Source organism: Acipenser ruthenus, chromosome 35, assembly GCF_902713425.1.
Source record: "Acipenser ruthenus chromosome 35, fAciRut3.2 maternal haplotype, whole genome shotgun sequence".
Classification (NCBI taxonomy): Eukaryota; Metazoa; Chordata; class Actinopteri; order Acipenseriformes; family Acipenseridae; genus Acipenser; species Acipenser ruthenus.
In genome coordinates, this window is record NC_081223.1 from 5,557,871 (window position 1) to 5,699,173 (window position 141,303).

The 141,303-nt window shown below is 39.8% G+C and overlaps 4 protein-coding genes, 3 long non-coding RNA genes and 33 other non-coding genes across 44 annotated transcripts; 23 read left to right on the forward strand and 17 right to left on the reverse strand.

The window, feature by feature from the left end:
* Positions 1-8,782: 8,782 nt before the first annotated feature.
* LOC131705150 (uncharacterized) lies at positions 8,783-14,345 on the forward strand. Its single transcript, XM_059007398.1, has 19 exons — positions 8,783-8,899; positions 8,983-9,041; positions 9,133-9,222; positions 9,661-9,788; positions 9,866-10,012; positions 10,127-10,207; positions 10,862-11,032; positions 11,137-11,233; positions 11,327-11,547; positions 11,623-11,773; positions 11,867-12,075; positions 12,191-12,308; positions 12,395-12,594; positions 12,672-12,786; positions 12,911-13,080; positions 13,764-13,816; positions 13,892-14,019; positions 14,097-14,280; positions 14,327-14,345. Exons 1-19 carry the CDS (start codon positions 8,874-8,876, stop codon positions 14,343-14,345), a joined length of 2,367 nt encoding a protein of 788 aa, XP_058863381.1. The 5' UTR covers positions 8,783-8,873.
* A 33-nt stretch (positions 14,346-14,378) lies between these two features.
* On the forward strand, positions 14,379-15,270 carry LOC131705330 (zona pellucida sperm-binding protein 2-like). The gene is made up of 4 exons (XM_059007761.1): positions 14,379-14,516; positions 14,762-14,855; positions 14,942-15,046; positions 15,132-15,270. Exons 1-4 carry the CDS (start codon positions 14,475-14,477, stop codon positions 15,239-15,241), a joined length of 351 nt encoding a protein of 116 aa, XP_058863744.1. The 5' UTR covers positions 14,379-14,474; the 3' UTR covers positions 15,242-15,270.
* A 7,388-nt stretch (positions 15,271-22,658) lies between these two features.
* LOC131705346 (uncharacterized) lies at positions 22,659-24,885 on the reverse strand. Its single transcript, XR_009310319.1, has 2 exons — positions 24,384-24,885; positions 22,659-23,394 (listed from the first exon to the last, which is right to left on the reverse strand). It is a non-coding gene; the product is annotated as an uncharacterized LOC131705346 (long non-coding RNA).
* Positions 24,886-32,594: 7,709 nt separating this feature from the next.
* LOC131705340 (uncharacterized) lies at positions 32,595-34,746 on the reverse strand. 2 transcript variants are annotated; one of them, XR_009310312.1, is made up of 2 exons: positions 34,444-34,746; positions 32,595-33,388 (listed from the first exon to the last, which is right to left on the reverse strand). It is a non-coding gene; the product is annotated as an uncharacterized LOC131705340 (long non-coding RNA). The 2 variants fall into 2 exon arrangements; XR_009310313.1 differs by having other exon boundaries at positions 34,114-34,746.
* A 5,007-nt stretch (positions 34,747-39,753) lies between these two features.
* LOC131705388 (5S ribosomal RNA) lies at positions 39,754-39,872 on the reverse strand. Its single transcript, XR_009310344.1, has one exon. It is a non-coding gene; the product is annotated as a 5S ribosomal RNA (ribosomal RNA).
* A 1,423-nt stretch (positions 39,873-41,295) lies between these two features.
* On the forward strand, positions 41,296-57,126 carry LOC131705305 (zinc finger protein ZFP2-like). 4 transcript variants are annotated; one of them, XM_059007722.1, is made up of 4 exons: positions 41,296-41,414; positions 42,235-42,498; positions 43,995-44,496; positions 54,788-57,126. In XM_059007722.1, the coding sequence occupies exons 2-4, from the start codon at positions 42,277-42,279 to the stop codon at positions 55,987-55,989; spliced, it is 1,926 nt and encodes a 641-aa protein (XP_058863705.1). In that variant the 5' UTR covers positions 41,296-41,414; positions 42,235-42,276; the 3' UTR covers positions 55,990-57,126. The 4 variants fall into 4 exon arrangements, with proteins under 4 accessions (XP_058863705.1, XP_058863703.1, XP_058863704.1 ...); XM_059007720.1 differs by lacking the exon at positions 41,296-41,414 and adding an exon at positions 41,429-41,703; XM_059007721.1 differs by lacking the exon at positions 41,296-41,414 and adding an exon at positions 41,429-41,675.
* Positions 57,127-65,772: 8,646 nt separating this feature from the next.
* Positions 65,773-65,845, reverse strand: trnav-uac (transfer RNA valine (anticodon UAC)). Its single transcript has one exon. It is a non-coding gene; the product is annotated as a tRNA-Val (tRNA).
* A 139-nt stretch (positions 65,846-65,984) lies between these two features.
* LOC131705453 (small nucleolar RNA U3) lies at positions 65,985-66,197 on the forward strand. Its single transcript, XR_009310408.1, has one exon. It is a non-coding gene; the product is annotated as a small nucleolar RNA U3 (small nucleolar RNA).
* Positions 66,198-67,496: 1,299 nt separating this feature from the next.
* trnaf-gaa (transfer RNA phenylalanine (anticodon GAA)) lies at positions 67,497-67,569 on the forward strand. The gene has a single exon. It is a non-coding gene; the product is annotated as a tRNA-Phe (tRNA).
* Positions 67,570-67,704: 135 nt separating this feature from the next.
* On the reverse strand, positions 67,705-67,778 carry trnan-guu (transfer RNA asparagine (anticodon GUU)). The gene has a single exon. It is a non-coding gene; the product is annotated as a tRNA-Asn (tRNA).
* Positions 67,779-70,095: 2,317 nt separating this feature from the next.
* trnav-uac (transfer RNA valine (anticodon UAC)) lies at positions 70,096-70,168 on the reverse strand. The gene has a single exon. It is a non-coding gene; the product is annotated as a tRNA-Val (tRNA).
* A 139-nt stretch (positions 70,169-70,307) lies between these two features.
* On the forward strand, positions 70,308-70,520 carry LOC131705484 (small nucleolar RNA U3). Its single transcript, XR_009310437.1, has one exon. It is a non-coding gene; the product is annotated as a small nucleolar RNA U3 (small nucleolar RNA).
* A 3,888-nt stretch (positions 70,521-74,408) lies between these two features.
* trnav-uac (transfer RNA valine (anticodon UAC)) lies at positions 74,409-74,481 on the reverse strand. The gene has a single exon. It is a non-coding gene; the product is annotated as a tRNA-Val (tRNA).
* Positions 74,482-74,620: 139 nt separating this feature from the next.
* LOC131705457 (small nucleolar RNA U3) lies at positions 74,621-74,833 on the forward strand. The gene has a single exon (XR_009310413.1). It is a non-coding gene; the product is annotated as a small nucleolar RNA U3 (small nucleolar RNA).
* A 1,298-nt stretch (positions 74,834-76,131) lies between these two features.
* trnaf-gaa (transfer RNA phenylalanine (anticodon GAA)) lies at positions 76,132-76,204 on the forward strand. Its single transcript has one exon. It is a non-coding gene; the product is annotated as a tRNA-Phe (tRNA).
* A 137-nt stretch (positions 76,205-76,341) lies between these two features.
* trnan-guu (transfer RNA asparagine (anticodon GUU)) lies at positions 76,342-76,415 on the reverse strand. Its single transcript has one exon. It is a non-coding gene; the product is annotated as a tRNA-Asn (tRNA).
* Positions 76,416-78,723: 2,308 nt separating this feature from the next.
* Positions 78,724-78,796, reverse strand: trnav-uac (transfer RNA valine (anticodon UAC)). Its single transcript has one exon. It is a non-coding gene; the product is annotated as a tRNA-Val (tRNA).
* A 139-nt stretch (positions 78,797-78,935) lies between these two features.
* Positions 78,936-79,148, forward strand: LOC131705458 (small nucleolar RNA U3). The gene has a single exon (XR_009310414.1). It is a non-coding gene; the product is annotated as a small nucleolar RNA U3 (small nucleolar RNA).
* A 1,298-nt stretch (positions 79,149-80,446) lies between these two features.
* On the forward strand, positions 80,447-80,519 carry trnaf-gaa (transfer RNA phenylalanine (anticodon GAA)). Its single transcript has one exon. It is a non-coding gene; the product is annotated as a tRNA-Phe (tRNA).
* A 137-nt stretch (positions 80,520-80,656) lies between these two features.
* trnan-guu (transfer RNA asparagine (anticodon GUU)) lies at positions 80,657-80,730 on the reverse strand. The gene has a single exon. It is a non-coding gene; the product is annotated as a tRNA-Asn (tRNA).
* A 2,308-nt stretch (positions 80,731-83,038) lies between these two features.
* On the reverse strand, positions 83,039-83,111 carry trnav-uac (transfer RNA valine (anticodon UAC)). The gene has a single exon. It is a non-coding gene; the product is annotated as a tRNA-Val (tRNA).
* Positions 83,112-83,250: 139 nt separating this feature from the next.
* Positions 83,251-83,463, forward strand: LOC131705459 (small nucleolar RNA U3). The gene has a single exon (XR_009310415.1). It is a non-coding gene; the product is annotated as a small nucleolar RNA U3 (small nucleolar RNA).
* A 1,300-nt stretch (positions 83,464-84,763) lies between these two features.
* trnaf-gaa (transfer RNA phenylalanine (anticodon GAA)) lies at positions 84,764-84,836 on the forward strand. The gene has a single exon. It is a non-coding gene; the product is annotated as a tRNA-Phe (tRNA).
* Positions 84,837-84,973: 137 nt separating this feature from the next.
* Positions 84,974-85,047, reverse strand: trnan-guu (transfer RNA asparagine (anticodon GUU)). The gene has a single exon. It is a non-coding gene; the product is annotated as a tRNA-Asn (tRNA).
* A 2,312-nt stretch (positions 85,048-87,359) lies between these two features.
* On the reverse strand, positions 87,360-87,432 carry trnav-uac (transfer RNA valine (anticodon UAC)). Its single transcript has one exon. It is a non-coding gene; the product is annotated as a tRNA-Val (tRNA).
* Positions 87,433-87,571: 139 nt separating this feature from the next.
* Positions 87,572-87,784, forward strand: LOC131705474 (small nucleolar RNA U3). The gene has a single exon (XR_009310429.1). It is a non-coding gene; the product is annotated as a small nucleolar RNA U3 (small nucleolar RNA).
* Positions 87,785-89,085: 1,301 nt separating this feature from the next.
* Positions 89,086-89,158, forward strand: trnaf-gaa (transfer RNA phenylalanine (anticodon GAA)). The gene has a single exon. It is a non-coding gene; the product is annotated as a tRNA-Phe (tRNA).
* Positions 89,159-89,295: 137 nt separating this feature from the next.
* On the reverse strand, positions 89,296-89,369 carry trnan-guu (transfer RNA asparagine (anticodon GUU)). Its single transcript has one exon. It is a non-coding gene; the product is annotated as a tRNA-Asn (tRNA).
* Positions 89,370-91,825: 2,456 nt separating this feature from the next.
* LOC131705456 (small nucleolar RNA U3) lies at positions 91,826-92,035 on the forward strand. The gene has a single exon (XR_009310412.1). It is a non-coding gene; the product is annotated as a small nucleolar RNA U3 (small nucleolar RNA).
* Positions 92,036-92,715: 680 nt separating this feature from the next.
* trnal-cag (transfer RNA leucine (anticodon CAG)) lies at positions 92,716-92,797 on the forward strand. Its single transcript has one exon. It is a non-coding gene; the product is annotated as a tRNA-Leu (tRNA).
* Positions 92,798-93,339: 542 nt separating this feature from the next.
* trnas-aga (transfer RNA serine (anticodon AGA)) lies at positions 93,340-93,421 on the reverse strand. The gene has a single exon. It is a non-coding gene; the product is annotated as a tRNA-Ser (tRNA).
* Positions 93,422-95,576: 2,155 nt separating this feature from the next.
* LOC131705381 (small nucleolar RNA U3) lies at positions 95,577-95,797 on the forward strand. Its single transcript, XR_009310336.1, has one exon. It is a non-coding gene; the product is annotated as a small nucleolar RNA U3 (small nucleolar RNA).
* A 683-nt stretch (positions 95,798-96,480) lies between these two features.
* On the forward strand, positions 96,481-96,562 carry trnal-cag (transfer RNA leucine (anticodon CAG)). The gene has a single exon. It is a non-coding gene; the product is annotated as a tRNA-Leu (tRNA).
* Positions 96,563-96,860: 298 nt separating this feature from the next.
* Positions 96,861-96,934, forward strand: trnai-aau (transfer RNA isoleucine (anticodon AAU)). Its single transcript has one exon. It is a non-coding gene; the product is annotated as a tRNA-Ile (tRNA).
* A 166-nt stretch (positions 96,935-97,100) lies between these two features.
* trnas-uga (transfer RNA serine (anticodon UGA)) lies at positions 97,101-97,182 on the reverse strand. Its single transcript has one exon. It is a non-coding gene; the product is annotated as a tRNA-Ser (tRNA).
* Positions 97,183-109,398: 12,216 nt separating this feature from the next.
* Positions 109,399-115,215, forward strand: LOC131705344 (uncharacterized). Its single transcript, XR_009310316.1, has 5 exons — positions 109,399-109,459; positions 111,418-111,576; positions 113,674-113,776; positions 114,474-114,538; positions 114,858-115,215. It is a non-coding gene; the product is annotated as an uncharacterized LOC131705344 (long non-coding RNA).
* Positions 115,216-127,816: 12,601 nt separating this feature from the next.
* trnal-cag (transfer RNA leucine (anticodon CAG)) lies at positions 127,817-127,898 on the forward strand. The gene has a single exon. It is a non-coding gene; the product is annotated as a tRNA-Leu (tRNA).
* Positions 127,899-128,194: 296 nt separating this feature from the next.
* On the forward strand, positions 128,195-128,268 carry trnai-aau (transfer RNA isoleucine (anticodon AAU)). Its single transcript has one exon. It is a non-coding gene; the product is annotated as a tRNA-Ile (tRNA).
* A 170-nt stretch (positions 128,269-128,438) lies between these two features.
* trnas-aga (transfer RNA serine (anticodon AGA)) lies at positions 128,439-128,520 on the reverse strand. Its single transcript has one exon. It is a non-coding gene; the product is annotated as a tRNA-Ser (tRNA).
* Positions 128,521-137,592: 9,072 nt separating this feature from the next.
* On the forward strand, positions 137,593-140,517 carry LOC117966779 (uncharacterized). The gene is made up of 11 exons (XM_059007399.1): positions 137,593-137,670; positions 137,771-137,991; positions 138,064-138,214; positions 138,308-138,516; positions 138,635-138,752; positions 138,839-139,038; positions 139,116-139,230; positions 139,355-139,524; positions 140,206-140,258; positions 140,333-140,460; positions 140,501-140,517. Exons 1-11 carry the CDS (start codon positions 137,631-137,633, stop codon positions 140,515-140,517), a joined length of 1,422 nt encoding a protein of 473 aa, XP_058863382.1. The 5' UTR covers positions 137,593-137,630.
* The last annotated feature ends 786 nt before the right edge of the window (positions 140,518-141,303 follow it).

Here is a 141,303-nt window from a genome sequence, read left to right on the forward strand (position 1 = left end):
GTGTTTCTCTCTCAGTGTGTGTGTGTGTCTCAGTGTGTTTCTCTTGCAATGTGTGTGTGCTCCAGTGTGCGTATGTGTGTCTCTCAATGTGTGTGTCTCTCTCAATGTGTGTGTGTGAAAGCCTGAACACATTTCACTCCAGATTAGCACTCTCACACAGCAGCACATCAGCAGCATGGTGGAAATGACTTCATCAGGAACAAGAAGCCGCTTTATTTATGGTGGATCTGTTGACCTACAAATCTGATTATAATATTTTATTATCTTTAACAATAATAGGGGACTCCCGAGTGGTGCATCCTGTAAAGGCACACCCTGGAGTGCAGAATGCACTGTTTCGAATCCGGGCCTATGCCACCGCCAGCTGTGGCCAGGAGCTCCTAGGAGGTACCTAGGGGATTCCTAGAGGATTTCCAAGGGGCTCCCAGGGGACAGTGCACAATTAGCAGAATGCCACCCAGGCAGGGGGGCTCAAGTCAGCTGGGTAATCACGGTCTCACCGCACACCAGTGACTCCTGTGGGTGGCCAGACGCCCGCCTGCCTGCCTGCCTGCCTGCCTGCCTGCCTGTGAGCCGGCTGTGTTACACTGGGCTTGCAGTGTGAAAGAAAGAAACAAAAAAACAAAGAAAGAAGAAAGTGGACAGCTTGACTTGACAGTTTGAAGTACGGTGTTGTTTCAGAGGACTAAAGCTTGAGTGCGCTTGTCTGTCTCCAGCCTCTCCCAGCCGAGAAAGAGTCACTGCGGGGGTGGGGGTGGGGGGGGGGAGGAGGGGAGGTGTGGAGGTGGGGGGGGGGGGGGTTGTAGAAGCAGTGAGACAGGGGCTGTCTTAAAAACAATTGGGCATTCCAAATTGGGGAGAAATCACGGGGTAAAAATAATTGACGATTCCAAAAAAAAAAAGAAATTAAACTTTGATATGCTTTGATGTTAACATTTGAGGGGGTGACTGCTTGAAAAGGCATTTGTGACGGGGGACTGCCCCGTCTTTAAGAACGTGGTTGGGACTGGCAGGGAGGGGGTTCAATTCCTCCGTGCCAGGAAAACATGTGAGGATGTGGCTGGAGCCCTAATTGAATAATCAGCAATTATTTATTAATTGGGCTCCAGCCACAGGGGATAAAAGCTAGGGGAGAGGCCCTGGCTAGGGGGAGTGTTCTAGAAGGAGAAGAAACAAGAGTGTTTTGTGTGTGCTGGGTTTCTGTTTGTTTGTTTTTGAATCCAGTGAAGGCAAAGCCCAGCCTGGAAACCTTTATTTTTTTAAGTTTTGCTTTTTTTGTTTTGTGTTTATTTTATGTTTAAAACCTTTTTGTTTGGCCCTTGTGCCGGTTTATTTTGAATTTTTGTTTATTAAAAACTTTATTTTTGAACATTTAAACTGTCTCTGAGTCTCAACCTCGGTCATTTTATTATTATTATTTATTTCTTAGCAGACGCCCTTATCCAGGGCGACTTACAATTCTTACAAGATATCACATTATACGATATTTCACATTATACAGATATCACATTATTTTTACATACAATTACCCATTTATACAGTTGGGTTTTTACTGGAGCAATCTAGGTAAAGTATCTGCCCAAGGGTACAACAGCAGTGTCCCCCACTGGGGATTGAACCCACAACCCTCCGGTCAAGAGTCCAGAGCCCTAACCACTACTCCACATTTCCTGTCACAGCATCCCTCAGACAAACGGTTATAAACTTCTATCTATCTTTCAGTCTCCAGAATTCCAGGGAGTAATTTGTTGATTCATTCATTAGTTCATCCCTTTACACTTCCAAACGAGTCACTCGTTCTCGCTTTCCCTCTTGCTGTTCTTTCTCTCACTTCCTTTTCCTCCCTCCCTCTCCCTCCCACTCTCTCATTAGTTTGTTTAATTTATTTATTTACACATTCATTCACAATTTGAGTGATTCACTATTGCCCTGCAAGCTGTTTGAAAACCAGAATGATTGGTTTACATCATAGACACGCAGAGGCACAGGTGCACATTCTGAAACACGCACACAGTGACACATGCACAGAGAAATACGCACACTGACACACAGAGAGACATGAACACACATACACACAGGGAAACACACACACACTCACTGAGACATGACCACACACACACACACACAGGGTATACAACTTAATAATTAGCTTGTCAGCTTGTAACCTGCTGATGAAGCCCTATGGCATAAACTTCAGTTAAAAAAGACTATGCCAGTTTCAATAAGACTCCCTATTGCACAACAGTTTTAATGAGACTCCCTATCACACAGCAGTTTCAATGAGACTCCTATGGCACAGCAGTTTCAATAAGACTCCCTATGGCACAGCAGTTTCAATGAGACTCCTATGGCACAGCAGTTTCAATGAGAATCCTATGACACAGCAGTTTCAATGAGACTCCTATGGCACAGCATACATTCTACTGTTTAGCAGACTCTGATATTTTATTTCTTAGCAGACACCCGTATCCAGGGTGACTTACAATTGTGATATTATTATTTACATACAATTACCCATTTATACAGTTGGGTTTTTTAATGGAGCAATCTACGTAAAGTACCTGCTTGTTCAAGGGTACAGCAGCAGTGTGTGTGTCCCCACCTGGGACTGAACCCACACAAGAGCCTCCGGTCAAGAGTACAGAGCCCCCCTGACCACTACTCCACACTGCTGCTCCAGATATTGATTGAGACATCTGAGATCTCTTTATAATACACAGCAGCAGATACTGATATTGATTAAGCATGTCTGAAATCTCTTTATAATACACAGCAGCAGATACTGATATGGATTGAGCATGTCTGAAATATCTTTATAATACACAGCAGCAGACCCGGATATTGATTGACATCTGAAATCTCTTTATAATACGCAGCAGCAGATACTGATATTGATTGAGCATGTCTGAAATCTCTTTATAATACACAGCAGCAGATACTGATATGGATTGAGCATGTCTGAAATCTCTTTATAATACGCAGCAGCAGATACTGATATTGATTGAGCATGTCTGAAATATCTTTATAATACACAGCAGCAGACCCGGATATTGATTGACATCTGAAATCTCTTTATAATACGCAGCAGCAGATACTGATATTGATTGAGCATGTCTGAAATCTCTTTATAATACACAGCAGCAGATACTGATATGGATTGAGCATGTCTGAAATCTCTTTATAATACGCAGCAGCAGATACTGATATTGATTGAGCATGTCTGAAATCTCTTTATAATACACAGCAGCAGACCCTGATATTGATTGAGCATGTCGGAAATCTCTTTATAATACACAGCAGCAGACCCTGATATGGATTGAGCATGTCTGACATTTCTATCAAACGGAAAACGACTAAAAATAAGGAATACTAAAAGGACCATGTTCGCAAACTCAAAACAAGCGATACAAAGAAATACATACATAGACTAACCCCGTATATTTAATAATATAATATAGATTGTGTTGAATATATATGTGAATGATCAAATATATAACATTTCAAAGTACATAAATGAATATTTGAAAAGAGATGAAAAAAAAATAAACAAACGAAGTCTATCTGCTCATTTATGTTATTAGTTGCTCCTCACTGCGTGTTAAACTTAACAAAGACTTAAAATAAATGACAATAAATAAATAAATCAAACACGTCATTGTCAATGTAAATCCATACTGCTATAAGATTCAGTATTTATTTTTACTTACCTTTGACATTTCGAGTACGGGAACCGCTTCGTAAATTCGACCGAGTCCCCATTTCTACTCTGTGCCGGGTGTATTCGTGTGCGGCGCTGCTGCTGCTATCTCTCCGCTGGAGTCTGGTGCTCTCTTTCGGCTCGACTGCGCCTATTATAGAGGGCCACTGCCTACGAAGCACTTGGGGGCTGCGACGGGAAACCCACACGGGCCAAGCCGGGGCATTGTGCGCTAAAGGCGGGGGACAAAACCCGGCACTGTGCCCGCTGACGGAGCTCAGAAGCGAGGGAGGGGGGAGGAGACTCCGAGGAGGTCTATAAAAAGTTCAATTTCTCCGCTAAATATCAAAAGAAAAGAGGAAGGGATGAATGAAGAAAGGATGAAAAGAAGACGTCTGCGTCAATTTTTAATGCTATTCCAAATTAATACGGATCTTATTTTTTTTTTTACTTTGAAGGTTATGCGCTCTAAGACACGGCTCACACCGCCGTTCACTCGCAGACTGACAGGCGCTCCGATACGGCAGGAAAGTTATAGGGGAGCCGCTGCAGGATTGAGGCTCTCTTTAGGACCATGGGTTAACAACTCCTGCACTAGATGGATGGACAGACAGACAGCTAGCAAGTACTTTACCTCCTAGATTGTTCCAGTAAAAACCCAACTGTGTAAAAGGGTGGCAGAATTTGTATACATTTGTGATTCTTGAAATGTGTATTATTATTATTATTATTATTTTATGTAGGCTGTGTGTGACAACTGTAAAATAAATAATAGGCTACTAATGTAAAAATAATGTGATATCGTCATCTCAACACTTAATGTGTCATGAGTATATATTGTTATTTTCCTTGTATAACACTGTACAACTGCTGCGTCTGTGTGTGTGTGTGTGTGTGTGTGTGTGTGTGTGTGTGTGTGTGTGTGTGTGTGTGTTTTTTACTGGTAATAGATTTGGTTTGAACCCCCCCCCCCAAAAAAAAAACAGTTGAACAAACCTCTTGCAGATCCTGTTCATGTTACAAAGGTAAAAGTTATCATCTTACAAAGCCTGGAGACTGTTCGTGTAAACTGCAAAGCAATATTAAGTCTCTTGGATGATGATGTTAATGTTAAAATTTGAGACCCATATTATTTCAAAGATCAAAACTAATTGTCTCCCAGCAAAACCACAGCAACCTACAATGACCATATTGACACTGTCAGAAATATGTGATTTTAAAAGGACAAGAATATAACATCACTATTAATAAGTAGATGGGTTCATACCTTTATTGACTTGCATTTGGTTCACTGCTACTTAAGTTGCCTTACACTGCTGGGACTGGTAACTGCTGCTGACCGGTAAGACTGGTGCTGATACTGCTGGGACTGGTGCTGACACTGTGACTCCTGCTTTGAAAGAGTTTAGCACACAGTTTCTCACTCAACTTTAATATTCTTTTGTCTGTATAAATCGACGATAGGAAGTAGTACAGTACTTCAGGCGGGAGAAACCGGTCGCAGAGGTCCCGGTGCTGCCTGGCGCACAGGCCGGGTCGCTATAGATGCAAATACACAGACCGAGATTATAGTAATGTGAAGAAATAAAAAATAACATTTTATATATATATCAATTTTACACTCTTAAAAAAGAAAGTGGGTACATTTTTTATTATTATTTTGGTCTTCACAATTAAGAATTGAGTCGATTTTTACCGAGGGCCTCGGCTGCCTCAATGTGTACACTGTGATTACGCGCCTGGGCACAGCCAGCATGCAAGCAAGCTACAGCAATAAAAACGGAGCTAAATCAAATAATACAATACCTTTCTCATGTTGTTTTTCTTCCTCAGTTTTTTTTCTTTTTACGCTTCTTCGCGCCAGATTGGTACATTCTTGATCTTTTTTCAGTCACAATTTGTTCGCAATCCTCAAAGAAGCCACCGGAGGCAGATATCACCGTGTAACAATTTTTTTTTTTTTTTTTTGGTTCCTGGGTAGTAAGTGTTATTTTCTAATTGCTTATGCCTCAAAAGTATAGAAAATGACTATTATTCCCCACAAACTTTGCTTTTGTGACCAGGACAGTGATATTTTGAAATTTACCTATTTTCCAGAACATTCCAGATAGATTCAGTGCTGAGTAAACTTGGAGTAACTTCTAGAACTTTCTAGAACTTTCCAGTAATATAAATAGTAGTATAAATACAGGGGCCTTAAGCCCACCAGTTCAGTTTAGTTCCAGCTGCCTAAGTGGATACATATCTGCATTTTTCTGAGATGGCATCAAGAGGCTGCAAGCATCCGGCAGACGCATTTTGCTATGTCTGCGGCAAATTTATCAAGACAAGAGTGAAAAAGTACTCCGTGGAAGCATCTGCTAAGATGTGTGAGGCCTACAAGGCATATTTTGGCATGCCTGTCGGGGATCAAGACAAACCCTGGGCACCTCATTTCACCTGCGAGCACTGCAAAAAAAACTCTGGAAGGTAAGATGGACAATTATTGCTCGGAATTTTATGTTATAAAATTTGTTAAAATTTTTAAAATTGTAAAAGTTTTTAATTTTAAAATGTTTTACAATTTTCAATGTTATTGAATAAATATATCATATATGAAAAATGTTGCGAGAATCTCTTACACATTAGTCATGGGTGAAATAAATGTATTTTTGTAGGATGGTACAGAGGGGAAAAGAGAGCCATGAAGTTCGCTATCCCAAGAATTTGGCGGGAACCCACTGACCACTTAAGCAACTGCTACTTCTGCATGATGGACCCTTCCAAATGTCGGACTGGCAAGAATGCACCTGCTATCACGTATCCGGACCTTCCTTCATCCATCGCCCCGGTGCCACACTGCCATGAGCTCCCCGTACCCACTCCTCCGGAGAGAGAGAGCAGCCGTCTTTAGAAGTAAAGAGAAGGGTCTTTCAGGTACCTTCAAGACTTCTTCCCTAAGCTGTCTGAGGCAAAGTTCAAAGCCGGTGTCTTCGTCGTACCACAGATAAAGAAGATCCTGGAGTGCATTGAATTCCCCAAGAAGCTCATTAGTAAGGAGAAATCGGCTTGGAACAGCTTTGTCGCAGTGGTTCGGGGCTTCCTGGGCAATCACAAGGCCGAAAACTATGTGGAGCTGGTTGAGACTCTGGTGAAGAACTACGGCACAATGGGCTGAAGGATGTCCCTCAAAGTCCATATCCTTGATGCTCATCTTGATAAATTCAAGGAGAACATGGGAGCGTACTCGGAGGAGCAAGGCGAGCGCTTCCACCAGGATATAATGGACTTTGAACGCCGCTACCAAGGACAGTATAACGAGAACTTGATGGGAGACTACATTTGGGGGCTGATTCGTGAAAGTGATTTACAGTATAATCTTAAATCTCGAAAAACTACTCACTTCTAAATCTTTTGTAGTCATTTTTGTATTACTTTAGTATAAATACATGTTAATTTGGATTCATATGTTGTTTTTTTCTGACTTTATGTGAACCAAAAGACACAAATTCGTCCGTTTTCTCATTGGAAAAAGGTAAATTTCAAAATATCACTGTCCTGGTAACAAAAGCAAAGTTTGTGGGGAATAGTAGCCATTTTCTATACTTTTGAGGCATAAGCAATTAGGAAATAACACCTACTACCCAGGAACAAAAATTGTGTTACATAGTGATATCAAGACGACGGAACAAGCCTGCTTGCTGCTACAAAAGCGGCACTATACTGAACTTTACCGATGCGTTAGGAATAGACACCATTCATTTATTCATGCTTTTACATATCAACTAATTGCATTCCGCATTTACAGAACATACATGATTATCGTGAACATTTGATAAAATCAAACAATCAAAAAATTCCACTGACTTACACTGCTTTCACTTTTTACCATTTACTTCTTAGCCCTTAGCTTGCGTCTCAAAGCGTGATGATGTTGGTTTTGTTGACTCAGTTGCCATGGGAACGTTTAAAACTCCGCGACAAACTTTACTCAAATGCACAGCTGTACAGAACACACCCCCTCAGGCATGTGCTGTCTATTCACGGGAACAGACTACTGAAGCAGTTAGTTCAGATGATCGCTGGATACACAAGAAACAATCTGACAATTTCACAAATAAACCCGTTTGTGTTCAAACCTATGAGAGGTGGAATGTAACAAAAATGTGAACTGCAAAAGCCGGAGCGTCAAACATCAACGACAAAGTTCAACATTTGAATTGAAGTAACAGCTGTCAAATAGACAAAACTCAACATTCGAAGATAATATGCCAAATTGAAAATGCTCAACACACTAATTGAATTAATTATACATAAAATAATGAATGTAATTAAGCTCAATAATTGAAATGTGAACTTCAAATCTTAAATAAATTGATTACAATTCAAATTGCCAACACGCCATCCGATTTGTGTTGATTCTGTTCTAAATCAATACTGCGCGTTGTATTTCAGGTTAAGCGCTGTGCTTTCCATTTGCCACTTGGTCATTCTATTCCCCGGGACTGCCCCTGTCATGGCAAATCTGACATGCTAAAGAGATGCTTTGCACTGTTTCTTAAATCAAGTGGCCTCAAATAAATTGTCTACTTTAATATATGCTTAGCCTACCTATCAGTCTGGGGAAATTGTAAAAATGGGTAATTGACTTGTGAATGTTAACATCAGAACTCGAGCTGTCATTCTCGTCCCCTCAAACTGGCGCAGGCAACACATCTGCCTGGATTCCTGCATGATATAAATGTGTTTCTTCATTTGCGCGGCCTGCTTTTTATTATTCATTGGGGTTTGTTTACTACATGCCTCCATAGCTGAGCCTTTAATCAGACAGTCCTTGTCGGTGACAGTCCAGTTTGTTCCGCACGTACTTCTGCCAAACTTAAATTCAAAGTACAATCTTCTAAATGGGTTATTATTATTATTATTATTATTATTATTATTATTATTATTATTATTATTATTATTATTATTATTATTATTATTTATTTTAATTAACATACTGATTGAAAATTAGAGGACTAATATGAAAGAGGTGCGCGCATCAATTGCAGCTAATTAGCTCCCATTAGCACCTGAACCTCTTTATAAACCCATTGGGCTCTAAGGAACACCAAACTTAACTACTGACGGGTTTGTTTTTATTATTGTTTCTTTATAACGGTGAAAGAAGTTCACGGTTGGGGCTGCCTTGGATTTAATGATGCCGTGTTGTCTTAGATTTGGGTAATTGTTGATCTTTTCTCTACTTTTAGAAACGTTCATTTTATTGTGTGTTTCTCACTTGCGTGTTTTTTTTTCCAAAGCAGAATAACATTGCTGTTAGCAGTGTTAGTCACTGAAGTTTGGACGCAGAACCCCCCTCTAGGTACGATAACGGTCGCTTCTGCAGAGCTGTTCTTTCAGCTTCCTGTTTATTTGCCGGTTGTGTGTTTTTCATGTATCGTTGTCTTCTGCAGGCTCGGTGAGGACAGAATGTCAAGGGAGTGTTATGATGATGATGTTGGATAAGTCTTTTGTTGGAAAGTATTTTCGTATCAATGTGATTGGTGAGTGATCAATTTTCTTGAATGGAAAGCTTTTGATGTATGTTTTTGAAGCGTGTTGACTCGTAATTTAATAACCTGAATTAAGTACAGAGCACTCCTGCGCTGTATGGCATCAACCAGGCTTCGTTTTTTTTTTTCAAATACAGGGTATGAAACTCTTGCGTTGGCTTTAAAAGCATGTTGCTGATCACACTAAATAGACCTGTGCTGCTACAACCTTAGTCAGATTTGTTGACTGCAAGTGCGCAGAATTAGAAATAATTTACTCTAAACCTATTGTTCCGAATGGGCGTATAATTCTACAAATATAAATAGTTTTTAAAAAAATTGCAAAAAGTAGATGGGACGGGGTGGTGGGGGTGTTCACGTTGTTATGTCTCTACATTGTTTGATCATGTGTACAGTTTCTTAAAAGGCCAACTGAATTTCTTTCTATAGACAATAAGGGGGCGCTTGTGTCCCTCTCTCCAAGACTGGCTGCACAGTGTGGATATAGCTTAACTGTTGACTTCTTTGGAAATGCCAAGTTCCTTGCTTCTGTGCTGAGCTGCTTTGCTCAGAACACAGTGAGTCATCATTTTATTTCTTGTAAACTTGTTTCTAATGGTGACATGCTGGGACTAACTTTAGCCTTTGTTTCCAGAATGATGAGACCTACAAGCTGACAGTACAAATCAGTGTCTTCTCAAACAGTGCTATGACTTCAGCTTCCTCCTATGTTCAGAGCATGACATGCCGCTATTCTCCATGGGTGGAGAGGGAGATTCTGTGTGAAAGAAACTACATGGAGGTAAGGGCTGTCAGGATGTGATAATGCTGTTCAGTATAACTTGTTGTGTTGTGTGGGTATTTTAATTGTCATTACAGAAGTGCTTCACTCATGACTAATGTGAATTCTCTTTAGGTTTCTGTGAGAAGAGGTGTGCCACTTATTGAGCCAAACTTTGTTCAAGATGATCCTGATTGGTCCCTTGCATACCCTGAGGTAGAATCATGTGACTTTGCATTTGCTTCATTCACATCCCATTGGTCTTGCCTAATTGAGGTCTAATCTACTGTCTCATCTAGTTTGAAGCAAAATCTAACGGCCCCCTTAACTTTAACCTGTCTCCCAAGAGGGTGGTCATATTGGAATTGTGTAACATTTAAGGCATTGGCTTTGTATACATATTCTGTGATTTGTTGTGGTAAAACATGGTTGTGGTGAAGTTAACACTTTCTTGTCAGTGTGTAAGCTTTGTATTTCAACCACTTAGGTAGTGGCTTCATATGTGCAGGGTTACAAACCCTTCATGATATACCTTTTTGAAGTCTGTTGTATAGGAGCAATTTCAAGTATTGTCCTAAAGATTGGTACACGGATATTAAGGTCCAGTACAAATGAATGGCTACAAACTCTGCCTGTGTCCGATCCAGACCACATGCTTTCACATAGGCTCTTTCGTACGCAGTTGTATTTGAGGATTTACTCTGTTCCTTTAGAGACGTTTGGTGATCATATAACGGTTTCAGTGATACATTTCACCCTTCAGTTTTAGTTCATGTTTTATTAAACAAGCCATCTGCTGTGACAAATCCTTTAGACTGGGGATGCTTTGTGTTCAAACTCCCTATTCTAATGGGGTTTTCTCTTTGCTAGGCAACTGCTGCTGACAACAGCATCTGGAAAATTGTGTTCCATCTCCCAGCAAATAGAAAGACAACCATGACTGTTGCTCAGGCCATGACAAATGGCTATGGCATAAACACTACACCAAGTCGAATTCTGGTTAGAGCTGCATACAACTCCACAGAAAGCCAGCCTCAGGTGGTAAGTAGTCTAGGCTTCATTGTTCTCTAGTACAGTATATCCAGACTATGAAGGTAGAAAAGTCTTGCTTTTGTTTTAGTAAAATTCCCCCTCCCCTCTAACAGATCCAAACTGTACCAATGGCGGTGCTAAGGTCAACCACCTTTTATAAGCAAAGATGGATGGTCATGATGGTGGACACTGCAGTTACATGTCCTACTGGTGAGTAAGCTTATTGAGGGTAATGGTGCTCAAGAACTGTTCTATGTTTTAAGTATGAATTTTCTATACCAAGTCTATGTTCCTTTCTGTCAGATGGAACAGCCTTCACAGAACAGATGATTACATGGAATGTTCCCCGTGTTCTACCTCCTCTTGTTCCGACACCACAAATTACTACCCTTGATGTTCAAATGGGAGTTGATGGTCGCAAGCTTGACCCTGCAACGATTCATAATAGAGATTATAAACTGGATGTCGGTCCCCAGCTAATCACTGTAAAAATTCCTGTGGGAGCTGATGGTGGATATTATAAGGTATGTAGAAGTTAAACAACTTCTAAATCCTTCTCATTTTAAAGCTTGCTTCCTAAGATGCTTCTGTGCTTTCAGAGCCATGTATTGGACAACACCTATGTGATCTCTTACTCTATTGAACCAATGCTGGAGCATACCTGGCAAGATGGGCCTGAGAAGACCAAGTACACAGTACTTCATCCAATAACCACTCCTTTCATGCCTCGGCCTCCAGTTGTCACAAACGGTATGTAGAACTTGTCCACATGCAGTAAATCAAAGGGATTTGTTGCAGTGCTCCACTTCATAGCCTTCATTTAACTGCATGCTTTAATTTCAGACACTGTTCCTAAAGCCAGAGTGTTCAATGTGACCCTGGGGACATTCCTGCCTGATGTGGAGCTGGTCAAAATTATAGTTGGATCGGAGACGTTAACTGTGCCAGAAGCCAACCTAAAAGGTTACAATGTCCAGGAGCATGTCTTTCCCAATGGATCCAAGACCTACACTCTCCAGGTGCCATTTGAGGACCCCAATGTGAAGCAAAAGGTAACATCCCACCTGTTCAACCATCCAATTGCCCTTTGAAAATACTTGCTTCCTGTGGATGTGTTGCTTGCTGTCTGACTTTGGGTTTAATCCTACAAACCCATGTTTCTTTCAGGTAACTCCTCCAGATACCAGAACCTACATTCTGCCCCTGACCTACTTGCTGAATATAGTGCCAGAGAATACACCCTTTACTCATCCTGCTGTAGTTGAAGCCATTCTCAAAGACATCAGTAAGTGCCTGACTGTTTGTGGTCTACAATTACCCTTTTCTGACCAATCCAGTCCATTGCCCTGACAACTGCTCTTCCTCTTGCAGTTCTACCTATAGTAACTGGCTACTGTGATGGTGCTGCATTCTATACCATGGTAACATATGGCAACATGGGTCGCAACTGGGTTCCTTTTGTGGGCTCAAGAGAACTTGGTGGAAGTCTGCTTGCCCTGTACAAGTATAATGCCAACGCTACCAATTTCTGGATGACTGTGCCATACAATTCAGTTGATGCCACATATGAAGTAAGTGATGGAGCTTTAATGTGTTTTTAGTTGTCTTGGGTTCAACACATTACTGACCTGATGTATTGTCTCTGTAGGTGATCAGTTCTTCAGGCATCAGAAGCAGACTTGACTTGACCTTGAAGGATATTGGGACCATGGTTGTGGTGGCTGACTTCTCCCTGTCCTGCAGTTTCCCTACAAAGATGATTGGTAACTCTCCTGCGAACAAAGCATTCTTTAGAATAGCTGCTTTTGAGATTGGAAAAAGGCTGCATGAAGTGGTATTGAAGCTATAATCTGTTTCCTTAACCTGGCTCCAAATGCTGTGTTTCAGATTGCTTCACCAATGGAACTATGGCAGCTCTTGCTGTGAAAGTGGAATCTGTCCCCAGCTTGTCTCCAAGTCAACTAACTCTGAGGGATCCAAGTTGCCGGCCTCTTCAGTCTGATGCTATCAATGCGGTTTTCTACTTCAATGTCAATTCCTGTGGCACAACTAGAAGGGTTAGTATTGACACATTTAAAACCATATTTTGAGGAGGTTCAACATATTGACAAGTTGACCAACACCCCTGGATCACTCTGGGGAGCCATGGTGACTGGTGTTTCCATCAGCTGAATTACTTGCATGAAATGTGTACATCTGAAGGATGCCACCTTTGTATTGAACTGCTTGTCCAGTTGACAAAGGTGCTGCGACACATGACTCTTGGTTTATGGCATTGCATGTGCTGCCTATAGACCTTTTTGGGTCAATGGCAGTGAACTGGAAGGAGCGTACTAACTGGGGAAGATCCAGTGGTTAGTACGTAGGATGGGACTAAACTAGTACAAGAGTTGATACCAATTGCAGCTCAAGAGTCGCCAGCTGTGTATTCAAATGTATATTTGCAACAAATCCAAAATAACTGCTGTTGCCCTCTTAGCGGTTACTAAAACAATACCAAATTAGTCTAGCAGTTTCTGTAGACAGACTTGTGGTATCATACTAACTGTAACAAACATAAGGTCCCAAAAGTGTTCATAATCAATGATTTTTTATTTTTAAATTGTGAAATGGGTACAAAATTAGTACACAGCTGGGGATGATCCTGAGTACCATATTAGCTAGTCTGCAACTTGGTATGCAGCTCCATACTAAATCTACAAGTTCATTGCAACCTGAGCCTTTTGTGATTCTCTTCCAGTTTGACAACAGCCTCCTGACTTATGAGAATGAAGTGCTGTTCACATCTTACCGGTAAGGATTGCAATCAAAGTGAGTATCCTTTGTGGTTGAGCCTGAAACTCTCTTAACCCCATCTCCTCTTTCCAGGTTGAGAGTTGCCTGTCACTATCTGGTCAATGACACCAAGGTAGTACAGTTCTTGTACCAGAATAATCCTGCACCTGTAGTCCAGCCTGGCTTGGGGGACCTTGCAGTCATCATGCAGCTTGCATTGGGTAGGACTGGGCAATTGAAATAATATAGATGCTCTAGTGTGTTTCCACCTATAAAATTCTCCCTTGCATCTCTGCAGATTCAACCTACAATGACTTCTATGGAGCTCGGGATTACCCTGTTGTGAAGTACTTGCGAAGACCCTTGTATTTTGAGGTAGAGCTCCTGTACAGCAGGGATCCACAGGCTGAATTGTTTTTGGAGAACTGCTGGGCAACCTATTCTGTTGACAGGAATAGCTCTCCAAAGTGGGATGTTGTTGTGGACAGGTAAGATGCAGGAATATGATATTGCTGCTACAAAACCTAGGAAATGGAGTTGTGGCTGACGTGCTCCTGACCTACTTTCTCTTTCTAGTTGTGAGAACTCTGCAGATGAGTACTTGACCATCTTTCACCCAGTCTCCAGCAATGCAAGAGTGCTGTTCCCTTCCCATCTGAAGAGGTTTGAAGTGAAAATGTTTTCCTTCACAAGCGGCCAGGATGCACTGAAAGGACAGGTAAAGTGGAGTGTTGGGATGGGGATCTTGTACCACAATGCATGGTTTGGATTGCTTTGCAAGCAGTAAATAGTCGCTGTTCTCAAATCTTTAGTGAGTTGGAATGAAAACATGTAACTGCACTTTTGCAAGAAACACTTATGATGCAATATATTTGTTTTTTCAATTCAGTAATCCTCATTGGATGATGGTACTGCCTGATCTATTGATGCTAGTTTTGCTTGACAAGGTGTGCTGTCTTTCAGATTTACTTCCACTGCGGTGTTGTGATATGTGATTCAACCCGGCCATCAGACAGCCTCTGTAGCAGACGGTGCATTCCAGGGAAACAGAGGCTTGGTAAGAGCTCTGTTTGAGAGGAGGGGACATTTTGCATGCTTTTTTGTCCATTTGTTTTGATGGACTCCTCCTAATTCCTCCTGTAGGTCGCAGTGCTGAAGGGATGGATGGTGGTGCAGTAAAGGTGTTTGTGTCTTCTGGCCCAATTGAGCTGAAGAGAGATGGATCCCTTCACTTTATGCCTAGAAGTGGTAATATGCATGATGTGAACACAATTGCAGTTCAAGTAAAATATAACTCCTTTATTCCTCTAATTATTTCTTTCTTCTCTTGCAGCCCAATTCAATGTGTGGTCCCTTCTGGGAGCTGCAATGGGTGTGTGTTCAGTGGTTATCTTTGTAGCTGGAGTTGTATCTTTCTGGAAACTGCCAAAAAGTGTGTATTGATAAATAAAAATCTTGCTTGTAAAAGCTTATTTTTTTTGTGCTTGACTAATTCTACACTTTATGTCAGAATGGCCATGTCAATGGGATTTCCTCCTCCTTGCTGTATCAAATGCTTTGATTTTCCCTGATCAGGCCATTCTCAATATGGTGTGTTACTCAAGGACCCTTCACTAATTCACTGTGTGAACCTGGGGGCAAAGACTTTCCTCCTCCATTGAGCTGTAACCCTATTTTTATATTGAACAGTAACAGGGCAATTACTATACCTTCAGATATTTAGCATGATAAAATTTAAGGAAGAAACCCCCCTTCATTTGTCCCTTTTATTAAATATGTATTAGGTAACAATTTTCATACATAAATTCTATTTCAGTATACAATTTATAGTGTCATGAACCAGGCTTCAACAAGAAACAAACTAGAGCCCCGCTTCACTGATTTAAGAATATATGTTTAACTGTTAATTATTTTGAAGCCTTGTGTGTAGAAATAGTAATGGAGGGGGGTTCATTTGAAAACAAAAGCTGGTGTAAAGTTAAAAGCTGTCCACCAAAGCCAGGCTTTTCCACTTTCCCTTAGGTTGGGCCCTTCTCCCTGACGGATTCTCTTGTCTTTTTTAAATTTACATTGTGGTGGCTTCATAAATGATTTTCCCACTTGTTGGTTTTTGTAGGCTAGGTATCCTCTACATTACGACTCATCATACAGTCACTGTGCTTCACATCACTTCCAGCTCTTAACTTCTAGAATAATTCCAGGTGTGTAAACTTCCCAATCTTCAGAATACAGTAAGCTTTTATTAACTTATATCCAATAATAAAACTAGTGGAAAATCCTTCCAATACAGCAATATGTTCCATACCAGGAACTCCTTTCAAAAGTACAAACTAATTGTCTTCAGTTGAACTGTATGTGTTGTTGCTCCTCCTCACTGTGTCATCTGTGTTCTTTAGTGTTTACTTTCCACACTGAGTTCTATAGTTCATTAGCTATAAAGAAAACTACCACTTGAGGGTGCAGTGCATAGAAAAGGAGCACATACCAATCCATAAACCATAATAATTACACATACCTAAATAAACTAAAATAAGAATACATTCCTGTGACGAGATGAAGTGATCCCCTGCTGTAAGCCATCCTCCCAGCGGGCTGTGAGCCAGCCTAGAAGGCCCCAACAGAGATGGTGTGACGTGGCAGTTATACCTTTGGGGCGGAAGTCCCGAAAGGACGGTCACCATCTTTGTTGAGGGCAACAACACGGAATGTCCTGTAATGTCCCAGAATTGGGAGGAGATTAAAATGCCAATTGCTGATTGGTGTTCTGCTGATTAGGGGGCGTTCCGCGGCACATAAAAAGGGGCCGTGTTGTAGCAGTCGAGGGTGGTATCTGAAAGCACAAAGGAGTGTGGGAGAGATACTGAGGGATAAAACCAAACAAATGCTCACTGACTTTTTTGACAGACATAAACAAACTAATTCAAAAGAGAGACAGCCAACCAGGAGGGTGGACACCAGAAAGGCCAGAAAGGCAAGGACAGCCACCCAGAGTCTGGATAATTTTACTTTGTTGTTTGTTTTGTCTCTCCACATTTCAGTTAGCGTTTCTCTTTTGTTTGGACATTTTCTTTTGTTTGTTGTCCTGATTACCACTGTTTGCAGACACTAATAAAGGAAAAGAAAACAACTTGTGTCACATCATACCATTGTCTGGACTTGATTATTTTTACACCTCCACCCAACTCTGCTATCCGTGACAATTCCTTTTTTTAATAATCAAAATTCCAGTTCAGCTCCTACATACGTTTTTGCAAAAGCAATTATTTTTGCTAACATTTCAGGTTCTAAAATCACTATTTCCAGCAGTGCAGTTCCTTCCTGTCTGTATTGGTCATACTTTAGGGCCCATGGGAAGCCTGTGGCAGGCATGCATTCTGGTTACCATGTGACTCCTTGTTCATTGGGACAATTCAGGCTTTTCCAATTGCAATGCATTGTGGTACATTCTACACCTCTTGGTCACTGTTCACAGCAGGACTACACTTCCCACAATCTTTTGGCGTGTGAGTTGAAGAGCCTAAACTATCCCAGTGTGTTCTAGTGTGCATGAAGTCATATGGTAACTCTGCCTGTGAAGGCCTGTTTCAGAGTCCTGCCCCATGCAGTCTCCCTTATTTTGAAAGCTCAGTGCTGACAGGTATACATATTATAAAACACACACATGCAAAGAACAGAATTCTAGAAACAAACTTTATTATACAGTTCTGTGGGTGATCGTGTTCACAAAAACTAAGTATATTAAGTATTAATCCAAATACATGCAAAATATAAAACATTAATATATCTCTTACATTTTTGCTTAGTGTAGTTTGTATTACTCCCGTTAGATAAAAAGAAAATCGAATACAGTGGCTAATGCAGCCTCCATCGTTCAGCCACAAAACGGTAAAACTGCAAACAAACTACAATTCCCAGAATCCCGTACCAGTTTCTGTAGTCCCATGTGTGATGCCGTAGGTCTGGCTGCCTCTGAGTTGTGATTACACAGGCATAATCTACTTATTAGATTCCTTCTTGCTTTGACATGCTACTTTCAATATGCAAGTTTAGGGTGAAATTATCAACACTCCTTATATATACCTTGTTTTAGCATCACAAAAAAGTGCTACTTAACAACATGTTGTTCTCTTCATGTTTGAGTGTGTGAGTTATTGGAACTGAATTCACTACACTGGAAACCCCGTGTGTAGTACGGGGGGCTGTAATGTGTTTATATTATAAAGAGGACGGAGAGTTTGATGCAAGACTCGATCAGACACAGGCACATTCATATTATTAAACCTGCTATCAGACTCTCCGGCGTCGTCACTCTGAGTGCTCTTTGAAACAGACTGAGTTCGTATTTATATTCATGTTGGGTTAATCAGAGATGACTATCGACGGCCCGTCTGTAGTACTACCGGAGATTTTAATTGCACAGTTTGTACCGCTCTGTGCAGCGCCGTCCCGTTTGTAACACGGTACGTGAACTGCATTCTGCTAAACAAAACATCACAACAGCAGCAGCAGCGCCATCTACTGGACAAAACACAGACATGCACGTTGAAACAATGATCCAGTCCAATATCTACAAAGACTAAACAAGAAACTATTAGCGAAGCCCCGAAAAAGAAAATATTATACAAAACGGTTTAAAATCATATGTTTTAGATATGATTTAGATATTCGGGTTGGATACCTCGGAAGCCAGCGGAACTCCAGCGTTTCTCTGACAACCACTGATAACCCCTCCCGTGATGATCGGCGCTGCCATGACAACCCGTGACATCACCCGCACAAGTTACAACACGTCGAGTCATTTTTTGTAGCACAGTATTAACGTGTTATTGTTTTCACAAAATAACATCAATAAGATTATCAGATCACCTGCTAGTGTGTACTAAACAAAACCTCAAATATCAGTGAATTGATACAGAGACAAGCCGTGGCACCAGCAAGAGATACAAATGTATTTACTTATTTATTTGGTTAAACTTGAATCCAACCTTACATTTTAACTTCTTGAAGTTACCACAGTGTGTCTGTGTATGAATTACTGACGAGTAATATTTGTGATTTGATTACTCTAACAGATGAACTGATAATGTATGGATGTTATTTTGTGAAAACAATACAATATTAAAAAATAAATACAACATTTAATAAATAAATAAATAAATTATACACCAAACTGTAGCACATTTTTTTAGTCTTAATATCATAACAAATATACTTATTATAAATACGTATCACCTTTTATTTGTTGGAAAACGTTCTGGAACTTCTAGTAAAGTATTTTTTTTTTAATACAGTGCTGTTTGAGTTAAAATATTGTTTTCTTCAAAATTAATATACCAGCAACGGTGTGTTAATTTAACGAAGCGCCTAACGCCGCTCGGAACGTTCGCATTTTTAAATCCTAACGGTCTCTGCTCAGCTGAGTGGAATGTTCACAAGCCGGTTGCCTAGCAGCGTCTCCCCCTCCTTCTCTGCCCGCCCTTTCGCCCTCTCTCGTTGCTCCAGCTAGGAGTTCAAATTTAGCTTCGTTATATCTGCGCAATTTTTTCCTAATTTTTACAATTTAGCTTATTAGGGGCTTCGTGTTTTTAAAATGGTTCAGGTGCAGTCCGGACAGACTGACTGGAGCATCATTACAGTATACCGCACTGCGTTCAGCTTCGTGTGGCGGCTGATACACAAAATAATGAACGACTGTTAAATAAATCACATGTATTGCTTTTTAATGCTAAATATGTATCTGGTATTCTAAGTATTATCTACAATGAATAATTCAGCTATATTCATATTCATAATGTAATACAGTATTAAGACAGGGTCCAGTATTAGAAATAAATAAACACGCTTTAAGAGAAACAGCAGTGATATATATTGTCCATTCCCATACATTCTCTATATGTTTCTACATTGTGGTTGCACAGGGATAAGGGACTCAGTGATGTTAAAAAAAGAAAATAGAGCCCACAATTAACCAATATAGAAAGGAAGGGGGGAGAAATGTATTGCCTGTGTGCAGTACCTTACACATTTCTGTGTCTGCCCAGTTCTGAATGCTGTCTAGATCACTTTGAATGTCCTCTGCTGCTGCAACAGTGTTTGCCACTCCTATTTGGAACTGCAAACACAAGTCAAAAAGGAAGTTAGAAAGGCCAAGAGAGATAGATATAAATGAACATTGCTAAGGGGGCTAAAACCAATTCCAAAATGTTTTTCCAATATTATAACAGCAAGAGAACATTCAAAGAGGAGGTTAAATGTCTAAGAGATACAAATGGCAAAATCATAGATGAAAAAATAAAAAATAGCAAATATATGAAATGATTACTTTTCACAGGTTTTTACAAAGGAGGACACAGACAACATGCCCCACATGTCAACCTGTTTCTATCCAGTTTTAAATAACTTTAGCATAACAGAGGCAGAAGTGTTAAAGGGACGAGGAGCTCTTCAAATAAACAAATCCACTGGGCTGGATGAGATCCTCCCAATAGTACTCAAAGAAATGAAAGAAGTTATTTACAAACCGCCAACCAAGATCATGCAACAGTCTCTTGACACAGGGGTTGTACCGACAGACTGGAAAATTGCAAACGTAATACCGATCCACAAAAAGGGAGACAAAACCGAGCCAGGTAACTACAGACCAATAAGTCTGACTTCTATTATATGTAAACTTATGGAAACTATAATAAGATCCAAAATGGAAAATTACCTATATGGTAAAAGTATCCTGGGAGACAGTCAGCATGGTTTTAGGAAAGGGAGATCGTGTCTAACTAACCTGCTTGACTTTTTTGAGGATGCAACATCGACAATGGATAATTGCAAAGCATATGGCATGGTTTATTTAGATTTTCAGAAAGCTTTTGACAAAGTCCTGCTAAAAGATTAATTCTCAAATTGAATGCAGGTGGGATTCAAGGAAATGCATGCACATGGATTAGGGAGTGGTTAATATGTAGAAAACAGATTAGAGGAGAAAACTCAAAATGGAGCGAGGTAACCAGTGGTGTACCACAGGGATCAGTATTAGGTCCTCTGCTATTCCTAATCTACACTAAGGATTTAGATTCTGGTATAGTAAGCAAACTTGTTATTTACAACAACACAAAAATAGGAGAAGTGGCAAACACTGTTGCAGCAGCAAAGGTCATTCAAAATGATCTAGACAGCATTCAGAACTGGGCAAACACATGGCAACTGACATTTAATACAGAAAAGTGTAAGGTACTGCACGCAGGCAATAAAAATGTGCATTATAAATATCATAATATGACACCTATTGAAACAGAAGTGCAGCGCTTAGAACACATATACAAATAGAACTAATCCACTCTTCTATTAAACTGTGAACTTAGTGTTTGATTGAATCCATCTCTGTGTTTGTATAGCCTGGAAACAGGCATCAGTGCCTTGCATAGCTGCACACACTGCCATCATTCACACTGACCACAAGAGGGAGCCAGAGCACCACTGCTGTTTATAATGTAATAACACAGTAATAAGACAATTGACATAGGCATCAGTTACCTCCCCAGTCAGCCCAGTTCTCCCATTGTTAACACAAAGCTCCTCACATCCAGTCATCTAAACACTACAGTGTGGTCTGTGTCTGTATAGAGCAATACTGAAATTGAAGAAGGAATTTATGAAAAATACCAAGGAGTTTATGTTGACTCAGAAATGTCTTCATCTAGACAATGTGGGGAAGCTATAAAAAAGGCCAACAAGATGCTCGGATATATTGTGAGAAGTGTTGAATTTAAATCAAGGGAAGTAATGTTGAAACTTTACAATGCATTAGTAAGACCTCACCTAGAATATTGTGTTCATTTCTGGTCACCACATTACAAAAAGGATATTGCTGCTCTAGAAAGAGTGCAAAGAAGAGTGACCAAAATTATCCCGGGTTTAAAAGGCATGTTGTATGCAGACAGGCTAAAAGAATTGAATCTATTCAGTCGAACAAAGAAGACTACGCGGCGATCTGATTCAAGCATTCAAAATCCTAAAAGATATTGACAATGTCGACCCAAGGGACTTTTTCGGCCTGAAAAAAAGAAACAAGGACCAGGGGTCACACGTGGAGATTAGATAAAGAAGCATTCAGAACAGAAAATAGGAGGCACTTTTTTACACAGAGAAGTGTGAGGGTCTGGAACCAACTCCCCAATAATATTTTTGAAGCTGACACCCTGGGATCCTTCAAGAAGCTGCTTGATGAGATTCTGATCAATAAGCTACTAACAACCAAATAAGCAAGATGGGCCGAATGGCCTCCTCTTGTTTGTAAACTTTTTTATGTTCTAGAAGCGGGAGTATTTAAATGCTGTCCAAGCCCACTGACATTAATCGACCTTGTTATAATACAAGTTAATACAGACAGCACAGTGAGTCTTTAGAGCAAGGTCAATTCTAGCACATCATGATAATACAATACACACATTTGTGGTTTGTTTCCCCAGAGTTGGAGAGTAATTCATTAGTAGAAGTGAAGGATGAGAGATGGTCCAGGTTCAATAACCAGTTTAATGTAGGGAGCACACAGTAAAGTAAAAGCAGGGTTTGTCATAACACCTCCAGCATCTCATCATGCCTCTTGGTTTACCCACAATATGCAAGTAACAATTACCTTGGAAAGAGCAACGTGCTTCTGAACGGCTAAACCGATGACATTATAGAAACAATCAGGCACTTTCTCCTTTACTAAATATAAAATGCAGAAGAAAGAGGAAATACATGAATCCTCCCTTGCACTGAAAAGAGTTCTTGTTGTCAATAAAGAGTGCTTTTGAATGATTTCAGTGGTGGCAGTTTGACAAGAATACATGTCATGTGAAATAAACCAGTCCAAAACGAGACATTGATGCTAATAGTTTTATTGCTTAAAAAGCTTTACAGAAAGAGACAGGCTTTTACCCAGTTTCATGTAACAGCAGATAGTGTTGTTTCGGCAGGACAGCATTTATACTGGTCAACGGTTTGAGCATTTGTTGTCATGAACGCAAATAAAGATATTTTAAAATAATTGAGAGATGAAGAAAATCTCTATATAAACACAATGTTTTTGTCAGTCTGTGAACAAGACCTGTCACGGGTCACTTGTGACATCACAGGGTGGCTGTGAGGAGCTGGGAGAAGAAAGGAGTCTACTGGTCAAATCTGACTCGGTGCAGTGATTATGAGCTGGGGCAAATCAATCAAGCACGCTCTCCAAGTAACGCTTTGTATATGTGCCCATGTGGAGTTGTATTTCTATTCAAACATGTGTGAGCATGTGATCTCACTGAGAATCTGAGACTACATGTTAAATAAGGACACCTTTCCATACTTTCCATATTATATATCCTTGAAGAGATTGACCAAATGCACAACAGAGAGCAGCTGTTTTAAACAAACTGGGAATGGCCTGATAGAAATAAGTATGGGTGCTGTAGCTGTGTGTTTGGAGAGGGACCACAACAGAAAGGTTACAGCCATGCTGGTGTGTTTAAGCTTTGCTTGCAGGTCTGCTGTCAGGTAAACTCCAGCACTGTGATCCCTGGGCGCTGCTGCTTCTCAGTAGTGCTGGCATCGCCTGCAGCGGTAGGTATGCCAATCTGAAACCAATTGAAGACATTATCAGCAACCTGGGCAGAAAAGCTATTGTTATGATCCATACCCTACAGAGCATTGCACAGCTAGGTAATGGGATTGTGGGGTGGTAATGGTCAGCATTGTCTAATAATATAGACAATCAGTGTCACACTGAGCTGCAGAATTGAACTCCCTCCCATGTGTAGACAGCATCCTCCACACTCTTTGTATTGCACTCCTTTGAATTACAAATTTGAGTAAAGCTTTGTGTAATTCAGCATGCAATTTCACAATCCCAAAGGGTATGGAATCAACTGCTAAACTGTGGAGCCACCACAACCTCGCAATATAATCCTATCAATAAAAAACACGGAAACCCTCTATACTAGTTCAAATGCCAAACATGCTTCTGAGGTTTTATTCAGAGCAATCCTAGATCAAAGCTCCTCTGTTTTGTCCCCTGCTTTTATATTTTGTTTCACTGAAATGACAAAAGTTCCACAGGAGATTGAGGTCAGTGGACCCTTCTTCTCAACTCAAAGCCAACCCTGACATAATGACCTCCCACAGAGAACTACTGTACACACACCATAAAACAGCAGCAATCCCATTCATCAGATCTCCTGGGATTATTTGTGGAGTTGGTTACTCCGGCATGAGATCACACACATGTAATAAGTTTAAATATACATTTCTTGGTTGCAGGAGACAGGTTAGACTTTCCTCTTTCCAATAAGTTACGAATGACCTCAATCGATCAATAGTTTGAGACAATGCAGTTGAAAGATGAATCATAAACTCATCTTGATATTTCCAGTTGAAGGATTATGATGTATGGCATCTGTTATAAAACTTATTCCAACAATTCTGTGTCTCTCTTGGAGTTCCATCCATATTTGACCTGGTCGACCTCATGTTCTAAACTGATATGGAATGACACTTGGTTTTCTATTTCAAATTGTTCTAATATATCCCTCAACCAATGTATACAGAAATAATAAGGCATACTCACGGCGAGCGCAGCGGTACCCATGATGGTAGTAGAAATAGTAGTGATAGTGATGAGCTACACAAAAAAAGAAAAGATAATTAGTAACAGTCTATTTTTAACACAGAGCTTCTTAAACCCACTGCCTTCCACACTGTAGCCCAGAACTCAACCCCCTGAGCTACTCAGGGACAGTGGCCCAGTGGTTAAAGAAAAGGGCTTGATACCAGGAGGTTCACATCCCGGCTCAGCCACTCACTCACTGTGTGTGACCCTGAGCAAGTCAAAACGTAAAACTGGAGTCCTATTGTAAGTGACTGCAGCAGCAGTTGTTGATGCATAGTACACCCCCTAGTCTCGAAGGCACTTTGGAGAAAAGCGACTGCTAAAAGACTAATGAATAAAAAAGTAATACTCAGATCCACAAGCATGCACATTGCCTTCCACTCTGCAGGGCACCACTTTCTCTAAACACTGAGCTATCAAACCCATTAACTCCTAGACTACAGCCCAGCACGAACCACTAAACTGCTCAAACCCACTACCTTCCACACTGCAGCTCTGCACTCTAGTCACTGTGTCACTGAAGCCTCTCAGCAAAGCTACACTGATAAACAATTCATGCCCTGATTGAAAATAATAAATAAAACCCACTGATTGCTGCATAAAATAAAGTAGAATCCATTTACTTACCATAGTAGCATCTGTACCTTACTGTGAAAGATCAAAGTGATATATTGAGTTCAGTCCATTTGAAGTCACTGCAGTGGCTGCTTTATACAAGAATGGGGCCTCAGTAGTGTATTAGAGAGCTATATATTTCAAAGGAGTGTCTCTATTTGTACATTTCTATTACTGGCAAAATCCAAAGACAGGGCTCCTTCTTTATATCCCCTCCCACAGGATACAGAACACCTCACTATGTGAGTATGTATTAAATAAAGATGTCATTTCTTATTAAGAGCAGCTCATTCATACTATTATACAATAATACCCCATTCCATATTCTCAACATCAGCTGTAGGAGGCCCCATTGTTAACATGTATTCATTTCTTGTGACGCGCACAGTACATGTGTATTGTATTGTAGTGTACAGTCACATTTTTATTAAAATATCAGATTCACACTTACCACGAGCACAGATGCTATAATCTGGAAATGAAATAAACATACACCATTAAATACAATTTAAAAATATATATACAATTCATTTCTACATATTAATGTACCATAATAAAATAAAATACTTACAACAGTAAGCTGTTCCAAAGAAAAAGAAAAACAAAAACAGTGGTTATTGGATAGTTCACTTTATATTCATGTTTGAGTTCCATTTACTGGAATGTTTTCTGTTCCTCTGAGAATATCAGTTGATTTTGATAGCTGTTACAGGCTTAATGAAAGCACCAAGGGGCACATTTCAAAGTGTTTCCTCCAGTCTGTCCACAACTATGAAACCACTCCATGGTAGAATATGTTGTAATACTGAAGTGTTTCTCAATGTCTTCAATCAATTGACCTTCAGTCTACAATCCATGCAGTTCACCCAAACCAGGAGCCAGCTCCAGAGAGACACACACTTACTTCTGTAGTATCTTTTGGACAGGGCATCCTTCTTCACTACCATGGACTGTGTCAGGACCACTTCAGAATCCACTTCAGGAGACAGAAAGCACGTGAAGATCATTAAACAAACAGTAGGTTGCATCCCTTCTATTTAAACACAGACCATGTTGAGGAACTCTCCAAATTTGGATTAGGATTTCAATGTACATTAAAGAAGATTGCTGAACAGTAAGGAGCTTCAGATTTCATTTTGTTAGAGTGTGTGTTACAATGTTTTCCCCTGAGTTCAGGAGCTGCTCTTCAGTTCTAGTTGCCTGTCTTAGATATATGTACATAATGTAGGCTGGATCAGTCAAAGTGTCTTTATAGAAGAGCCAGTGACTGGATCACGCTTCCTTCTGCTTTCAATTCACTGCTATGCACTAGATGGTGATGGCACTTACTAACAGAAAGATATTTCAGTCTGCATTACATATGAAAAGAATCACACAGACTTATGCACAAAACAACTGTGGTGAACTATGAAAGGCGCTATATAAAATAAACATTGATTGATAAAAAGGTAAGGGAACAGGACAACCTTTTAGTCAAGTTATTATATCTCAGTTGGGCGATCCTTCTTACTGACATTTAAGGTGATCAATTAATACAATACGTCTTATTAAAGGTGCTGCATCAACACATTTAAATGCACATGTTAAATGCAAACAGGTGAAATATTTTCAAAGTGTATATCCCTCAAGCTTTGTGATTTCCTCTTCCGCATCAGTGTAACAGACAGACAGACAGACAGACAGACAGACAGACAGAAACACACTCAACAGAAGAAGCTATAGGCCATCTGTACTCACTGTCAGCTCTTTTCTCCATCATATTGTCTCCTATCAGGTAAAACAGAAATAGGTTTATACAGTTAGACGTACATTAGGAAACAGATCTGGGTACTTTGTGTTAGTGCCAGTAGAGAAACAGCAGCTAAATGTGCTCAGATTCACTGGGGTTTGGTCTTAAGTCTATCATCTGTAATTCACAATGTGTTCCTCTTGAAGGTTTAACGTTGTACCCACACACTACCCAAACGTGCTTTTCAAAGGACTCACCCAACTCCCGCTCTCCTTTGAGTCCATCACTGTCCAGTTCAGCATCACTGTCACCTGAATCCTCTGCCTCTGGAACAGGGAGAAGAGAGCTTCTTGAAGCAATGAAGGATTCCCTCGACTGCAGTGCACAGCTTCATAGGACACTCAACACAGGGAGGCAGAGAGTTCCCCATTACATTGCAATGCAGAGCTGTGAGGTTTAACCAGGAGATTTCTGGATATACAGTAGCCCTTGATGTTATGCATGATTAGCGATGATTAGTCAGGTTGAGTTTCTAAACAAATTGTGTGGTCTGTGCAGGACTGTGCTTTTTTGTCATTGCTTAACTTAAATCCTGCAAATAAGAAACTTTCTTTCTTTCTTTCTTTCTTTCTTTCTTTCTTTCTGTTTGTTTCTCTTTCTTTCTTTCTTTCTTTCTTTCTTTCTTTTTGTTTCTCTTTCTTTCTTTCTTTCTTTCTCTCTTTCTTTCTCTCTTTCTTTCTCTCTTTCTTTCTTTCTTTCTTTCTTTCTTTCTTTCCTTACCCAGCGCTCTCTTGTTCTCCAGTGCTCCTTCCTGCTCCTCTGAGTCTTCCAAAGTGTTGCTGAGATCTGTAAACACAGGCTGTGGTTACATTTTTAATGAGAGCAGTCCTGTGTTGTATCCAGTGCTATGAAAGGAATGACAGCATGGAATGGAGAATGCAAACGGACCGATTAGGAAAACTGGGATTTTTTAAAATTTTATTAAGATTTTTGTATCTGTATTGAAAACATGTAATTATGGTCATAAAATTCTGCACTTTTGTTAATAACTGCAACAGTGTAGAATAGTTGAATTAATATTATATAAATAAACCACTTTAAAGTGCCACATATTATATAAGGCAAGGAATTGTAATAAATCAACTTGCAGTAAACAGTTTGCATTTTTAATATCTCTTAAATAAATTATTATATTAAATCTGCTGTATAAAAAGTGGTTTAAATATTAGCACAATAAATGAAAGAGCAGGTCTATATGTTTCAAGGATCTGTATATTTGGTGAAAAAGGTAAATCAAACGGAATGAACATTTTAAAATCTCAGTGTATTTTATTCACACCCTGCAATGGTTTATTGAAGAGATGAGCAGGAGGCAAGATAGATTCGAAGGGAAATTTCAAATGGAAACCTTGATTTGTTTTTTTCCCCCCCAATATATTTAAATATTTACTGTTTATGACTGTTTCATTTCTAATAAGTTCTTATAAATGATAAGAAAAGATGAGTTTATTAGGCTATTCACGTGGATAAGCCACAGCTGCATTTTACAGTACCAGGGAATCCTTCTGGTCTGAAACAGCCTCTTAATAAGGGGTCCCCATGGTGGGAGGTGGTTGATGCAACACATGGGAGTTTTTAAGTTCTTTAAATGCTGTGTCTTATTCTAGTGGAGTACAGGCTCATCAAATCAATCCCCAAGACAAGTAGACAAACCTCTGTGTTGAGAATATAGGATTGAGTTCTGGAAGAATGGATCTTACCCAGTTCTCTCTTGCTGGCCTGGTAATCATCATCTCCCAGCTCTTCAGAGTCCTCAAGGAGGCTCCTTGCATCTGCACACAGAGGAAATGGAGGGGGTGGAATCATTCTTTTAAATGGCAATGTACAAATTAAGAACAAAGAAGGATATTCTTATGGTAAGTTGATTATTCAATGATGCAGCATTGAGGAAAAGCCTGCCTTCTCCACTATGTTATCTCATGGAAGACTGTCTGCTATCTCCCTACCCTTCTGTTATTCTGATGAAAGTCAGTCAATGACATCTCTTCCCCCATTTATTTTAGGTTGAAGGCAATCAATGCAATCCCTCCCTCCCTCCCCATGTTACTCAGGAGAAAGGCAGTCTTACCAGCCCCTGACAGAAGACATGCTGTCAGGACCGAGAGGAGAATGGCTCTTGTAGTCCAGGCTTTCATCTTGACAAGGTGCTGATGCTGCTTTTCCACTCTTCAGCTGCTCTGGTCCCTCCACCCTGCTCTGTTTTATACCCTCTCCCAGGCAAATGCACTCCTTCACCACTAAACCCTCATCAAGGACCCTTTCTTTCTCTACACTGTGATACTGTGTGATGCCCTCCTCTTCCAAATTTCCATACTTCACTTGAAAACTATTTCCTCTATACCCTATGATCCAAATCTATTGACACAGTGTCAGTTATCTCCATTGTTCTCTTAACACAGAGCAGGATCAGTGCTGGGATCAGCAGGTGCAGACAGGGGGCTCCATATACAGTATTAAAGGCAATAGAATGATTAGTTATCAGTCATGCAAAATGAAGCATTCTCTGGAATTTCATATCTACAGTACAGTACTGCAGTACTACGGTGTGGAGTGCATGTTTCTTATTGAAACATTTCACAATTGTATTACCAAGTCTCTTTTTAGAAGGAAAAAAGTAGGACTGAAATACACAGTGGGTGTGAGAGAAAGACCTTGGTGTTGTGATAGACTCATTTCTACCAGCAACAGGGATGCAATCATAAAGGTGAAGACTAATCCCGGGGCTTAAAGGAACGAGCTGTGAAGAGGGTACTGAATTTGTTTAGCTTGAACACAGAACAATTAGGCGGACTTGACTGAAGTCTTTAAAAACTTGAAAGGTGTTGACAAAGTTAACCCAAACTAATACCTCAAGCATAGCACTGACACCAGGGTCAGAGGGCACTGTTGGAAATTAAGTGTGGATAGCCATAGGACAGAGGGTAGGAGACACCTTCTCACAGAGTGTGGTGAGGGGATGGAATGGGTTACCAAGTCATGTTGTTAGGGCTGGGATCCTTTAAGACCCGACTTAACAGGTTTGAGATCAATCAGCTGCTGCACTGATGGGCCGAATGTCCTCCCTGGTTCTGTGTTCTGAATTCTGGATCTCCAGTGTGCTGGCATTGATTGGTAACTCCTCTCCAGAGTCAGTTGTTTTCCTTGTACACTCAACCAACCCTAAATATGCTGAGAGAACAGTTGAGGGAACTAAATCAATTCAGTCTGGAACAAAAAAAAGACTAGAGGAGACTAAAAAGCTTTTAAAAAGTTGGAGTTAACTGTAGTCACTCTTTCAAGCACAGCAGAGAGACCAGGACTAGAGTACACAGTTATAAACTGAGTGGAGACAGACTTAGGACAGAGGTTAGGAGACACATCTTCTCACAGTAAGTTACTTAACCTCCTTGTGCTCCGTCCTTCGGATGAGATGTAAAACCGAGATCCTATTGGAAGTGACTCTGCAGCAGAAATTGTTGGTGTATAGTTCATTCCCTAGTCTGTGTAGTTGCTTTGGATAACAGCGTCTGCTAATTGACACATTTATTACACCCAGAGTCAAAAAGTGCTCGGGTTGACGTGCTCCTCCGACTGGGCAACATCCCTTGCAGTGGAGTTAACAGACAATCAACAGACAAGGGAACTGAATCTATTTAGCCTGGAACAAAGAAGGATTAGAGGAGACACTTCTCACAGAGTTGGGAGTGTTTGAAATGGGTCACTAGAATGGTGCTGCTGCAGAGTCATCAGGATGTCTTTAAAAGCCAACTAGATGAAAGCCAGGATCAGTCAGCTACTAGAAAAGTATTGATGCATTAAATTCCCTGATTTTGTTCATAACATTTCTTATATTATTAAAGCAATGCCCTATTGTAAGTGACTGCATATAATGCACAGTTCACAGCCTACCTCTTTAAAGCACTGTGAGATGGTGGTCCACTATGAAAGGTGCTATATAAAAATAAAGATATTATTATTATATTATTACAAGCTAAAAAGATTATTATTTATTTATTTTTTTAGCAGACACCCTTATCCGTCTTACAACATTTGGAATTCAAAGAGAAAGAATAAATATGGTGTTTAACTTGTAATGCAATATATGAACATGTGAGCCTCCACACCTTGCATTACACTCAAATGCAGGTGCATAAGCATCTATATGAAAACAAAGGAGTAACTGCATCTGCACAGAAAACAGCACAGACTCAAGTATAAGCGCATGCGTCAATTCCTAGTGAGTATACGGTACTAAAACAAAACCTGATCTCATTGCTAAACATTACTACAGTACTAGCTTCAATAGTTCCTTTAAACAAACCTCTCCCAATTCCAATAATATGACATTATTAGTACATAAATAGGTTACTTTTTAAATAACCAACCATTAAGAACACAATGAACAATGTTTGATAGTTTTAATGAGCTCGTTGCTAACAGTTACTAGACTAAACAAGCAGCACTTCAAATGAAGCGTGACCACTGCTCCCACTGAACACCTGATTGTGCATTTCAAAGGAACTTTGATGGATATCACATCACTGATGTATGTGCTGAAATATGGAAATATAAAAAGCAAATGTGTCACCAGTAGTTCAATTGCTTTTTGAGTAATGGCTTCTTTCTTGCCACCCATCCATACAGGCCAGCTTTGTGTAGGGACTGGCTTATTGTTGATGTGTGAATGCTGACTCCCACCTTAGACACAGAACTTTGCAGATCTCTCAAGGTCATTGGTGGCTTTAGTGACATCCCGAACCAGATTCCTGCTTGTCCAGCTGCTCAGTTTGGGAGGGCGACCTGATCTGGGTAGTGTCTGGGTGGTATGATGCATCTTCCACTTCTTAATGATGGCCTTCACTGTGCTGAGAGGGATAATCAGAGCCTTTGAAATGTTCTTGAACCCTTCTCTGTGCCTCTCTACCACTTTATCCCTGACTTGTTTCGAAAGCTCCTTGGTCTTCATGGTTGCTTTGTTGGTTCACTATGTGAGTTGCAGCTTGAAAGTCTTTATATGCCTGAATGTAATTATCTACAAGTTAAACCACTTTGAGTACATACAGGCTAAAACTATTTCACTAATTTTGTGACCTTTAACTTAATCAATGTGGAGTAGTTTGTGTAGATTCTACATGTAAAGTCTAATTTGAAAGCGTCATGCAGTACGCTCAGCTGCCAACAAAATGTGAAAACTTTGCAGGGGGGTGAATACTTCTGCAAACCACTGGAATTGCTTAATAAAAATGTCTTGTGCAAAATGCTTTTTCGGGTTCCCATTCGCTCAGTTTATTTTACTTGAGAAAACCCGGCTTTCATCAGACGTCATGCAAATGAAGGGGAAAGGTGGGGATTGCTATATAAATTAGTCATGTGTAAAGATCTTGTGTTGTTTTCAGAGATGGCTCATGAAAATGTTGTTTCCATGCACAGAGAACTGGTACACGAGAGAATCTAAGCTGATGTAATAAAGCTGTGATTTCTAAATTCCTTGTGCCTGTTTGTTTAATAGAGTCCCCCAGAGAGAGATGGGAGTATTCAACACATCAGGAGCAGAAATCACCTTGTTAAGAAGCAATGGTATGCAGCCCATTAAAGTGCTAAAAGGTCTCTGGCGCACCCTGCTGGAAACAGTATTGATTTTCCACTTCAAGCTGCCCGCATGATAACTGTGGTATACTGTGCTGCGTCTTGAGGTACCACAGATTCACCATGGTATCAGGGAAGATTCCACACAACACACTGAAAGAGGCTGAGCAATGCAGGAGGAAAAAAAGAGAAACTTGCACTCATAATAACAATCTATTTAATATAATACTAATGTGATGTAACACAATCAGAATGCTCAACAACATGATGAACACAGATTTTGGTGAGTTTTTGATCTGAACAGATTGTGATTAGGGGTGACCCTATTTATCAAGCAAGTTTATTCTTTTGTTTTCAGTTAATATTTCTGTATTTAGTCGAATGCACTCCTGTTGTTTAGGTGTCCCCAAGTGTCTGCATTTCTGAGAATGTTCTCAAGTCCTGTAAGAGCCTGCAACTGACTTAACTTCTTCACACTAAGTGCAGGGATAGGATTACACATATGTGTGAATGATATGGTGTCTTGTGTGGTTTCCGAACGGACTGAATCTCTTCCCACAAACAGCACAGTGATAACGTTTCTCTCCTGTGTGAACGCGCTGGTGTCTTTTAAGCAGTGATATATGATTGAAACTCTTCCCACAATCAGCCCAGGAACACGGAGTCCCTCCTGAGGGATTTCCCTTGTGAGTTTCAGGAACATCTAATTGACAGGAACTCTTCCCACCTTTAATAGAATGAGGTAAGGTCTTCAAGTTGCCCTGGGATTCAGAATTGTTAAAACACACAGAATGTGCCGTCTCTGTACTCTCCACAGTAAGTGGGTGTCTGTCTTGTAAAGAAGGAATTGTAACTGAGTGAGTTCTCAATGTCTTCACATTTTCTTCTTGGGGTGTTGTTTCTCTGTGTTTCTTGCACTGTGGTTTGCCTCTAGAAGCGTTTTTGCACTGGGGTGATAGAGTGGAGTCGTGTTCTCCTTCATCTACTTTAGAAGCTAAAGAAAGAAAGAGAAGAGAGACAAAGGTTATTGTACAGAATTCTTCCACATGCACTGTTCTGAAAACAAGCGAATGAGCAGTACAGTGATTGGTTGCTTGAGCTGAGGTGGATTCATTCACCAGTTAAGTGTCCCGCAAGTTTCAGTCACAGCAAAAATGATGTCAACATGTCAGCCAAGTGGAAAATGAAAAACAACATGCTTTTTTTTAATGTTTAAAATGGATTACTTTAAATCAAGCTAACAGAGCATCATGAAAAATCCTATTTAGTACCTGCATTTTGATAGTACTGCAATGTATCTAATATTTAATTTGTTTTTTGATAATTAATAATTAATATAGAAATTATCTGTTGAGCTGGTCTGCTGTACAGAACACCTCCACACACATACTTACTGTACTGTGACAGTAATAACACAGCAATGCTTACTGTGAGACACACAAAAGTGAAATGTGGCATTGCGAGCAAACATTACAGTCCTCGGGATAGTTGCAGTGAGATGAGCGTTTAAAAATGATATTGTATTTGCATAAAGTGTAATAAATAAAATAAGACTCATGTTGTTGATCCTGCTGCATACATTCTCCACAGAAATTCTCTACTGAAATGTTTCTTCTGGTGACGCCGAGCAACCCGACTGGATTTGGCATCACCCAGTGATGGGACATGTGATCCCTGCAGCTCTGTAAAGCTGTGGGAGCAGAACTGCAAACAGCCTACCAGGAATGAGGAAAGGCAAATATCTAACACAGGGGTGTCCATCCAGGCACAGGAGTAGCACTTTATATAACTGAACCTGTTCAATGTGGAGTGGAATGGCCTCCAGGAGCGTGATTGGACACCGCTGATCTCACAGCATTCTAAAGAGGCGTGGCAGCGGCTGCACATCTAGCAGGTGCCTCAGAAGCAAGCACAGTGATGTCCTTGTTGACATAGTGGTTGGGCAGCTCCCCTTGGTTAAAATATGAATCTCAAGCACCCTGCTGGTGTTCAGTACCAGGTTCTCCAGGATGAACAGGCAGCTCAATGCTGCTTGTTTTGTAGGATTACCTCTAAATCCCAGTTCACATTCAGATGGAGAGTCATCACACAGGTTGGATCCCAGCTTGTTGTTCTCCTCAAGTGTACAGACATGATTTTCATGAGGAAGTTCCTCTGCGATGGGGACACATTCCTGCTCTATGAATTCCTCTTTAATAGGAACACATTCCTGTTGAGGGACCTCTTCATCTTTAACACATGCCAGCTCTGTAACCTGCATTAGACTTGCACAGCACTCCTGCTTCTATCTTTGGCCCTTCCTGTGCTTCAGATTCAGGGATAGCGTGGCTCTCTTTGGGATCTGTGGGAAACAAAACTGTATACAATTAGATCTCTTACTTACCAGCTTGGTTTGTTAGTTGCTTTGATCAGGGATTTAAAGTTACTGTTCCTCAGTTATTTCGTATAGGGTTGAGCCGGTATAATAGTTTGGTGGTTTAGGTACATGATGGCATTGATACCATTCCTGTTATTCTACATTGCAATTATCGGTTAACGCTGTGTTTGTGTTCCTATGAACAAAGTGAAGGAAAAGGCATTTTCATATGAACATCTTTTTATTCTACGTCCTGTACAAAACAAGTCTCAGTGCTGCTAGGCTTTCTCACCTCCTGTAGCCTCACACTGGAGCATTGCATCCACTTCTACCTCCCTGTCAATCACCATCATGACCACCATTCTGCCTTTGCATTGTTCTAATGCAAACATCCATTTCTCTACTGCAAACATGCTTAGAAACCAAGCCAGGAGACTTGCAGTCTTAGCAAAGTGTCTGAGGAATGTCTTTTTGTTATCTGATACTGTATTGTGAGAACGGTTTTGAAGGAAACGGTCAACGCAGAATACAAGTTTCAATGTGTCAAATACAATGAGCAGACAAGCGAATGCAGCAGGATAGCCTGCTTATTCTCAAAGCAGTTTCATTTAAACACGTGATTTACACAACTCAAACTTTTTCAAGTGCAGCAATATGTTTTTTGTACAAACTCCACCTGTGTAATAATCATTAGCAACAACACTGGAAGCTTACTTGTGCAATGTCAGGTGACCTGTAGATATAAATCCAATAACATCCCTTGTAGTATTAAAATACATTTGTAATGGTGTGGCTCTCCCTAGAAACAAACAGTGTACTATTTTTCACCGTGTTTATTGTCTGCTTATACTCGCCAACCGCGGCTTCGGCCCTGCGTCCCCCCCGGTACACGCTCTGCGCTGACCAGGTGTGTGTGTTGACCACGCGGTTAGGGTCGGCACATTGCGTAGCGTCCTCCCTGGTGCTGCGGTACCGCGGCGCACGCATAGCCCGTGATGTTATTATCTCGGGGCACAGGTGCTTAATATAAGCGACACACGGTGCCCAGCGCCTCAGTGGTAGTGCACAACAATGCTGCACGATACGCGGTGCACTTAGTGCCCTCAGTACTCGGAGTGTGCAGTGCTCGGATCACACAGAACACATGTGCACGCGTGCTGATACCTCTACCACTCTAGTGTGATTACACACGGTACACAGTTCACGTAGATACGGTGCCTGGGATGCACAGTGCAAGCAGTGCATGTGGTGCACGTTGCGCTAATTGTGTAGGCACAGGTCAACCTAGCATATAGCTCACAGTGCTGCGCAGTACCCAGTGTAAACAGGGTACTCGGCACAAGGTGCACAAGGTTAATACCCTTGCTGCAACAATAGTGGTTGTATACACTATGCTAACACTTGCCAGTGTTCGTCGCAGTGCAAGCAGTGCCTCAGTGCTAATGCACAAGGCCAGGCCTATGTCGGGGTCTCATCCCTGTAAGGACATTATGGATCTCAAGGCCAAGATGACCCAGGTCCTGGAGCTCTTCCCCTGTCCAGGTCCCGCAGCCCCAGTCGCCATACCCCCCCCCTCTTCCTTTGGAGTGCAGGAGGGGTGGGCAGGGTCGTCTCAGCTGGTACAGGAGGACACGCTGTCTATAGCGGCCTCAGGTGACGGGGCTTCTTTCTCCTCGGAGATGCAAGTGGGTGAGACCCTTGCCGAAGAAGAGCCTGGTTCTGAGAGTGTCTCAGAAGCCAGTACCACCCCGCTGTCCAGCTCCATTTCGGCACTCGTGGGACGTGCTGCAGCTTTCCTGCAGCTCCCCTGGACGCCAGCATCAGAACCATGCTGGTCCGTTTTCCGGACGCAGGTGCTGGCTCCCCGCCCCCAGAGGTTCCCGGCCTTCCCAGATTTTTTGGAGCAGGCACACTCCTCCTGGGACCACCCGGCCGCGGGACTCAGTGTGCTGAAGCAGGCCGCATCGCTCGCCTCCTGGTAGACTCCACCATTGCAGCCTTGGTTAAGGCCCCGCCAGTGGGTGGTCTTATTAAAGACCCGGCGTGCCCGAACCCCCAATGCAGGGTGACGGAGACACATTTGAAGCGAGCCTACGCAGCAGAAGCGCAGGCAACTCGCTTGGCTAATACAGCTAGTGTGCTGACCACGTATTTAGATGGTGTATTGCGTGAAGCCCCACTCCCCGGGCCTGTGGCCACGGAGCTGCGCCTCCTGTCCAGCACACTGCTGCAAGTCTCCGGTCTCCAAGGGCAAGCCCTTGGCTGGAGCCTGGCTAGCTTAGTGGTGGCTCGTAGGCAGCTATGGCTGTCTCAAGCCAGGGTACCTGATGCGGATAAGGCTGCGCTGCTTGATGCGCCGATATCCCCAGGTCATACGTTTGGGACAGCAGTGGAGGAGATTTTGCAAAGATCTCACCAGGAACGCGAGGCATCCAGTCAGGTGGCTGCATTGCTCCCTCCCCTTGCCTCTGCATGGGGTAGGTCGAGCCGCTGGCGAGCTCCCCAGACTCGGACTGTCACACGAACAGTCCCAGTCCCCACAGCTCCACTGGGTGACCTAAGGCATCGCCCTCAGGGCACACCAGCAGGTAACCGAACGCAGGTCGTGGTCAGTCCACAAACCAGCGTCATAGAAGATTTAGGCCAGCACCCTAAATACTCACTCAAAATTGCCAAGCCGCGTGGGGCAAAAAGGTCCTTTTCCTCTCGGCCACAAAGGTCCTTGTCCTTCCCAAACCCAAGGTGGCGTAGTCGACAAAATCTCTTGGTATCATACAGGTTACCGTGGACACCCTACCCGTGACACATACATGTAAACTACACCACAGTGAGCAGCTCCTTCCTCCAGACACAGACCACACTGGAGTGTTTAGATTACTGGGTGTGAGGAGCCTTGTGTTAACAACGGAAGAACTGGACTGACTTGGGAGCTCACTGCTGCTGCCTATTTCAATTGTTTTATTACTGTGTTACAGTATGGGGCAGCAGTAGTGCTCTGGCTCCCTCTTGTGGTCAGTGTGAGTGATGGCAGTGTGTGCAGCTTGGCAGGGCACTGCTGCCTGTTTCCAGAGAGGGATTCAATCAAACACTAAATTCACAGTTTAATAGAAGAGTGGATTAGTTCTATTTGTATATGTGTTCTAAGCGCTGCACTTGTGTTTCAATAAGTGTCACAGACAGTTCTATGAGATCTGAGCTGTGAACACAGGTGGGACTTGATAGGGTTGGATGACTCACAGTACAGTTAGATTATCCATCCAGTAGTTTTATGTTTAGCCTCTCAGTGCTTTCCTGCTCTCTAGGAGGGGCATTAGAAATCTGCCTGTTCAGAATGAACTGGCCCATAAGTGTTGAGACATGTGTGCCAGGGAGCTGCTGCACACATAAGGAATGAAGGAGACCAGGTGGGTAACAAGGATGACACAGGAGGCAAGACAATAAAGAATAAACTGACTTTAATAACGCTGATGTGCTGATCCTGAATAAAAAATAAAAATTCATTCAGGGACTTCTGAGTTCCTCATTTAAAAATGTGTCTGAAATTGAGATAACATCATTTTTATTATTATAAGTTATAATCCAAGTTAGAAAAAGAAGACTAAAGCACCCAATCTTCCATCTATTTGAGGTGCACACCATGTTAATATATGGGTCATTCAATACCAACTCAACCAGTGCAGATTTTACTAGAATAAATTACCTGGGGTTTTTCTGACATGCTGAGTGCAGAAACTATGGTTGTTATTTTTTTTTTATTTCTCCTTCGACCTATGACCTTGCAAGGGTCAACAAAAAATGATAAATTATGTTGTAATCAAACTGCCATGTTTCTTCAATTTTGCATTGTCCGGAGTTAGATCTAGAGAAACAAGTGACAGAGTTTGCTTCCAGTGGCACTAGCTTGGAGCTGAGGGGTTATCAACTTGCTTATGGGACTTGGAGTTTTTTGTTATCATGACATATTTGAGTGAATACTGCTCAGTTCTCCCGAGTAATCCAGGCTGATTCAAATTCAGGATGCTCTCTAATTAAGTATGACCCAATTTTTGGGTGGTTTTGCCTGTGGGCTTCTCGGCCTGGATTGTAAGTCAAGGTGTTTCTTCACCTCTTTAAATGCTGGTGATGCCCATCGCCTGGGCCTAACTACTGTTCTCAGCTGTTGACAGGACTTGGAGACAACGTTGTAGTTTCTGGAGAAATTAGCAATAAACAAATTTCATTTTGACATTTTCTTTTACAAAGCATTTCAACTATTGAATGACACCTCTCCATGCGTCTGACATTTTCATATTGCTTAATCCTGTCCAATACAATGTGGAATTTTTGAAGTAGTGTCCGATACATTCAGCAAAACTTTTAAGGTTCCAAGTCAGGTCTACATCAACAATTATACAATTCTTAAGACAATTTGTTAATTCGTAATATTTTACCTCATGGTTTGACTTTTATCTTTCAAAATTTGAGTTAAGAAAAAGTTAACAATAACAAAGACCATTTCAATGTGTTAAAATATTTGTCCTTAATTGCAACCGTATAGTAAAACCACTTACATTTCTTATTGACTTTCTTCTTCTCTCCTCAAGATGCCGTCTGTTCCAAATGTTGGATTTGTTGCTTTTTCTTTTTAAGGAACACCAGTAAGTTTTCATGGCAGCTAGAAAATAGAAAAGCATATTTAAATATGCATGTACAATTTTACTGTACATATATAGGCTGATATACTGATAATACATTGAATCTCAATGTCTTTGAAATCACGTAATTCCACAACAATATCTATTTATCAAACTGAAAAATAATGTAATTTTTAATGTTTTAACAAACTCGAACACACACATGGGAAAAGGGCAGGATGGATTGAGTTCATATCATTTACTTATTTTAAAAGTTTCATGTTAAATGTTAAAATAAAATGTAATTTTTTTTTCTAGTTGGAGCAAGTGTGAGAATATTATTCGAAATATGTGGGGAAATAGCGCCCTCTTTCAAGCTGTAGGTAGAAAAGCTTACAGCACCTGGTATTCCCAGGCGGTCTCCCATCCAAGTACTAACCAGGCCCGACCTTGCTTAGCTTCCGAGATCAGACGAGATCGGGCGTTCTCAAGGTGGTATGGCCGTAAGCGGAAAGCTGTGGTGGTTTAGTATGTTTCATAGTAACTAATACCGGAATAGTGCTACACGAGAAAAAAAGCATTGCTTAAAATGAATGAATGAATTCATAAATATCGACATAAATGTATTTATTCCCATACGTATTTATTTATTCATTCCAATATTTACATATTACTTTATTTATTTCGATAATTGCAGGTGGTCGGACAAACTTCAAACAAGATTCTCGTCTATATTGTTCTTTCAGTAGCCTAAATACCAAATTTAAACGACACCAAAACTGACCACGGGGTAAGAACAAATAAAAAATAAGAAACGCATATGCACGGCCATAAAACGACACACACGCACACACACACGCACACACACACAACCTGAAAAGCAAACATTATACTGAAGGGAAAACAAACAAGTAAAGAAGCAGAAATGAAATCCACACACCGTTATTAAAACAGCCGATCTCAGTTGTATTGTGTAATGAATGATAAAGGGCTAGATTAGGGTTACCATGTGGCTCCAGATTACCCGGACGCTGTGAGACAGAACGGGATTTCAAACTTGCCCCTAAATTGAAATAAATGAAGGTGTAAATGAACCATCCTTAGCTACAATTAATAATGGTGCTTAAATACCCGCATGCGCGTCAAATAATTGTATTATACCAAGAATGAATTGCAGCCAGACGCTATTTTTTTCTGTTTGTTAAAATTCAATCGCCCATATTATTCTGCAAATACAATCGCATCATCATCTCGTTGCTCTATCGATAAATTAGCTGTTCGTTCATTAGGATCTGATCAGAAGCAGCTGATCAGTGTGAATTGTTTGCTGCGCCCAAGCAATTCCACCACAGCAGGATTAATCTCAGCAAAGGTGGAGCTCATTTATACGTGAATTACTTTCAATTTAGGGGGAATTTTGAAATCCCGGTCTGTCTCAAAGCGTCCGGTTAATCTGGAGCCATATGGTAACCCTAGGCTAGATGTGTCATTGGACTCTGCTGACGAGGGGCAGCAGTAGGTTTAGTGGTTATTTGTTTATGCTCGTCAGATGATTCGGTCAGGAGGGACACAGACCTGCACTTGCTCAAGGCAGACATATTTTAAACTCAAGTCTCATTCTGTATCACCAACACTGCATTGCCATGAAAAACTTGAATAAACCATCTTTGGAAACACTGGTATTAAAATATTGTATATGTACGAATCTTGCAAAATTAAAAAAAAAATATATATATATATCGGTAGTTTGATACAGCCTCTGTTCTTCTATACAATATTTTATATAATTCTATGCATTTCAGTGGGTAGTTCTAACCGCAAAGTCAGACACACCTAAATTTTTCCCAGTCTTTCCCCACCAGCTTTTTGTCACATAATCTGGCCAATCAAATGTTCCATTAAACATTTTAGACTCGCAAATAACCAATCAGAAGCAAAGCATTCGTTCTGCCCCCAGAACAAGCTTGGTTTCCAAAAACTCAACTGAACCGGACGCATCATTTTAAAGCGCAAGATTTGCGGCGGGTTTGAGTTTTGAAGATTAGTAGCGGGTGAGTTGTTAACCATTTCATAAAATCCTGGATTTATATTGGTCAGTGATATAAGAACAAGCAATTAAAGTAATTGTGTGCTTTCGTAATATTACTAACCTGCAACTAAGCAAATGTAACAGTCTGGTGATTCAATGAATTGTAGCGCTTACTCGGTGGGAACCTTTGTTACAGGGAGATGGGGTCTGGTAGGAAGATGTTGGAGAGCGGGATTCTGGGAAGAGCTGAGTTCGTGGTACCGGATGTGTGATTTTCAATAAAGTGTGTTCATTTAGAAGTAATACACAGTGTGAGTCTAATCGTTTGTGGAAACCACCCAATCTATAACACTACTTGTACGAGAGCAGCCTGTTTCCCGTTTGTGTGTGAATACATCATGTAGTCAAATGTTTGCGCATTTTCTGAAACGTTAGTATAAACTACACGTTGACAATGTAATCCATGTTTAATATGTGTGTGTGTGTGTGTGTGTGTGTGTGTGTGTGTGTGTGTGTGTGTCAATGGTTAACACGATTTCTGCTTCAGGGTTAAACCGAAAAATCGCCGAATTTGCAGGAGTGTTTTTGAATAGACGCACGCGCAATCAGTAATTTAAATTAAACATCTTCATGTTTTGTGGCGATTCAAAAGTGAAATCCACCTTAAGAGTCAGATCAGAATAATTCTGGTATTTTTAAGTCCACCTTAAATTCTGGAGTCTGAAAGTGAAATACAAATCCACTGCACTCGGGCGAGCGCTTTTACTGGGTGTGCCTGTCAGGAGCCCCCACTTAAACCTCTTTGACAGGACTTATAATCTTTCTTTTTTTATTTTTGGCAGCTACCGAGCAGAACCCCATTTGATACTGCGGACAGTTTAAAGATGGAATCAGTCCCGATTAAAGAGGAGCTCCCTAAACTTGAACTGGTCCCCATTAGACTGGAGTTCTCTGGACTGTCTTCCCTCCCCATTAAACAGAAGCTCTGTGAGATGCCATCTGACAGCATCAAGTCGGAGGTGTCTGGGATTAAAGATGAGCGCAATGAATTGGACATCTCCCAGACAGAAGAACCCCTTCCTGTGAATGAAGAGGTGCTGGAAATGGTGTGTATTACTAAACTGGAACCCATCCAGAGACATATATATAGAACTATGTGTACTCTTGTGTTCTTATCATCACCCAAGATGATGGACCAAAATCTCACTTGAACTCTGCTGATTGTAGCTCTAGATCTATCTATAGATATATATCTGTAGTTTTGACCGTAAAATAACAGAGTTAAGTGATCTTTAACAAAGAACCCATGAACGTGACCACAACCAGAATGGTGAAAATGTAGTCACAGCAGTTATAAGATTTTCTTTTTTAAAGAATTATTTATGGGTTGGTTATGTATGTCAGACTGACTATAAGATATATCTGTCAGAAGTTCTCTACCAATAAATCTCTAGGCAAACGTATTCGACTGCATTGCTGTGTATACAAACTGTATAGGTATTTTGATCTAAGTGCTTTCAATGTATTTCACGCTAGTAATGTGAAACCATTTTTCTTTTCATTTGTGATCAGCAGGGATGCCCTGACATGTCTCAAAACACAGGGGGGGGGTTGAGCCCCCTTTTAAAATGCTGACTTTGCCTGAGGGGGGCTGAGGTCTCACATACTCGATGCTGGTGGGCAGTTGCTATTCGTTCATCACATGAATTTTTTTTTTTTATAATTCACCATAATCCTAACAATCCTAACCGAAACTTCAAAGCACAGGCAACCTCCAAAACCCTTATTTTATTTTATCCCCACGGGATGAATGAAGTGCATCCAGTACTTTCCCAGGCTTCTTGTAGAGTGTAGGTGTAGCGGTTGATCAAACACAACAGGGTGATGATGTGCACATTGCAGAAGTGTCACTGGTGCTTACATTAAAACATTTACAACTCATTCAGTTGGTGGGGTTCATAGATGTTCTTTGCATTCTTCACAAAATGTAAAAAATACAAATTCTCTGCCAAAATGCAAATTGCGCATTTTTCCACAGTATTCTGTTATAAACAGATTTCTAGGATCCCTGGGGATTAACACCTACTTTGAGCAATCGATCAAATCAATCCATTTTTTAAATAAGTTGATCTACACAAAGTCTGACATGATTAAAGCATCATTTAGTAATTTAAAAATGACTTCTTTTATTCTATCGACCCTCATTTTTGTACACTGCAGTTTGTTTGTTTTGAACTTCGGCTCCCTGCTGCAGATGGGTTGAACCCTATTTCAAAACACAAAAAAATGCTTTTTTAGGACTGTACCATTAACGTCCATTACAAATATAATAGGGTGTTACGTACTGTTCTGTGTAAAATGCAGTGTCTGTTGTGGCATTGCAGTTTACACTGAGAAACATCTGCTTCAGAACCGGTACTGTGCCGCCACTGAACCACCTCGAGAGACGGGTCAGTGACAGAATAAAGAGTCTCTGCATTTTACCAGCATGTCCCATTGACACTGAATGTGATTCCGCATCAGTGTCGCCACAAACACGGTGATTAGTGCTAATCAGATATGAAACCAGCCCTTAATCTTTTTTTCTTTTTTTTTCTGACAGTTACCAAGCAGAACCACGTTTGATGCCTTGGACAATGTGAAGATGGAATCTGTCCCGATTAAAGAGGAGCTCCCTAAACTTGAACTGGTCCCCATTAGACTGGAGTTCACTGGACTGGCTTCCCTCCCCATTAAACAGGAGCTCTGTGAGACGCCCTGTGACAGCATCAAGCCAGTGGTGTCTGGAATTAAAGCTGAGCGCAACGAACTGGAGATCTCCCAGACAGAAGAACCAGTTCCTATGAAAGAAGAGGTGCTGGAAATGGTGCGTATTAAACTGGAGCCCCTGAAAGAGGAGGTACTCTTGAAACCAGGGAAGGAAGAATCCGAAGACTTGAAAGCAGCCCCCACTGAGCTGGGTCCGGTACATCTGCGGGAGTGTAGCGTGGTGCTGGAGAGAATCTATGTGAGAAAGCAAGGCTCTGGAGAGGAAGGCTCTCCCAACAGCACGCAAGGAGGTGGACAGGACGACGAGAGCTCACATTCAGAGTGCAGTCCAGCAGGTGAGTGACTGACTAGCTGTGACATTGTCATTCTACACTGAGTGATGGCCACAATGTGACTGAGAGGCTGAGAACAGATAGCAGGGCTCCACATTAGCATCCAGGTTCATTTCGCATACTTGTCTACACTGAAGCAAATCACCGTGTCTGTGGCGGCACTGATGCGGAATCACTTTCAGTGTCAATGGGAAATGCTGGTAAATGCAGCGACACTCTCAAGGTGGTTCAGTGGAGGCACAGTGCCGGTGTGAAGCAGATTTTTCTCAGTGTGAACAGACACCACATTTTGTATAGGACAGTATGTAACACCCTATAATGTGTGTAATAGATGTTACTGGTACAGTCCTAAAACTCCCCTTATTTTTTCGTGTTCTGAAATCTGGTCCTGCCCACATCTGCAGCTGATGACACGGGGCTGAAGTTCAAAACCAACTGTCTGACCAGCGTAGGCTACAATATTGTATATTTTATGTCACAGGTTGGGTAATAAATAGCTTAAATATTTAATTTCACCTCAGAATATAAATGATAAAAACACAAATACTGTTTAAAATACCATATGTTAACAGCATTTCTGCTTTATATTATAAAACAAAGTTTAATTTATTAGAATAAGTTAGAGTTCTGGCTAAAATGGTTTATTCTTTAATTAAAATACTGTAGCCTACTGTTTTATGTGTATGATTACTTGGCACAAAAAGATTGAAACAAACTATCAGTTTAACTTGTCTAAGCAACATACTGAAATGTGAGTTACCGGTAGACTTTATGTTTTGTGCTCTTGCAGATTTGAAGAACAGAATGTTTTTGTTTTTTAAAAAACGAATCCCTATTTAATGTGTGCAGCATACAGTATATTCTTTTGAAGTGTGACACACCGGCAGCATGTTTTAACACTGCATGATCTGCCTTCTATGTAAATGGAGGTATGCTGCCAAATTGCAGCTGAGCCTGTAATATCGCTGTGTGAATGCTGTAGTGAAGGGTCCTTTTTGTAGGTTTACTTTTTTGCTTGAGTTTTTTTTAAGTATTTTTTTTTACTAATTAATAAAAGCATGTCATGATCAGGACCCATCCTTCAATAAAAGGGCCGTTATGGCAGAACAAGTACACACATGAGGAAATACATCCACTTTGTCAGTCTGTGCATACAGTAAATTGGTAAGCAGAAATCAATATATTTTGGAGGTGATTATTGTGAAGAGTCTGAATCGGGATTCATTTCAAGACGTCATATACACAATTTGGGGGTGGGGCCCTCCTAGGCGGTCACCTTGCTTGCCTTGCCCTAAGGCCGGCTCTGAGAGACAGTGCTTATCTATGTAGCCGGACATGTACAAAAGTATTTAACAGCAGTTAAATGGACATTAACACATACCGTGAAACTTCTATTAAACGGACAGGCATTTATTTACAAAACTCACAAGCAGACCAGCGCCTATTGGAGACTGCCAATTTATTTGAGACCTGGCGATTATATAGACGAGGAAACTTTGGAAAATGAACAAGCAGAAATAAAAATGTGTATTGTTAATATACTGTAATATTGTAAGGGTTTAAAAAGATTAGACAGCCAGGCATGGGTTATATAAATGTGAACAGGCCACTTGAATCAAGCATGGAGGGTTTATTACAGTGAAAAGGGATACAAAACAACCGTGCCAAACTCAATCTTTCTCTTCTTATCTGGACTCCCCTGAACTGACGGTACAGTAAAAACAAGCTCTATATACAAATAAGTAAATTAAAGATATAAACTACTAGCACTTTTGTTTATAAATATAGATCAATGTTGTCTATTAATAAAGATAAGTAATGAAATAATAATAGGTCTAATACTGGTAATAATAAGTTTAATCCATCCCAGATATAGAATGCAGGTAGGTTAGGCTTACAGCGCAATAATAATAATAGTTTGTTTTTTCTTATGGCCCCTGTTGGTGATGTCTCCGTTCAGTATATCCAAGTAACCATTTCCATAACCGCTTAATCCTTTACAGGGTCATGGAGAGTAACCATTATGTATTGTGATAACAGCATCTTCCAGATATTATTTCAATTTCCATTTAAATCATGATCTTATGTACACTTTGTATTACTAAACTTTGTACTTCTGCCCTCATATAATGCGTCTTTATTTTACACATTGCAATTGAAGGTAACCTGGCTTCAAAACGATACAATTAAATACTGGTCTTTTTTATTCTTAATAAAATTACCCTTTTTATTTGTTATAAATGCAATAAATTCAACACAAAGCAACGCGATATACTGTTCAAAGCAAGAATTATTAAACTTAAACCAGAATGTATATGTTTGATGCCCTCAACACACACACTTCAAGTGGTGCTCCGCAGCCCTTGTGTGCTCACAAAGTCTCCTCGCAATTACCCCAGACCGCTCGTGAACCCACAATGCTATTCATGAGCTACTTGACTAACGACGGTGTTTGGGAAACACATCAGATTTGACACGTTGCTGTTACGATGGTCGAGTTACTTTTGGGAAACGGCACCCTGGATAACTTTCGAGTTAGACCTAATGTCGTTTAAACAATACATTTCTAGCATATTTTTCCAACTATCAACATTAATAAGCACAGTCAACATTGATTATTTGAACATTTTCAACAGTAGTCTTTTTGAAACGAGTAAACACAAGTCTGTTTGCGGATCCTGGAGTAGTCTGTGGACTATGTGGTGTCAGTGGTTTTGGTCGTGGTCGTGGGAATAATAATGGGTTTTTGTTTCAGAAATGAAAGCTGAAACACATTGAGAGTGGTCCAAGTTTATTGTGTGGTATATTGCAACCAGTAAGTTCCAGTGTGTTTTGCATTGAAGGGATGAATTCGCAACTCCTTAAAGGGAATGTCCGATCCCCCCCCCCATTAGGAATTTTTCAACAACAATGGATATTGAATGAAGTCATTACCCAGCCTCCATGTTCGTCTTTCTTTAGGGATTTGACATCTCCAATCTTTGAATGAAGTTGTTACCCAGCCTCCATGTTCCTCTTTCTTTAGGGATCTGACATCTCCAATCTTTGAGTGAAGTCGTTATCCAGCCTCCATGTTCCTCTTTCTTTAGGGATTTGACATCTCCAATCTTTGAATGAAGTCATTACCCAGCCTCCATGTTCCTCTTTCTTTAGGGATTTGACATCTCCAATCTTTGAATGAAGTCATTACCCAGCCTCCAAGTTCGTTTTTCTTTAGGGATTTGACATCTCCAATCTTTGAATGAAGTCATTACCCAGCCTCCATGTTCCTCTTTCTTTAGGGATTTGACATCTCCAATCTTTGGCAAAGCAGTAGGTTTTATGTGTTTTTGTTCATCAGTATTTTGTTCTGGAGGTACTGCCTGTATCAATTGCGGGTTCTCGCTTCCCCTCTGTTAACATCACTGTGGAGTTCTCCTTGTTTGTTAATCACTGCTTCCACCAGATCTTAGTTCATAGCAAAGCAGTAATCGGCTTGTTTATCTCTCATTGAGGGAACACAGGGATCTGGACTAAAGGGTGCATTTCAGTGACTGCTAGCAGGCTCACCAATGCACACAGAACAGCAGCTTCTGAAATGAAAAATCAAGTGAAGGATTTATTCTTTGTTAATATTTGAAAACCTTAAATATATATTGCATGACTTTTGCCCCAACCTCCCCATTGAAATATAGGTCTAAGACTTTAATTTAGAATGTATTCTAGACAATATCAGCCTTTAAACAATTTGCACTAATCCACATGAAACCATTTATATGTCGGCTGTTTCCTTGTTTTTACAAACCATCATATTCCCCTCACCACATGTGTCTGTAATTTCACGTGGTCCCGTCCAATTTGCTGCCCAAGGCCACTTTTGTAAAAAGTTTTTAATCATTAGCTTTTCCATAATCTCAGTCTACAAGCCATTAATTAGTTAATGGCTAAAGTAAAACTTGTTTTCTTATTACAATGTCAATGTGTCTTACTTTTAAAATGTTCAGATTACTTTTAATTTTTGTAATATGAATTGCATTTATTCTCATGGATCTTTCTCAGTGGAACTGGTAGATAAACATCGTAATGGATCTGCTCCTAAAGACCATCCACAGTAATTTATCAAATTTGGCTAATTGGGTAAAACTTCAATGTAATTTAATGAACATGTCCATAACTACCAGATTGAGTTAACAGCCAAGGTCTTTCAGTGTTTATCAAAAGTAAGAAATAAACAATTTAAATGATTCTTACAACAAAATGCTTTATGTGTTAATTAATTCTATGCAAAATCAATCACCAAATTCATGTTATTTTCTTCCTAATCACTTCTAAGTATTCAAAGTATATTATTTAAAAAGTGGGCATTGAAATGAGTGTGTGTGTGTGTGTCTGTGTGGTGAGAGCCTGTAGTCCCAGAATGCAGCTGGACATCTTTCTCTCCATTCTCACACAGTCCGTACAACACAGCTTGAGATCCCAAACACAGTTCAATTTATTGTATTTATTTGTTTGTCGAAACCAAATTGTACCCAATTATGTAGGTAAAAATCGATGAAACAGTTAAGAGATTTGATTAACATTCCCAGTCCTCTAATTCACTCTCCCTCTAGAAGCTATAGTGTGTGCAATATGAAACTTAATGTTATGTTCTTCTTTAAAAGAGACGGCTATCTCTTACAGCGACCTTTTTGAATAGTCAGAGTTTTCTGGTACTTTTTTTTTTTTTTTTTTCAAAAACAATTCACATACATTTTGAACTTTTATATGTTTCCCATAACATCACTCAAGCATTTTGACACTTGACATTGAAGACTATGACTTTGGCACTGACTGGCACTCAGTTCTCTTTTAAAAGCCCAATCATTTGACAACTGCCTGATCATATTCCTCCCACTTTCGCTGTAGAGTCCAGCCAACCCTGACCCTGACACCTGTCAAATACCAGACGGACATGGCTGCCTTTTCTAACCTGGATGCCCTGCCGTCTGCTAACCGCTGTCTCTAATTTTATCCTATTGTTGCCCCCTGGGTTTCTGTTAGAAGGCGCACGTTTAACCACCACATTTTCCCTTAAGCCCCATGTCCCCATGTAGCAGCACTAACCCATCTGGCTGCAGTGCAGGGCATAGGGTCAGCAACACCCGCTCTGGCGGTGGTGGTGGTGGCAGTGGCCACACTGCTGCTAGTGGTGACAACAGCCACTCCTCTGCTGCTGCTGGGGCAAACGGCCACTCAGGCACGGGTGCTGTCGGCTCCAGACGCTCCGACAGGCTCACTTTCTCTCCCCGTGGGAACCATAGCTCCGCCCCCTCTGGTTGACATGACTGCCATTCCCCCTTCCTGGGCTGGCGGTAGCTCCTCCCCCTGAGAATGCTGGGCTGAGAGCTCCGCCTCCTTCTCTGGTAACTTGGCTGGCGGTAGCTCCTCCCCTTTAGACTGCTAGGCTGAGAGCTCCTTCTTTCCTGACCAACAGGATGGCAGCTGCCTTCTTCTGCCCCGCCGCCTTTTCCGCCTCTTCTTATTTTACTGGCTAATGGAACAGAAGCCCCTCCTTCCTTCTCGTCTCCTTTCTTTTCAGTGGCGGACTCGACCTGGAAGCCCTTTCGTCTTACCCATCTCTTCACTCTGCTGTCTGCTTTGCACAAACTGTCAAGGCTGGTGTTGTTTCAAAGAATAATTTGTCCTGTTTAGAATTAATAAAACCTGTAATTATACATTTTACTTGTTTTTTTTAGTTATGTTTATTTGAATCAAACTTAGGTGGAATCGCCACTGTTGGTCAAAATTCTCAGGAATCTACAGGAGGGTTCTGTATTTAATCTGGGGTCTACAGGGTTAATATGACATCTATTGGGGAATATGACTTTATTCCGAATCGGCAGGCTTACCCCCCCCCTGCCAATATACTAGACTTAATATTCAATCACTCTTATTCATTTATTTCTAATACACAGATTTAAAATGATCTTTATTGCTAATCGGCGGGTTTGTCCTCCGATATATTGGAGTTGATATTCAATCACCCTTATTCATTTATTCTATTTTTATACAGCAGATTTGTGAATCAACATATAATCAATGAGTTTATTTCCAATTACTCTCTCATTTACAATCAACAAACAAGGTTATCGTACACACAATTACTCCCAGAAAACTCCTGTAACCTTGACAAGCTTATTGTGCATTCAACTGCTCTCTGGTTTCTCCTGCAACCCAATCTAACAAATGACTCTCTGGGTTCTCTTGCAACCTAGGCTAGCCTTTCCCATTTGCATGTTCAATTACTCTCAACATAGGCAAGCTTTTTTTATTTTTTTTATAAACTTAGTCGTTGCCAGTAATTTATTATTTTCTCCCAATTTGGAATGGCCAATTATTTTATTACGCTTGGCTCACCGCTACCACCCCTGCGCTGACTCGGGAGGTTGAAGATGAACACACGCTGTCCTCCGAAGCGTGTGCCATCAAGCCGACCGCTTTTTTTCACACTGCAGACTCACCATGCAGCCACCCAAGAGCTACAGCGTCGGAGGACAACGCAGCTCTCGGTCAGCTTACAGGCAAGCCCGCAGGCGCCCGGCCAGAATACAGGGGTCACTGGTGTGCGGTGAGCCGAGACACCCTGTCCGACCTAAGCCCTCCCTCCCCCCGGGCGACGCTCGGCCAATTGTGCGCCGTCCCTTGGAAGCTCCTGTCCTCGATCGGCAAAGGAATAGCCTAGATTCAAACTCGCGACTTGCAGACTATAGAGCGCATCTTGCACTCACGTGGAGCGCCTTTACTGGATGTGCCACTCGGGAACCCCCCAGCATAGGCAAGCTTAACTGTATGTACAGTCCCTCTCAGGAAATTAGCAATAAACAACTTGACTCCCTGGTCTTCGCAACCAGAATGGGATCAGGACCATTATACTCTGTATAGTACAGGGTTGCCAGATTTCTACAGTGTTTATAGCCCAAAATCACTTCAAAACTAGCCTCATTTGTTTTTTTTTTACTGAAACCAAGCTTATTACCATTAACATGTAGCCCTATCCTTCAATGCTGCTACTGTTTCCCAAAGAAGAAAACAGTTCAATCTTTTAAAGTTATGCCACCAATCTAATTAGATGATCACATCATTTAAATCAATTAAACAGCCACATCAATTAAATACACCTAACAAATTAAAAAAGGCAAGTTGTTGGCTCTTTTTTGCAAACACAAAAAAGTTAAGTTAATTGAAAGTATGCCCCATGCATTGAAATAACACATAAAAAAACATTTTTAACCTCTTACCTTCAAACTCCTCGTGTAAGGGCCAGCTGTTATCATCACGCAGGTGTATCTCAAGTCAATTTTAAATGTACAAAGAAAAAATTATGTACCAAATAAAACATTTTTACTTATATATATATATATATATATATAATATTAGTTTCAAAAAAGCTCCTCTGAGTCTGCACCATCTTCTGCGTTATTTGCTTCATATATGTCGCCTGTAAACAGTGACAGCATTGCTTTGGATGGCTGAAATTGGTTGCAGCAACACTTATTACGCTGCATATATGCTCTGACCCTAAGAATGTTTTCCAACAATTTCTCTTGCATGCGGGTCCTTAGTTTGGTTTTGATTAGGGCCATTTGTGAAAAAGCACGTTCCACTGATGCATTGCTAAATGGTAGGGCTAAAAGAGATAAGGCAAAAAGACCAAGTTCAGTGAAATCTTTATCACCAGCTGCATCGGAGTGTTTAGCCACTTCAACCCAGAACTCTTTAATTTGGTTGTCTTCAGTGTGCTCCCAGTGTACATTGTTCAAAGCTCGCCATTGCTGTTCGAGTTTGCCAAGATCTCCATTGTAAAGTGGCAAAAATGATAAATTTGCCATCTGTTCCTTTTTGGAACTGAGTACAACAGTTGGGCTGAGAACGGTAAGTGACTCAAGTTGCTGGATATTAGGAGGCAATCTTTGTTTGATCTCTTTCAGAAACTCGAACATGTAATCTCTGCATCTGTGTTTGATATCCTCTGCTTTCTGAGGTTCGATCTTTGATTGTGACAGTTCTAACTGGAACTTGATCCCGAAGTCCACTGCTGAAAGTGGCAAGCTGTTTCTGTCGGACGTTATGTCAAAATCCATTACAGATGACCATGTTGGAAAATCGTGAGGTTTCATGATTCGTTGGATCAAACTGCGGTAAAATGTCATTAAATCAGCAAGAGGTTTCGCTGGATTGGCACCGTCAAGCTGAAACAGCTTGTTTATTCTGTTGACCTCAGTGACGAGGGGCTGAAAAAAAAACAGATACATTCTGTTTACGCGGTCTGAATGCATCTGGTACAGCAGTTCAGCATTGTAATTCCTTTCAGTGTCCTTTGTAAGCTGAAAGTGCAACTTTAGCTCTTCATACTGAGAAAGCACTCGATCAACACACTGGCTAATTGCAAGCCATCTTGTGTCAGAAAGCTGCAAAATCTTCAGCGGGCCAACATTAATGGTGGCATAGAGATCGCGGTACTTCTTTTGACGCTGAGTGCTGTGGGAAAACCACGAGTATGTCTGTGATACCATGTACTCGATGTTTCGAGGAAGTACGTCCATTGCTTTTGATGCACAGAGCTGCAGTGAATGACAAACACACTTGATGTACACAATTTTTGGATTCACCTCCCTTAACTTTGTTAGTACCGAATTATTTTTCCCACACATTGTATTGCAACCGTCTGTTGCCAGACCAATGCATCTTTCCACTTCTTTTGTTTTCCTTTAAGAATTTTTAACAAGGCTGTTGCAATGCTGTGAGAATCACCGGCTGGCAAGCTAACAATCCCGGTAAATGATACGTTCATGTTTTCTGCTGAAGTACCTGAACACCACACAGAGTTGCTTGTTTGCACTGATGTCTGTGCTTTCGTCCACAATTAGAGAGTATGGCTCTTTGGCGATGTCTTCAAGCATCTCCTGATGAACAATGGGCCCGATGACACATTTTATAAGTGCTGAGCATTTTGTTCTATGAAGACTAATATCCTTCTGTACAACTTCCCTGACTATGCATCCCAAATGATCTACGGTGAGGATGCTGGAAAGGCAAGCAATATGGGCTGCCAGCTTCAACTCGCATATTTTAATGGAATTGTCAACTTGTTTCTTAAATCCTGTGTCAAATAAGCTTCTTGTATTTGAATAGGGAGCTGCATTTCTAATATGTTTCTCTGTCTTACTGTGAGCTAACAGATCGCTGTGATGCGCTCGCACTTCACATTTACAGTACCTACACGCTGCTTTTGAGTCATCGCCAGGTACACGGCTAATCCATGCTTGTAACCCTTTTTCTTTCTCAGTCTTTGCAGTATTTTTTTCAGTATTTAGATTACTTCTTTATTTTTCCTGCTTTTTAGCGGTTTCGATGTTTCTACCCTGTTTCTTAAAATGGCTGCTTTTCACTGTCAATTAACACAATCATTCGTCTCTCACTCCTGTTCACTCGCATGGTCATGCGCAGTGGTGGTTGTGGTCATGCGCAATATGTTATTTTATTGGGAAACAAAGTTTTACATAGTTTGTGTGCACTGCGGCGGGTAGGCTGCAAAAGTTTATACATTTTTAATAAAGTTATTCTTTTTTTATATGTATAAAGTAAACTAGCCCAAAAAACCACGAGACCTCTTGAAAGTAGCCCAAAAAGTAGCAACCAGCGACTCCTAAATATTTCCCGCGGCTGTCTTTTTAAAGGAAAACCGCGGACCTGGCAACTCTGGTATAGTATTTCAAACACCCAATCTCTGTCTACTTTACACCACCCCTTAAATCTGTTTTTCGAAAAAGACTAAAAGTTCTAGGCTGACTCTCCTGATCAAACCTTCCGAGATCGGCACAGGGCCCCAGAATCAGAGTGCACAGATTCCTCGTAGAAATGTACAGCTCTGTTACCTCCTACAATCTCCCTATCCTAATCTAGCTGATCGGGCTAGTATTAATAACAGATAGGTACCCATTGCAACCCTTTTTGACAAATAATAAACAATAATCAACAACACCAGAAAAAACAGTATAGTAGGTTACTATTCCTGTGATGAATAAATTAAACTTATACTCACTCATCCTTAGTATTCCTCTAAAGTTCAGTTAAAGAGAGGTTAGAAGGTTCCTTCATGCGTTCAGATGGATGAAATCAAATCAGTTTTGCAGCCTCCCTGGTGCGGACTACACTACAGTTACCTACACTACCTAACCCAGAAAAGGTCATGAAACGACATAATGAGGAAGGAACATTTTCTGCATTTCTTACTTAAAACCGTCTCTGATTTTTCACTCCTGTTTGTTTTTTCCAGGTTCCAGTCCAGCAGTTAAAGCATGGACCCAGTTAAGGAATTTAAAAATACTGAGAGGAGAGAAATTAAAATATACCAGAGGAGAGAAACCGTATCACTGCTCTGACTGTGGAAAGAGTTTCAGGCACTCAGGAGACCTTGTGATACACCAGCGAATTCACACAGGAGAGAAACCCTATCGCTGCTCTGACTGTGGAAAGAGGTTCAAGTCATCAGGACATCGTACAGCACACCAGCGAATTCACACAGGAGAGAAACCGCATTGCTGCTCTGACTGTGGAAAGAGTTTCAGGAACTCAGGAGACCTTTCAAAACACCAACGAATTCACACAGGAGAGAAACCTTATCGCTGTTCGCACTGTGGGAAGAGTTTCAGTCGGTCTGGAAATTTTGAATTGCATAAGCGAACTCACAAAGGAGAGAAACCATATCACTGTTCTGACTGTGGGAAGAGTTTCAGTCGGTCAGAACACCTATTAATACATCAGCGAATACACACTGGAGAGAGACCGTATCACTGCACTGACTGTGGGAAGAGTTTCAGTCGATCAGGACAACTTGTAACACACCAGCGAATTCACACAGGAGAGAAACCATATTACTGCTCTGACTGTGGGAAGAGTTTCAGGGATTCAACAGACCTTGTAAAACACCAGAGAACTCACACAGGAGTAAAGCCATATCACTGCTCCGACTGTGGTAAAAGTTTCAGTCAGTCAGGACAACTTGGAAAACATCAGCGGATTCACACAGGAGAAAAAACGTTTCATTGCTCTGACTGTGGGAAGAGTTTCAGTTCGTTAGCAAACCTTGTTTCACACCAGCGAATTCACTCAGGAGAGAAACCGTATCACTGCTCTAACTGTGGGAAAAGTTTCCGTCACTCAGCATCCTTTGCTGTACACCGGCACATTCACACAGGAGAGAAACCGTATCACTGCTCTCACTGTGGGAAGAGTTTCGGTCACTTGGCATCCTTTGCTGCACACCAGCGTATTCACACAGGAGAGAAACCGTACCGCTGCTCTGACTGTGGAAAGACTTTCAGACGGTCGGGACACCTTGTTTCACACCGGCGCGTTCACACAGGAGAGAAACCGTACCGCTGCTCTGATTGTGGGAAGAGTTTCAGTCAGTCAAGATCCCTTGTTACACACCAGCAAATTCACACAGGAGAGAAAAAAAAAAGAAAATGTAAATAATGTTCCTGCATAAAAATAACTTTTATCCATTTTGCTTCCTGGCATTTCAGCACAGCAGTGTGCTGCTGAATAGTGTGGCTGCCCAAGCCGAGGAGACAGTCAGAACAAATCCTTAAATGGAATTTACTAGTGTAACGACCTCGCCCTTAGCACAAAGCCAACCACTATGGAGTGATTACCTCCCTATATTAAATATATCCCATGACAAAAACAAGTTCGACAAACAGCTGTTTAAAGGGGTGATCTCAAATGCAAAAATCCAAGTTAGGAGAAGCAATTAGGCCAATCTTGTCAAGCAAATAGGCACAATTGGAAAGGTGCTGGGGCCCAAGATTCACACAATTCTTGCTTCTAACTTGGCGCCTTTTTTTTGATCGCTTCGCTCCACTTTATCGCTCCTCTTGAAATGCTCTTTGTATGATTGAAGTGACTGAGACACACACTCACATTGTAATACGAAAGACATAATTTCGGATTGGATCAGAATCTGAGTGCTCATGTATCACAGAGCAGCTCTCCTGGTAAACCCTTTGAAGGAGGAAACAAACTGCTATTGTTAATTATTTTGCATAGAATGGCACAAGGCAGCTGTAATAGAGTAAATGTGGATGCGCTTTTAGACTGTGTGTTGCTGCTTGCCCCACCTTGTGCAAATTCAAAGTGTAAAACCAGATAACACAACAAGCAGGGCACAAGCTAAGCGATGAGCTGTATTTGATTAGGGAAATAAAAGCTGTTTACTTTGACTATCTGCGTCAGTCTGGATTCTTATAGAAATCAAATGTAAGACAACAAATATACTAGAAGTGTCAGGGGTGGAAGTTGCAGGTTGAGATTTTAGAGTCAGTGTTTCCCTGCATGCATCACTGTGAGCAGCTCCTTCCTCCAGACACAGACCCACACTGGAATGTTTAGATGACTGGGTGTGAGGAGCCTTGTGTTAACAATGGGAGAACTGGGCTGACTGGGGAGGTAACTGCTACTGCCTATTTCAATAGTCTTATTACTGTGTTGTTACATTATGGACAGCAGTGGTGCTCTGGCTCCCTCTTGTGGTCACTATTAATATCTGCTGTGTGTCTCTCGGAGGTCAAATTAATTGCTCTTTGTCATTAAAATGCTGTTTTTATCATCAAACTCTTTGGACTACTTTTCTGAGTATGAACACATCTCTTCTGTATGCAGGTTTTTAAATGATGAAAACAAGAAAAAGAATAAAGTAAAGCAAATAGATTATTGTTTACTTCCTCACATTGTTAAGTAATAGCAGCACTAATGTCCCCCACGGTGGGCTCTAAGACTAGATCATTGACCTGGTCTTTCTTTAAATGATCTTTCACGTTGGACACATTCAAATGTCATCACTGTCATTAAACAACATTTTACATTCATACTGAAATTATTTTATTAATATTGCTTACTTAATAAAATAAAAACAAATCTTCTAAAAATTATAAAATTCAGGGGCTCCTGAGTGGAGCATTCAGCAAAGGCACTGTGCCGGAGTGCAGGATGTGCCCTATAGCCCGGAGAGCGCTGGTTTGAATCCAGGCTATACCACTGACACAGCCTAATCAAACCCAGCTCTGTGCAGTCCGACTGTAGCAGCTCTGCAGCTGCTCTCAGCCTCAGCCCCTGTGGTTACTGTCTATGAGCCAGAGCAGTTCCTGCAGAGCTGAGGGAGGTTTTTGTACGGACGTGTATCACTGTGTGAATGTGTAGCTATTGCCCTGCTGACAGTAATAATCTCCTGCATCTTCAGGCTGCACTCCACTGATGCTCAGTGTAAACTGTGTCCCTGATCCACTGCCACTGAATGAAGCTGGAGTCCCAGAGTGACGGTTAGAAGTAGAATAAATCAGGAGTCAGGTTTCTGCAGGTACCAGTGGATGGAGCTGGTACTAACAAAGCTGTTGGCTGTACAGCGGATAGAGACCGTGTGTCCTGGAGAACAGACTGAGCTGTTGGAGACGGAGTCAGAACAACGTCTGCACTGGACTCTGGAGAAAAAATACAACAAAAAATGATTATAAAATAATAATGCAAGAGTCAAATTAAATAGTGTTGTGTTAGAATACAAACAAAATGTAAAGAAGCGGCTAGACAGATTTACTTCAATGAAAAGTTCTGTTTAAAATGAACTCCAGTCAAGCTTTCAGATTTATAAATAACTATTTAATTATCACCTTGAGCAAAGAGCCCCCGTGTCCCCAGCAGTAGAAGCAATGGCATCATTGTACTGTGTGTTTCAGTGACTCTGAAAGGGCTGAGCAGTGACTCATCAATACTGTGTGTCTCAAAGTGTTTGGAGCAGTGAGGCAGGCACCGGTATACAAAGCAGCTTCCTTTCTACAAATCCTGCTGCTGCTGCTGCTGTCACAGATAGAGGAGATCTGAGCCGTGAGTGAGCACCAGTGCAATTGATAGGGTCGGGTTCACTTTGACTGTTTTCTTCTATTTTTCCCCCAGTCAAAGCTCTCAGTATATCACTGCTGTCTAATATAACTGATCTGTTTGTCTAAACTGACAGTAATATTTCTGTTTCTGTCATCATTTCAATGCTATTGTGTATTAAAGGGTATGTAGTGCCCTACCCCTAGTGGTATACCTTCCCACGTGCTGCTGCTGCTGCTGTAGAAGTAATGGACCTGTCATTTTTCTTTTCATTGGTCACATTTTGACTGCTTCTTACTGTTATAAATTGGACATCTACTTCACTGTCTTTCACAGGCCTTTTCAAGATGTACCTTGAGCAAGCTGCTAGGAGTGCGTTTTCATTATGTCAATCAGAATGATATTTAACAAGCCAGGGGAAAAGGTATCAAACTCCTTGTGGCAAAGTGGTTGCTGATTATGAACAGGTGCAGAGCTGATGCAGTGCAGGAATAAACGGACGAGATTTGTAATCCGGTATGGAAAAATATACGTTTTATTTTTAGTTATAATCCAGGTCTGGTGACCAAATAATAAGCGATGCGTAAAACACGGAGTACAGTAACAGGGATTGCAGCCCTAAACAATAAACACAGCATCTCTCCCACAATATACAACCACGGTCACCAGTCCTGGGTGCATGCTGTAGTGCTCGTGGTGGGTGATACAGGTTAAAGAGTGACAAAGAGTGCAGTGCTGTTCCGGGTTCAGTGCTGGCTCTTACTAACAGCTCCAGAACGTGTTAGCTGTCTATAAACACACAAATAGCAATTATAGACAAGACAAACAAAACAAAAACTCACGATATTCTTAATACACAGTGCACGGGTCCTTCTGGGTCTATTTCAAAACCAAAAACGAAGGAAAAGATTCTCCAGCCCCTTTTATGCGGTTATGCATGACCCCTTGGTAAACGATTGCAGCTGATTCTATTGCCTGCAGCTGCTACCTCGTTTACCTTCCAGGTCAATACATTCCCGCACTGGAGTCTCGTCTTTTTCCAGGCTGATTGACTTCCCGACCCAGGGAATGAACTGTCAGGCCAACCCGTCCAAAGCCTTTCCCTTTCGCTACTTTGTATCCTCACAGGTCAAGAGGGAGATTTACAACCAGAACTCATTATATTTCCATCACACTCGTGTATTGATTTCTTTATTGATTGATTTTGTTTGATGTTTGTGAAAGGGCGCACACAGTGACTGATCACACTCCATTGCCATGGCGATTCCAGCTCACTGAGAAACACATGGCTCTTGTATTGACATGTTGTTTTGAGAAAGATTGGAAAAACCAGCTTTCTTTCATTTGGAATGAGACTAAATTAGTGGGGAGTCTGTGAAAATATAGTACATCAGTGAATTAACTAATGAATACCCATTTAAATGAAAGCCTTTTCTATTGAAGTTTAATTTATTTTCCATTAGTTTGCCCCTGTTTTACACTTATATATTAAGAATAGCCCCACAAATTGATGAAAGTGTTTTTCTAAATGATTCTTACCCTGAGTGCAGATGACAAGTGCCCAGATGAAGATGCTGATAAAAGTCATTGTTGTTGTGGATTCTGTTGCCATGAAGGGCAGCTCTCAAACATTTAATTATTATTATTTAATGTCAACAAATGGAGGGTGACTAGACATGGTCACAAAGTTGGTCCTGTTTCAACCATTTTTTCAGTTCTATTAAAAAAACTCTTGTAGTCTGATATACTTTTCATAAAGTCTGGTAGCGTATTCCAGAACATGGCACCCTTAATTGAGCAAGCTGTTTGTGCAAACGTAGTGTGATGTCAAGACACTACAGTCTCCTCTTGTGGTTGATCTTCTGGACAGACCAAAGGTAGATCATTAATGTAGAGACTAAATAACAAAGGCCCAAATATAGATCCCTGTGGGACCCCCATAGTACAGATCCTAAACGCTGATTCACTATTGCTTATTTTAACACTTTGTTTTCTATCTAACAAGTCAGACTCCATCCATTTCAGAGCCTGACCAGACAGGTTAAATTCAGACAACTTGTTAAACTCACAGGGCTATAAACGCTCCTAGAGCACTGAAGCATGTGCTGCCAATGCAAAGTGTCTTTTCTTTGCAAATTGTCTTCCTTGGCACAACAGCCACTTGTAGTCAAGCAGTGCACTTATGTTTAAACTCATTTTCAGCTGATGCAGTTTCTTTGCCATTCAGAAAAAAAACTGAAAAAAGTTGATCTTGCAAGCAAAACGAAAAAATAGAATATAGTTTTCTTTGTGTTGAGTTTGTACAAACACAGCTATTTCTCTCTCTTCTCCCTTCTCTCAAACCATTCATCTTAGCCACGGCTGTGATTATGTAGCTTTGTTACACAGTATAAATAATTATTAATTGTAAAATATTAAAATCAGAGCTGCAGGTTAACAGATCCATCATAAACTTTGTGAAATCAAATCAATTCAAGAAGCAAACATTTTGATTTTGCACATTATTAATGTTGAGTGAAAAGTTTCAAGTTGTTTTCCTGTGGACCTCCTGGACTGTCTCTGAGGACCCCAGGTTAAGAACCACTGCTCTGGATTAAAGAGCATCATTTTATTACGCTCTCTCTCTCCCTCTTGTGGTCACAGAGTGTAGTGCAGTTTGTGCTGTTTGGTGTTTTGACGAAACATTGACGAGAGTCCCTGCAATGGGGGAACTGTATGGGTGGTTTCATGGTGTAATGGTTAGCACTCTGAATCTAGCGAGCTGAGTTCAAATCTCGGTGCATTTGTGTTTTATTTGTCTTACAAAAACACTTTATACACTGGTTTTGGTTTAACTAACGAATGCTTTAAACTGGTTTAGTGTCTTTCAAAGTAACTATTATTATTATTATTATTATTATTATTATTATTATTATTATTATTATTATTATTATTATTATTTTTATTATTATTATTATTTATTTCTTAGCAGACGCCCTTATCCAGGGCAACTTACAATCGTAAGCAAATACATTTCAAGTGTTGCAATACAAGTAATACAATAAGAGCAAGAAATACAATAACTTTTGTTCAAGTGTGACAAACCATAATTCAATAATACAGCAGATAAAAGTGATAGTTACATCAGGATATGATTAAATAGTGATAGTTACATCAGGATATGATTAAATACAAAATACTACAGGTTAAACACTTGACAGAATACAGTATTCTGAAGTACAGGATTAAATGCAGATAAGAGCAAAATAAAGCACATTTAAATGAAGGGTGATAGTGTCCCAGGATACAAACAGAGGAGTTCTACAGGTGCTGTTTGAAGAGGTGAGTCTTAAGGAGGCGCCGGAATGTGGTCAGGGACTGGGCAGTCCTGACATCTGTAGGATACACTACTGATACTGCAGATTCCACCCTCGCCCCGCAGTGGAGGAGCGACCTTCCTACAGATGTCAGGACTGCCCAGTCTCTGACCACCTTCTGGCACCTCCTCAAGACACACCTCTTCAGACAGGACCTGTAAAACTCAGCTCTCCCCTTCTGGACAATATAGCACTCTGCCCTTAATGCACTTTAACTTGCACTTATCTGCTCCCGATTTTACTGTATTTAATCCTGTAGTATCGTATCTTATTTTTTTTAAAAAATTAGAGAGTGTGTGTGTGTGAGAGAGAGAGAGAGAGAGAGAGAGAGAGAGAGAGAGCGAGAGAGAGAGAGAGAGAGAGAGAGTGAGAGTGAGTGAGTGAGTGAGTGAGTGAGTGAGAGAGAGTAAGAGTCAGATTGGCTTCCTTCCAAAACACCGCACTACTGATCATATTTACACCCTACACACCCTAATAGACAAACATGTAAACCAAAATAAAAATAAATTATTTGCTTGCTTTATAGATTTCAAAAAGGCTTTTGATTCAATCTGGCACGAAGGATTATTTTATAAACTCCTCCAAAGTGGTGTAGGAGGTAAAACCTATGACACAATTAAATCAATGTATACGGAAAATAAATGTGGTGTAAAGATTGGCAATAAAAGAACACAATTCTTCTCACAGGGGCGTGGAGTGAGACAGGGGTGCAGTTTGAGTCCAACACTGTTCAACATCTACATCAATGAATTGGCCACAGTGTTGGAGCAATCTGCAGCCCCTGGCCTCACTCTGCTTGATACTGAAATTAAATTCCTGCTCTACGCAGATGACCTGGTCCTGCTGTCGCCCACAGAGCAGGGGCTGCAGCAGAGCCTGTCACTGCTAGAGCAGTACTGTCAGACCTGGGCCCTGGCAGTAAACATGAACAAAACTAAAATCATGATATTTCAGAAAAAAACCCAGATATCAGGAAAGTAGATACATCTTCACACTACACCACACCACAATAGAACACTGCATGCACTACACCGCATCAGGTAGCTTTAACCCGGCAGTGAATGCACTAAGAGAGAAGGCCCGCAGGGCTTTCTATTCCATAAAGAAAAAGCTTTATATAAAACTCCCCATTAGAATTTGGCTCAAAATTTTTGAAAGTGTTATCAGACCCATTGCCCTCTATGGCAGTGAAGTGTGGGGTCCGCTCACAGAGCAGGATTACACTAAATGGGATAAACACCCAATAGAAGCCCTGCACACAGAGTTCTGCAAAAACATCCTGCAAATACAGAGAAAAACACCAAACAACGTGTGCAGGGCAGAACTAGGTCAATATCCATTATTGATCTCAATACAAAAAAGAGCAATTAAATTTTGGTTTCATCTAAAACAAAGCAACCCAAACTCCTACCACAGTAAAGCCCTGCAGTACCAAGAACTGAGCCAAAAGAAGAGTCCCCTCAGCCAGCTGGTCCTGAAGCTCACTGCACTAACACACACTAACACTAACCAGCCTCAGGACAGCACTGCTCCAACACAGACAATTCGAGTGAACCAAATTATAACACAACACAAACAAAACTACCTCACCTATTGGGACACACACACAAAAACACAAAGCAAATTAGAGTCCTAAAAAGACACTACACCCTGGCTGAATACCTGAGAAGGGTGAAAGACAACAAGCAGAGGCAGATCCTAACCAAATACAGGCTCTGTGAGCACAGCCTGGCCATAGAAACAGGCCGACACAGGCAGACCTGGCTGCCCAAAGAGGACCAGCTGTGTCATCACTGTCAACTCCAACAAGTAGAGACAGAGATGCACTTTCACTGCAGTGTACAAAATACACAGAAATAAGGGAAACTTTCTTCCCACAAATAAAAAAAAAAATCTCTGCAAAACATTCCCAGACCTGCCAGACTCTCAAAAACTCCCAATCCTCCTCGGAGAGGAGTCCAGCTGTGTCCAACTGGCAGCCCAGTACACAGCTGCCTGTCACAGCCTGAGGGACAAACAGTGAGCACTCTACATTAGTTCAAGTCTTGTTTTATTTCATTGTTGTTATTGTTAACTTATTAATAACGTGGTTATTATTTATATTTGTTTACCATTATTATTATTATTATTATTCTCATCAGTGTTATTGTCTATTTAATGTTCAGATGATGTACTGTGTGTACATTGCTTTGGCAATACTGTGAATAATGGTCATGCCAATAAAGCACCTTTGAATTGAATTGAATTGAGAGAGAGAGAGACGCGACCTGGGAAATGTTTGAGCTGATTTTTTTTTTTTTTTTTAGTAACCCAGCTAGCTAGCTAGCACAGGACGGCTAGTCGATTTGCTAGCGGAGCTTAGCATAGTTATACATAGCTGACTAGATCTCAAAAAGTGACTAACGTTACAAATATTGGTGTAGCCGTTTTATAAAAGCAATAAGTCACAGCCAAGGCGTTATTTCAAGCCATTTATAATTATTCCCAAATAACACAAACTCTTCCATTGTTAAAAAAATATATATAAAAAATCTCCCTTTGTGCTTCTCGGAAGGCATACGATGGAGGGCGCAATGCAGTTTTTCAGCCTGGGGAATATTACAAATTAGGAGACTGTGCTTTAAAATACACATGTAGGGCGGGCGTCTCTGTTACAAAGAATTGTCACACTTTGTATTTATCTCCATAATGCGTTGGGACTAAATACGCAGACACATTAAAACTATTTGGAGAACGCGGGCATCGATCCCGCTACTTCTCGCATGCTAAGCGAGCGCTCTACCATTTGAGCTAATTCCCCTTGAGCTATGCCAGCGATTCTCATAGGCTACAACGCAACTTGATATGAGCAATTCAGATTGACGGCAATGTAGTCAGCCAATTGCAAATTCAAAAAATAAATAATTTAACTAAATAGCAAATATTTTGACGAGAGGTATGTTTTCAATTTCTTCAAAAAGTAGTCTCAGCTCGTTGATTCAGTTGCTTTAAAGTCCACCTCTGTGTCCCGATGCAGCAGCGCTGTGTGCTGTGGCTAGAGCTTGTTTGACGAAGCAGACGATGCAAAAATGCCAAAAAAAAGTTTTATTTAAAACAGTGTGTGTGTATTTGTTCTTGGTTTGTGATATATGTGGTCTGTGTTTATAGATCTTGGCACGTTGCACCAAGTAGTCGTGGCCAAGTGGTTAAGGTGATGGGCTTGAACTCTGTTGGCGTTGTGTCCCTTTTTATGTCTTCGTTGTTAATTCTTAAATGCCTGTTCAGCTTAAAGGTATCAATTATTACTTGCTGTACATTAAATTCTTCCAAACTAGTATTTGCAAACACATTACAAAATTAAATGGTGTGGAATAGAAACAACGAAGGCTTTGACCTCGACGTGATTTGAACACGCAACCTTCTGATCTGAAGTCAGACGCGCTACCGTTGCGCCACGAATTCCTGCCGTAGTGCATGCTTGTTATGCAATGCTAGAGTGCTGATACTAGGAAAACACTCGGTATCACCAGGGTCATGGGAAACAGCCGACTCAATATTTGTTCGTAGTCAGCAGGGCTATGAAGTTGTCGGAAGTGTGTTTGAGTCTCAGCTTAAAAGTAAAGAAAACATAAAACAAAGCGATTTGCTTTTATAATGTTCATTATTTGAAACGTGGGCATAAACACAGTTGTACTGGCTGGGAATCGTCTCGGGTCAATTACTTGGAAAGCAGCTATGCTGACCAATATATCACCAACGAGGGAAAGCTGGCAGTACTGAGTGACACAGATGATGGATTTTCTCAGCGCGTCTCCTCTGAATGCGCACTGGCACAAAGGGGCTTTGCTCATCTAATGACGTGACAGAATGCAATAATGTATTGGGTTAATTTACCAACAAAAGAAACATAAATAAAAGTGTATGTATTTTTTGTGAATAAACTATCTTGCTTCTACGATGGGACCAGAGACCTTACATCCGCAATCTAATGATCGGCCAAACCCAGAACTAACTTGTCTTGACCAGGGAGTCATATTGTAAAAACAAACTGAAGTGGTTCCACTGGGGATCGAACCCAGGACCTTCTGCGTGTAAAGCAGACGTGATAACCACTACACTATGGAACCTTGTCAGAACGTGAGTTTTGTGTTTGAAACGCATTGGCAATTATTAACATTACTATGAACAAGTAATATTCTAGAAAGGAAACCGAATCAGACACCATCATGCCGGGAGTAGGGAAGTTGTTTTACCCACATATTTGTTAAGACTATACTTTCAGGGATCATTTCTATAGTTTGTTTCTAGTGAAATGCGTTTCTAGTGTCTGGTCTCGCTAACCATAACGAGGAGTTACAGTGTTTTCTTCTGAGCGCGAAGCGGGACTTGAATGCTATTTCACTGTAGCTGTTCTTGATCATTGATGAACATTCCGATCTTTTTTGGGATCGAGCCCCACGTTGGACGTCCTTTTTAAATACAAAATGTAGATGTTTCTTCGAGGCAACAGAGCAATATCTGATTCTGTTCACACTGTATACTGTATTGCAACAAAATTACTTTTTGGTCGTTGTCATATAGCAATTGCTATTGTAAAATGCGTGCATCGTTTATAGCTATAACGATATTGAAATAAATAGTCTTACTTTTGTGGGTTGGTTTCAAACCGTTTCTGTTTTAACACTTGTCATTACATCATTCATGGAGCAACAGTTGGTATGTGCGTAATAAACCCGATCGGGCCTTGATATGACAACCCTAGGCTGTGCTGAAATAAATAATGCGGTTTTCTGCTGTAATGAACGCAGTTTGTCAGGATGGTCGAGTGGTCTAAGGCGCTAGACTTAAGGACTCTGTCTTTCCAAAGAATTCTGTGTTCTGGTCTCCAAGTGGAGGTGTCGGTTCAAATCCTCCTCTGACAGTTCAATTTTATTTATTCTTAAAAGGAATAAATGTGTTCATTTTACTATAAAAGATTGTTTCAAGGAAATCAACAGCTGATACCAAACTCTTGTCAGAACGCAATACCATTTTAATTTCCATTTTAATTCAGACTAAAATAGCGTTCCTAACACAGATTGCATTTGGTTGTAAACAGACTACTCGTTGAAGTCAATAAAAAATATTTTGTCCAAACATGTATTTAACTTGTTTAAATATTAAAAATAATATATTAAATTGAATAACATCTCCGTCGGCCACTGGATCGAGGTCTCAGGCTGGGATGCGGACCTTTGAGAACAGTATAAACGATATATTAGTGGAAGAAGCTTACATCAGAAATGCCCTCGTTTAACATGCTAGGATGATCGACATCGTCATTCTCCAATTGCTGTTTACATGTTATAACACGTTATGAGTACGAATACAAAGTTGGACACTTTCCTTGTAAGTGGGGGTAAGCACAATTTATTTTCAGATGTAATGTCTTTATTTAAGCTCAATCTAGTCCTGCGTAATGCAAATCACATTACTATATTTTTATATTAGTCAAGGCCTATGTAAAGTGTTCTTAAATTGTTTTAACATTAGCATTGATCAATTTGATGATCCGCTTTCTTTTCTCCCAATACGGTATGCAAAGTATGCAACTTTTCTGCCCACTTTGATCATAGGCAGTTTTATCCCCCCGTTTCGGCTGAAAACCACATCTGGGTGAAAACTTAAGTGTTTCGAAACGCATTTGTAAAGGCATCGGATTCTATTGTTGCCGAGCTGTTGATCGTTTCTCATAATACACAGGTTTACTGGGGTGACAAAAAACGCAAATCTTGTCAAGCCGAAATAGCTCAGTTGGGGGAGCGTTAGACTGAAGATCTAAAGGTCCCTGGTTCGATCCCGGGTTTCGGCAAATAGCAAGACTATTTTTGTTTTGTATTATTTTGAACTGAAAAATAGAGCGTTTTTTTTTTGTTCTGTTTAATTGGAAGAAATAACAACGTATGAGATTGCCATTTTCTAATGTGATTAAGAAATGCAAAAACATCGTCCCTGGGTGGGCTTGAACCACCAACCTTTCGATTAACAGCCGAAAGCGCTAACCAATTGCGCCACAGAGACAAATCGGCTCAACCGAACCTGAGACCACATCTAAGAAGAAAGCAACACGGCAGAAAAGTCTGTAATCGCAATTAAATGTATGCAACCCAATGCAAGCAAACTTCAAGCCTTTTATATTTATTCCCATGTATGTAGTCTGCCATTTGCAAATTCAATAAATAAATAAATTAACTAAATAGCACATTTTTCGACGAGAGGTATGTTTTCAGTTTCTTCAAAAAGGTAGTCTCAGCTCGTTGATTCAGTCGCTTTAAAATCCACCTCTGTTCCGATGCATCAGCGCTGTCTGCTGTGGATTGAGCTTGTTTGACGAAGCAGGAAATGCAAAAATGCTAAAACCTGTTATTGCATCACATGACAGATTTAAGGTATACTTCAACGTCTTGGCTGTCTCAAGTTAGTTGGTATTGTTAATGTAACACCTCGTTGTTGCCCAGTCATTGTATCATATTAATGAAGTAGAGCTTGCCACTTCTCAGCACCGAGCTGACAATGAGTGTTGTTTTCGGGCACCTGCTGGCTGCTAGTGATGACCACTCCAATCTTCAGTCAGGGGGTTGTTGAAGGAAGGGGACACATTTTGAGTGTGCATCTCATACTGGTTTAAATCAATAAGCAAATTTCAAATTGATCATTGATAATGTTGAAACTATTTAAGAACTCTTTCAATAGGACTTGACTAATATAAAAAAAAATATAGTAATGTGATTTGCACTACGCAGGACTTGATTGTGCTTAAATAAAGACATTACATCTGAAAATAACTTGTGCTTACCCCCACTTACAAGGAAAGGGTCAAACTTTGTATTCGTTCTCATAACGTGTTAGAAAATGTAAACAGCAGTTGGAGAATGCCGAAGTCGATCATCCTAGTATGTTTAACGAGAGCATTTCTCATGTAAGCTACTTCCAGTCATAGATCGTTTATACTGTTCTCAATGGTCCGTATCCCAGCCTGAGACCACGATCCAGTGGCCGACGGAGATGTTTTTCAAAGTAATATGTTATTTGGAATATTAAAACAATCAAGTTAAATACATGTTTGGACACACAGTATTTTTCAGTGACTTCAACAAGTAGTCTGTTTACAACAAAAATACAATCTGTGTTAGGAACGCTATTTTAGTCCGATTTAAAAAAGAAATTAAAATGGTATTGAGTGCTGACAAGAGTTTGGTATCAGCTGTTGATTTCATTGAAACAATCTTTATAGTAAAATGAACACATTTATTCCTCTGGTCGTGTATTGTCTCGCTGACTGCTATCCATCTGGAAGTCACCTAAAGGATAAGGCACTGGCCTCCTAAACCAGGGATTATGGTTTCGTCAGTTTTATTTAAAACAGTGTGTGTGTATTTGTTCTTGGTCTGTGATATATGTGGTCTGTGTTTATAGATCTTGGCACGTTGCACCAAGTAGTCGTGGCCAAGTGGTTAAGGTGATGGGCTTGAACTCTGTTGGTGTTGTGTCCCTTTTTATGTCTTCGTTGTTAATTCTTAAATGCCTGTTCAGCTTAAAGGTATCAATTATTACTTGCTGTACATTAAATTCTTCCAAACTAGTATTTGCAAACACATTACAAAATTAAATGGTGTGGAATAGAAACAAAGAAGGCTTTGACGTCGACGTGATTTGAACACGCAACCTTCTGATCTGGAGTCAGACGCGCTACCGTTGCGCCACGAATTCCTGCCGTAGTGCATGCTTGTTATGCAATGCTAGAGTGCACAGCAAGCATGCCAAACGCATGCTAATTCCGATGCTGATACTAGGAAAACACTCGGTATCACCAGGGTCATGGGAAACAGACTACTCAATATTTGTTCGTAGTCAGCAGGGCTATGAAGTTGTCAGAAGTGTGTTTGATTCTCAGCTTAAAAGTAAAGAAAACATAAAACAATGCGATTTGCTTTTATGATGTTTATTATTTGAAACGTGGGCATAAACACAGTTGTACTGGCTGGGAATCGTCTCGGGTCAATTACTTGGAAAGCAGCTATGCTGACCAATATATCACCAACGAGGGAAAGCTGGCAGTACTGAGTGACACAGATGACGGATTTTCTCAGCGCGTCTCCTCTGAATGCGCACTGGCACAAAGGGACTTTGCTCATCTAATGACGTGACAGAATGCAATAATGTATTGGGTTAATTTACCAACAAAAGAAACATAAATAAAAGTGTATGTATTTTTTGTGAATAAACTATCTTGCTTCTACGATGGGACCAGAGACCTTACATCCGCAATCTAATGATCGGCCAAACCCAGAACTACCTTGTCTTGACCAGGGAGTCATATTGTAAAAACAAACTGAAGTGGTTCCACTGGGGATCGAACCCAGGACCTTCTGCGTGTAAAGCAGACGTGATAACCACTACACTATGGAAACTTGTCAGAACGTGAGCTTTGTGTTTGAAACGCATTGGCAATTATTAACATTACTATGAACAAGTAATATTCTAGAAAGGAAACCGAAACAGACACCATCATGCCGGGAGTAGGGAAGTTGTTTTACCCACATATTTGTTAAGACTATACTTTAAGGGATCATTTCTATAGTTTGTTTCTAATGAAATGCGTTTCTAGTGTCTGGTCTCGCTAACCATAACGAGGAGTTACAATGTTTTCTTCTGAGCGCCAAGCGGGACTTGAATGCTATTTCACTGTAGCTGTTCTTGATCATTGATGAACATTCCGCTCTCTTTTGGGATCGAGCCCCACGTTGGACGTCCTTTTTAAATACAAAATGTAGATGTTTCTTCGAGGCAACAGAGCAATATCTGATTCTGTTCACACTGTATACAGTATTGCAACAAAATTACTTTTTGGTCGTTGTCATATAGCAATTGCTATTGTAAAATGCGTGCATCGTTTATAGTTATAACGATATTGAAATAAATAGTCTTACTTTTGTGGGTTGGCTTCAAACCGTTTCTGTTTTAACACTTGTCATTACATCATTCATGGAGCAACAGTTGGCATGTGCGTAATAAACCCGATCGGGCCTTGATATGACAACCCTAGGCTGTGCTGAAATAAATAATGCGGTTTTCTGCTGTAATGAACGCAGTTTGTCAGGATGGTCGAGTGGTCTAAGGCGCTAGACTTAAGGACTCTGTCTTTCCAAAGAATTCTGTGTTCTGGTCTCCAAGTGGAGGTGTCGGTTCAAATCCTCCTCTGACAGTTCAATTTTATTTATTCTTAAAAGGAATAAATGTGTTCATTTTACTATAAAAGATTGTTTCAAGGAAATCAACAGCTGATACCAAACTCTTGTCAGAACGCAATACCATTTTAATTTCCATTTTAATTCAGACTAAAATAGCGTTCCTAACACAGATTGCATTTGGTTGTAAACAGACTACTCGTTGAAGTCAATAAAAAATATTTTGTCCAAACATGTATTTAACTTGTTTAAATATTAAAAATAATATATTAAATTGAATAACATCTCCGTCGGCCACTGGATCGAGGTCTCAGGCTGGGATGCGGACCTTTGAGAACAGTATAAACGATATATTAGTGGAAGAAGCTTACATCAGAAATGCCCTCGTTTAACATGCTAGGATGATCGACATCGTCATTCTCCAATTGCTGTTTACATGTTATAACACGTTATGAGTACGAATACAAAGTTGGACACTTTCCTTGTAAGTGGGGGTAAGCACAATTTATTTTCAGATGTAATGTCTTTATTTAAGCTCAATCTAGTCCTGCGTAATGCAAATCACATTACTATATTTTTATATTAGTCAAGGCCTATGTAAAGTGTTCTTAAATTGTTTTAACATTAGCATTGATCAATTTGATGATCCGCTTTCTTTTCTCCCAATACGGTATGCAAAGTATGCAACTTTTCTGCCCACTTTGATCATAGGCAGTTTTATCCCCCCGTTTCGGCTGAAAACCGCATCTGGGTGAAAACTTAAGTGTTTCGAAACGCATTTGTAAAGGCATTGGATTCTATTGTTGCCGAGCTGTTGATCGTTTCTCATAATACACAGGTTTACTGGGGTGACAAAAAACGCAAATCTTGTCAAGCCGAAATAGCTCAGTTGGGGGAGCGTTAGACTGAAGATCTAAAGGTCCCTGGTTCGATCTCGGGTTTCGGCAAATAGCAAGACTATTTTTGTTTTGTATTATTTTGAACTGAAAAATAGAGCGTTTTTTTTTTGTTCTGTTTAATTGGAAGAAATAACAACGTATGAGATTGCCATTTTCTAATGTGATTAAGAAATGCAAAAACATCGTCCCTGGGTGAGCTTGAACCACCAACCTTTCGATTAACAGCCGAACGCGCTAACCAATTGCGCCACAGAGACAAATCGGCTCAACCGAACCTGAGACCACATCTAAGAAGAAAGCAACACGGCAGAAAAGTCTGTAATCACAATTAAATGTATGCAACCCAATGCAAGCAAACTTCAAGCCTTTTATATTTATTCCCATGTATGTAGTCTGCCATTTGCAAATTCAATAAATAAATAAATTAACTAAATAGCACATTTTTCGACGAGAGGTATGTTTTCAGTTTCTTCAAAAAGTAGTCTCAGCTCGTTGATTCAGTCGCTTTAAAATCCACCTCTGTTCCGATGCATCAGCGCTGTGTGCTGTGGCTTGAGCTTGTTTGACGAAGCAGGAAATGCAAAAATGCTAAAACCTGTTATTGCATCACATGACAGACTTAAGGTATACTTCAACGTCTTGGCTGTCTCAAGTTAGTTGGTATTGTTAATGTAACACCTCGTTGTTGCCCAGTCATTGTATCATATTAATGAAGTAGAGCTTGCCACTTCTCAGCACCGAGCTGACAATGAGTGTTGTTTTCGGGCACCTGCTGGCTGCTAGTGATGACCACTCCAATCTTCAGTCAGGGGGTTGTTGAAGGAAGGGGACACATTTTGAGTGTGCATCTCATACTGGAATAAATCAATAAGCAAATTTCAAATTGATCATTGATAATGTTGAAACTATTTAAGAACTCTTTCAATAGGACTTGACTAATATAAAAATATAGTAATGTGATTTGCACTACGCAGGACTTGATTGTGCTTAAATAAAGACATTACATCTGAAAATAACTTGTGCTTACCCCCACTTACAAGGAAAGGGTCAAACTTTGTATTCGTTCTCATAACGTGTTAGAAAATGTAAACAGCAGTTGGAGAATGCCGAAGTCGATCATCCTAGCATGTTTAACGAGAGCATTTCTCATGTAAGCTACTTCCAGTCATAGATCGTTTATACTGTTCTCAATGGTCCGTATCCCAGCCTGAGACCACGATCCAGTGGCCGACGGAGATGTTTTTCAAAGTAATATGTTATTTGGAATATTAAAACAATCAAGTTAAATACATGTTTGGACACACAGTATTTTCCAGTGACTTCAACAAGTAGTCTGTTTACAACAAAAATACAATCTGTGTTAGGAACGCTATTTTAGTCCGATTTAAAAAAGAAATTAAAATGGTATTGAGTGCTGACAAGAGTTTGGTATCAGCTGTTGATTTCATTGAAACAATCTTTATAGTAAAATGAACACATTTATTCCTCTGGTCGTGTATTGTCTCGCTGACTGCTATCCACCTGGAAGTCACCTAAAGGATAAGGCACTGGCCTCCTAAACCAGGGATTATGGTTTCGTCAGTTTTATTTAAAACAGTGTGTGTGTATTTGTTCTTGGTCTGTGATATATGTGGTCTGTGTTTATAGATCTCGGCACGTTGCACCAAGTAGTCGTGGCCAAGTGGTTAAGGTGATGGGCTTGAACTCTGTTGGTGTTGTGTCCCTTTTTATGTCTTCGTTGTTAATTCTTAAATGCCTGTTCAGCTTAAAGGTATCAATTATTACTTGCTGTACATTAAATTCTTCCAAACTAGTATTTGCAAACACATTACAAAATTAAATGGTGTGGAATAGAAACAAAGAAGGCTTTGACGTCGACGTGATTTGAACACGCAACCTTCTGATCTGGAGTCAGACGCGCTACCGTTGCGCCACGAATTCCTGCCGTAGTGCATGCTTGTTATGCAATGCTAGAGTGCACAGCAAGCATGCCAAAGTCATGCTAAGTCCGATGCTGATACTAGGAAAACACTCGGTATCCAGGGTCATGGGAAACAGCCGACTCAATATTTGTTCGTAGTCAGCAGGGCTATGAAGTTGTCAGAAGTGTGTTTGATTCTCAGCTTAAAAGTAAAGAAAACATAAAACAATGCGATTTGCTTTTATGATGTTTATTATTTGAAACGTGGGCATAAACACAGTTGTACTGGCTGGGAATCGTCTCGGGTCAATTACTTGGAAAGCAGATATGCTGACCAATATATCACCAACGAGGGAAAGCTGGCAGTACTGAGTGACACAGATGACGGATTTTCTCAGCGCGTCTCTGAATGCGCACTGGCACAAAGGGGCTTTGCTCATCTAATGACGTGACAGAATGCAATAATGTATTGGGTTAATTTACCAACAAAAGAAACATAAATAAAAGTGTATGTATTTTTTGTGAATAAACTATCTTGCTTCTACAATGGGACCAGAGACCTTACATCCGCAATCTAATGATCGGCCAAACCCAGAACTACCTTGTCTTGACCAGGGAGTCATATTGTAAAAACAAACTGAAATGGTTCCACTGGGGATCGAACCCAGGACCACCTGCGTGTAAAGCAGACGTGATAACCACTACACTATGGAACCTTGTCAGAACGTGAGTTTTGTGTTTGAAACGCATTGGCAATTATTAACATTACTATGAACAAGTAATATTCTAGAAAGGAAACCGAATCAGACACCATCATGCCGGGAGTAGGGAAGTTGTTTTACCCACATATTTGTTAAGACTATACTTTCAGGGATCATTTCTATAGTTTGTTTCTAGTGAAATGCGTTTCTAGTGTCTGGTCTCGCTAACCATAACGAGGAGTTACAGTGTTTTCTTCTGAGCGCGAAGCGGGACTTGAATGCTATTTCACTGTAGCTGTTCTTGATCATTGATGAACATTCCGCTCTCTTTTGGGATCGAGCCCCACGTTGGACGTCCTTTTTAAATACAAAATGTAGATGTTTCTTCGAGGCAACAGAGCAATATCTGATTCTGTTCACACTGTATACAGTATTGCAACAAATTACTTTTTGGTCGTTGTCATATAGCAATTGCTATTGTAAAATGCGTGCATCGTTTATAGTTATAACGATATTGAAATAAATAGTCTTACTTTTGTGGGTTGGCTTCAAACCGTTTCTGTTTTAACACTTGTCATTACATCATTCATGGAGCAACAGTTGGTATGTGCGTAATAAACCCGATCGGGCCTTGATATGACAACCCTAGGCTGTGCTGAAATAAATAATGCGGTTTTCTGCTGTAATGAACGCAGTTTGTCAGGATGGTCGAGTGGTCTAAGGCGCTAGACTTAAGGACTCTGTCTTTCCAAAAAATTCTGTGTTCTGGTCTCCAAGTGGAGGTGTCGGTTCAAATCCTCCTCTGACAGTTCAATTTTATTTATTCTTAAAAGGAATAAATGTGTTCATTTTACTATAAAAGATTGTTTCAAGGAAATCAACAGCTGATACCAAACTCTTGTCAGAATGCAATACCATTTTAATTTCCATTTTAATTCAGACTAAAATAGCGTTCCTAACACAGATTGCATTTGGTTGTAAACAGACTACTCGTTGAAGTCAATGAAAAATATTTTGTCCAAACATGTATTTAACTTGTTTTAATATTAAAAATAATATATTAAATTGAATAACATCTCCGTCGGCCACTGGATCGTGCTCAGGCTGGGATGCGGACCTTTGAGAACAGTATAAACAATCTATTAGTGGAAGAAGCTTACATCAGAAATGCCCTCGTTTAACATGCTAGGATGATCGACATCGTCATTCTCCAATTGCTGTTTACATGTTATAACACGTTATGAGTACGAATACAAAGTTGGACACTTTCCTTGTAAGTGGGGGTAAGCACAATTTATTTTCAGATGTAATGTCTTTATTTAAGCTCAATCTAGTCCTGCGTAATGCAAATCACATTACTATATTTTTATATTAGTCAAGGCCTACGTAAAGTGTTCTTAAATTGTTTTAACATTAGCATTGATCAATTTGATGATCCGCTTTCTTTTCTCCCAATACGGTATGCAAAGTATGCAACTTTTCTGCCCACTTTGATCATAGGCAGTTTTATCCCCCCGTTTCGGCTGAAAACCGCATCTGGGTGAAAACTTAAGTGTTTCGAAACGCATTTGTAAAGGCATCGGATTCTATTGTGTTGCCGAGCTGTTGATCGTTTCTCATAATACACAGGTTTACTGGGGTGGCAAAAAACGCAAGTCTTGTCAAGCCGAAATAGCTCAGTTGGGAGAGCGTTAGACTGAAGATCTAAAGGTCCCTGGTTCGATCCCGGGTTTCGGCAAATAGCAAGACTATTTTTGTTTTGTATTATTTTGAACTGAAAAGTAGAGCGTTTTTTTTTTTTGTTCTGTTTAATTGGAAGAAATAACAACGTATCAGAGTGCCATTTTCTAATGTGATTAAGAAATGCAAAAACATCGTCCCTGGGTGGGCTTGAACCACCAACCTTTCGGTTAACAGCCGAACGCGCTAACCAATTGCGCCACAGAGACAAATCGGCTCAACCGAACCTGAGACCACATCTAAGAAGAAAGCAACACGGCAGAAAAGTCTGTAATCGCAATTAAATGTATGCAACCCAATGCAAGCAAACTTCAAGCCTTTTATATTTATTCCCATGTATGTAGTCTGCCATTTGCAAATTCAATAAATAAATAAATTAACTAAATAGCACATTTTTCGACGAGAGGTATGTTTTCAGTTTCTTCAAAAAGTAGTCTCAGCTCGTTGATTCAGTCGCTTTAAAATCCACCTCTGTTCCGATGCATCAGCGCTGTCTGCTGTGGATTGAGCTTGTTTGACGAAGCAGGAAATGCAAAAATGCTAAAACCTGTTATTGCATCACATGACAGATTTAAGGTATACTTCAACGTCTTGGCTGTCTCAAGTTAGTTGGTATTGTTAATGTAACACCTCGTTGTTGCCCAGTCATTGTATCATATTAATGAAGTAGAGCTTGCCACTTCTCAGCACCGAGCTGACAATGAGTGTTGTTTTCGGGCACCTGCTGGCTGCTAGTGATGACCACTCCAATCTTCAGTCAGGGGGTTGTTGAAGGAAGGGGACACATTTTGAGTGTGCATCTCATACTGGATTAAATCAATAAGCAAATTTCAAATTGATCATTGATAATGTTGAAACTATTTAAGAACTCTTTCAATAGGACTTGACTAATATAAAAAATATAGTAATGTGATTTGCACTACGCAGGACTTGATTGTGCTTAAATAAAGACATTACATCTGAAAATAACTTGTGCTTACCCCCACTTACAAGGAAAGGGTCAAACTTTGTATTCGTTCTCATAACGTGTTAGAAAATGTAAACAGCAGTTGGAGAATGCCGAAGTCGATCATCCTAGCATGTTTAACGAGAGCATTTCTCATGTAAGCTACTTCCAGTCATAGATCGTTTATACTGTTCTCAATGGTCCGTATCCCAGCCTGAGACCACGATCCAGTGGCCGACGGAGATGTTTTTCAAAGTAATATGTTATTTGGAATATTAAAACAATCAAGTTAAATACATGTTTGGACACACAGTATTTTCCAGTGACTTCAACAAGTAGTCTGTTTACAACAAAAATACAATCTGTGTTAGGAACGCTATTTTAGTCCGATTTAAAAAAGAAATTAAAATGGTATTGAGTGCTGACAAGAGTTTGGTATCAGCTGTTGATTTCATTGAAACAATCTTTATAGTAAAATGAACACATTTATTCCTCTGGTCGTGTATTGTCTCGCTGACTGCTATCCACCTGGAAGTCACCTAAAGGATAAGGCACTGGCCTCCTAAACCAGGGATTATGGTTTCGTCAGTTTTATTTAAAACAGTGTGTGTGTATTTGTTCTTGGTCTGTGATATATGTGGTCTGTGTTTATAGATCTCGGCACGTTGCACCAAGTAGTCGTGGCCAAGTGGTTAAGGTGATGGGCTTGAACTCTGTTGGTGTTGTGTCCCTTTTTATGTCTTCGTTGTTAATTCTTAAATGCCTGTTCAGCTTAAAGGTATCAATTATTACTTGCTGTACATTAAATTCTTCCAAACTAGTATTTGCAAACACATTACAAAATTAAATGGTGTGGAATAGAAACAAAGAAGGCTTTGACGTCGACGTGATTTGAACACGCAACCTTCTGATCTGGAGTCAGACGCGCTACCGTTGCGCCACGAATTCCTGCCGTAGTGCATGCTTGTTATGCAATGCTAGAGTGCACAGCAAGCATGCCAAAGTCATGCTAAGTCCGATGCTGATACTAGGAAAACACTCGGTATCCAGGGTCATGGGAAACAGCCGACTCAATATTTGTTCGTAGTCAGCAGGGCTATGAAGTTGTCAGAAGTGTGTTTGATTCTCAGCTTAAAAGTAAAGAAAACATAAAACAATGCGATTTGCTTTTATGATGTTTATTATTTGAAACGTGGGCATAAACACAGTTGTACTGGCTGGGAATCGTCTCGGGTCAATTACTTGGAAAGCAGATATGCTGACCAATATATCACCAACGAGGGAAAGCTGGCAGTACTGAGTGACACAGATGACGGATTTTCTCAGCGCGTCTCTGAATGCGCACTGGCACAAAGGGGCTTTGCTCATCTAATGACGTGACAGAATGCAATAATGTATTGGGTTAATTTACCAACAAAAGAAACATAAATAAAAGTGTATGTATTTTTTGTGAATAAACTATCTTGCTTCTACAATGGGACCAGAGACCTTACATCCGCAATCTAATGATCGGCCAAACCCAGAACTACCTTGTCTTGACCAGGGAGTCATATTGTAAAAACAAACTGAAATGGTTCCACTGGGGATCGAACCCAGGACCACCTGCGTGTAAAGCAGACGTGATAACCACTACACTATGGAACCTTGTCAGAACGTGAGTTTTGTGTTTGAAACGCATTGGCAATTATTAACATTACTATGAACAAGTAATATTCTAGAAAGGAAACCGAATCAGACACCATCATGCCGGGAGTAGGGAAGTTGTTTTACCCACATATTTGTTAAGACTATACTTTCAGGGATCATTTCTATAGTTTGTTTCTAGTGAAATGCGTTTCTAGTGTCTGGTCTCGCTAACCATAACGAGGAGTTACAGTGTTTTCTTCTGAGCGCGAAGCGGGACTTGAATGCTATTTCACTGTAGCTGTTCTTGATCATTGATGAACATTCCGCTCTCTTTTGGGATCGAGCCCCACGTTGGACGTCCTTTTTAAATACAAAATGTAGATGTTTCTTCGAGGCAACAGAGCAATATCTGATTCTGTTCACACTGTATACAGTATTGCAACAAATTACTTTTTGGTCGTTGTCATATAGCAATTGCTATTGTAAAATGCGTGCATCGTTTATAGTTATAACGATATTGAAATAAATAGTCTTACTTTTGTGGGTTGGCTTCAAACCGTTTCTGTTTTAACACTTGTCATTACATCATTCATGGAGCAACAGTTGGTATGTGCGTAATAAACCCGATCGGGCCTTGATATGACAACCCTAGGCTGTGCTGAAATAAATAATGCGGTTTTCTGCTGTAATGAACGCAGTTTGTCAGGATGGTCGAGTGGTCTAAGGCGCTAGACTTAAGGACTCTGTCTTTCCAAAAAATTCTGTGTTCTGGTCTCCAAGTGGAGGTGTCGGTTCAAATCCTCCTCTGACAGTTCAATTTTATTTATTCTTAAAAGGAATAAATGTGTTCATTTTACTATAAAAGATTGTTTCAAGGAAATCAACAGCTGATACCAAACTCTTGTCAGAATGCAATACCATTTTAATTTCCATTTTAATTCAGACTAAAATAGCGTTCCTAACACAGATTGCATTTGGTTGTAAACAGACTACTCGTTGAAGTCAATGAAAAATATTTTGTCCAAACATGTATTTAACTTGTTTTAATATTAAAAATAATATATTAAATTGAATAACATCTCCGTCGGCCACTGGATCGTGCTCAGGCTGGGATGCGGACCTTTGAGAACAGTATAAACAATCTATTAGTGGAAGAAGCTTACATCAGAAATGCCCTCGTTTAACATGCTAGGATGATCGACATCGTCATTCTCCAATTGCTGTTTACATGTTATAACACGTTATGAGTACGAATACAAAGTTGGACACTTTCCTTGTAAGTGGGGGTAAGCACAATTTATTTTCAGATGTAATGTCTTTATTTAAGCTCAATCTAGTCCTGCGTAATGCAAATCACATTACTATATTTTTATATTAGTCAAGGCCTACGTAAAGTGTTCTTAAATTGTTTTAACATTAGCATTGATCAATTTGATGATCCGCTTTCTTTTCTCCCAATACGGTATGCAAAGTATGCAACTTTTCTGCCCACTTTGATCATAGGCAGTTTTATCCCCCCGTTTCGGCTGAAAACCGCATCTGGGTGAAAACTTAAGTGTTTCGAAACGCATTTGTAAAGGCATCGGATTCTATTGTGTTGCCGAGCTGTTGATCGTTTCTCATAATACACAGGTTTACTGGGGTGGCAAAAAACGCAAGTCTTGTCAAGCCGAAATAGCTCAGTTGGGAGAGCGTTAGACTGAAGATCTAAAGGTCCCTGGTTCGATCCCGGGTTTCGGCAAATAGCAAGACTATTTTTGTTTTGTATTATTTTGAACTGAAAAGTAGAGCGTTTTTTTTTTTTGTTCTGTTTAATTGGAAGAAATAACAACGTATCAGAGTGCCATTTTCTAATGTGATTAAGAAATGCAAAAACATCGTCCCTGGGTGGGCTTGAACCACCAACCTTTCGGTTAACAGCCGAACGCGCTAACCAATTGCGCCACAGAGACAAATCGGCTCAACCGAACCTGAGACCACATCTAAGAAGAAAGCAACACGGCAGAAAAGTCTGTAATCGCAATTAAATGTATGCAACCCAATGCAAGCAAACTTCAAGCCTTTTATATTTATTCCCATGTATGTAGTCTGCCATTTGCAAATTCAATAAATAAATAAATTAACTAAATAGCACATTTTTCGACGAGAGGTATGTTTTCAGTTTCTTCAAAAAGTAGTCTCAGCTCGTTGATTCAGTCGCTTTAAAATCCACCTCTGTTCCGATGCATCAGCGCTGTCTGCTGTGGATTGAGCTTGTTTGACGAAGCAGGAAATGCAAAAATGCTAAAACCTGTTATTGCATCACATGACAGATTTAAGGTATACTTCAACGTCTTGGCTGTCTCAAGTTAGTTGGTATTGTTAATGTAACACCTCGTTGTTGCCCAGTCATTGTATCATATTAATGAAGTAGAGCTTGCCACTTCTCAGCACCGAGCTGACAATGAGTGTTGTTTTCGGGCACCTGCTGGCTGCTAGTGATGACCACTCCAATCTTCAGTCAGGGGGTTGTTGAAGGAAGGGGACACATTTTGAGTGTGCATCTCATACTGGATTAAATCAATAAGCAAATTTCAAATTGATCATTGATAATGTTGAAACTATTTAAGAACTCTTTCAATAGGACTTGACTAATATAAAAAATATAGTAATGTGATTTGCACTACGCAGGACTTGATTGTGCTTAAATAAAGACATTACATCTGAAAATAACTTGTGCTTACCCCCACTTACAAGGAAAGGGTCAAACTTTGTATTCGTTCTCATAACGTGTTAGAAAATGTAAACAGCAGTTGGAGAATGCCGAAGTCGATCATCCTAGCATGTTTAACGAGAGCATTTCTCATGTAAGCTACTTCCAGTCATAGATCGTTTATACTGTTCTCAATGGTCCGTATCCCAGCCTGAGACCACGATCCAGTGGCCGACGGAGATGTTTTTCAAAGTAATATGTTATTTGGAATATTAAAACAATCAAGTTAAATACATGTTTGGACACACAGTATTTTCCAGTGACTTCAACAAGTAGTCTGTTTACAACAAAAATACAATCTGTGTTAGGAACGCTATTTTAGTCCGATTTACAAAAGAAATTAAAATGGTATTGAGTGCTGACAAGAGTTTGGTATCAGCTGTTGATTTCATTGAAACAATCTTTATAGTAAAATGAACACATTTATTCCTCTGGTCGTGTATTGTCTCGCTGACTGCTATCCACCTGGAAGTCACCTAAAGGATAAGGCACTGGCCTCCTAAACCAGGGATTATGGTTTCGTCAGTTTTATTTAAAACAGTGTGTGTGTATTTGTTCTTGGTCTGTGATATATGTGGTCTGTGTTTATAGATCTCGGCACGTTGCACCAAGTAGTCGTGGCCAAGTGGTTAAGGTGATGGGCTTGAACTCTGTTGGTGTTGTGTCCCTTTTTATGTCTTCGTTGTTAATTCTTAAATGCCTGTTCAGCTTAAAGGTATCAATTATTACTTGCTGTACATTAAATTCTTCCAAACTAGTATTTGCAAACACATTACAAAATTAAATGGTGTGGAATAGAAACAAAGAAGGCTTTGACGTCGACGTGATTTGAACACGCAACCTTCTGATCTGGAGTCAGACGCGCTACCGTTGCGCCACGAATTCCTGCCGTAGTGCATGCTTGTTATGCAATGCTAGAGTGCACAGCAAGCATGCCAAAGTCATGCTAAGTCCGATGCTGATACTAGGAAAACACTCGGTATCCAGGGTCATGGGAAACAGCCGACTCAATATTTGTTCGTAGTCAGCAGGGCTATGAAGTTGTCAGAAGTGTGTTTGATTCTCAGCTTAAAAGTAAAGAAAACATAAAACAATGCGATTTGCTTTTATGATGTTTATTATTTGAAACGTGGGCATAAACACAGTTGTACTGGCTGGGAATCGTCTCGGGTCAATTACTTGGAAAGCAGATATGCTGACCAATATATCACCAACGAGGGAAAGCTGGCAGTACTGAGTGACACAGATGACGGATTTTCTCAGCGCGTCTCTGAATGCGCACTGGCACAAAGGGGCTTTGCTCATCTAATGACGTGACAGAATGCAATAATGTATTGGGTTAATTTACCAACAAAAGAAACATAAATAAAAGTGTATGTATTTTTTGTGAATAAACTATCTTGCTTCTACAATGGGACCAGAGACCTTACATCCGCAATCTAATGATCGGCCAAACCCAGAACTACCTTGTCTTGACCAGGGAGTCATATTGTAAAAACAAACTGAAATGGTTCCACTGGGGATCGAACCCAGGACCACCTGCGTGTAAAGCAGACGTGATAACCACTACACTATGGAACCTTGTCAGAACGTGAGTTTTGTGTTTGAAACGCATTGGCAATTATTAACATTACTATGAACAAGTAATATTCTAGAAAGGAAACCGAATCAGACACCATCATGCCGGGAGTAGGGAAGTTGTTTTACCCACATATTTGTTAAGACTATACTTTCAGGGATCATTTCTATAGTTTGTTTCTAGTGAAATGCGTTTCTAGTGTCTGGTCTCGCTAACCATAACGAGGAGTTACAGTGTTTTCTTCTGAGCGCGAAGCGGGACTTGAATGCTATTTCACTGTAGCTGTTCTTGATCATTGATGAACATTCCGCTCTCTTTTGGGATCGAGCCCCACGTTGGACGTCCTTTTTAAATACAAAATGTAGATGTTTCTTCGAGGCAACAGAGCAATATCTGATTCTGTTCACACTGTATACAGTATTGCAACAAATTACTTTTTGGTCGTTGTCATATAGCAATTGCTATTGTAAAATGCGTGCATCGTTTATAGTTATAACGATATTGAAATAAATAGTCTTACTTTTGTGGGTTGGCTTCAAACCGTTTCTGTTTTAACACTTGTCATTACATCATTCATGGAGCAACAGTTGGTATGTGCGTAATAAACCCAATCGGGCCTTGATATGACAACCCTAGGCTGTGCTGAAATAAATAATGCGGTTTTCTGCTGTAATGAACGCAGTTTGTCAGGATGGTCGAGTGGGCTAAGGCGCTAGACTTAAGGACTCTGTCTTTCCAAAGAATTCTGTGTTCTGGTCTCCAAGTGGAGGTGTCTGTTCAAATCCTCCTCTGACAGTTCAATTTTATTTATTCTTAAAAGGAATAAATGTGTTCATTTTACTATAAAAGATTGTTTCAAGGAAATCAACAGCTGATACCAAACTCTTGTCAGAATGCAATACCATTTTAATTTCCATTTTAATTCAGACTAAAATAGCGTTCCTAACACAGATTGCATTTGGTTGTAAACAGACTACTCGTTGAAGTCAATGAAAAATATTTTGTCCAAACATGTATTTAACTTGTTTTAATATTAAAAATAATATATTAAATTGAATAACATCTCCGTCGGCCACTGGATCGAGGTCTCAGGCTGGGATGCGGGCCTTTGAGAACAGTATAAACGATCTATTAGTGGAAGAAGCTTACATCAGAAATGCCCTCGTTTAACATGCTAGGATGATCGACATCGGCATTCTCCAATTGCTGTTTACATGTTATAACACGTTATGAGTACGAATACAAAGTTGGACACTTTCCTTGTAAGTGGGGGTAAGCACAATTTATTTTCAGATGTAATGTCTTTATTTAAGCTCAATCTAGTCCTGCGTAATGCAAATCACATTACTATATTTTTATATTAGTCAAGGCCTATGTAAAGTGTTCTTAAATTGTTTTAACATTAGCATTGATCAATTTGATGATCCGCTTTCTTTTCTCCCAATACGGTATGCAAAGTATGCAACTTTTCTGCCCACTTTGATCATAGGCAGTTTTATCCCCCCGTTTCGGCTGAAAACCGCATCTGGGTGAAAACTTAAGTGTTTCGAAACGCATTTGTAAAGGCATCGGATTCTATTGTGTTGCCGAGCTGTTGATCGTTTCTCATAATACACAGGTTTACTGGGGTGACAAAAAACGCAAGTCTTGTCAAGCCGAAATAGCTCAGTTGGGAGAGCGTTAGACTGAAGATCTAAATGTCCCTGGTTCGATCCTGGGTTTCGGCAAATAGCAAGACTATTTTTGTTTTGTATTATTTTGAACTGAAAAATAGAGCGTTTTTTTTTTTTGTTCTGTTTAATTGGAAGAAATAACAACGTATCAGAGTGCCATTTTCTAATGTGATTAAGAAATGCAAAAACATCGTCCCTGGGTGGGCTTGAACCACCAACCTTTCGGTCAACAGCCGAACGCGCTAACCAATTGCGCCACAGAGACCAATCGGCTCAACCGAACCTGAGACCACATCTAAGAAGAAAGCAACACGGCAGAAAAGTCTGTAATCAATTAAATGTATGCAACCCAATGCAAGCAAACTTCAAGCCTTTTATATTTATTCCCATGTATGTAGTCTGCCATTTGCAAATTCAATAAATAAATAAATTAACTAAATAGCACATTTTTCGACGAGAGGTATGTTTTCAGTTTCTTCAAAAAGTAGTCTCAGCTCGTTGATTCAGTCGCTTTAAAATCCACCTCTGTTCCGATGCATCAGCGCTGTGTGCTGTGGCTTGAGCTTGTTTGACGAAGCAGGAAATGCAAAAATGCTAAAACCTGTTATTGCATCACATGACAGACTTAAGGTATACTTCAACGTCTTGGCTGTCTCAAGTTAGTTGGTATTGTTAATGTAACACCTCGTTGTTGCCCAGTCATTGTATCATATTAATGAAGTAGAGCTTGCCACTTCTCAGCACCGAGCTGACAATGAGTGTTGTTTTCGGGCACCTGCTGGCTGCTAGTGATGACCACTCCAATCTTCAGTCGGGGGGTTGTTGAAGGAAGGGGACACATTTTGAGTGTGCATCTCATACTGGTTTAAATCAATAAGCAAATTTCAAATTGATCATTGATAATGTTGAAACTATTTAAGAACTCTTTCAATAGGACTTGACTAATATAAAAAATATAGTAATGTGATTTGCACTACGCAGGACTTGATTGTGCTTAAATAAAGACATTACATCTGAAAATAACTTGTGCTTACCCCCACTTACAAGGAAAGGGTCAAACTTTGTATTCGTTCTCATAACGTGTTAGAAAATGTAAACAGCAGTTGGAGAATGCCAAAGTCGATCATCCTAGCATGTTTAACGAGAGCATTTCTCATGTAAGCTACTTCCAGTCATAGATCGTTTATACTGTTCTCAATGGTCCGTATCCCAGCCTGAGACCACGATCCAGTGGCCGACGGAGATGTTTTTCAAAGTAATATGTTATTTGGAATATTAAAACAATCAAGTTAAATACATGTTTGGACACACAGTATTTTTCAGTGACTTCAACAAGTAGTCTGTTTACAACAGAAAATACAATCTGTGTTAGGAACGCTATTTTAGTCCGATTTAAAAAAGAAATTAAAATGGTATTGAGTGCTGACAAGAGTTTGGTATCAGCTGTTGATTTCATTGAAACAATCTTTATAGTAAAATGAACACATTTATTCCTCTGGTCGTGTATTGTCTCGCTGACTGCTATCCATCTGGAAGTCACCTAAAGGATAAGGCACTGGCCTCCTAAACCAGGGATTATGGTTTCGTCAGTTTTATTTAAAACAGTGTGTGTGTATTTGTTCTTGGTCTGTGATATATGTGGACTGTGTTTATAGATCTTGGCACGTTGCACCAAGTAGTCGTGGCCAAGTGGTTAAGGTGATGGGCTTGAACTCTGTTGGCGTGGTGTCCCTTTTTATGTCTTCGTTGTTAATTCTTAAATGCCTGTTCAGCTTAAAGGTATCAATTATTACTTGCTGTACATTAAATTCTTCCAAACTAGTATTTGCAAACACATTACAAAATTAAATGGTGTGGAATAGAAACAAAGAAGGCTTTGACGTCGACGTGATTTGAACACGCAACCTTCTGATCTGGAGTCAGACGCGCTACCGTTGCGCCACGAATTCCTGCCGTAGGGCATGCTTGTTATGCAATGCTAGAGTGCTCAGCAAGCATGCCAAACGCATGCTAATTCCGATGCTGATACTAGGAAAACACTCGGTATCACCAGGGTCATGGGAAACAGCCGACTCAATATTTGTTCGTAGTCAGCAGGGCTATGAAGTTGTCAGAAGTGTGTTTGATTCTCAGCTTAAAAGTAAAGAAAACATAAAACAATGCGATTTGCTTTTATGATGTTTATTATTTGAAACGTGGGCATAAACACAGTTGTACTGGCTGGGAATCGTCTCGGGTCAATTACTTGGAAAGCAGCTATGCTGACCAATATATCACCAACGAGGGAAAGCTGGCAGTACTGAGTGACACAGATGACGGATTTTCTCAGCGCATCTCCTCTGAATGCGCACTGGCACAAAGGGGCTTTGCTCATCTAATGACGTGACAGAATGCAATAATGTATTGGGTTAATTTACCAACAAAAGAAACATAAATAAAAGTGTATGTATTTTTTGTGAATAAACTATCTTGCTTCTACGATGGGACCAGAGACCTTACATCCGCAATCTAATGATCGGCCAAACCCAGAACTACCTTGTCTTGACCAGGGAGTCATATTGTAAAAACAAACTGAAATGGTTCCACTGGGGATCGAACCCAGGACCTTCTGCGTGTAAAGCAGACGTGATAACCACTACACTATGGAACCTTGTCAGAACGTGAGTTTTGTGTTTGAAACGCATTGGCAATTATTAACATTACTATGAACAAGTAATATTCTAGAAAGGAAACCGAATCAGACACCATCATGCCGGGAGTAGGGAAGTTGTTTTACCCACATATTTGTTAAGACTATACTTTCAGGGATCATTTCTATAGTTTGTTTCTAGTGAAATGCGTTTCTAGTGTCTGGTCTCGCTAACCATAACGAGGAGTTACAGTGTTTTCTTCTGAGCGCGAAGCGGGACTTGAATGCTATTTCACTGTAGCTGTTCTTGATCATTGATAAACATTCCGCTCTCTTTTGGGATCGAGCCCCACGTTGGACGTCCTTTTTAAATACAAAATGTAGATGTTTCTTCGAGGCAACAGAGCAATATCTGATTCTGTTCACACTGTATACAGTATTGCAACAAAATTACTTTTTGGTCGTTGTCATATAGCAATTGCTATTGTAAAATGCGTGCATCGTTTATAGTTATAACGATATTGAAATAAATAGTCTTACTTTTGTGGGTTGGCTTCAAACCGTTTCTGTTTTAACACTTGTCATTACATCATTCATGGAGCAACAGTTGGTATGTGCGTAATAAACCCGATCGGGCCTTGATATGACAACCCTAGGCTGTGCTGAAATAAATAATGCGGTTTTCTGCTGTAATGAACGCAGTTTGTCAGGATGGTCGAGTGGGCTAAGGCGCTAGACTTAAGGACTCTGTCTTTCCAAAGAATTCTGTGTTCTGGTCTCCAAGTGGAGGTGTCGGTTCAAATCCTCCTCTGACAGTTCAATTTTATTTATTCTTAAAAGGAATAAATGTGTTCATTTTACTATAAAAGATTGTTTCAAGGAAATCAACAGCTGATACCAAACTCTTGTCAGAATGCAATACCATTTTAATTTCCATTTTAATTCAGACTAAAATAGCGTTCCTAACACAGATTGCATTTGGTTGTAAACAGACTACTCGTTGAAGTCAATGAAAAATATTTTGTCCAAACATGTATTTAACTTGTTTTAATATTAAAAATAATATATTAAATTGAATAACATCTCCGTCGGCCACTGGATCGAGGTCTCAGGCTGGGATGCGGGCCTTTGAGAACAGTATAAACGATCTATTAGTGGAAGAAGCTTACATCAGAAATGCCCTCGTTTAACATGCTAGGATGATCGACATCGGCATTCTCCAATTGTTGTTTACATGTTATAACACGTTATGAGTACGAATACAAAGTTGGACACTTTCCTTGTAAGTGGGGGTAAGCACAATTTATTTTCAGATGTAATGTCTTTATTTAAGCTCAATCTAGTCCTGCGTAATGCAAATCACATTACTATATTTTTATATTAGTCAAGGCCTATGTAAAGTGTTCTTAAATTGTTTTAACATTAGCATTGATCAATTTGATGATCCGCTTTCTTTTCTCCCAATACGGTATGCAAAGTATGCAACTTTTCTGCCCACTTTGATCATAGGCAGTTTTATCCCCCCGTTTCGGCTGAAAACCGCATCTGGGTGAAAACTTAAGTGTTTCGAAACGCATTTGTAAAGGCATCGGATTCTATTGTGTTGCCGAGCTGTTGATCGTTTCTCATAATACACAGGTTTACTGGGGTGACAAAAAACGCAAGTCTTGTCAAGCCGAAATAGCTCAGTTGGGAGAGCGTTAGACTGAAGATCTAAAGGTCCCTGGTTCGATCCCGGGTTTCGGCAAATAGCAAGACTATTTTTGTTTTGTATTATTTTGAACTGAAAAATAGAGCGTTTTTTTTTTTTGTTCTGTTTAATTGGAAGAAATAACAACGTATCAGAGTGCCATTTTCTAATGTGATTAAGAAATGCAAAAACATCGTCCCTGGGTGGGCTTGAACCACCAACCTTTCGGTCAACAGCCGAACGCGCTAACCAATTGCGCCACAGAGACCAATCGGCTCAACCGAACCTGAGACCACATCTAAGAAGAAAGCAACACGGCAGAAAAGTCTGTAATCAATTAAATGTATGCAACCCAATGCAAGCAAACTTCAAGCCTTTTATATTTATTCCCATGTATGTAGTCTGCCATTTGCAAATTCAATAAATAAATAAATTAACTAAATAGCACATTTTTCGACGAGAGGTATGTTTTCAGTTTCTTCAAAAAGTAGTCTCAGCTCGTTGATTCAGTCGCTTTAAAATCCACCTCTGTTCCGATGCATCAGCGCTGTGTGCTGTGGCTTGAGCTTGTTTGACGAAGCAGGAAATGCAAAAATGCTAAAACCTGTTATTGCATCACATGACAGACTTAAGGTATACTTCAACGTCTTGGCTGTCTCAAGTTAGTTGGTATTGTTAATGTAACACCTCGTTGTTGCCCAGTCATTGTATCATATTAATGAAGTAGAGCTTGCCACTTCTCAGCACCGAGCTGACAATGAGTGTTGTTTTCGGGCACCTGCTGGCTGCTAGTGATGACCACTCCAATCTTCAGTCGGGGGGTTGTTGAAGGAAGGGGACACATTTTGAGTGTGCATCTCATACTGGTTTAAATCAATAAGCAAATTTCAAATTGATCATTGATAATGTTGAAACTATTTAAGAACTCTTTCAATAGGACTTGACTAATATAAAAAATATAGTAATGTGATTTGCACTACGCAGGACTTGATTGTGCTTAAATAAAGACATTACATCTGAAAATAACTTGTGCTTACCCCCACTTACAAGGAAAGGGTCAAACTTTGTATTCGTTCTCATAACGTGTTAGAAAATGTAAACAGCAGTTGGAGAATGCCGAAGTCGATCATCCTAGCATGTTTAACGAGAGCATTTCTCATGTAAGCTACTTCCAGTCATAGATCGTTTATACTGTTCTCAATGGTCCGTATCCCAGCCTGAGACCACGATCCAGTGGCCGACGGAGATGTTTTTCAAAGTAATATGTTATTTGGAATATTAAAACAATCAAGTTAAATACATGTTTGGACACACAGTATTTTTCAGTGACTTCAACAAGTAGTCTGTTTACAACAGAAAATACAATCTGTGTTAGGAACGCTATTTTAGTCCGATTTAAAAAAGAAATTAAAATGGTATTGAGTGCTGACAAGAGTTTGGTATCAGCTGTTGATTTCATTGAAACAATCTTTATAGTAAAATGAACACATTTATTCCTCTGGTCGTGTATTGTCTCGCTGACTGCTATCCATCTGGAAGTCACCTAAAGGATAAGGCACTGGCCTCCTAAACCAGGGATTATGGTTTCGTCAGTTTTATTTAAAACAGTGTGTGTGTATTTGTTCTTGGTCTGTGATATATGTGGTCTGTGTTTATAGATGTTGGCACGTTGCACCAAGTAGTCGTGGCCAAGTGGTTAAGGTGATGGCCTTGAACTCTGTTGGCGTTGTGTCCCTTTTTATGTCTTCGTTGTTAATTCTTAAATGCCTGTTCAGCTTAAAGGTATCAATTATTACTTGCTGTACATTAAATTCTTCCAAACTAGTATTTGCAAACACATTACAAAATTAAATGGTGTGGAATAGAAACAAAGAAGGCTTTGACGTCGACGTGATTTGAACACGCAACCTTCTGATCTGGAGTCAGACGCGTTACCGTTGCGCCACGAATTCCTGCCGTAGTGCATGCTTGTTATGCAATGCTAGAGTGCACAGCAAGCATGCCAAACGCATGCTAATTCCGATGCTGATACTAGGAAAACACTCGGTATCACCAGGGTCATGGGAAACAGCCGACTCAATATTTGTTCGTAGTCAGCAGGGCTATGAAGTTGTCAGAAGTGTGTTTGATTCTCAGCTTAAAAGTAAAGAAAACATAAAACAATGCGATTTGCTTTTATGATGTTTATTATTTGAAACGTGGGCATAAACACAGTTGTACTGGCTGGGAATCGTCTCGGGTCAATTACTTGGAAAGCAGATATGCTGACCAATATATCACCAACGAGGGAAAGCTGGCAGTACTGAGTGACACAGATGACGGATTCTCTCAGCGCGTCTCCTCTGAATGCGCACTGGCACAAAGGGGCTTTGATCATCTAATGACATGAAATACATGAAAGTCACCGCAAGCCTGCACCTCACCACATCCTTCACACTGTTAAACTGCCTCATTATGACCAGGCCTCTAATTATGCCTTTCCAATACTTTGAATGTGTTATTGTTCAGTTTAACATGAGAACAACTTGGTAGAACAATCATAATGTCTGCAGGACTTATTTTCCTCGGGTTTCCTTGGCTAATAACGCCAAGGTCGCGGGTTCGATCCCCGTACGGGCCACGGCTTTTCTTCTTTAAAGAAACCACAGCATTTGTAATGGTGCCAAAATGAACATTCTTTAACAAAATGAACCGACGCGATATGAAGTACAACCAGTAATATTTCAGACTTTTTTTAATAAACTTTATATATAATGCTAGCGAAATGCGTTTTTAAAGTGTTTGGACTCGCTATCCACGAGGAAGAGTGAGAGTGTTCACTTTTGAGCGTGAAGGAGGCAGTGAGTGTTGTTTTTTGGCCAACTGCTCCCTGTTATTGATGACCCCTCCAGTGTTCTTTAGGGGGCTGGAGGAAGCGGACACGTTCTGAGTGGGTATCTTGCCTAAAGGTACGCAAGACGAACTACAGTTGCAAAGCACTGCTGCTTTTTCGATGATTGATTAAAACTATCAATCTGACTGAAATCACGGATCACATTAATTGTGATCGGTTTGATACCAATAGGCTTACATGGCAGGTATTGTGTATAGACAATGTCATATACACAGAAATGAACACGGACAGTGTTTATTAAGGGCTGACTCATTGAAACGTTCGAGAGATCTCGGCGTACTGGACAAATATACTGGATTTTTTTTCCATGTCGTAATTGTGCCGCCTGTGATAATGCGTTTGAAACTAGAGATAATGTGAGATAATGTCTGTTACTGGCGGATAGTTTACAAATCTACTCAATTATGTTACAACTTTTGTGTCTACGAAACATATCTGTAACATTTATGTAATGCCTGTGTGGTTTTTTCATGAAGTTAATTTGCTAACAGACTGTTCTGATTTGTTTCTAACCGTGAAGCGATCGCTCTGTTTGCCGTATATTTTCTGTCTGTAAGAGGAGTGTCCTTGTGATCCCATATAGAATGCGACGAAACAGGTCGCCCTCCTTAATATAAACAGATAAAGAATAAGTTCACGCACACACCAGGTGATTTACTGTAGCGTCAGACATTGGAGGTTCAGCAGTGTACTGCAGTGTTGTGCAAAGTCGTCGGTGTAAGTCAGGATGGCTGAGCGGTCTAAGGCGCTGCGTTCAGGTCGCAGTCTCTCTGGTGGCGTGGGTTCGAATCCCACTTCTGACAAATCTGTTTGTTTATTTATTTCTTAAAACGTCCACCGAATGCTTGGTAATTTGATTTGTTTTTCTTGTTAGTATTCAAATCACAAGGTCGTTAAATGAGAGAAAGTCACCGCAAGCCTGCACCTTACCACATCCTTCACACTGTTAAACTGCCTCATTATGACGAGGCCTCTAATTATGCCTTTCCAATACTTTGAATGTGTTATTGTTCAGTTTAACATGAGAACATCTTGGTAGAACAATCATAATGTCCGCAGGACTTATTTTCCTCGGGTTCTAGTATCAAGTTTTGAGTGTGTGGCCGGTTAGCTCAGTTGGTTAGAAGGTGGTGCTAATAACGCCAAGGTCGCGGGTTCGATCCCCGTACGGGCCATGGCTTTTCTTCTTTAAAGAAACCACAGCATTTGTAATGGTGCCAAAATGAACATTCTTTAACAAAATGAACCGAAGAGATATGAAGTACAACCAGTAATATTTCAGACTTCCTGAGCTTTAAACATGTATTAACAATGAACACATACAATCAATTAAAAACAAAGCTCACGTAGTCGGCAGGATTCGAACCTGCGCGGGGAAACCCCAATGGATTTCTAGTCCATCGCCTTAACCACTCGGCCACGACTACATGCTCGCACAATTAATTGTGAAAATATCCAAAAGAAGTAAACGAAACCCGTAGTAATGCTGTAGATGGCAGTATAGGCTAACTAATGAACCGAAGTCAAATGTCTTTGTTGAAACTGTCAGATTTGTACAATGCAAGCACACGTGGGAAATGTAAATAAAATATAATTTTTGTTAACGTTCATAATAATGAATACATCTTTATTTCAAAATACGTAGCTATTTAACTGATCTTTTCAAGAAACACCCCCATCCACAAAAACAAAGTAGTTATTTAATTGAACTGAAAAATTGACTTGCTTCATGGCTGTTCCCAGAGCACTCGAGCACGTTCTGGCTAGCGTGAGCGGACTTAGCAGATAACAAGATCTACAAAGTATTTCATGCTAATAAAACATACCATAATTATGTTCGTTTTTATTATACACATGGCAACTTACAGAGACTAGGGTGTGTGAACTATGCATCAGCTGTAGAGTCACTTACATTTACATCTCACCCGAAAAACGGAGCACAAGGAGGTTAAGTGACTTGCTCAGGGTCACACAATGAGTCAGTGGCTGAGGTGGGATTTGTACCCGGGGACCTCCTGGTTAAAAGCCCTTTATCTTTAACCACTGGACCACACAGCCTCCTATAACAAAATCACACCCCAGATGGGACTCGAAACCACAATCCATGGCTTAGAAAGCCAGTGCCTTATCCATTAGGCCACAAGGGCTGACACGAAAAGCACATTTGGTAGTAATAAAGAAAGTGGGAACAATAGTATCGTGGTTTAATACATCATATCCAAGCCATCGTTGCTGTTCAAACACAGCAGAGTGTTACACTGGGAAAGGGCCGTACTTGTCAGTACGTATTTGACATTCATGTGGGAAGATTTAAGATTGTGAAGAAGTTTAAGTATGCTGCGTATTTGCGCATTGGGAACCTTACATAATTAGGTTTTTGATTAATGCCACTTTCTTACGGACAGTAATCAAGGTGACGATACAAGACCAGAGCCAATAAAGCAGTTATTTTCCTGTCCTTTCATTACCATATTCTAGTGTGCTTGTTCAGAATATGCGTGAATCGTGAAAACGTCTTGCGAATATGTGAACAAAGCCAGCATTCACTTTATTGATCACCATGTGGATTAACCGCTATTGGAACACAGATGATTGTGTTAAAGATGTTAATAGACTTTTAATGTACACATTTTAGAGCTAAACGTTTGTTGAGACAGTTCAAGCGCTGTAGCAGTGTTTAACTATTTCCTGGATGTTTGCCTTTTGGTCTTACTCTGGAAAAAGTAATAATAATAATAAAAAGTAGGCAAAACCATTTTTTGAGAAACCGCATTTGGGAGAAAAACTAACAGTTTGGAAACACATTTGCAAAGGCATTGGATTCTATTGTGGTGTTTCCGAACTGTTGAACGTTTCTCATTACATGCAGGTTTACTGGCTTGACAAAAAGGCGATTGACGAAAAGAATGCGGCCTGGATAGCAAAATCGCGTCAAGCTGAAATAGCTCAGTTGGGAGAGCGTTAGACTGTAACGGTCCCTGCTTCGATCCCGGGTTTTTGCAAACAGCACGACTAGGGCTATTTTTTCTTAATTAATTTTTTGAATTAAAAAAACAGCACATTTTTTCTTCAGTGTAATTGGAGGAAATAAAAACGTATTATAGTGCCATTTTCTAATGCGATAAAGAAATGCAAAAAGCATCATCTCTGCGTGGGCTTGAAACACCAAAATTTCGATTAACAGCCCAACGTGCTAACCGATTATGGTGTTTTATTACATAACACCTTTGGAGTCTCAACAGAACAGTGTGTATGCATAGAGCTAAAATGGAAACCAAATATATACGATTCAAATGGGAATCGTATTCCGATTTTAAGCACAAATCTGATAGACTTCACAGTGCAAAGGAGGAAGGCAGACAATGCAAATGAGGCAACTGGCTCCTACTTTTTAAATCATACGGGAAACTTGAACCCAATTTAGCTTTTAACCGCCTGCAGTTTGGAATGAGTTTGAAATGTTGTTGTAACACCTCACTGGGCAACAGCAATTGCATTATATGAAAGCTCCTGTCTATTTGTCAGCGGCACAGCTACCGGTGCCACTCAGAGTTGGAGGGAGACGGTCGGCCACTTGCCCATAAAACAATACTTTCCGGGATCATTTCTATAGTGATTTGCCAGCGAAATGCGTTTATAAAGTGTTTGGACTCTCTATCCACGAGGAAGAGTGAGAGTGTTCGTTTTTGAGCGTGAAGGAGACAGCGAGTGTTTTTTTTTTTTTTGGCCAACTGCTCCCTGTTATTGATGACCGCTCCAGTGTTCTTTAGGGGGCTGGAGGAAGCAGACACGTTCTGAGTGGGTATCTTGCCTAAAGGTACGCAAGACGAACTACAGTTGCAAAGCACTGCTGCTTTTTCGATGATTGATTAAAACTATCAATCTGACTGAAAACACGGATCACATTAATTGTGATCGGTTTGATACCAATAGGCTTACATGACAGGTATTGTGTATAGACAATGTCATATACATAGAAATGAACACGGACAGTGTTTTTTTAAGGGCTGACTCATTTTAATGTTCGAGAGATCTAGGTGTACTGGACAAATATACTGGATTTTTTCCATGTCGTAATTGTGCCGCCTGTGATAATGCGTTTGAAACTAGAGATAATGTGAGATAATGTCTGTTACTGGCGGATAGTTTACAAATGTACCCAATTATGTTACAACTTTTGTGTCTACGAAACATATCTGTAACATTTATGTAATGCCTGTGTGTTTTTTTTTTTCATGAAGTTAATTTGCTAACAGACTGTTCTGATTTGTTTCTAACCGTGAAGCGATCGCTCTGTTTGCCGTATATTTTCTGTCTGTAAGAGGAGTGTCCTTGTGATCCCATATAGAATGCGACGAAACAGGTCGCCCTCCTTAATATAAACAGATAAAGAATAAGTTCACGCACACACCAGGTGATTTACTGTAGCGTCAGACATTGGAGGTTCAGCAGTGTACTGCAGTGTTGTGCAAAGTCGTCAGTGTAAGTCAGGATGGCCGAGCGGTTTAAGGCGCTGCGTTCAGGTCGCAGTCTCTCTGGAGGCGTGGGTTCGAATCCCACTTCTGACAAATCTGTTTGTTTATTTATTTCTTAAAACGTCCACCGAATGCTTGGTAATTTGATTTGTTTTTCTTGTTAGTATTCAAATCACAAGGTCGTTAAATGAGAGAAAGCCACCGCAAGCCTGCACCTCACCACATCCTTCACACTGTTAAACTGCCTCATTATGACGTGGCCACTAATTATGCCTTTCCAATACTTTGAATGTGTTATTGTTCAGTTTAACATGAGAACATCTTGGTAGAACAATCATAATGTCCGCAGGACTTATTTTCCTCGGGTTCTAGTAGCAAGTTTTGAGTGTGTGGCCGGTTATCTCAGTTGGTTAGAGCGTGGTGCTAATAACGCCAAGGTCGCGGGTTCGATCCCCGTACGGGCCATGGCTTTTCTTCTTTAAAGAAACCACAGCATTTGTAATGGTGCCAAAATGAACATTCTTTAACAAAATGAACCGAAGCGATATGAAGTACAACCAGTAATATTTCAGACTTCTTGAGCTTTAAACATGTATTAACAATGAACACGTACAATTAAAAACAAAGCTTACGTAGTCGGCAGGATTCGAACCTGTGCGGGGAAACCCCAATGGATTTCAAGTCCATCGCCTTAACCACTCGGCCACGACTACATGCTCGCACGGTTAGTTGTGAAAATATTTAAAAGAAATAAACGACTACCGCAGTAATGCTGTAGATGGCAGTATAGGCTAACTAATGAACCGAAGTCAAATGCCTTTGTTAAAACTCTGTCAGATTTGTACAAGGCAAGCAAACGTGGGAAAAGTAAATACAATATACTTTCTGTTAACGTTCATAATAATGAATACATCTTTATTTCAAAATACGTAGCTATTTAACTGATCTTTTCAAAACACCCCCATCCACAAAAACAAAGTAGTTATTTATTTCAACTGAAAAACAGTTGCAAAGCACTGCTGCTTTTTCGATGATTGATTAAAACTATCAATCTGACTGAAAACACGGATCACATTAATTGTGATCGGTTTGATACCAATCGGCTTACATGACAGGTATTGTGTATAGACAATGCCATACCCATACGGAAAGAACACATATTTTCAATATATTATCAATATAGTCATTGTATACTGTTTTATATGTTACCTATATGCAGCACATATCCGTATATTTATGTACATATGTTCCTAATGTAAAAAAAAGCAAACTGTGAACATATATGTTTAAAAATATGGTGTAACTTGATTTGTATGCCATAAATATATACTACACATGTATTTACAAAAATGTGAGTTATTGCACTTATTCCAAATAAAAACAATAAAAATAAGAAAATTACAATATTTTTGATGTTTATTAAGAAAATAAAAGTATCAGTATTTTTATCACACACCACATTTTCATAACTCGTGTAAAATCACATCTGCTAATCTAAAAAGCATATATCAAATACATACAGGTTACATAAGATACAATATACCTTAGTTACACAAGGCACAATTAAAGCTACCTTAACACCAACATAATTTAATGTTAACATTTTACTAAAGATCAATCCTCAATAACTATGAGATTTTCTATCAGTTGCTCCAATCTTTTGGGGCATATTTTCAACCTGTTTACTCTAGTCTTTAACTCCAATTACAAATGTCTGCTAATTTATCTAAACTAAAACCACCTAATATAATTTTGTTCAAATACGTTATTTGGTTTATTCTTTAATTTGTCAATTTTTAGACGTGTTTACAGAGCAAGTACTTTTTCAAACCTGACTTTTTGTAACTCACATTTTCCTCTACACAAAAGAAGCTCTGCTGCTTTCACCACAGACTGCATCCCCCATTGCAATTGTTACATAACAGTAATCCTTGAGAATAAAAAATGCTGCACATAATTTACTGCAACACATTTGCAAAAAAAGAACATTCTATACCCCAACAAAAATAGTAACCCTGTCAGGTGTGGCAGAAATACCTGGGTTATGCATTGTGAACAGTTACTGTATTTTGGATTGTTACTGTTTCATTCATCTTGATGACAAAGATGGAAATAAGACTCCCACTGCACAGCAGTTGGAGCCATTTTGTGTTTTATGAGCTGCAGTAAAACCTAAAATGGACCAAACAGGTATGCATTAGGGGTCTTATTTCCACCTCTGATCAGATGTATAATTATATTTTATTATATCTCCAGTTTGAACATATTTTCATGAAATGACACAAACTGAAACTAGCAGAAACCTATCTGCACAGTTCAAAACGGTTTGGCTGTTTGCAAACAAAAGCAACAGTTTGGCCAGGTATATGTACAAAAACACATTTCTGCTGTATAACACAACTGTCCACTGCAACAAGATGGCCCAACTCAGGAGAAACTGGGAAAATGTGACTTAATCCTATGTTCAATGCATTATCAGAACATATTTTAAAATTCCTGTTCTGAAAGAACCTTCCTAATGCATAGCATTTTCTGCCACAGCCAAGATCCAAAATTACAAATGTTTCTATTGAGAAAAAAGAAGAATCTTTCAATATAACAGTATAGCTGTTTCTCTTCTTTGCCTTTGTGTATAGTTTTGTGTGAACAATTTCTTTTCCAATAACAATTCTGTCATAATAAGTTGCAATTATTGTTGGATCCACTTCATTAACAAAGCTGTGCAGTGCAAGATAATGCTCCCTTTTAAGAACTCTCTGACAAGATCGTCCCAAAGCAGCTCCACCTTCAATTTCCTCAGCAAACTTAATCTTTCTGTTTGTGCCTATGAAGTAGTTGAGTAACTCCCCTTTAGGTGTCCCAGCCATTTCAGTAGCATGCAAAGGCAAAGCCTTTTCAATCAGAAATTTCTTACAAATTTGCAAAGGTACTCCCTGTGTTCCTTTAATCATCTTGAGTAAACAGCCATTGTAGGATTCATATAAAAAAGCTGAATGTGCCCATAATGGACCCCAGTCTTTGACACTTTTCACCAGATGTAACAGCAAATGTACATTGTAGCTGACATGCTGAACTCCATAGAGTTTGTCGAGTAAAACAACAAACCGAACTAGTACATCACTACAGTAGTCAAGCTGGTTTGTAAAAATGCTTTCACCAAGCATAATTGAAACTGCCTCTACTAGTAAACACCAATGATTAAAGTACTTTTGAGGCTGAATTCCTTTAAGTACTGGAACAGTATAAAAAATCAACCATGCATACCATTCATGGGCTTTCCAATATTTACGCAATGTTACTGACCCGAGATATGTTACAAGGAGGTTTAATAGATAGAAGTCTAAAATCTAGGTTGTCTATGTGAGCTGCCAAGTAATATCTTTCTGTGTGATACTGTGAATCCAACCATAGGGCCATCATTTGTCTCACTACACCTAGTAGCACACAATGCATGTAGTCTGGTACAGAGTTCTCCACAATATCAAATTTTGGTATGTTGTACAGAACACTTGGACCTTTCACACCACAGATTGGTTGTTGAGAGTCTAGTGCTTGTTCAGCACATTCAACTGTTTCTATGTAGTTCCTCAAAGTAGATTCTCTCCGATAGGGATATACACGGACAAATCCTCTACCTTTTGAAACAGTGACACCAGGATTTTTGCAAAATCCACACCCCTGGTACCCATTAAACTGCATCATATTTTGCATTAGAGGTCGAGCTACAGAATCACAGACTGCACAAGTTGTGTATATCTTTGATATACGTTCATTACCACTAAGTGGATCTACCCATTGAACTCCATCTGACCATAAACTACGACACTCTTCTACAAAAGGCTCTAAATACACATTCATGTCAGGCTTGCACTTCCCAAACCACAAGGAAGCCATTAATATGTTCTTCAGTCTTTCAGTGGGCGTTAGCTCATTTAAAGAACACAACACTGGCCAAATACTAAGTGAAGAAGACTTGAAGACTGGCACACCATCGCAATTAAAACTCAAAGATAATCGGTCAAGTGGTCTTTCTTGGCTGTCTTGATCAACTAACAACCGTTTATATAGTACTCCATCATGTATATCTGAAAGCACATCAGTTTCACTGCAGACACTTCTTAAAAAACTGTTGTGCACAGCTGGGTCATTTAAAAGATTCTGAAGTTGGTGTCTTAGTGGAATGTAAAAGAAAAAATTCCCTTTTTCAATACAATCTTTTGATGTCCATCTGCTGTATTATTGAATTGTGGTTTGTCACACTTGAACAAAAGTTATTGTATTTCTTGCTCTTATTGTATTACTTGTATTGTAACACTTGAAATGTATTTGCTTACGATTGTAAGTCGCCCTGGATAAGGGCGTCTGCTAAGAAATAAATAAAGAAAAATAAAATAAAAAAATACTTCATCACAAACACTGCAAATTCCTGATGTAACACTGCTATCTAAATTAGAGCCACAGTTCTTACATATATAACAAACACGAATGACTTCTTTAACATCTGAAATCTGCTTCTCAAATAAGTATTTTGAAGTTGCAATCACATTTTCTTCACATATTACATTTATAACTTTCATAATGTCAGTTAAAGCTTCACTGTTTAATTGATGTTTAGCTTTCAGGGCAAGAAGTAGGAGTTGGTTCTGTTCAAGAGATGATTCTGTGCTTTTGAGAATGTCTGAAGATACATGGAAACAAGCAAAAGTAATATTACTGTTAAGAATACAATTAAGGTGTAAAAAAATGTGGTGTTTTATTTATATAGAAAAAAGTAAAGTCAGACTATTATGATAACAAGAAGTACCCTATGAAGACGGAAGGCACAAAAATGTTTTCAGATATTTGCAGAACTGTTAGATGTTTTATGATGTTAATATGCAGAGACAAGCTACCTATCACTTACATGACTGTCTGTAATGCTTTCTTCAACTCCAGCATCTTTAAGCTCTAAAGGTATGCTTCTCTAAAAACAAGAACAATAAAGTCTTAAATACATATATTGAAAAATCAAACTTTATTGAAAGTTGTAACAAATTCACAATCCTTTTCAAAAGAAATGTATTATTTCTATTTGGCTGAAAGGGTAATCATAACATGCAATACCATAATTTTCCCTAGCAACATACTTTCCTTTTTAATTTAACTTCAGGTGTGAATTATCCTCACTTTCTGATGTATCCTAGTTTGCAATAGGTACCTGGGTGTGGATTTTGCAAAGATCCTGACATTACTGTTTCAAAAGGCAAACAATTTCTAGTGTATATCCTTACTACTGTAGATGGAAAGTAATTTTAGGAATCACAAAGAAACAGTTGAAAGTGCTAAATAAGTATTTTGATGCAACATTTTAATTTAGGAAACTTACATGTTGTCTTTCGTCAGCTTCTGTATCTGATGGCTCCACATCACTGGCTGCATTAACAGCAATGACACTCTACAAAAAAGAAGCGTTAAATTTGAGCATTCAGGACTTGTTTTGAAGATCCTGAATATCACTAGTCCACAGCTACTATATCTATGAAACTATGGGTTAATCTCCATATACAAAATACTTTTCACACACACTTTAAATTTACAACTAAACTTACATGTTGATGTCTTTCGTCAGCTTCTGTATCTGATGGCTCCACATAACTGGTTGCATTAACAGCAACGACACACTACAAGAAAATAACATTATATTTAAACATTCAGGACTGGTTTAGCATCACCTCGAATATCACTAGCCCTTGAGGTGGATTGTTATTTTGGTCTTCAAGACCAGTGCTTCTCAACCTTGGTCCTGGAGGAGGCCCACTGTGTCTGCTGATTTTCGTTACAACAACATTGTCAGTTACGTCAGTGACTGTGGTCCTAAAGTACCCCTATGCCTGCTGGTTTTTGTTCCAGTTGAGCTCTTAATTACCTAATTGGCTTAACTGAAGCCATTTAAACCTTTTCCCAGGTCTTTTGTTGTTGATGAGTTACAAGGAGCTGGATTGTGGCCCTCCAGGACTGGAAGTGAAGAACACTGATCACTCTAGCCTTTAACTTAATCTTTATATGTAGGGGCCTATCCATCCGAATTTTTTTTAGCACATTTATTAACAGAAAAATTGATGGTATGTGAAATCATTTCAGCTGAATAAAAATATAATGTTCCACCGTAAAATAATAAAATAAATGTATTTATTAAAATTATAGAGATAATTGAATGTTCACAGATTATTAGTTCAGAAAAAATAGTTTTTTTTTATCTCTTAAATAGAATTAACATCCAAACTCAGTTGTAGGTAAACAATGTCTATTTTTTGGATTGATTTTATAATTATACGTGTATGGCTGCATGAAGCTTACCTGAGAATCTGATATTTTAGTAACTTTGGTGCTTCTTGCTGGGTAGTCCACGTTTCCAGCCGTTCTTTTTCTGTAAATGTAAATCAAAAGGCAATAATGACATACTGTAATTAAAATATTTTAAAAAGTATAAACATCTTATTATTATTATTTTTACCTGTTTCTCCATCTCGATGCTGTTCTTTTTGGAACTGCTTATCTAGGTTTACTTAAATACTGTTTATAAGATTGTAAACTCATCATCCAAATCTCTTCATTTGCAAAACTTTATGCAGTGCGCTTGCAGATTCAGAAGAAGAAAAAAAACTGTAACTGATGGGATATGTAGTACTTTATACTTTGGTGGTCTATGCGATTACACCCTGTTGGTGTTATTAAGAACGCCAAGTAGCAGAATGCAGAGCGGGACTGTTTTTTGTGCAGTGACCTGTTGGGGGGAAAAAAAACGCGCAGAAAATTTAAAAACGGACGAGAAGGTGATGCACGCGTTGGTGAAGTGGGAAAGCGGGGTCGACAAAGACTCTTACAGCGTGATTCCAACTGCTTGGATTCGCAATTTTGATTTATTCAGCATTGCTGATGATGACGAAGAGACTACTCGAAGCTTCAGAGCAGAGTGGAGCGACACAAACAAACCTCCAAAAGGTGGATGGCCTGTCCATGAAGCGCAGATCATTATGACTGGTAAGTATGTTTTTTTTTTAAAAAGTCTTTACACGGTATTTGATATATATATATATATATATATATATATATATATATATATATATATATATATATATATATATATATATATATATAATATCACAGTATATTTGAAATGAAGGTTTATTTGATTAATTTGTTGTACTTCGTTCATACTGTTATAACATGGTAGGTGGTGCTGAGGGCGCTAAGCACTCGTCACACTTGACGACTGGCATTTGTAAGAACTATTTACTGTGTGCTGTGCTTTACAATAAAATCCCCAAACCCACAAAATAAATTAAACCAGATTTAATTTAACTTCGGTTTTGATTCAGTGTTGGCTGTCCATCTTCATTTGTATGGTCAAAGCGCAGTATTTTTATGACAAATAAATATAATCCCCAAATATCTGTACATAATGCAGGGTTTTATTTATTTCATTTTTATTTTTATTTTAGGAAAAGAAGGCGAACTAAGAAGAAAACTTAATGACCTAACGAAAATGCCCTCTCCTAAAAAGAGAGTACCTAAACCAAACAAAAAACTTCAGATTTCAAATGACAGTGACCTTGATGAACTGTAGTTACCGGTGAGATGTACTGTACTTCAGATATTAAATAAATGTATTGCAGTATTTTTTTTTTATCATTTTCATTCATATATATATATATATATATATATAAGTAAGTTGGTTGTGTGGGTTCAGTTTATAAGATGCTTTTTTTAATTGTCTAGTTCATAATTTCTAAAGTTAAAGTGAACATTTTACTTATTTTTTTAACTAAAATTAACGTGCGAGCTGTTTCTTGATGAAATGTGATTGCAAAAAAGTGTATATATATATATATATATATATATATATATATATATATATATATATATATATATATATATATTTCAATTTAAACTTTTTTTCTCTCTGAATACAGCACAAAATAAGAAAGAAAACCGATGGAGCTTCAAGAATTAGATCCCATAATATTCTACAGACATTTCAAGAGTCCAGTGAAGTTGAGCTACAGCAAAAAGTTAAGCAGCTCGAAAAGGAAAACACTAGACTTAAAAATGAGAACCAAGATCTTCGAAACTGCATGGTTGATGGTAAGTTTTTTATTTATAGCAAATAATTCCTTACCTTGATAAATGTTAGTCTTCAGTAATTTAGATTCCATGTGTGATTTTCCTGAGTAATGTATTATAGTTGATCATACTGAAGTAATCTAGAACCACAATACAGACTCTTAATGTGCACTGTCTAATAGTTTAATAATACTGTTTATTAAATAAATTAAGTTTTTCAACATAACTTGTGCAAATCCTCTACATTAATGACTATATGCATTACATTAGACCTGGTAATTCTTGTATTGTCTCTTTCTTTTCTTTTTTTCTATTTTATTTGTAGCTAATGTTAATGACCCACAAAAAGGTCAGTTTGCTAATAACATACAGCAAGTCTCTCAAGTATAATTGCAGGCATTGATGGTTTTGTTTTCACTTTGTATTAAATATATTACTAAAAATGATTAGCATTTAATACTAAGGTTTTTTCCCCAGAGATTCCAGACATTTTGGAAAATCTGAAAAAAATTGTAACAAAAGCCACGTTTATCAATGATGAAGCCAAAAGAGTGTCACCATCAAGTGGTTCTGACAGCCCCACACCAAACTGTTCTGACTCTGACAAAGAAGCACCAAAACAGGTATAACACTCTTGGTCTAAAATATTACAAAGACAAGGTAAATATATATATATATATATATATATATATATATATATATATATATATATATATATATATATATATATATATGTATATATATATATATATATATATATATATATATATATATATATATATATATATATATATATAATTATTATTATTTATTTCTTAGCAGACGCCCTTATCCAGGGCGACTTACAATCGTAAGCAAAAACATTTCAAGCAAGTAATACAATAAGAGCAAGAAATACAATAACTTTTGTTCAAGTAAAGTACAAGTTTGACAAACCACAATTCAATAATACAGCAGGTAATAGTGATAGTTACATCAGGATATGATTAAATAGTGATAGTTACATCAGGATGTGATTAAATTCAAAGTACTACAGGTTAAAAACTTGGCAGATTACAGTATTCTGAAGTACAGGATTAAATGCAGTAAAATAGGGCTGATAAGAGCAAAATAAAGCACATTTACATGAAGGGTGATAGTGTCCCAGGATACAAACAGAGGAGTTCTACAGGTGCTCTTTGAAGAGGTGAGTCTTAAGGAGGCGCCGGAATGTGGTCAGAGACTGGGCAGTCCTGACATCTGTAGGAAGGTCATTCCACCACTGCGGAGCAAGGGTGGAGAAGGAGCGGGCTTTGGAGGCAGGGGAGCGTAGCGGTGGTAGAGCCAGTCTTCTAGTGCAGGCGGAGCGGAGAGGTCGAGTGGGGGTGTAGGGAGAGATGAGGGTCTGGAGGTAGCTGGGTGCAGACTGGTCAAGGCATCTGTAGGCTAGTACAAGAGTCTTGAACTGGATGCGAGCGGTGATCGGGAAGCAGTGGAGCGAGCGGAGTAGTGGAGTAGCGTGGGCGAAGCGAGGCAGAGAGAACACCAGGCGGGAAGCAGAGTTCTGGATGAGCTGGAGCGGACGGGTGGCGGACGCAGGGAGGCCAGCCAGGAGGGAGTTGCAGTAGTCTAGGCGGGAGAGTACCAGGGCCTGGACCAGGAGCTGGGTAGCATAGTTGGTGAGGAAGGGTATTAATTAAGTATATATATTGAAAAAATGTATTAGTTATGAACAATCTAATGATGCTACATTATCAGTTATTTTCATATTTATAGTTGATAATAAGAATGTGATTGAGTTATGGGTGTCACAGATTCACTTTATTTATTTATTTATTGTAAATGAATAGACTTAGAATTGAGACATACTGTGGTTTTTATAACAAATTTCTGTAACAAAATCACAGCCTTACTGATTATGTCTGAGTATTCCACTTAACATAATATAAGTATAGTTTGGGGATGAACTTGTTTTTTATTTACCATTGTCTTTTAGGTGGAAATATTCCCAGGCACTGGAGTGTATATTGACTAACTGTCCAGGATCCTTGCAGAGAGGTGCAGCACGAATACATCATATGTAAGAACCCTGACGGTTGCTGTCTTTGACATTCCAACATTACTAAAGAGCAATCTTCGTGGTGGTGGCAGCAAGAGAGATCCAACTTCGGAGAAAAAGACACCTCTGGATCGCTTAAAGGTGGAAGCCATATATGGTATGTAAATGCTGTTGTACAAAATTTCTAACTCTCCGTTTTAACTCTGTAGAACAAAAAGGGTTAGCATTTCTAATGTTCCTTTGGCCTTTGTTTTAGTTTCAGAGACTAGAGTTAATTTATTAATAAATAATAATACCTTACATGTAGCAGCCAGAAAGATCCCAAAGTGCTTTACAGACTCACTTCACCCACCACTCAAGTGCAGCACCCTCTGGGGTGCAGCCATTTTGTACCAGCAGATTACTACACAGCAGTTAAGGTGGAGTCATAAGAAATTTGTTAGACCTGATTGAGGAAAGCCTGACTTGGAATTTAGCCACCTCACTCTTTCAACAACACCTTGTAAATCACCTTGGATTAATGCTTCAGACATATGAATACATAATAATAATAATAATAATAATAATAATAATAATAATAATAATAATAATAATAATAATAAATAGTGTCATGGGATCTTTGACAAATATAAACTTTCATGTCTCATGTAAATTTGACTTTTGAGCAAATACTTCACATTTCAGTCCAGTTGTGCCACATCAATGCAATGCTTAAGCAAGGTATTAATGGAGAAAAAACTGCCTTTGCATAGCTGCTTCCCCAAGTACAGATTTTACTATGAACTGTAGTGTAAGACAAGTTTAAGAGCATACACCAAAACATTTAAATACACCCACACACAAAAATGTTGTTGATTTACTGTGGCAATATGTAACTAATGAACCCTTCTCAAAGATATGTGGTACGTTTTTTAAAAGATTTTTATATATCTATGTGCAAGTCGTTAAATCTATGTGATCAGTGTTTTTTAGTGGCTACCATGAAAAAGTTTCCCTGTACCCCAAAGCGTGTAATTGGTGGTGCAATTAACAGCAAGATAAATGAACTACGACAGAATGAAACCAGAGTGAAGATTTGAAGGACCAGATCTGTATTTTTGTTTTGTTTTCAACAGGGTTGGGGTCAATTCCAATTCCATTTTTAATTCCCTTTTCAATTCAATTCCAATAAAGCCTGTTCTGTGAATGCAAAAATGAATTGTAATTTGGAATTGATTTGAAGGAGGAATTGGAATTGAAAAACAGAAATTGACCCCAACCATGGTTTTCAGTGAGTGTTGTACAAATTGATATGTCAGGGCTTTTGTAAAAACTTTTTTTTTGTTTGTTTTTGAAGACAAGCAATTTTTTGGCTGTTATCCTTTTGGGTATTGTTTAAAAAATAAGTTGTAATACTTTTGAATAGCACAGTATTTCAAAGTTATATTACAAAAACTGCATAGGACCATTGTGCTTCTTGTCTGTCCTGTCAACGTTCTTTAGGTGACCCCAATTTAATTGTAAATGGGGGGGGGGGGGGGGGGAATAAGAGTAAAGGTCTGAATTCTCAAAATTTTAAAATTGTGATTTATTCTTCAAAAAAACTGTTTATCCGTTAAAAAAAAGTTTGCCGAGTGATATAAGTCATATGTAATGTAATAGTAGTTCTAAACTAAGCATATTACATATGAGCTCATTACATAAAGTAATGTAAATGTTACTTATTTTTGAATAAGTGTTGAAAATAAACAAACATTTTGTGTATAAATCTTGTGTTATCTTTTCTATGGAGGAAGGAAGTGTCAGTGTAGCATTCTATTTTCTGGTTACAGTGTGGGGTATGTAAACCTTTGACGACAACTATATTTATAAATGTTGTGTGTATATTTTAATGTTTTCACGTTTTTCTTCATTGGTTCATGGATATGAAAATATGTAGATTTGTATAGAACATTCACGAAATGAAGGGGTATATTTCCATTATAAAAAACAGTACATGTAAAGTATAAAAAGTATACATGCATTTAACTTATAAAAAAAATCATATTTATACTATAAGGAACATATTTAAAGTATAAAAAGAGAATATTTAACTTATAAAAAAGCATATTTAAACTATAAAACAATCATTAAAAATATATAAAAAAACATTTAAAATAAAAAAAAAAACATCTTGAATAACTTATAAAATAAATCATATTCAAAGTATAAGAAACACATATTTAAAGTATAAAATAGGCATATTTAAAGTGTAAAAAAAGCATATTTAAAAAATAATTAAAATTATATAGAAAAAACATTAAAATTATAAAGAAAAAAGCATATTTAAATGATTAAGAAAGCATATTTAAACTATAAAAACACATATTTGCAGTACAAATAACATATGGGGAGCAATGTATGTTACATATACAAACACATAAAATCCTTATATTGTACATACTACAAAAAGGGGCCAATTTTGTGCCAAAACCACATATGGTTTATATATGAACATATATAAATACACATACAAAAGCAACATAAAATATAACAGGCATATAAGTTGAACATATATTGCTTTTAATATATGTAAAATATATGTTCTTTCCGTATGGGTGAATTCATTACAAGAACTGCTCTGTAAAAAATAATAATAATACATTCTGTTATATTTTGAATTACACTATTTTTTCTGTTAACAATTACAGTATTTTCTCCTGTAAAACTATGGATCACTCAGGATTGGAGGATAGTCTAAAAAGGGGCGTGTCTATGTGAGTATCTATCTCTATAAATTTGTCTGAACACGTTGAACTGGTCGTCAGAGAAAAAAATCTTCTGTTTTGAAGAAAGAGAGTGGGAAGCAGGGTAAATTCGCAGAGAGAAAGGTAAGAACGAGAATTCATCTGTTTCTGTTTTGGGTAGGGCGACGACCACCGGACGTCCCGGTTTAGCCGGGACAGTCCCGGTTTTCCATCAGCGGGCCCGGTGTCCCGACATTTTGTTCAAAATCGTTAAAAAGTCCAGATAACATAATATGGCTACTTAGCCACGCATTATGAAATTAGCTAGCTGCTTTAAAATAAAGATAATATAAAAGTGAGAGGCTGGCTATTTAAATAACCATTCAAATACCCGAAATTGAAATGGTTTAATTAATCTAATCATCTATTTAACATTGTGTCCCGGTTTGGAGCTTTGAAAAATCTGGTCACCCTAGTTTTGGGCCTAGAGATGACTGTGCATATGATTTAAACGGTGCGTAGGAATGGAAGGTAGTTTAAGACTGCGTTTATTTATTTTATTTATTTTAATTCCCGGTGGCTTCTGTTCATCTCCGTGTCTTTTTTTTATTTTTTTTGATAATATAGTTTTTAATTTTTTTTCATAAATGGAGTGATTCGTCTTTTTTTTTTTTTTTTTTAAACCGACATTTTGGAAATGGGTTGGAATATTTCCGTAATTAAAATATGATGTGCAAACAATATAATACAGTTTCAGGAAGTAAATACGGGCCATTTCTTTATTTCAGTTTTATCTGGAAAATACGACTTTCGGAAACTTTTCCCGCCTTAGAAGCAATGTCATTTGAATGAAGTCTTCCCGATGACGTTATTTTCCGTATTGAACATGTTTAGAAAGTTATGCAGGCAGTGTCATCCGGTGCTTCCATTGTGATTGTACTCTCTCTGTACTTTTGTATTTCTGGCAAGTGTACAGGCGTCAGGGCCTTAGTCTATGTGGGGCCCTAGGCGATAACCACCCCCACCCCCCCAAAAAAAAACCCCAAATTAAAAATAAAAAAACCCTCCACATTATGTCAATAAAACGGTAGGCTGCTGCTAACCTTCAGTAATCAAGTAGGCAAGCCATACTGCACTGTAAACCCTAACAGTTGCTTTTACTCTTAGAAATTAAGTGAAACTAACACCATTTTTGTATTTTGTTGGTTTAACTAATTAAGTTTAAGTGTATCTTACTTTTATTTTGAAAAAGTAAATAAACTTTATTTCTTTGAGTACTAAATTAAATAGACTTCCTACGGCACGCGCACTATGCTCCACTTTTTTCCCTCCCACGCGACAGTTGAACGTTTCCAGAACATTCTAAGAGGAATGTTTACTGCTTGGTATGTACACTTTTGAACACATTGAGATGTTCAGTTTTGATTTGTAGTTTTTGTGATGTGTGTTAATATTTGTTGATTTTTCACATAATTTTGGAAGTAAAACCATATTTATGCCTATAGGAGCCGGGAGCTTTGATTTAAGTTATTTTTTAATTATTGCATCTAGCTAGCTGCATATTTTACAGACTTAGCTTTAATGTATTTTGCGCTTTATTGTGTGTAATTGATAAAATAAATATGAACTAATCCGTGAGGTAACTAGCTGAAGCTGAACGAGCTAGTCACATTATCCCACAGTAAATGCCACGTTTTGTAAGTCGCTGCAGTCGTAGCACTAATCTCCATTGTGTTCTAACTTCTCCACGGGATAACCTAAAAAAGCCTTGAGAAGCGTATTTCTACCAACAAAAAAAAGCGTGGAGTTTATTCTCAAAATGTCACAAAAAAAACGTTGTAGTTCTCATTTGTACCAAGTTACGCAAGCCAATAGTTTGATTAATTTTTTTCTTTTTCTCTGGCTGTTTATTATATATTACCAAGTTCTGGTATTTTGCCAAGTTTATTTTCATAGTATTAGGCCTATTACTTACTGCATTAGCTGTAGTTTGTAATACATTTTTCACAACGGCATTTGCACGTCACGTTTAATAGGAGAGTAGTGGTCATTAAAGGCATGCAACCAACGTGATGGAAATGTGTAATTATCTTTTTTTTCAGGTGTTTGCAGAATTCAATTGAATTGCAAATGTTTATCTGAAGGAAGTGTTTTTTGCTGCTGTTGATCGACACACACCAGGACTGCTGGAGAGATTCAAGGGGAAAAAAGGAACGGCGGGACAGACCTTGACAGAGTTCCTTAGGCTACTTGACCCACAGGTAAGGTGTTACAGTGGGGGTTGGAATGTCCGAAAATAGGTTTTAGATTTGACAGTGTTTCCACTGGCTACAATTAATTGGTACAATTCAATGGTCATTTTGAGAAAATAAATAATTTTAATATCATAGGAAGTAGGGGTGTTGGTCATTTACAGTTTAAATATTAACAAAGTGTCCAGGGTAGGGTTGGAGGTCAATTCCTGTTTTTCAATTCCAATTCCTCCATTAAAATCAATTCCAATTCCTTTTTACATTCACGGCATAGGCTTCATTGGAATTGGAATTTAATTAAAAAGGATTGGAAGTGGAACTGGAATTCACCCCATCCCTGGTGAAAGTTTGTAATTTTGCTACATCCGTTAAACTTTTAAAAAAGCGAAAGTCAAAAAGTCTCTCCAGTTTAAAGGTTATGTGCACACAATTTTAACTCCTGAAACATCACTGTCACAGTCAATCCTTAGATTGTAAACGCTTGTCCTGGCGAAATGTTTCTTGTCATTATTTCAAATTTCATCCGCATAAATAACTGAAATAGTAAAAATCAAAGGTTTACATTACACAGAACAGCTAACAGGGAAATAAAAACGATGGATAAAAACAAACTTTATATTATTATTATACTTTTACTACACAGTCAGGGTATTTTGATTTTAAGGACAATAAATGGAATTTCACTGTTCGGATATTTTTGTTAAAAAATAATATTAATACTTGAATTGTCAGAATTAGATGATGTTGTAAATGGTTGTATTTCTCACTAGACTTTCTGTGTGATTGTGTAATGTGTACATGGTCCCGTTTGTAGGGTATTAGCAGTACTAGTATTAAAATCCTTTTTACCATGGGCTTTAAGTTCACAACAGTTCATTTCACCAAAATAAAAAGTAGTACAGCATTTGTAATAAATTAAGAGAAACGTATGATAACCTCTCCCCCCCCCATTCTCTTCATTTGTTATTTATTATTAATTATTGGAGTCTTTAATAATCACAATAACCACAAAGTGTGATTTCATTAGTTTTATTAAACAAATAGAGGTATTAAACAGGCCATAAAATGTAATTATATATTTAGAATAATAATACATATTTATTTCATATAGCACCTTACAATAGTTTCAAGGCAAAAACAATTAAAAACAAAATAAATAATAAAAACAGTCAATGCAGGCAATAGCAGTTAATAAAAACATTTAATATAGGTATCAATTAAAATGCAGTGTAATACAGGATATGATGTAGTAAAGACAAAAACAAAATATCAAGATTGAACAAGATTATAAAGTGTTTTTAATCAGGTTTCTATTTATAATAACTTTAGTTTTAGTTTTAGGTCTGGATGGAAGATCTGGGCCAGAATTCTTTCCTGTAAAAAAAAAAACATGAAAAAATTGAGTAGTACAGTACTTAGAATGAGGGAACTAATGAAATCTTGCTCAAAGATCAACTTAGAAAACTTCTTTATTTTCTTTGGCCACCATCACACTTGTTAATGACAGTAAAACAACTGAATCCCAGTTACAATTATGTGGCACTTACCTTTCTCTCCAACTCAGCTTTGAGTTTATTAATCAATTCATGAAATCAAAACTACAGTAACAGTGGCCTCGCTGTGGATCCGCTGTGCGAAAAAGGACAGATTGGCAGGAGCAAGTGTCGGAGGACGCGGGTTCCAGCCTCCATTTCCCAGAGTCGCCGGGGGGTTGAAACGGTAACCCAGAATCAAATAATAATAATTGGGCATTCCAAATTGGGGAGAAAACCGGGGTAAAAAAAACATTGTCAGTCATATAGCCTTACTTATAAGTACTTTATGATAAAGGAGAATAAATAAATACATTTGTGATGTTTTAGAGGAATTATTTTCAATGTTTTATATCTAACCTGGTGAAGTTTCTTTTTATTTTTCAGAATAGTAAGTCAGCAATATGTGCATTTTCGAAAACAAAAACAGGCCTCTGTCTATATCAGATTAGGGTAAAAGCAATTGTTGTAACTTGTAATGCTGTAATTTTCTGAAATTCATTTCTAAATGAAATGTGTTTGGTGATGGATGCGAGAGAGCTGATGTTTTCCCTCTATCTGTTTTACTCATCAGAATAAAGATAACACCTGTTACACCTTGCATGAAGCGAAACTTGACCAGCTGTCAAATTGGACTTCAAAGAAATTATTAAAACAAACCATTAAAGACGCGCACTGTAAGTACAATAATCAATAATAATATACATACACCTTTAAAAGAATATGCATTGTGTGTTTATGGTTGGCTCTTTGCAGACCACTTGCTCTACATTAGAGGTTTTTAGAGGCTCTGGAGCCAGAGCCAGCTAAAAGCAGTTGTTGCACAGTTACCTACTAAATATTAGCTCACATTGTAAGGGTGAAATCATATCAATAGCCATCGATAGGGCATTATTTTAAAGCTTGAGCATTTCCCTTCAAAATAAAGTAGATTGCAGAGTGGCACAAGCAGGCATTCACAGGCTGTGCCATGAAATATACAACCCCCACCCCTTTATCAATAATTGCCACTTTATTGACTACTGTATCTAAGGGTCAAATGACATAGCCTGGTTGTGTTGGGGTCATTTCCCTTGGTTTAAACCTTATATACCCACTCTCAACAGTTAAGCATACTATAGTTAAACCCACCCAAAGGATATAACCCCCCCACCCCCCGCCTGCCCGCATTGACTATTATAAAGCGCAAGACCGTAGTGATGGAGTGTGTTTCACTTTTGTTTTCACTCTGTCACAGTACAGTTGACCTCAACATGGGTCACACTGACCTCTACAGAAACGAGGATGGAAATGTGCTAGTCAGACAGCAATTCTAGTTAATTCTAATGCAACACTGCATTTTGAAGGCATATTTTTCTTTTGTTGTTTTAAAAGATAACCACAAGAGGATGGCTTCCCCAAAGAATAACGCTTCATCCAGTTGTGGATTGGAAGTTAAAGTAAGTTAGAAAATAACCCTAATGTATATCCATTTAATACATCCATGTTCGTTTTTTCAATCATAGTTTTATGTATACGTAATATTGGGAGCTTACGATCAATACGAATAATTACAAAAAGAAGCCGTGGTCAGCGCTCCTTTAAAGGGAGGGGCCGGTGATCATGTTAATAAAGCTAATAAGAGGTGAGAGAATGGATTTTAAAGATGGTCAGCGCTCCTTTAAAGGGAGGTGGAGGGGGGGGGGGCTGTATAGATATTCCCAGCACAGATGTTTTTTTTTTTAATGTTGAGATTCTTATTTGCTTTTTCTTCACAAGTCCGAGGCAGGTGACGAGAGACCTGATCAGGCTGTAGCCTCAACTTCAACAGTCAAGCGAAGCAGAAGCCAAACAAAGGATTCTTGTTATTTTCCATGTGAAGTAAATGGCTCTGGTGGGCAAACTGTGTTAGATTACATTGAAATGGGGGCTAGAATTAATTCCTTTAAAATGGGGGCTAGAATTAATTCCTTTGAAATGGGGGCTAGAATTAATTCCTTTAAAATGGGGGCTAGAATTAATTCCTTTGAAATGGGGGCTAGAATTAATTCCTTTGAAATGGGGGCTAGAATTAATTCCTTTAAAATGGGGGCTAGAATTAATTCCTTTAAAATGGGGGCTAGAATTAATTCCTTTGAAATGGGGGCTACAATTAATTCCTTTAAAATGGGGGCTAGAATTAATTCCTTTGAAATGGGGGCTAGAATTAATTCCTTTAAAATGGGGGCTAGAATTAATTCCTTTGAAATAGGGGCTAGAATTAATTCCTTTGAAATGGGGGCTAGAATTAATTCCTTTAAAATGGGGGCTAGAATTAATTCCTTTGAAATAGGGGCTAGAATTAATTCCTTTAAAATGGGGGCTAGAATTAATTCCTTTAAAATGGGGGCTAGAATTAATTCCTTTAAAATGGGGGCTTGTGGCAGTCTGGCTCGCAGTGGTGTGGTGGATGACGTCACGGACCAGGAAGTAACTGACTCCAAAACAGTGGATGGGCGGGTGAAACCGAGTGCAAAAGCACTCAGCGTATTTAATAATAAACAAACAAAAGATTTAAACAAAATACAAACAAAAGGGCACGAGGGCCAAACGAATAAATAAACAAACAAGTAAGTGCCGTGCTGGATAATCCAGCACGTATTAGCAATTGTTTTTTAAATGTTATCCCCGCTCCCCGCTCCCCGCTCCCCGCTCCCCGCTCCCCGCTCCCCGCTCCCCGTACTCTCTACTCCAACACCCCAACCCCCGAGTGCAGAGAGCTGCTGGTTTATATACTCTGGCCGAGGGATTTAACTAGTTGGTAATTATCTTATTATCCCTCGGCCAGAGTCTGCACGCGTTTGGTAAGGATGCATGACTGTCAGCTATTTAAATAATCAGTAGCTGATCAGCCATGCATCCTCACGGGGTTTTTAAATAATAATAAAAGACGCGGCGCTTTCACCCGCGCCGCAAACAAAAATACAAATAATAATAATAACACTCCGCCACAGGGCTAGAATTAATTCCTTTGAAATAGGGGCTAGAATTAATTCCTTTGAAATGGGGGCTAGAATTAATTCCTTTGAAATGGGGGCTAAAATTAATTCCTTTGAAATGGGGGCTAGAATTAATTCCTTTAAAATGGGAGTTATAATGAATTCAATTTATATAGGAGCTATAATGAATTCAATTGATATAGGAGTTATATAATGAATTCCTTTGAAATGGCAGCTAGAATTAATTCCTTTAAAATGGGGGCTAGAATTAATTCCTTTAAAATGGGGGCTAGAATTAATTCCTTTAAAATGGGGGCTAGAATTAATTCCTTTGAAATGGGGGCTAGAATTAATTCCTTTGAAATGGGGTCTAGAATTAATTCCTTTGAAATGGGGGCTAGAATTAATTCCTTTAAAATGGGAGTTATAATGAATTCGATTTATATAGGAGCTATAATGAATTCAATTGATATAGGAGGTATAATGAATTCCTTTGAAATGGCAGCTAGAATTAATTCATTTAAAATGGGGGCTAGAATGAATTCCTTTAAAATGGGGGCTAGAATTAATTTCTTTGAAATGGGGGCTAGAATTAATTCCTTTGAAATGGGGGCTAGAAGCCTGGCCGGGCGCCTGCGGGCTTATAAACTGTGTGTACTATAAAATGTTTAACCAAATAACTTAGGCCTCAGAACTTCTGTGATACTGATAAGGTGTTTAGTTGTTCTCCGGAGTACTCTGTATGTGGCTTGCTGTAAATTCTTCATTAAAACTTTGATTTAACTCAATGCGTGGACTGAATTGATGAATTCCAATTTTCGTCCCTACGCGGGGGTGGTAGCGGTGAGCCGAGCCCAAAAATAATTGGCCATTCCAAATTGGGAGAAAATAATAATAAAAATAACTAAATTAAAAAAAAAAAAAAATACGTAGAATTACTTTTCATTTTATTTCGTACTGCATATCACAAACAAAAATATAAAGAACAATTAAAAACAAAGAATTAATATTGTACTGATGTCATTCACGCACGCATTGTACAATAACACAAAGCAAATTAAATATATACTTGCTTGTTTGTTTCTATTGTTTGTTTTTTGTTTTGTTTATACATTTTACAGCAGCTCTGCACACAAAAACAAAACAGATTGCCAAACTATCGCTTTTCTGACTGGAAATGTTCCTGTTTATCACAAAATGAAGACGATAGAATAACTACTTCAGCAGCAAACCTCCTCAGCCCCAGTTTTGTGAAGTGCAGCTTTCTGGAGGTCCTCTCCAAATCAGTGTTTTCTTTTCATGAAAAACAATGTCATTTTATGAATAATAAAAGTTTATGAAATTAAACTTAATACCTGTGTAGTAATAATAAGCAACGGTCAACCACAAACATAAAAATCCATTTGATTTTAATTAAAATACAGATTTAGAAATACTGACAGAAACTCAATACATGACAAACGGTTTGCGATAAGGAGTTGCCATATAGAATTTATTTTATTCTATACGACAGGCTCACATTTTTAAAGTTCTGCTACAAACGAACAGCTAGTCGTGTTTGTGAGCCCTCCTGCCTGCAATTTCAAGAAACTGAACAAGATACAATAATTGTAGCCCAAACAAACACGCCAAAACATTGGACACACAGCTCAAGATGCTAAGTCTGTCTATTAACTTTTACAGTATTGTAACCAATGACACCTAAAGCGGTCTTACAGTGCAGTGAAAACGTAAAACCTAAATTAGCCTAATATGCAAAAACCCGTCTCATTGGATCATCGTTTTATAGCCTATGTACTTTGGAATTGCACCCACTCCCTTGGAAAACTACCTTTAAGAATCAAATACAGGCTCGGAAATCACTCGCCAGTCAAGAGATGTGAAGATGCGCTGCCAATGCTACAGTCACTAGACTCCCCCTGCTGGTGACGCTCAGTAATCACAGGGGCATTAAGCCATTGATATAATAATTCCCACTTAAGACACCCTGAATAAAAGACTCTTGAGGTCTGGTCGTGATCGTATATCATAGATAGTTTATCTAATAAACAGGATCACATCTTCTGCTCTGTTGTGATTCTTATACATATTAGAGAGGAATTGGTCGTTTCGGTAAAAAATGTATCTGCATTTTTTTACCAATTAGTCTAATTAATTTGACCGATTGCATTGCCCGCCAAAAAAATTATAATGAACCCAGCTACCCTGAGGAGCGCGAGCTGCTAATTCAAACTGGGGGAGCTCGAGCTTGAGCTGCGAGTTTCAACGGCTGAAGCGGCGCTCCCTGAATTTTACAGCTTGGAGTTAAAGATAAAAAACAAAAACGATATTAATAAATATAGTTGTAAATAATATAAGATAAGGCAGTATAAATATAAAGTCTCGCTTACAACGGGAGGTTGTGTGAAAAATGTTCCACAGAATGGTCAAGATTATGAAGAGGAATCTGTGAAAAAAATGTTCAATTATCAGGTAAGTTTAAAAAATCTTATCGTGGTGGATAATAGATTTTTTTTTTTTTTTTTAATATTAATTTCAAAGAATACTTCTGGTTTTAATTTTTTATTTTGGTAAATTGAAATGAAGTTGATTTAGGTCAGCGGCTGTTGTGTTTCAATGTAATTTTAAAGTTTAAATATGAAGGAACAAATATATATGTAAAGTGTGTGGAAATTAATTTCTTATTAAGCCAGTTTATTTACTCAGAAGACGTTTTTGTTCCCCGTTCCCTGGCAACGGCGCTCTTTTCCTGACGCATGTTGTTATGAGGATTGTGATCGGGGCTGACCCGGTGATATTAGGGACTGTTAGCATATTTGGTCCGTGTACATTCCGGCCAATCGTTCTTGCATAGGCTACTAAATCAGAAAACCAGAAAACGACTTGTTTTTCTATTTCGGTTTTTCATAAAAACAAAAATCGACCCGTTTTTCATTTTCCAATTTCTGAGTTTAAAATACAAAAACGGATTCAGGCTTGTTTTCCCATTTTTCATATTGCTTTTTGTAACGAAGTATTCGAAATGGAATAATCTGTAATACAAAAATAAATAGACCATTAAAAAAAAAAAAAAGTACTGAGGCGTGCTCTACTCGTATCGAATGTGTCCCGGTGTTATGACGTTTTCCGCATTAATACATTGATATCTATATCTATGGATGCAACCCCCCAAGTGAAACAAATTGTGTGTGAAGGCTTATTATTATTAGTATTATTATAATGCACTGTACCTGAGTGATACAAGGATTATTATTATTATTAATTTTTAGCAGACGCCCTTATCCAGGGCGACTTACAGTCGTAAACAAAAATACACTATTAACTTAACGTAGACGTATGGCTGTATTGTAATACAGTACTTTGTAACAAATGCTTAATTAATTAATAAACAAATAATGTTGGTAAACAGACAGAACACATCCACGACAATAAGCAGAGGCGCAAAATGATTGTATCGTCATAACAGCGGGACACAGAGAGCTGGCCGTTTTTTTTTTTAAAGGTCTTGAAGGAGCTAATGGTGAAGGGTGGGGGTGAATTCTGTTTAGTTTCGCACTGTATCGCAGTTCCTTCTTTTGTAAGAGCTGCAAACCGCAGGGAGAGAGGATCTTACACAGCTTGCCATACGGGCTGGCACGCTTGGTTGAATAGTAACTGGCCCTCTTCTGGTACGTCAGTATCTCTATCATTGTTTAAGTGTGTACCTGTTAGAGAAGCATTCAAAGATTGCCTGTGAAGTGCTGTCTCTCCGGATATCTGCTTGAATAAAGACTATTATTATTATTTAGCAGACGCCCTTATTCAGGGCGACTTGCAATTGTTACAAGATATCACATTATTTTTACATACAATTACCCATTTATACAGCTCGGTTTTTACTGGAGCAATCTAGGTAAAGTACCTTGCTCAAGGGTACAGCAGCAGTGTCCCCACCGCGATTTGAACCCACGACCCTCCGGTCAAGAGTCCAGAGCCCTAACCACTACTCCACACTGCCGCCCTGCACTACCTCACTCCACACACTACCTTCTTTATCACCGACTCTTGGAGATTAATTTCGTTTTTCCTCCCTACAGTCTATTATTCAATTTCGAATATTTTGTTGCAAAAACCAATATGAAAAATGGGAAAACAAGCCTGAATCCGTATTTTGTATTTTAAACTCAGAAATTGGAAAATGAAAAACGGGTCGATTTTTGTTTTTATGAAAAACCGAAATAGAAAAAAACGAGTAGTTTTCTGGTTTTCCGATTTCCGATTCTGAATGCAAAAACGATTGGCCGGAATGTACACGGACCATATTTGCGTTGGCTGCTTGGGCCACTCGTGTCAAACTGAGTTTCTATAAAAGAGAGACACTAGAAACGGCATTCGTTTTTAAGACTGCCCGACAGGAAACGGAATCGGCTCACAAACAGCCGGCAGACCCGGTCCGGGGAACACGCTGTTATTAAACTGAGATAGTCTGTCTGGCTGCGCTGAAGCGGCTGCAATAAAAATCACATCCTTAGTGCGGGGCTTTTCTCTTGAAATCTTATTTTGTTCAGGTTAGCTGTGAAACTAAAAATATAATATATTTTATTATCATGTATTTATTTGGCGCTTTATCCAAGGCGACTTACAGGTATTACAGGGTAGTACAGGGTTACAATGCAAGCTTAATATTTAAATAGATTGTAGTTTACAGTAAGTACAAATAATACTACTGGAATACAATATGAACTAGGATGCAGCAAGTTAGGATCACAGCGAGTTAGATCTACAGTGACAGATTAGCAGTGCAATAGTGCAAGGATAGCGCATCAGCTGGGGCCGGTTGTACTAACGGGATCCGATCCCGGATGCGGGCTCAGATCCCGGATCCAGGCTCAGAGGTTGAACTTGATCCTAGTTGTGTTGTACTAAACGGATCAGTGCTCAATCTGAGCTCAAATCTGAGCTCAAACCTGATCTTGCTTTTGAGCAGGATCAGAACTTGATCCCACTTTTGAAAAAATGAGGAACTAAACATAGATTGAAACAGAGATGATTTAACGTTTTAGAAAACATTAAGCAACAATGCATTTAAAAGTAGCTGTAACAGCGCTGTATTAAGATAATATCAATTAGAAGAAAAAAAACACTTTGTACAATATTTGTTTGTGTTTAGCTATATCTGACATTTATGTTTTCGTCGTATAGCTACAGAAAAAATAGACCTGACTGCGTAATGAGGTTTCATAAATAATATTTCTACGTTTTCTGTGTTGACAAAGTCATACTGGCGTTCTCATGGTATGAACAATAATTAGATTTAACGTTGTAGTTTTTTTTTAATGCATATCACCCCCTCCCCCCTCCCCCAATCCCTTTTTTCTCAATAATGTAAACTTACCTTTTTCACAGCCTCAATCTCCCCCTGTCCGCCACACTGATCAAGAGATCAATCAATCAAATTGATCTTGTATAGCGCCTTTCATGCCAAGGCGTCCCAAAGCGCTTCACATTACAAATAAATATACTATACAGTAATATAATATACAATAAAATAACATCCAAAAAACAAATGGGAACAATACAACAAAATAAATAAATAAAATACACATTAACACAATTCTAAAACAGGCCATCCCAATCTACAAAAAGTCCTCTACATGAAGATGTGTTTGAAGCTTTGATTTAAATGCATTCATTGAGTCAGCATTACTGATTTCAATTGGAAGATTGTTCCATAATGCAGGTGCATCATGACTAAAGGCTCTTCCACCACCTTCAACCTGCTTTTTATCACTGTAGGCACCAGAAGCCCAGCCTCAGCAGATCTCAACTGGCATCCAGGGACACAAGGTGAAAGCATATCATTAATGTAAGCAGGGCCATTTCCAGAGACAGCCTTCAATGTCATTAATAACATTTTAAAAACAACTCTGTACTTCACCGGAAGCCAATGCAGGCGGGCAAGAACAGGTGTAATCTGTTCAAATTTTTTTGTCCCTGTCAGAATTCGTGCAGCTGTATTCTGAACCTGCTGTAAGCGATTGATTCGTTTACAAGGTAAACAAATCAATATATATATATATATATATATTGTTGAATAATACAAAACATATTTGCATCAAATTGTAAGTAGTTTATTTTCTGATCTGTGTTACGTTATTTCAGAGGCTGGCTGGTCCAGTGGTTTAAGAAAGGGGCTCGATACCAGAAGCTTCAAATCACAGTTCAGCCACCAACTCCCTATGTGAGCAAGTCACTGAACCTCCTTGTGCTCCGTCCTTCGGATGAGACGTCAAACAAACAAGCTCCTATTGGAAGTGACTCTGCAGCAGCCACTGACTCCCTGTGTGTGTGTGTGACCCTGAGCAAGTCACTGAACCTCCTTGTGCTCCGTCCTTCAGGATGAGACGTCAAACAAACGAGCTCCTATTGGAAGTGACTGCAGCAGCAACAGCAGTTGTTGATGATGCAGAGTTCACCCCCCTAGTCTCTGGAAGTCGCTTTGGATAAAGGCATGTGCTGAATGACTCTCAATAGAATATTTCTCAATAGAAACTTCCCCATTCAGCTCAGTTACTTCCCAGCAGATGGGCGGTGAAAAAGCAGAACTGCTGGGGTTTTTTTTCTAAGCTGTCGGTGGGTGGGGTGTGGGGGCTTCCGAGTGTCGCATCCGGTAAAGGCACTCCGCGCTGGGTGCAGGATGCGCCCTGTAGCTTGGAGATTGTCAGTTCGAATCCAGGTTATGCCACGGGAGTTCACCAGGAGGCAGCGCAATTGGCCACGCGGTGCCCGGGCGGGGTAGGGGTTAGGTCGGCTGGGCAGTCCTTGTCTCACGGCACACCAGCGTGGGTGGCTGACCGGGCGCCTGCAGGCCAGCCTGTAGCGATTCAGAACTGCGCGGTCCTCCGACGCTGTAAGTTCCAGAGACGGCTGCACGGCGGGGCTTGCAGAGCGAAGAAAAGCGGACGGCTGCCTGAAGTCATTTCGGAAGGACGCGAGCGCTCGTCTTCGTCTCTCCCCGGTTTAGTTTCGGGGGGTTGCAGCGGTGAGCCAGGTTGAATAATAATCAGACATTCCAAAAACATCGAAAGAAAATTGGAAATTAAAATGATTTGTTCAAAAAAAATCAATGAAATAGCGTGTGAACGCGGTCGAGGAAGACAGAATAGACCCAGATCCATCAACACAACCACGCTTGGGTTGTCCGCAGCGCCCTGGTGCTAAACAGCTGACCAGCATCCGTGGGATTGGGGGGGAGGGGTGGTGCTGGTCCCATCAAAGAGACAGATATTAGGTCAGCATTAAAAACTGTGATACAAAACTTTACAAAATCTTCAGATTAGAAAGTTTAGAAAGTTCCTCCTTTAGTAAAAGATGAACTGTAATGGTGACAAGCAATTTTTGGAGTTCCTCTTTATCCAGTGATGTTAAGAGACACAGTGTTGTAAATCTCAGTGCAGTTCTGCTTGGGGAGTCTGTGCTGCTGTTTCTGACACACCGGAACATTGCTGTGCGGCTGGACAGAATGGAGCGAGGGCTACTGGTTTCACTGGTTATACTGGTCTGCTCTCCTAGCAGGGGTGAGTACAGGGCACTGGGAGGGAGCGGGTATTCTTGTATATTCTCAGTTGGAGTGGTTTACTCAAAGATTCACTGAGCTTTCACCGCAGGGTGAAGTCTGAGCCACTTGAGAATTATTTATATTCTAAAAAGTAACTAGCTGTAATTTGTAATACATTTTTCACAACGGCATTTGCACGTCACGTTTAATAGGAGAGTAGTGGTCATTAAAGGCACGCAACCAACGTGATGGAAATGTGTAATTATCTAGTGCAGTAAGTAATAGGCCTAATACTATGAAAATAAACTTGGCAAAATACCAGAACTTGGTAATATATAATAAACAGCCAGAGAAAAATCTAAGAAAAAATTTAATCAAACTATTGGCTTGCGTAACTTGGTACAATGAGAATTACAACATACTTGTTCAAAAGACTACAACGGGGTTTTTTTTGTGACATTTTGGCATTTTGAGAATAAACTCCATGCTTTTTTTTTTGTTTGATGTTATAAATATGCTTCTGTACAGTTCTACATAAAACGATTTAAAAATCATCAGGACGTTGTAAAAAAAACCGCATAAAGTTATACCCGATGACATTTTTTCCACTTATCTCAAGGCTTTTTTTAGGTTACCACGTGAAGTTAGAACACAATGGAGATGTGCTACGACCGCAGCGACTTACAAAACATGTCATTTACTGTGAGATAATGTGACTAGCTCGTTCAAGGCAATATAAAAACCTAACATTTTATATACCCTTTATTTTTGATGTTCGTAATTAGCTTTTTCATATATATATTGGAATTTAATAAATAAGCACGTTATTTTTTTCTCACACACCTAAACAGACCAATCTGAGCAGCCATGTTCCCCCTGTTGTGTTTGTAAAACTAAACTACCTTTACACGTGGTGTTGCTAATGCATATTTTACACGTTCATGTTAGCATTTTGCACACATGCTAATTTATATTAAAAATCGATATTTCAAGACAGACGTTTTTCAAGCCTATCATACTCCCCCACTATTATTATTAATAATAATAATGCATACGGAATACGTAAACATATGCTTGAAAGCATAAGTTACCGTTTTATTTGATTTTATTGCCACAGAGCTTCAGCTAGTTACCTCACGGATTAGTTCATATTTTTTTTATCAATTGCACATAATAAAGGACAAAATACTTTAAAGCTAAGTCTGTAAAATATGCAGCTAGCTAGATGCAATAATTAAAAAATAACTCAATCAACAAATCAACAAATATTAACACACATCACAAAAACTACAAATCAAAACTGAACATCTCAATGTGCTCAAAAGTGTACATACCAAGCAGTAAACATTCCTCTTAGAATGTTCTGGAAACGTTCAACTGTCGCGTGGGAGGGAAAAAAGTGGAGCATAGTGCGCGTGCCGTAGGAACTTAATTAGTTAAACCAACAAAATACAAAAATGGTGTTAGTTTCACTTAATTTCTAAGAGTAAAAGCAACTGTTACGGTATATATAATATTGAACGTTTACAAACAATACGAGTTCAAATACCACACTCAGCGCGGACTCTCGGTTTAAATAAATAAATTAACAAAATTTAAAAATAATTAATTTCGATTGTAAATGCAAAAAGCGGTTACATAATTTGCTGGCTCTCAGATCCCCAGTACAGTACAGTGCTGTGAGTTCACTAGACTAGACTGTATTGAATTTGCTGGCTCTCAGATCCCCAGTACAGTACAGTGCTGTGAGTTCACTAGACTAGACTGTATTGAATTTGCTGGCTCTCAGATCCCAGTACAGTACAGTGCTGTTAGTTCACTAGACTAGACTGTATTGAATTTGCTGGCTCTCAGATCCCCAGTACAGTACAGTGCTGTTAGTGCACTAGACTAGACTGTATTGAATTTGCTGTCTCTCAGATCCCCAGTACAGTACAGTGCTGTTAGTTCACTAGACTAGACTGTATTGAATTTGCTGGCTCTCAGATCCCCAGTACAGTACAGTGCTGTTAGTTCACTAGACTAGACTGTATTGAATTTGCTGGCTCTCAGATCTCCAGTACAGTACAGTGCTGTTAGTTCACTAGACTAGACTGTATTGAATTTGCTGGCTCTCAGATCCCCAGTACAGTGCTGTTAGTTCACTAGACTAGACTGTATTGAATTTGCCTGCTCTCAGATCCCCAGTACAGTACAGTGCTGTTAGTTCAATAGACTAGACTGTATTGAATTTGCTGGCTCTCAGATCCCCAGTACAGTACAGTGCTGTTAGTTCACTAGACTAGACTGTATTGAATTTGCTGGCTCTCAGATCCCCAGTACAGTGCTGTTAGTTCACTAGACTAGACTGTATTGAATTTGCTGGCTCTCAGATCCCCAGTACAGTACAGTGCTGTTAGTTCACTAGACTAGACTGTATTGAATTTGCTGGCTCTCAGATCCCCAGTACAGTACAGTGCTGTTAGTTCACTAGACTAGACTGTATTGAATTTGCTGGCTCTCAGATCCCCAGTACAGTACAGTGCTGTGAGTTCACTAGACTAGACTGTATTGAATTTGCTGGCTCTCAGATCCCCAGTACAGTACAGTGCTGTTAGTTCAATAGACTAGACTGTATTGAATTTGCTGGCTCTCAGATCCCCAGTACAGTACAGTGCTGTTAGTTCACTAGACTAGACTGTATTGAATTTGCTGGCTCTCAGATCCCCAGTACAGTACAGTGCTGTTAGTTCACTAGACTAGACTGTATTGAATTTGCTGGCTCTCAGATCTCCAGTACAGTACAGTGCTGTTAGTTCACTAGACTAGACTGTATTGAATTTGCTGGCTCTCAGATCCCCAGTACAGTGCTGTTAGTTCACTAGACTAGACTGTATTGAATTTGCCTGCTCTCAGATCCCCAGTACAGTACAGTGCTGTTAGTTCAATAGACTAGACTGTATTGAATTTGCTGGCTCTCAGATCCCCAGTACAGTACAGTGCTGTTAGTTCACTAGACTAGACTGTATTGAATTTGCTGGCTCTCAGATCCCCAGTACAGTGCTGTTAGTTCACTAGACTAGACTGTATTGAATTTGCTGGTTCTCAGATCCCCAGTACAGTACAGTGCTGTTAGTTCACTAGACTAGACTGTATTGAATTTGCTGGCTCTCAGATCCCCAGTACAGTACAGTGCTGTTAGTTCACTAGACTAGACTGTATTGAATTTGCTGGCTCTCAGATCCCCAGTACAGTACAGTGCTGTGAGTTCACTAGACTAGACTGTATTGAATTTGCTGGCTCTCAGATCCCCAGTACAGTACAGTGCTGTTAGTTCAATAGACTAGACTGTATTGAATTTGCTGGCTCTCAGATCCCCAGTACAGTACAGTGCTGTTAGTTCACTAGACTAGACTGTATTGAATTTGCTGGCTCTCAGATCCCCAGTACAGTGCTGTTAGTTCACTAGACTAGACTGTATTGAATTTGCTGGCTCTCAGATCCCCAGTACAGTACAGTGCTGTTAGTTCACTAGACTAGACTGTATTGAATTTGCTGGCTCTCAGATCCCCAGTACAGTACAGTGCTGTTAGTTCACTAGACTAGACTGTATTGAATTTGCTGGCTCTCAGATCCCCAGTACAGTATACTTTGTCTGTAGAAATACAGTTTTATACATTAAAAAAAAACATAATCCCCCACGCAATATACAAAGCGGCGTCAGAAAGAGGTGTGCTCAGAAATGAAGACGGACAGTGTTTTTTTAGGGCTGACTCATTTAAATGTTCGAGAGATCTAGGTGTACTCGACAAATATACTGGATTTTGTCCATGTCGTAATTGTGCCGCCTGTGATAATGCGTTTGAAACTAGAGATTATGTGAGATAATGTCTGTTACTGGCGGATAGTTTACAAATGTACTCAATTATGTTACAACTTTTGTGTCTACGAAACATATCTGTAACATTTATGTAATGCCTGTGTGTTTTTTTCATGAAGTTAATTTGCTAACAGACTGTTCTGATTTGTTTCTAACCGTGAAGCGATCGCTCTGTTTGCCGTATATTTTCTGTCTGTAAGAGGAGTGTCCTTGTGATCCCATATAGAATGCGACGAAACAGGTCGCCATCCTTAATATAAACAGAAACAGAATAAGTTCACGCACACACCAGGTGATTTACTGTAGCGTCAGACATTGGAGGTTCAGCAGTGTACTGCAGTGTTGTGCAAATTCGTCAGTGTAAGTCAGGATGGCCGAGCGGTTTAAGGCGATGCGTTCAGGTCGCAGTCTCTCTGGAGGCGTGGGTTCGAATCCCACTTCTGACAAATCTGTTTGTTTATTTATTTCTTAAAACGTCCACCGAATGCTTGGTAATTTGATTTGTTTTTCTTGTTAGTATTCAAATCACAAGGTCGTTAAATGAGAGAAAGTCACCGCAAGCCTGCACCTCACCACATCCTTCACACTGTTAAACTGCCTCATTATGACGAGGCCTCTAATTATGCCTTTCCAATACTTTGAATGTGTTATTGTTCAGTTTAACATGAAAACATCTTGGTAGAACACATAATGTCCGCAGGACTTTTTTTCCTCGGGTTCTAGTATCAAGTTTTGAGTATGTGGCCGGTTAGCTCAGTTGGTTAGAGCGTGGTGCTAATAACGCCACGGTCGCGGGTTTGATCCCCGTACGGACCATGGCTTTTCTTCTTTAAAGAAACCACAGCATTTGTAATGGTGCCAAAATAAACAATCTTTAACAAAATGAACCGAAGCGATATGAAGTACAACCAGTAATATTTCAGAATTCCTGAGCTTCAAACATGTATTAACAATGAACACATACAATCAATTAAAAACAAAGCTTACGTACTCGGCAGGATTCGAACCTGTGCGGGGAAACCCCAATGGATTTCTAGTCCATCGCCTTAAACACTCGGCCACGACTACATGCTCGCCCGGTTAGTTGTGAAAATATCCAAAAGAAGTAAACGGCTCCCGCAGTAATGCTGTAGATGGCAGTATAGGCTAACTAATGAACCGAAGTCAAACGCCTTTGTTGAAACTCTGTCAGATTTGTACAAGGCAAGCACACGTGGGAAAAGTAAATACAATATACTTTCTGTTAACGTTCATAATAATGAATACATCTTTATTTCAAAATACGTAGCTATTTAACTGATCTTTTCAAAACACCCCCATCCACAAAAACAAAGTAGTTATTTATTTCAACTGAAAAACTGACTTGCTTCATGGCTGCTGCCAGAGCACTCGAGAACGTACTGGCTAGCGTGAGCGGACTTAGCAGATAACAAGATCTACAAAATATCACATGCTAATAAAACATACCATAATTATGTTCGTTTTTATTATACATGGCGACTTACAGAGACTAGGGTGTGTGAACTATGCATCAGCTGCAGAGTCACTTACAGTTACATCTCACCCGAAAACGGAGCACAAGAAAGTTAAGTGACTTGCTCAGGGTCACACAATGAGTCAGTGGCTGAGGTGGGATTTGTACCGGGGGACCTCCTGGTTACAAGCCCTTTATCTTTAAGCACAGGACCACGCAGCCTCCTATAACAAAATCACACCTCAGATTTGACTCAAACCCACAATTAGGCCAGTGCCTTAGCCATTAGGCCACAAGGGCTGACACGATAAACACTATGCTACCCAGCTCCTGGTCCAGGCCCTGGTACTCTCCCGCCTAGACTACTGCAACTCCCTCCTGGCTGGCCTCCCTGCGTCCGCCACCCGTCCGCTCCAGCTCATCCAGAACTCTGCTGCCCGCCTGGTGTTCTCTCTGCCTCGCTTCGCCCACGCTACTCCACTACTCCGCTCGCTCCACTGGCTCCCGATCACCGCTCGCATCCAGTTCAAGACTCTTGTACTAGCCTACAGATGCCTTGACCAGTCTGCACCCAGCTACCTCCAGACCCTCATCTCTCCCTACACCCCCACTCGACCTCTCCGCTCTGCCTGCACTAGAAGACTAGCTCTACCACCGCTATGCTCCCCTGCCTCCAAAGCCCGCTCCTTCTCCACCCTTGCTCCGCAGTGGTGGAATGACCTTCCTACAGATGTCAGGACTGCCCAGTCCCTGACCACATTCCGGCGCCTCCTTAAGACTCACCTCTTCAAAGAGCACCTGTAGAACTCCTCTGTTTGTATCCTGGGACACTATCACCCTTCATGTAAATGTGCTTTATTTTGCTCTTATCTGCCCACTATTTTACTGCATTTAATCATGTACTTCAGAATACTGTAATCTGCCAAGTTTTTAACCTGTAGTACTTTGTATTTAATCACATCCTGATGTAACTATCACTATTTAATCATATCCTGATGTAAGTATCACTATTACCTGCTGTATTATTGAATTGTGGTTTGTCAAACTTGTACTTTACTTGATCAAAAGTTATTGTATTTCTTGCTCTTATTGTATTACTTGTATTGTAACGCTTGAAATGTTTTTGCTTACGATTGTAAGTCGCCCTGGATAAGGGCGTCTGCTAAGAAATAAATAATAATAATAATAATAATAATAATAATAATAATAATAATAATAATAATGATGCTCAGATTTTCCTCTCCTTCCCCAGCTCTGACTCCACCATCTCCTCCTTTATCTCTACCTGTCTGTCTGCTATTTCCTCCTGGATGCACTCGCATCACCTCAAACTAAACCTCTCTAAATCTGCTCCGTTATTGAATGGAATTTTGATATACTTGTACTTGCTAGAACCAAAGTCATTGGATTTTTATCTTGCTCTTAATTGTATTATTACTTATACTGTGATTCTTGAAATGTATTTTTGTTTACGACTGTAAGTCGCCCTGGATAAGGGCGTCTGCTAAGAAATAAATAATAATAATAACACACAACCACACACACACACACACACACACACACACACACACACACACACACACACACACACACACACACACACACACACGCGTTGGCAGCACGAGAGGGAAGGGAGAGAGAGCGCGAGAGGACGAGCAGAGCGAGGGTGCAACACGAGCCGTAATACCGGTGTAACGTTTGAATTTTTATTGTTGTCAAGTCATTTTCATCAAGTCCCAAGTCAAGTCTCAAGTTAATTCGTTCAATTCTCAAGTTAATTCGTTCAAGTCTCAAGTCAATTCGTTAACGTCTCAAGTCAAGTCTCAAGTCCCCAAAAAATCGAATCGAGTCGGACTCGAGTCCGAGTCCCTGGCTCGAGTTCACAGCTCTGCCTAACGGGACCTCGCAGTAGAATTGAGGTTGTTCAGCAAGCACAAGAAAGAATATCAAGGCGACGGAACAAGCCTGCTTGCTGCTACAAAAGCGGAACTATACTAAACTTTACCGATGCGTTAGGAATAGACACCATTCATTTGTTCATGCTTTTTACATATCAACTAAATGTATTCCGCATTTACAGAAAATACATGATTATCGTGAACATTTGATAAATTCAAAAAATGAAAAAATTCCACTGACTCACACTGCTTTCACTTTTACCATTTACTTCTTAGCCCTTAGCGAACCAGTTAGTTCAGATGATCGCTGGATACACAATAAACAATTTGACAATTTACCAAAGAAACCCGTTTGTGTTCAAACTTATGAGATGTGGAATGTAACAAAAATGTTAACTGTAAAAGTTAGAGCGTCAAACATCAACGACAAAGATCAACATTTGAATTGAAATAACAGCTGTCAAATAGACAAAGCTCAAGACTTGAAGATAATATGCCAAATTGAAAATGCGCAACACACTAATTGAATTAATTAAACATAAAATAATGAATGTAATTAAGCTCCATAATTAAAATGGGAACTTCAAATCTTAAATAAATTGATTACAATTCAAATTTCCAACACGCCATCCGATTTGTGTTTAGTGTGTTCTAAATCAATACTGCGCGTTGTATTTCAGGTTAAGCGCTGTGCTTTCCATTTGCCACTTGGTCATTCTATTCCCCGGGACTGCCCCTGTCATGGCAAATCTGACATGCAAAAGAGATGCTTTGCACTGTTTCTTAAATCAAGTGGCCTCAAATAAATTGTCTCCTTTAATGTCTGCTTAGCCTACCTATCAGTCTGGGGAAATTGTAAAAATGGGTAATTGACTTGTGGATGTTCACATCAGAACTCGAGCTGTCATTCTCGTCCCCTCAAACTGGCGCAGGCAACACATCTGCCTGGATTCCTGCATGATATAAATGTGTTTCTTCATTTGCGCGGCCTGCTTTTTATTATTCATTGGGGTTTGTTTACTACACGCCTCCATAGCTGAGCTTTTAATCAGACAGTCATTGTCGGTGACAGTCCAGTTTGTTCCGCACGTACTTCTGCCAAACTTAAATTCAAAGTACAATCTTCTAAATGGGTTATTATTATTATTATTATTATTATTATTATTATTATTATTATTATTATTATTATTATTATTATTGTTATTATTTATTTATTTTAATTAACGTACTGATTGAAAATTAGAGGACTAATATGAAAGAGGTGCACGCATCAATTGCAGCTAATCAGCTCCCATTAGCACCTGAACCTCTTTATAAACACATTGCGCACTAAGGAACACCAAACTCAGCTACTGGCGGGTTTGTTTTTATTATTGTTTCTTTATAACGGTGAAAGAAGTTCACGGTTGGGGCTGCCTTGGATTTAATGATGGGGTGTTGTCTTAGATTTGGGTAATTGTTGATCTTTTCTCTACTTTAGAAACGTTCATTTTATTGTATGTTTCTCACTTGCGTGTTTTTTTTTCCAATGCAGAATAACATTGCTGTTGGCAGTGTTAGTCACTGAAGTTTGGACGCAGAACCCGCCTCTAGGTACGATAACGGTCGCTTCAGCACATCTGTTCTTTTAGCTTGCTGTTTATTTGCCGGTTGTGTGTTTTCAAGTATCGTTGTCTTCTGCAGGCTCGGTGAGGACAGAATGTCAAGGGAGTGTTATGATAATGATTTTGGAGAAGTCTTTTGTTGGAAAGTATTTTCGCATCAATGTGATTGGTGAGTGATCATTTTTCTTGAATGGAAAGCTTTTGATGTAATAAAGCCTGTTGACTCGTAATGTAATAACCTGAATTAAGTACAGAGCACTCCTGCGCTGTATGGCATAAACCAGGATTCGTTTTTTTTCAAATACAGGGTATGAAACTCTTGCGTTAGCTTTAAAAGTGTGTTGCTGATCACACTAAATAGACCTGTGCTGCTACAACATTAGTCAGATTTGTTGACTGCAAGTGCACAGAATTAGAAATTATTTACTCTAAACCTATTGTTCTGAATGGGCGTATAATTCTACAAATATAAATAGTTTTTTTTTTAAATTGCGAAAAGTAGATGGGACGGGGTGGTGGGGGTGTTCACTTTGTTATATCTCTGCTTTGTTTGATCATGTGTACAGTTTCTTAAAAGGCCACCTGAATTTCTTTCCATAGACAATAAGGGGGCGCTTGTCTCCCTCTCTCCAAGACTGGCTGCACAGTGTGGATATAGCTTAACCGTTGACTTCTTGGGAAATGCCAAGTTCCTTGCTTCTGTGCTGAGCTGCTTTGCTCAGAACACAGTGAGTCATCATTATATTTCTTTTTAAATGTTTCTAATGGTGATATGCTGGGACTAACTTTAGCCTTTGTTTCCAGCATGATGAGACCTACAAGCTGACAGTACAAATCAGTGTCTTCTCAAACAGTGCTATGACTTCAGCTTCCTCCTATGTTCAGAGCATGACATGCCGCTATTCTCCATGGGCAGAGAGGGAGATTCTGTGTGAAAGAAACTACATGGAGGTAAGGGCTGTCAGGATGTGACAATGCTGTTCAGTATAACTTGTTGGGTTGTGTGGGTATTTTAATTGTCACTACAGAAGTGCTTCACTCATGACTAATTTCAATTTTCTTTAGGTTTCTGTGAGAAGAGGTGTGCCATTTATTGAGCCAAACTTTGTTCAAGATGATCCTGATTGGTCCCTTGTATACCCTGAGGTAGAATCATGTCACTTTGTATTTGCTTCATTCACGTCCCCTTGGTCTTGCCTATTGAGGTCTACTTTACTGTCATCTAGAGGAAGCAAAATCTAACAGCCCCCTTAACCTTAACCTGTCTCTCAAGAGGGTGGCCATATTGGAATTGTGTGACATTTAAGGCATTGGCTTTGCATGTATTCTGTGATTGCTTTGGTAATTTGATTGTGAAAAAGTTAACCCTTTCTTGTCGGTATGTGTAAGCCTTGTATTTCAACCACTGAGACAGTGGCTTCATATGTGCAGGGTTGTAAACCCTTCATGCTTAAATGTGTCCTGATTTACCTTTTTGAAGTCTGCTGCATAGGTGCAATTTCAGGTATTGTCCTAAAGTTTGGTACACTGATATATTAAGGTCCAGTACAAATGAATGGCTGTAAACTCTGCCTGTATCTGATACAGTCCACATGCTTTCACGTAGGTTCTTTCGTACACAGGTGTATTTGAGGATTTACTCTCTTCCTTTAGAGATGCCTGGTGAACATGGAACGGTTTGAGTGACTGTCACAAAGACGGCCAGAGTGGGTGGCGTCAGACCAGAAAAGGAATACACAGACGTGGTGATGATGAGCTGAGTGCAATGGCTGCACTCAGCGTTTATTAACAAATAAAAGGGTTGAACAATGGAATACAAAACAGGACACGGCACTTGCGCCAAAATAAACAGACATACAAAACGACTAAACACTAAACAGACGGTGCAGGACAGACGAACAAACACGGTGAGTACAAACAAAACACTTATTATATTTCACTTTTACGATTTTACTCCTTCTCTCTCACCCGTTCTCCACTCTCTGAACACCTAACCACGACTGAGTGAAAATGTGCATCTATATATACTGTTGTGCTGGGATTCAATTACTAATTAATTATTCACTTGAATCCCAGCGCGTGAATTAATTCTGTGCAACCCCGTGCTCACATATTACATTTAACCAGCACGTGAAGTGATTTGTGCTCTCCTCGTGCCTAAATACAAATCTACACTTTAAATACACGTGAAACACAGACCTGTTTATATCCCGTGTACCAATCTATACACCAACATTAACATACGCACGCATACATACATACACAGAACACACAAATGCACACAGGGGCGGGGCACTTCGCCACATATACCCCCCCTTGTGCGCAGCACACATGGCCTCAACGGCCACCTCCCCCCTTAAAAACCCAGCAGTCCAGGACAAAGTCTCGGGCTGGGAAGGGAGGCTTCAGTGGGCCCATGTCTGGCCATGCTGTCAGCACCCCTGCCGGTAGTGGCACGGCTGACAGCCTGTTGGTCCCGTCCTGCAGCGAAAAAGCTGCGGGGGCAGGTGGTCCCCCGACCTCCCCCTTCTTCGTAGCCGGCAGCTCCCTCCTGTGGGGCTCCGGCCACAAGAACTCCTGCAGCGAAACTGCTGCTGGGGAAAGTGGTCCCCAGACCTCCTCCCCCTTCTTCGTGGCCGACAGCTCCCCTTTCTGGGGCTCCGGCCACCGTACTCCCCGTGGTGGAAGTACGGGAAGCAGAGACAGCTCCTGCTCCTCTGCTCCGGGCGGTGGTGGAGGCAGAGGCAGCTCCAGCTCCTCTGCTCCTGGCGGTGGTGGAGGCAGAGGCAGCTCCAGCTCCTCTGCTCCTGGCGGTGGTGGAGGCAGAGGCAGCTCCTGCTCCTCTGCTCCTGGAGGTGGTGGAGGCAGAGGCAGCTCCTGCTCCTCTGCTCCTTGCGGTGGTGGTGGCGGAGGCAGAGGCAGCTCCTGCTCCTCTGCTCCTTGCGGTGGCGGAGGCAGAGGCAGCTCCTGCTCCTCTGCTCCTGGAGGTGGTGGAGGCAGAGGCAGCTCCTGCTCCTCTGCTCCTTGCGGTGGTGGTGGCGGAGGCAGAGGCAGCTCCTGCTCCTCTGCTCCTGGAGGTAGAGGCAGCTCCAGCTCCTCTGCTCCTGGCGGTGCTGGCTCCCTCTGCTGTGGCGGCTGGGGATGTGCACGCCGTGCTGCCTTCAGCAGCATAGCGAGAGGCTGCTGGGGGACACCAGCATCCTGCCCTTCTCCCCCCCAAAAATTTTCAGGGGGTTGAGCCTGTAACTCCTCCCCTTCTGGCTCTTGGGGCTGAACCAGCAGGCATTTTCCCTCTGCTGGTGGCTTGGGTCCCAGGGCTGTGGAAGCCCCGACTTGCCTCCCTTTGGGCTGTGGACGCCCCGACTCCTCCCTGTTGGGCTGTGGACGCCCCGACTCCTCCCTGTTGGGCTGTGGATGCCCCGACTCCTCCCTGTTGGGCTGTGGACGTTCGGGCTCCCCCCACTCAGGCGTAGGACGTTCGGGCTCCTCCCACTCAGGCGTAGGACGTTCGGGCTCCTCCCACTCAGGCGTAGGACGTTCGGGCTCCTCCCACTCAGGTGTAGGACATTCGGGCTCCTTCCGCTTGGGCTCCTCCCATTTGGGCTGTGGATGCTCAGGCTCCTCCCATTTGGGCTGTGGAGGCAAAACCAGCAGGCATTCACCCTCTGCTGGTGGAGATGGGGACAGCAGGTACTCACCCTCTGCTGGTGGAGATGGGGACAGCAGGTACTCCTCTGCTGGTGGTCCTGCTACCTGGGCTGCTGTTCCATTTATGGTTGCCTCCAGGTAGTTGAGGACAAACTCCACACCCTCCTCCAAGGTGTTTGGGGTGTGTTCCTGCTGATATGCCTCCCATCTCTCACTGTCCATCATCCACAGGACCCGGACGACTATGGGCAGAGACTGGGCCTCCAGCCCAGCATTCTCCAGGAACCAGCCCCGCAGTTTGATGGCGTCTTCTGCCATTGATTTTTTTTTTTGTTTTGTTTTTTTCCCCCAAAACAATATTTGTAATCTTTTTTTTTTTTTTTTTTTTTTTTTTAATCCAGACCCCTCCTGGTCTGACGCTTGGAGGCGCGGCTATCCCACGAAGACACCACGTGTCACAAAGACGGCCAGAGTGGGTGGCGTCAGACCGGAAGCAGGAAGGAATACACACACAGACAGACGATGATGGTGATGAGCTGAGTGCAATGGCTGCACTCAGCGTTTATTAACAAAATAAAAGGTTTCAAACAGCACAAAACAAAACAGGACACGGCACTTGCGCCAAAATAAACAGACATACAAAACGACTAAACACTAAACAGACGGTGCAGGACAGACGAACAAACACGGTGAGTACAAACAAAACACTTATTATATTTCACTTTTACGATTTTACTCCTTCTCTCTCACCCGTTCTCCACTCTCTGAACACCTAACCACGACTGAGTGAAAATGTGCATCTATATATACTGTTGTGCTGGGATTCAATTACTAATTAATTATTCACTTGAATCCCAGCACGTGAATTAATTCTGTGCAACCCCGTGCTCACATATTACATTTAACCAGCACGTGAAGTGATTTGTGCTCTCCTCGTGCCTAAATACAAATCTACACTTTAAATACATGTGAAACACAGACCTGTTTATATCCCGTGTACCAATCTATACACCAACATTAACATACGCACGCATACATACATACACAGAACACACAAATGCACACAGGGGCGGGGCACTTCGCCACAGTGACACATTGTTAAACTTTCAGTTTTGGTTCCTGTTTTATTAAACATGACATCTGCTATGACCAATCCCTTTAGACTGGGGAAGCTTTGTGTTCAAACTCCCTATTCTAATGAAGTTTTCTCTTTTGCTAGGCAACTGCTGCTGACAACAGCATCTAGAAAATTGTGTTCCATCTCCCAGCAAATAAAGACAACCATGACTGTTGCTCAGGCCATGACAAATGGCTATGGCATAAACACTACACCAACTAGAATTCTGGTTAGAGCTGCATACATCTCCACAGAAAGCCAACCTCGGGTGGTAAGTAGTCTAGGCTTCATTGTTCTCTAGTACAGTATATCCAAACTAATGAAGGTGATTTAGTCTTGCTTTTGTTTTAGTAAAAGTCCCCCCCCTCCTCCTCCAACATATCCAAACTGTAACAATGGCTGTGCTAAGATCAACCACCTTTTATAAGCAAAGATGGATGGTCATGATGGTGGACACTGAAGTTACATGTCCTACTGGTGAGTAAGCTTATGGAGGGCAATGGTGCTCAAGAACTGTTCTAGGTTTTAGGTTGAAGTGTGAATTTTCTATACCAAGTCTATGGTGTTCCTTTGTCAGATGAAACAGCCTTCACAGAACAGATGATTACATGGAATGTTCCCCATGTTCTACCTCCTCTTGTTCCGACACCACAAATTACTACCCTTGATGTTCAAATGGGAGTTGATGGCCGCAAGCTTGACCCTGCAACGATTCATAATAGAGATTATAAACTGGATGTCGGTCCCCAGCTAATCACTGTAAAAATTCCTGTGGGAGCTGATGGTGGCTATTACAAGGTATGTAGAAGTTCAACATCTTCTAAATCCTCATTTTAAAGCTTTCCTCCTAAGATGCTTCTGTGCTTTCAGAGCTATGTATTGGACAACACCTATGTGATCTCTTACTCTATTGAACCAATGCTGGAGCATACCTGGCAAGATGGGCCTGAGAAGACCAAGTACACAGTACTTCATCCAATAACCACTCCTTTCATGCCTCGGCCACCAGTTGTCACAAACAGTATGTAGAACTTGTCCACATGCAGTAAATCAAAGGGATTTGTTGCAGTGCTCCACTTCATAGCCTTCATTTAACTGCATGCTTTAATTTCAGACACTGTTCCTAAAGCCAGAGTGTTCAATGTGACCCTGGGGACATTCCTGCCTGATGTGGAGCTGGTCAAAATTATAGTTGGACCAGAGACGTTAACTGTGCCAGAAGCCAACCTAAAAGGTTATAATGTCCAGGAACATGTCTTTCCCAATGGATCCAAGACCTACACCCTCCAGGTGCCATTTGAGGACCCCAATGTGAAGCAAAAGGTAACATCCCACCTGTTCAACCATCCTATTGCCCTTTGAAAACACTTGCTTCCTGTGGATGTGTTGCTTGCTGTCTGACTTTGGGTTTAATCCTACAAACCCTTGCTCTTCTTTTCAGGTAACTCCTCCAGACACCAGAACCTACATTCTGCCCCTGACCTACTTGCTGAATATAGTGCCAGAGAATACACCCTTTACTCATCCTGCTGTAGTCGAAGCCATTCTCAAAGACATCAGTAAGTGCCTGACTATTTGTGGTCAACAACTACCCTTTTCTGACCAATCCAGTCCATTGCCATGACAACTGCTCTTCCTCTTGCAGTTCCACCTACAGTAACTGGCTACTGTGATGGTGCTGCATTCTATACCATGGTAACATATGGCAACATGGGTTGCAACTGGATTCCTTTTGTGGGCTCAAGAGAACTTGGTGGAAATCTGCTTGCCCTGTACAAGTATAATGCCAACTCTACCAATTTCTGGATGACTGTCCCATACAATTCAGTTGATGCCATATATGAAGTAAGTGATGAAACTTTAAAATGAGTTTAGCTGTTTTGGGTTCAACACATTACTGACCTGATGTATTGTCTCTGTAGGTGATCAGTTCTTCAGGCATCAGAAGCAGGCTTGACTTGACCTTGAAGGATATTGGGACCATGGTTGTGGTGGCTGACTTCTCTCTGTCCTGCAGTTTCCCTACAAAGATGATTGGTAACTCTCCTGCAGACCAAGCATTCTTTAGAATAGCTGCTTTTGAGATTGGCCAAAGGCTGCATGAAGTGGTATTGAAGCTATAATCTGTTTCCTTAACCTGGATCCAAATGCTATGTTTCAGATTGCTTCACCAATGGAACTATGGCAGCTCTTGCTGTGAAAGTGGAATCTGTCCCCAGCTTGTCTCCAAGTCAACTAACTCTAAGGGAACCGAGTTGCCGGCCTCTTCAGTCTGATGCTATCAATGCGGTTTTCTACTTCAATGTCAACTCCTGTGGCACAACTAGAAGGGTTATTATTGACACATTTAAAATCATATTTTGAGGAGGTTCAACATATTGACAAGTTGGCCACAACACCCCTGGATCAATCTGGGGAACCATGGTGACTGGTGTTTCTCTCTGCTGAATTATTTTCATGAATTGTGGACATCTGAAGGATGCCACCTTTTTGTATTGAACTGCTTGTCCAGTTGAGAAAGGTGCTGTGACACATGACATGACTCTTGGTTATGGCATTGCATGTGCTGCCTATAGACCTTTTGGGTCAATTGCAGTGAACTGGACGGAGAATACTAACTGGGGATGATCCCGTGGTTAGTACGTAGGATGGGACTAAACTAGTACATGAGTTAATACCAATTGTAGCTCGAGTCACCAGCTGTATTAATGTCTATTTGCAACAAATCCAAAATAACTGCTGTTGCCCTCCTAGAGGTTACTAAAACAAAACCAAATTAGTCTAGCAGTTTCTGTAGACAGACTTGTGGTATCATATTAACTGGAACAAACATGAGCTCCCAAAAACTCATGACCAACGCTTTTTATTTTTAAATTGTGAATTTGATACTAAGGTAGTACACAGCTGGGGATGATCCTGAGTACCATATTGGCTAGTCTGCAACTTGGTATGCAGCTCCATACTAAATCTACAAGTTCATTGCAACCTGAGCCTTTGTGATTTCTCTTCCAGTTTGACAACAACCTCCTGACTTACGAGAATGAAGTGCTGTTCACATCTTACCGGTAAGGATTGCAATCAAATTGAGTATCCTTGTGGTTGAGCCTGAAACTCTCCTAACCCCATCTCCTCTTTCCAGGTTGAGAGTTGCCTGTCACTATCTGGTAAATGACACCAAGGTAGTACAGTTCTTGTACCAGAATAATCCTGCACCTGTAGTCCAGCCTGGCTTGGGTGACCTTGCGGTCATCATGCGGCTTGCATTGGGTATGACTTGGCAATTGAAATAATATAGATGCTCTAGTAGTGTGTTTCCGTCTATAAATTCTCCCTTGCATCTCTGCAGATTCAACCTACAATGACTTCTATGGAGCTCAGGATTACCCTGTTGTGAAGTACTTGCGAAGACCCTTGTATTTTGAGGTAGAACTCCTGTACAGCAGGGATCCACAGGCTGAATTGTTTTTGGAGAACTGCTGGGCAACCTATTCTGCTGACAGGAATAGCTCTCCAAAGTGGGATGTTGTTGTGGACAGGTAAGATGCTGAAATATGATATTGCTGCTACAAAACCTAGGAATTGGATCTGTGGCTGATGTGCTCCTGACCTACTTTCTCTTTCTAGCTGTGAGAACTCTGCAGATGAGTACTTGACCATCTTTCACCCAGTCTCCAGCAATGCAAGAGTGCTGTTCCCTTCCCATCTGAAGAGGTTTGAAGTGAAAATGTTTGTTTTCCTTCACAAGCGGCCGGGATGCACTGAAAGGACAGGTAAAGTGGAGTGTTGGGATGGGGATCTTGTACCCCAATGCATGGTTTGGATTGCTTTGCAAGCAACAAAGTCGCTGTTCTCAAATCTTTAGTGAGTTGGAATGGAAACATATAACTGCACTTTTGCAAGAAACACTTGCTATGATACAATATATTTGTTTTTCAATTCAGTAATCCTCATTGGATGATGGTACTGCCTGATCTATTGATGCTAGTTTTGCTTGACAAGGTGTGTTGTCTTTCAGATTTACTTCCACTGCGGTGTTGTGATATGTGATTTTTTGCCCATTTGTTTTGATGGACTCCTAATTCCTCCTGTAGGTCGCAGTGCTGAAGGGAT

Excerpts from the sequence above, each read along its gene's own strand:
- LOC131705330 (XM_059007761.1), top strand. The coding sequence starts at position 14,475 with ATGTTTTCCTTCACAAGCGGCCAGGATGCACTGAAAGGACAG. Across the intron at positions 14,517-14,761 it reads AGGATGCACTGAAAGGACAG|ATTTACTTCCACTGCGGTGT; the intron begins GTAAAGTGGAGT and ends GCTGTCTTTCAG. Across the intron at positions 15,047-15,131 it reads TCACTTTATGCCTAGAAGTG|CCCAATTCAATGTGTGGTCC; the intron begins GTAATATGCATG and ends CTTCTCTTGCAG.
- LOC131705150 (XM_059007398.1), top strand. The coding sequence starts at position 8,874 with ATGATGCCGTGTTGTCTTAGATTTGG. Across the intron at positions 11,234-11,326 it reads TGCAGTTACATGTCCTACTG|ATGGAACAGCCTTCACAGAA; the intron begins GTGAGTAAGCTT and ends CCTTTCTGTCAG. Across the intron at positions 12,595-12,671 it reads CAGTTGATGCCACATATGAA|GTGATCAGTTCTTCAGGCAT; the intron begins GTAAGTGATGGA and ends TTGTCTCTGTAG.
- LOC131705305 (XM_059007722.1), top strand. The coding sequence starts at position 42,277 with ATGGAATCAGTCCCGATTAAAGAGGAGCTCCCTAAACTTGAACTGGTC. Across the intron at positions 42,499-43,994 it reads ATGAAGAGGTGCTGGAAATG|TTACCAAGCAGAACCACGTT; the intron begins GTGTGTATTACT and ends TTTTTCTGACAG. Across the intron at positions 44,497-54,787 it reads TTCAGAGTGCAGTCCAGCAG|GTTCCAGTCCAGCAGTTAAA; the intron begins GTGAGTGACTGA and ends TGTTTTTTCCAG.
- LOC117966779 (XM_059007399.1), top strand. The coding sequence starts at position 137,631 with ATGGTCATGATGGTGGACACTGAAGTTACATGTCCTACTG. Across the intron at positions 139,039-139,115 it reads CAGTTGATGCCATATATGAA|GTGATCAGTTCTTCAGGCAT; the intron begins GTAAGTGATGAA and ends TTGTCTCTGTAG. Across the intron at positions 139,525-140,205 it reads CCTGTGGCACAACTAGAAGG|TTTGACAACAACCTCCTGAC; the intron begins GTTATTATTGAC and ends TTTCTCTTCCAG.